This window comes from Manacus vitellinus, unplaced genomic scaffold (genome assembly GCF_001715985.3).
Source record: "Manacus vitellinus isolate BGI_N305 unplaced genomic scaffold, ASM171598v3 scaffold_66_pilon, whole genome shotgun sequence".
In the NCBI taxonomy this organism is placed as follows: Eukaryota; Metazoa; Chordata; class Aves; order Passeriformes; family Pipridae; genus Manacus; species Manacus vitellinus.
In genome coordinates, this window is record NW_021940729.1 from 737,820 (window position 1) to 865,328 (window position 127,509).

General features: G+C 44.0%; 2 protein-coding genes and 1 long non-coding RNA gene across 4 annotated transcripts; all 3 read right to left on the minus strand.

Moving 5' to 3' along the window:
- Window positions 1-49,952: 49,952 nt before the first annotated feature.
- On the minus strand, window positions 49,953-67,343 carry PARVG (parvin gamma). Its single transcript, XM_018083629.3, has 13 exons — window positions 67,238-67,343; window positions 64,701-64,802; window positions 64,157-64,221; window positions 61,433-61,535; window positions 60,294-60,434; window positions 59,779-59,894; window positions 59,022-59,077; window positions 58,134-58,156; window positions 56,120-56,178; window positions 55,930-55,998; window positions 55,392-55,493; window positions 52,098-52,170; window positions 49,953-50,186 (listed from the first exon to the last, which is right to left on the minus strand). Exons 2-13 carry the CDS (start codon window positions 64,777-64,779, stop codon window positions 50,107-50,109), a joined length of 966 nt encoding a protein of 321 aa, XP_017939118.1. The 5' UTR covers window positions 64,780-64,802; window positions 67,238-67,343; the 3' UTR covers window positions 49,953-50,106.
- Window positions 67,344-69,257: 1,914 nt separating this feature from the next.
- Window positions 69,258-102,915, minus strand: PARVB (parvin beta). Its single transcript, XM_008930713.2, has 13 exons — window positions 102,828-102,915; window positions 100,452-100,541; window positions 98,253-98,323; window positions 91,128-91,230; window positions 89,429-89,569; window positions 88,675-88,790; window positions 83,646-83,704; window positions 81,860-81,879; window positions 80,520-80,581; window positions 79,206-79,274; window positions 77,559-77,660; window positions 75,531-75,603; window positions 69,258-72,173 (listed from the first exon to the last, which is right to left on the minus strand). Exons 1-13 carry the CDS (start codon window positions 102,862-102,864, stop codon window positions 72,097-72,099), a joined length of 1,020 nt encoding a protein of 339 aa, XP_008928961.2. The 5' UTR covers window positions 102,865-102,915; the 3' UTR covers window positions 69,258-72,096.
- A 3,604-nt stretch (window positions 102,916-106,519) lies between these two features.
- LOC115307894 lies at window positions 106,520-115,949 on the minus strand. 2 transcript variants are annotated; one of them, XR_003916248.1, is made up of 3 exons: window positions 115,864-115,949; window positions 108,734-108,823; window positions 106,520-106,592 (listed from the first exon to the last, which is right to left on the minus strand). It is a non-coding gene; the product is annotated as an uncharacterized LOC115307894 (long non-coding RNA). The 2 variants fall into 2 exon arrangements; XR_003916247.1 differs by lacking the exon at window positions 115,864-115,949 and adding an exon at window positions 111,111-111,198.
- Between the last annotated feature and the right edge of the window lie 11,560 nt (window positions 115,950-127,509).

Consider the following 127,509-nt stretch of genomic DNA (forward strand, 5'->3'; position numbering starts at 1 on the left):
TCCCTTAAAGTGTAAAAGGAGTGATCAGAGGACCCCTAAAACAGGAATCTGCTGGTTTGGGGTTTGGGTCTGATGGTGTTTCCCTGTGAGAGCACAAGTCCAACCACATCCAAAGCAGGCACCCCTATGGAATTATTGAAAAGTGCTACACAAAGAAGGAAACACATTCCCAAATGTGCCAGGGCACTGCAATATCCTCAATGGCCTGCTAACTGTACCAGGGCCAAGTTATAACAGACATGGTACAGACTGTTAAAAAAAAAAATTAAAAAAAAGACAGAGTTAAAGACCTTAAAATGTGAATATTTGGACAAAATAAAGTGTCAACAAAGCTAAAACTAGTAATGACATGGTATGAGGTGATTGAAAAGAGGCTCAGATATTGGTATTATTCCTGGATCACTGCTACAAAACCATTTCTACCTCCTCCTTTCCTGCTCACTAAGAGTTGCTGCTGCTTTTGCTCGAGTGTGAAGTAATTCAGTGCCATACTAGAGACACATCCATCAAACTGGAAAGTTTGGTCTGGATTAAATCCTCAATACCACCAAAATCTGGAACATATCAGCAGGCCACTGAGAGAAGGAGGATTCACAATCTTCTAGCCTTTCTCAAGACACCGCTCCCAAATCTGAATTTCACCCTCTGGAAAAGCTGTGAAATTTATCCTCAGGAAGTACCACAGCCTGGTACTGATGTTGTCTTTGTCTCTTCTGACTCCTAGAGCAGAGCCTACCCTGAAGCTGCAGGGTTTCCATTACAGCAACTGGCCTACTCCTCACAACACCTCCCATCAATTTAATCTTGGCAGGTTTTCTGCCAAAAAAAAGAAAAAGGAAAAAAAAAAGCAGACTGCAAGAAGCAGTTTTGTTCTATTAAAATATATATAAAATAAAATAAAGGGGAAAAAAAATTATCTGAGTTCAAACTAGATGCTCCTCAACTATTTTTCTTTGCATGTAAAACTCAATAAGCTGGCTCCCCTGGAAAGGCAGAGAGCACAGTGAGGTATTCCTGAAAAATCCAGCTTGCCAGGGTTGGGAGCACAGCCCTTCCAAGCACACACAACACCCACAGCCGGCCAGGCCTCGGCAGCTTCGCGGGTCAGAATAAACACAACAAACCACAGAGAATTCAGTATGTGCTGCATGAAATACTTTCCTTTTTCTTCAAGGGAAGCTCTATTTAACGGACTTTCTGCTTTATTTTTTATGACAGCATCTGGTTTATTTTACCAGGCCTGGGTTTTTTTTCCCCCTTTCTCCAGCAACACCCCGAGCCTTCTGCGGCTCGCTCTGGGATCTGGTTCGGTGCTCACTTGCACAGTAAAAACAACCAACCATGGAAATAAGATGCTGGCAAACAAGCAAAGGGTTGAGACTGTCCATGAATGCAAAGCTGGCCCTGCTGTTTTCCCCCTGGTGCAGCTGCTTTCCCCTCGTTGGAGCGGCGCTCGGGCTGCGGCAAGGGATGGGAATCACTGGATCCCCCAGTGCACTGGTGCATCCATGGATTCCCAGCACCAGCAGGGATCCAGCCAGCCCTGAGCAGGCTCAGCAGCCCCACAGGGGAAGAGCAAAACCCACGCAGTGCCCCTTTCCTTCAGCAATAAGCAAGTTTGGAGGAGCCTAATGCCGGGATCCTGGCTCCTGTCATCCCTGTCCACCAAGGGTTTACTGGTGCCATGGAAGCACCCTGAAATCACTCGGATGGGAAGCAGAACCCCAGATCACTGGGATTTTCAGAACTTGTGAGGGATGCAGAGATGCCAAGAGGTGCTGCTGTCCAGCATCCTCTGTGTGCTTCCAGGGTTTCCACTTGCTGTGGAGTCACAGCCATCGCCTCTGACTGTTCCTACCAGACTGCTCACAGGATTAGGAAACGGTGATCTCTTTCTGTTTCCTATCCACTTTATTTTTCTTTTTCTTTCTCTCTTTTTTTTTTTTTACTAACAGTCTTTTTCTTCTTTCCCTTGTATTTTTCCTCTTTACTGCCTTCTTTTCTCAATTGTGGAACTGCATCGATATTCAAACATTTTTAATCTTTGAGAAAAGTAAGGCATCAAGCTAAAGATACATCAATCACTATTGCCTTGGAATAACAATAAGTGACACATTACAGGGCAGCTGCAGCTTCTAAAACACCCAAAAAGAGCAGATTTGTCCTCCACCAGCATTAAAGGAGAATTACTTGCCCCCATTGTGGTCTATTTGCTTTCTTCTCTTTCCACTGTAACACAGACTCCAACAAAGTGCCCAAAGAGCCACAGACAAAGAAACCCTGCTTCTATCCCTCTGTCCATCCACCTGCATGCCCAGATTACCTGGAGCATTAATGAGCTCTCAGATCAGGGCTTGCTGTAATATTGTATCATCACGAGAGCTATTGGGTGATTAAACAAACACAGCTCAAAGCTGAACACAATTCTGCCTGTATTTACAAACATTTCGAGGCAGGCACAGGGCACATGGAAAGCAGCACATCACCTTTAAATAGCATTTCACTTCTGAGGGGAAATGAATACGAGAAGAGAAAAGCAAACACAAAAATCCCTCCCTCACAGCCACCAAACAGGAGTGAGGCGTTTTCCACGAAGCCAAAACACACAGGAGAACAGGCAGGTTATCCATCATTTTCCCCAAAGGTGTGAAAATAAGAAGCTGGGAAGAAGTTACCTGGAAGCTAAGCCTAACATGAAGTTTGAAGACAGAAAACATCACCAAGGGCCAAAGGCCAGAGAGAAAATATGTTGTGGCTTCTCCCAAGAGCCCTTGGGCAGCAGGGACCTGGTCACACCCTGGTGCTTCCTCAGGGTCACCTGCAGCTGCAAAGACTGGCAGGATTTTCCTAAAATTGCATTACAACTGACATTACATAGGATTTCCACCCAGCCACGGGGTATCACACAGCCACAGAGGAGAAGGGACACGGGCAGGGCACAGAATTCACAGCAGGCACAGGAGAATTTCTGCATTTACATCTTTGCAGCTGAGAGAGGGGATCTGAATCAGCAATGCAGCCAGTCAAAGACATAAAAAACAGGGGGAAAAAATGTACCATCTGTGTATTTCCAATTCTTATCACACTGGTGTGAAAGCTGGGAGGATTCTTCAAGCATTGCAAATGTACCCTGCACACCACATTTGTCTCTGGACCCTCCTGGCTACACTGGGTAAATCTGTCACATGAAGGGGAAAATGCAATGACTACAATATAGTAGTAGTATGGTGTGGAGCAAAACTTATTGCATTGCATAAACAAGAAGAAAGTGAATTAAAAATTAGGTTGACATAGGACTGATCAGGCTTCAAATCTTGCCAGAAAAAATTGCTTTTCCTAGGAAAAGTTTTTTAGTGGAGATCAGCACTGACAGCCTGTGACACCCTAAAACCAAAAAAAGCTAATTCCATCTGGTCAGGAAGACTCAGCTTGAAAATAACCATTTGTAACCTAACAATGCTTCTTTCTTCTTAATCTTCTTATCTTTGAAAACTTCTTTTTGAAAGATGAAAATTGAGTTTCTCAAGTAGTCATTTGCCTCTAGAGGGTGGGAGTTCCAAAGGAGAGGTGGGGGAGAAAAACCTACTGTTGAATCAATTGAGTAAATTTCCTGATCCAAATTTCAGGAGTTCACGATAGATTTATACCTTTGGGCCTTTCAAGAGATCTGTAAACACACATCATTCCTTCCCACAGTATGTTACAAAGAGGAGTTTGGAAGTTCTTCTGGATGAATGCACCTGATGCCTCCAGGTTTCACAAACTTTTTGCCCTGCCCTCTAAGTTAAAGGAAAATCCACACTGCAGCCTCCAGCCATCCAGAGCTCCTAGAGGAAAAAAAAAAAAAAGCTCAGAATTCTCCAGTGCTCCCTGGGATTTGCTCCTGGGAGCTCAGAGGCTGCAGATTTTTGTGCCTGCTCTGCCCCAGAGCACAGAGAGCCAAGGGCAGGGGGAATGCTCTGCAGATGGAGCCAGATGGATGCCAGAGAAACTCTTCATTTCACTGTCCAGCACAACCACTAAGCTTTTGCATCCTGGTCAAACTTCCAAGGCATCTGACAGGAGCAATTTGCTGGCTGCAGAGATCTGTTTTTGCAGTGCCAACTCAGATCTGGGGTTTTCTTATTCTTCTCACGTAGCACAACTGGCAGAAGTAACAGAGTGAGATCAAAAGGAAAAGAAACTACACGAGAAAAAGATGAAGTATGAAATAATGCTGGTAACAGACAAGCTGCAATTCATGATCAAAGGAATGAATCTGGCCCCAACTATATAAATAAAGAAGTACCTTCCCCCCATTTCTGAAAGGAAGAATTCGCTGTTTGCCCTCTTGTCACGCAATCCTTTCAAGTGCAGTTATACTGAGGGAGCTGAAATTAAAAAAAAAATACAAAGGAAAAGGAACAGAGCACCTCAAATTTTATTTATTTGCTTTAATCATCACGAAAGAGAGCTCTCCTGGGATCTCACTGCTTCCCCATTCCTGTTGTGTGTAATCCACACAACAAATAATCAAACCCCAGAGCATCTTCCATTCCAGCTAAACAAGGAGGGCGTGACAACAAGGTCTTGTGCCCACTACAGGCTCAAAGAAAAGGATCCTCAGCACTGCATGCCCCACATATTTCCCCTCCATGCTCCACAGGCACAGAGTGGATCTGGGGGACAGTAATTCCCAGCTCTACCTCCCCAGCCAGCAAAGGCAGCAGCTCCATGGCACCCACCCCGTGGGGCTCCTTGGTCACCTGCATTTGGCTGCAAGAGGCTCACAGAGGGCTTGGTGACCACGTGGGAACACAAAGAAATGGTTTTCCACCCATAAAAACCGACCTCAAAGCCTGAGCAAGGGAAAGCACGCCAAGCCTCTCACCCTCTGGCACTCCAGCAACCCTGGCTTGCCTCCAGCTCTGCTGCTGATGCTCAGGGGAGCAAAGGAAACCTCCCCACTGGAGTTACTGCCCATCCAGCACCCACCATGAGGGTCCACCCTGGGGAATGAACTTTTGGGCCCCAGGGAAAAGCAGAAATCCTTCGCTTTTCAGACAAAGGCAATGTAGAAATCCTCCCTTTGGCTTTAAAAGGGGGACACTGTTCACCTCCCATCCTGTTTATTCAGGGTGATACAGGGCACCCCTCTGGTCACAGGACACTGGGGAAGCTGCTGGCATCAGGGTGAAATCCAGGCTGTGAGCTCAGCTAAGGACCAGGCAGAGTTTCTGTGACACATTCCAGGTCTGAACAAGTTGCTTTTCCCACTGCCCCCTTATCCCACTCCAGAAATGGGTCCAGACCCACCTCCCCACTGTTGGAGGGGTTAATGCCAGAAGGAGCACTGCTCCCCTGGGTGTGCAGATCTCTTGTGCTCTGATCTTCTTGTGTCAGAGCCAGAAAAACATCCCAGCATCTCCTGCTGAGATGGATGGTCTCCCAGCACACCTGCACAGGGGGATTTTGCTCTGAGGAGTGCAGCAGCCTGACATCAGCAGTGACTAATGGGCACTCTGCAAAGCTGAGCATTCAAAGGCTTTGTGTTCCCAGGGGAGGGACCAAGTTTCACAAGACCTGCGCTAGTGCTTTTGTTTTACCGACGCAGAAAACTTGGTTCATCCCAAAGAAAAGGCTGCACATTTGGGATTCTGTTTTGCTTTTCAGTGTCAGCTTTGAAATACACAGAATGTCCTTGCAGAGCAGAAATTTCCAAGTAATTTGAGGTTAGTGTGCCAAGACTTTTCAGTGTGATTGTTCCTGAGCAGAAGGTGAACGCTGGTAAACACATTAAAAGGAAACGTGTGGGCATCGTTGGAATTAATTCCTCTGTTCCTGCTGGCAGTGGCTGAGACATCCCCACAGAAATCTGAACTTCCCAAAGCTTCATCTCCTGAGGGAAAACAACTCCTTCCACAGTCTCTGCTGTGCTGGTCAAACAGCCCATTTCAGCTCTTCTCCTTCCCTCTCATGTCAGTTCTTATCTATTTAAATCAACCACGCTGAGGCATCTACTATTTTTTGGTGTTGCCCTTGACTTCAGGGGAGCTCCCACCTCTGTACCAGCCCCTTGCCAACTACTGTAACAGCAATCATTCCAGCACCAGTTATGTTTTCATAAATGCTTCCTTTGTGTACATTAGTCACCTAACAAATAACTGGCAAGCAATGAGTGACTCCTGGCTCTGTAAACAGGCATGATGCTGTAGCACTAATTAAAGCATCATCCATTCACACACAGAACAATAGTTTTGTGTCTTTTTAGTGTTAGAGAGCAAGGCATTACTTTATTTACAGCCCTGGGTGTGTATGTGGCTGACAAAAATCCTGCCTCCCCACCAATACATCACTTTTTCACCCATTAACACATTTTTAATGAAGAAAGTAACGTTCATTGGCTCTAAATTACATAATTTGGTACTTTTCCCAAGCTATGCTCTCACTAAAGTTGCTTATGACACATTTTTGCCATATGCTGGCTAAAAGTGATTTAAGGCCTAGAACACACTAACAACTAATAGAAAAGTTCATTAGGACCATCACTTGACAATCCAGACTTAATTAGGGCTGCTCACTTTCCAACACTGAGCATCCTGGTCCAACCCAGCCATAACCCTTCCCAACAAGTCCCTGCCCATATAAAGCACAATATCCCCAAGTCTTTTCCCATATAAAGCACAATATCCCCATGTCTTTTCCCATATAAAGCACAATATCCCAGCAAGGTGGAGTATGGTTCTCACCCCATCCTGAGGCAGAACAAAATAAGGAAAGCACAGATCCAAACCTCTTCCTGTTGGCTGAAGGATTGTGTCTCATGACCTGGGTATTTTTTAGGCAGAAACTCCTCTTTTTTCCTTTAGTAATTACACTTCACAACATGTCCTTCTGCTAATGAACATTTGTAAACTGAACACCCTGATTTATTGAAGAGTTTTCTGTTCCTATCCAAGCTTTTTGTTGTCAATCAGTTTTCCTTAAAAACAGAGAAGTACCACCAAAAAACAGGTCTCTAGGGGAAGAAATCCCTCAGTGCCTGATTACTGCAGCCCTTCAGTTAGAACAGCATTTGCACACTTCAGTAACTCCCTCCCAACTAATTGTGTAAAACATCAATACTGCACATTATCTTAAAAAATGATCCCAGAGACAGCTTCCTCTTTTCACACAACACAAGTCTAATGTGCCTTCCCTAAGAAGCAGCAGGAGAATCATTTATATTCACACACCCACTCCTATTAAAAGTCTGTGAGCGTCCATATTAAGGGTCCACTGGTTTTAAGAAAGGACAGAAAAAAAACCTCAACAGGAACCCCTCACAACAACTCTGACAAAAACTGAGCCACTTTCTGCTGCTGAGAGCAACAACCCAAGCAGAGCTGCAGCCCCCACCCAGCAGCACCTTTAACCTGCCCCAAGGTCTGTATCCTTCTGAAATGCCACTTTTCCCCTTAGCTTGGCATTTATCAGCATTATAACATTTATAACCCATCAGTTTTGTGTCTACTTGGCCTCACCAAGAGCTCAGAGAGACAAGATTATAATCCTTCTTGAAAAAACTGATTATGATCCTTTGCTGCAGAACTTCCTGCACCAAAAAAGTCCAATCTCAATAAATCATCTGCCCGAGGAAGGAACGATGTGGGAGTTTGGGGGGCTGATTTTTATGGCCTGGAATGTCTAAAGAAGTATTCATAAAATAATGAAATGTAAGGCATTGCCTGGCAGGCTAATTTTAGAAAACTAAATTATCAAGTTTGAACACTGAAGCTAGAACAGAGCAGGACTAAGCAGAAACACAATAGTGTCACCATTTCTGAATTTATTAAATATTTGCTCTTTCAAGTAAAACTGTACTTTTGTAATCTCTCCATTTAGAGAAGAGTTTGGGGAAATATTCATGCACAGAGTCTGACAGCTGAATCACCTCCTTTTGCTGTGCATCCCATTTGCCTTCTCTGTATTATTCACTGCCACAGAGACACGGTGATTTAACATTAATTTAATTTACATATATTAAATGTGCTCAGAGTATTTGCACAGCTTGACTACAGCCATGGGACCCGCTTTCCAAATTCAGCTAAATTCATGGCAAAGCCCACAGCATGCAGTTCTTTTGCTAAGCTGGCTGTGGAACAGAGTTACTTCTTAGCTTCTAAAATTTAACTATTCATGAAGAGTTGATGACTTCTGTTCTGTTCCTCAGCAACAGCTTGACCAGCCTTATGCATCAGCATCTTTATCCCTTGTCAGACCCTTGCTCTGCATCTGTGTCTGCCTCAAAGCCTTTCAGAAAGCTTCTGTGCTGATCAATACTTTTGGAAATCATAAAACGTGCCGAGTATAAAAAAAGATTGTCATGTTTTGAGAGCAGAGGGAGTCTGGACCTTCACTGTTGCCTTTTTGCTCCTTGATCTGCAATGCTAAATACTCCAGGGTTAAAGGATCCTCTTTTGACCATTATTTGGAAGGATTTTTCATTAGAAACACAGCTGAACAGGTTCCACAACTAGTAGCAAAAAAAAAAAAAAGTAGTCACTGCTCAATGGAAATTCAATAATAAAGTTTGTTGCTTTTAAATCTGTGAGATCAATTAAGGAGAGCCCAAGCCTTAACCCACAGATCTCGACCTGAATTTCCAAAGGGTCTGTGGACCAGGGGGTTGGCCAACTCCTGACAGAGAAGAGGCAACACTGCAGTCAGAGCTGCCCTGGCATCCTGGGGTTGGGGCTCAGCCCTTTTCCAGCAGGAGAACTTCAAAAGCCACAAAAGAACCACCAGTGCCTGGCAATCAACCTTTTGAAAAGGGTGAAAAGCACCAATCTCTAAGGAATGGATGGGAAGGACACTAGGGGATCTCTCTAACTGTCTGTAATAACAGGATGATTTAATGCCCAGAACAACCTGGACTAACCACACTCCAGTTTAGTACAGAAAGCCAAATTCCAGAGAGGAATCTGTGTAGCCCTTGCCAGTCTCACCTGAGGAAAGTGCCTCTTTGGTCTCCAGGTGTGGTGATGTCTTTCCCTCTGAGTCACTGAGTAAGACATACAAGTGCCACTATCTCCTGGGTTTAATTATAGTCCAAGGAAAAATATATTCCTTTTTAGTCTCAGCAAGCAACCAGCTAAAGCTTAAAGCACAGGATTAGTACAATATCAATATGATGCAAACAGCAAACCAGTCTCCTGAGCCCTTTAGAAATACCTGTACATGAACCACAAGCTGTATTTTCTATTTACATGGATTTCTCTGTTGTGCTATAAAATCCTTTCCATAAATTTATGAAGGTCTAGTATAGATCTCAGGTCCTTTTTCTCAGAGATTTGTGTGTTGTGTCCCCCAACCCCTTTGAACTTCATCTTTGGGATGGCTGGAAACCTTCTTCTACTCTATGAATTTAAGCAGTTTATTCTGTGATTTCAATTATTTCACCTTTCAATCATTTCACCCCACTTTTTTAATTCAAAGCTCCTCCACGTGCAGCATGCAGTAATCTTAAAATTACAGATGGGTGCTGGTCAGCCTCTTGCCACAGATGTAGAGAGTAAATAAAAAACTGGAACAAGCAGCAGAATCCCAAGTACAGCCCTAAACCAAAGTGCACCAGAACCTCTCAGTCAGGGGATCAAAACAAAGTGGTACAAAGATAATAAGAGGCAAACACATTCTATCAATCTGTGTGTGACTCATTGACTGACTACTGCAAACAGCAGAAATTCAACCAATTACCCACTAGAAGTCAAAAACCTTAATATCACCTGTAAATGTGTTTTAAAAAATGGTGAAATTACAGCAAAACCTGAAACATCCCTGTGTTATCAACCCTGCTTTCAGCACAAATCCAAAACAAAGCCTCTATTATTTCTACTATGAAGAAAATTGACTCTATCCCAGATAAAACCTGAGAGAGAATACAAATATTTCCCTGTACTTTTTTAAGTAGAATCAGCTGCTTCAGCCCCTGGATGACCAGTCCATTCAGATCCACTGTCCTAACAACCATCTTTTTAAATTAAACAAGAGATTGATAAAGCAAAGGAGAAACCCTTTTGTGCTGTACAAGTTAAATATACAGAGGTTCAATGTATTCCAAGCATCCTCTTATGATTTAGGAACAAATTTTTGGGGGTTGTGACCTTTCCTAGAGGGAATGCTACACACACAGGGATACCTGGCTAGCTGTGCACTGCTCCTGCTGCGAGAGCAGCTTGGAAAGGGGAGACAAGGAGACAAGCTCAGCTCTTCCAGCTCGTTTTAGGAAGGGGATATGCAGGTGGAAGATGAAGAATGGCACGTATTAAAAGGCAATGATGAGAGTGAGCAGGAAAGCAACAAGAGCTGGCAGAAGAACCAGCAGCAGGGTTTGCTAATCACCCATCAGCTGCCAGGGAGGTGAGCGGGGAGGAAGCAGTGCCATCCCTGAGCTGTCACTGTCAGGGCTCACTCCTCCCAAAATTCCTCCCACCCTCTCCAGCAGGAGAGTCCTCAGGGACAAACCGATGGGGAACAGCAAACCACAAGCCTGGCAACGAAGCACTGACAGCTCAGGGATGACACCTCCGTGCGAGACTGAGATTTTCTGCGTTCTGGGCTGGAGAGGGGTGGATTTTGTGTTTGCTCCAGGGGGGCTGTCCTTCAGCTGAGAGAGCCTGAAACCTGGCAGAGTTCACCTTCACTTTGTGCCACAGCCCTGATAGATGCAGAATAAGCCACAGATAAGACATCTGTTTATTAAACTGTGTATAAAATGACTGTGTCACGTAGGTCTCATCTGTGTTTGTGGTATTCAAAGCAAACGGGGCAAGCATGAAATCCATGTTGCTCCATAATGCCAGTTTGGGCCAAATAGTGCTCCATGGTAAAGGTGTGACTCAAAAAGGGATTGGAAAATCCAATGCTAAGGCAGTTGACAGAGATTTATTTAAGTACCAGTTAAAAATTAGGACATGAATGTACGATTTAAAAAATATTTATAAAATTCTTTCATCTGTATTTTCCACTAAGCCCATACCAGGGATGAAGGGTAATCTTGTAAATTGAAATTAAATTATCTAAAAGCAATGCTCTCAGGGAATTTTCTCCAAGCATTTTTTTTTTTAGGTCTGAGTTATCACTTTTTTTTTTCTTTAAGCAAAATAGATCAAATTTCCCATTTACAGAGCCCAATGTCAGCTTGATTTGCCATCCATATTTTGCAGTATTGTGCTAATTCATGAGAAGAAGAGAGATAAAACAGATGGAAACAAAAGGAAAACCAGGTTTGCTTCACTGTGTAAGGAGCAGGAAATACAAGGAATTAATGCACAGGAGAAATAGGAAAGACAAGGCAGGGAGAACAAAGATTTCCCTGAGCTCCCTACTTTTCTGTGACTATGGAAAAGACATGTCTATCCAAAACCACTGCAAAGAGACCCCTGAGTCCCACAGGACATCACCTGTGCAAAGGTGGGACATCAACACACGAGGAGTGACTGTCTTTGTCCCTGCATGGATTCAAACAACCTCCGTGCCCACTGCACCTCCCAGGCTGCAGGGCTGCATCCCACACCCCAGCACCAGAGCTCTGGGCTTTCTGGCAACCCTCTTCTTCTTCTCCTCTCTCCCCATGTGTGGACAGGGGGATTTCCAGCAGAGCCCTCTGGATTGCCACCTAATCCCTTCCAGAAAGAGAGTCTTTAAAAAAATAATGGGTAACCACCACCACCACTTCTACTCCTGCAAGCAGGAGAGAACTGCAGGGGTTTTTTTCAAACAAACTAAAGGCTCAGCTTCCCAGAGAGTGATATTGGTTTTCTGTCTGCCATGACTGTGAGCACAAAACCAGAAGCCCCCCAGCTTCACCCTTTAAAACTTTCATCTAGTGGCTCTATGATACCAGACTCGCTCTTCCCTCTCTGAGATTCCCTTCTTCCTCTATGATTCCAGACTTCCTGCTACTTCTGTGATGCCAGACCATTTCCTTCCTATAGGATTCCAGACTCCCTTGAACACCTAGAATGCCAGGAACCCTCTTACCTCTATGATTCCAGATGCCTGCCTTCTTTCCTTCCTCAGTGATGCCAGACTCTCTCCTTCCTTCGTGATTCCACAGTCCCTCCTGCCTTTATGATGAGACTCCTTCCTTCCTCAATGATGTCAGGCTCTCTTCTTCCTATTTTATGTCACTCTCTCCTTCCTTCATGGTGCCTGACTCTCAGTTATCTCTATGATGAGACTCCTTCCTTCTCCCATTATTCCAGATTTCCTCCTCTTTCTATGATGCCACACTCCCTCATTCCCTTATGAGGTCAGATTCCCTCTTACCTTTCCCAAACTTAACCCAAATTGGGAATCTTTAGGAAGTGGCTCATGTCAACCCTGGTTTTGCAGCTGCCCAACCTCCAGAAAACCCAACTGCTTGTTTTGCCCAACAAATCAGGGCTGTTCTCTGTGCAAGAGGGTTGAATAGAAAATAAGGAACCCACAGATCACTGACTTAGGGTATCACCTGTAACTTCCCAGGGTGTTACTCATGCACCCCTGTCCCCCAAAAAGCAAACAAGCAGAGATCTCCTCTTTTATAAAATACACTGGCTTAGAAGTTGGGAAAATTCCTGCTTGGAAGAGCTTGGGCTAGAAACTTGTTCCTTAGAAAGGCAGCCTCAGGTATTTCCTTGCATAATCTGCCCAACTCTACGTGCCAGATCTCTGGCATTAGTTGGAAAAAATCCCCAGTGATTATTGTTGATATCCAGCTATTGTTCCTATCAAAATAGCAGCAGGCATCATCACAGGCTCCTGGTGCCACTCACATCCACCTTGTTGTTTCATTTGCTCCCAGAGGAACTCAAAATATTGTGCCAGGGCTTGTAAAGCAGGGACTTAGAGGAGCAGGGTTCCCAGAACTTAATGGAAAACGCTTTAACTGAGATAAAAGAAGTGTAGCCTTTAATATTGGGTGTTCAGAGGGGGATTACTGCATCAGAGAAGCAGGGCAAAAGGAAGGGAAGGGGTAGGATCATGTCCTTTAAAGAAGATGCACCTTTGCTTTTGGTGTGGAAGGAGTTATGGGAGGAAACTGACAACTTGTTGGTAAGACACAAATAGTCTAAATTATACAAAGGTTCTTCTTGCACCCCGTGTTTGATAGTGATCCACCCAGCCCACACACTCCCTCTGAAGGCCAGCAGGCTGTGAAAAACCTGTTTTCAGTTGAACAGACACATGTCACATCTCAGCTGGTCTAATCACCCAAGTGTTCAAACACACCCAGGAGGAGAATTCCAGAGTGGTTGTTTTTGCCAGCACTGTTTCATTTAGGGATCCATGTGCAGGGTAGGGAGGAGGCTGGAAACTTATCCTGGGTTCACATCTCTGGGGCCTGGAGCATCCTTCTGGGGCAAAGGAGTCACCTCAACAGCAGTAAGGAAAGGATTATTGCACTTTAACAACACCCCAGGCACTGCCAGGACAGAGTTTCAGGCTGCAAATCTTTGTGAGGCTCTGCCAACCAGCACCCAGGGAATTTAACTGCATGAGGGCAACGGGATTTGAAGATACCCCTGCGCTCAGCACTCTCTCCCCACATAAATGTGCTTGATCTGGTGAATTTTGAGACAACTCACGTGTCCTCCTGCACCTCCAAGTGCCCTCCCAGAGGTTTGAATGCCCTGTGGAGTCTGACACTGCCCATCTCCAGACAATTTACATAAATATTCTGTGAATAAATTCTGAAATCTGGTGGGTATTCTCTCACAAATAAAGAGGAATCGCAGTGAATGCAAACAGATGAAACGACACAAGTGGTTTTAACTGGAGATGGTCGGGAAAACTCACAATAAGCCTTTTAGGCCAAAGCTTTCGAAGCTGATGACACAAATTGGAGCTCACTTACTGTTATTTAGCAGGCTTTGCTTGTCTGCTGCTCTCACAGTGATCACAACCAGACTGAATTTCCCCAGGCACAGTTATGACACCAATATATGCAGTAATGTCTGGATGTCTTAGTCGTGCTGGGTTTTGAGCATCATCTTCTTCCACAGTCTGAAAGAAATCTGTTTGGTTTTTTACCTTGATGGACTGATCCCAAAGAGTTTCTTTCAAGTCTTCCTAGTTTTAGATGAAATGGCAAAGCAATTCTGGTTGCTCAGAATTGGTCACACAGGTCACAGAAACAAGGTGGCACAAAGAGTGCACCAGCAGTGCAAGTCTCCCCTGGGAATGCAGTAATTTAGGCTTTTCCATGGCACAAGGAAGAGAAGCACAAGATCCTTTCAAGGGGGATTATAGTTTCACAAGATAGAAAGGATGCTCTCTGTCTCATTTTAGGATCCATTTCCTAAAAGGCTGTTGCAGAGTTTGTCTACTTTCAAACCCCACTGCAGAGACAGAAGTTAAATACAAGAGATTACATGTGATCCAAATCCCTTTACCAGCCATCCCTGCCCACAGCCCTGCACTCTTCTTCCCCCCAGAAAACCCAAAAAACCCCCTCTTATGTGATTTCACCTAATTAATTTAGTTAACCTTCCCAAACTATCAGAGAACTAAATGTTGTTTATCTCATAGTTATTCAGAAGGATCAGATGAAGGATTGAGGGTTGATATTAGCAAAGTAATATCCAGTGCTTGTAGATGTGCAGAGAATCAGGGAAGAGGGATGTAGGAGCACTGTGTTGCCATGGAAGGGACAAAATGACTTCAGTAGTTTCTCTCCATTTGTAATTCCTGTAATTATATTATCTCATAAGGAAAATAACCTCTGGGATGTCTGAGTCAATGACAGTTGTGTTCAACTGGAGCTCTCCCAGATCAGTTTTGTCACGTAACATATTTTCCAGACAGATTTTGTCCTATTCTTCCCCATCCTAAGCTTTTGTCCCATTCTTCCCCATCTGTCTGGTGACAGAAAAGATCACCAATGTGCAAGTTCAGCACAGTGACAGCAGTGAGATGGGGGGACTTCATTCACAAACAAGTAGGATGTTGTTTAGTGCAAAATTAATCTGCTGAAGATTTGAGTACTGACTCTCAGGAAATTATTACACAGCAAAGCAGCACTTCATGAGCTCTCCTGCTCCCCATACCCCATCCTACAGCATCAACCCAGCACAGGAGGCTGAGCTCAAGTATCTAAACAGCACTAAATGTCCCTGCAGAGCCCGTGGCAGAGGGACAGGCATGGCAACACATCTCCCAGAACGGGAACCTTTACAGCTTCAAACTGAGAACAACCTTATCTGGTGGGCAAGCAACACCATAGAGTGGATGGGGATCCAAGGATTATCTTCCTCAGCTTTGTTTCTTAAGTCTTCAGGCACAACCACACTTTGGGAATGGCAACAAAAGATTTTTGCCTTGCTTTCAAAGCCAGAGCTCTGGTAGGGTCTGGATTTTATCCCCACACCTGGACTGAGGGTTTCATGCCCAGGGTGGCCTTCTCAGAGCATGTCTGTGCTGAGCAGCAGCATTTTTTTTTTTAGCATCTATCTAGTGAAGCTGGAGAACACCTTTTTCTGTCAGGATTGCCCAGCAATTGTGTGTAAAAAGCAAGGCAGTAGTAGGCTGTTGCCCAGTGCTAAACCAACAAGTGGAATTGTCTCTCCTGAGGGCCACGGACAAGTTTAACCCATTTTTGTCACTCCCCTAACCCTTCCCAAGCACTGGGGGTTTGGAATAGCCTTTTATCCTTCCTCAAGGCTTCCCAATAGAAAGCTGCTTTTCTCTCTTCATGGGGCTGTCTCTTCTCAGCAAACTCAGCCTTTGTGTGAGAGCTCCTTACTGGAGGGAGCAGCTACTCAATCCCTTTCCTTTCTCCTGTCTTGGCTCTCCAGGTGGTGGCAGTTCCTGCACCTTACTATGACCACTATACAAATGGATAAACTTCTCAGGCAGAAGCTTTTACCAGAAAAGAAAAACAAGTCCTCCTTTACCATCCAGTGTGCTGGATGTACTTCATTTCTTTTTAAAGACACAGGTAGCCTTTGTAGAAGAAAGGGAAATAGATCAATCAATAAAATAAATAAACCATAAAGGCATCTTTTCCAGAGTCAAAGGGATGAAGGGGAAAGGGTACTGAGGAGGCCACGAGGTCATCTGTGCACTTCTAAAACATTCCTGAAAAGTGCATTGAGATTAGGGAACACTGTACAGTAGGATGCAGGGCCAGGCATGTTGCTCAAAGACTCAGCTCCTGGAAATATAGGAGTACACTGAAATTTTAATATCTTGGAATTAATAAAACTCAAACGAACAACCCCCCAGCCCTTTCCATACTTTCCAGTTGCTGGGAAAACAACACACATTAAAACATGCCCTGAGAAGACACAAAACACAGCTGTAGAGCTCGGGGGGGTAGAAACACAGGAGTCCTGCTTCTTGAGTGAGGCCTTTTAGTTTACTGGAAATTATCAGCATCATACAACTAATTTTTCTTGTGAGAATAGCAGTGTAATGCAATTAGCATTAATTTGGAGAGGAGTGAGGAAATGGCTCAGCATGGCCATGCATAAAGGATGAATCAGTCTGAGTCTCTGGCTATGAGCAGTCCAGTCACAAGTGTGAGAAGCGTGGCTGGCACTGAGAAGCAAACTGAAGTTGGATTTGAAGTGACTGAAGTTGGATTTGAAGTCAGCTGACTTAAAGCCAGTGTCAATCTAAAGTGGCAAAGGCAGTTAGGATTGGACAATCAAGTCCACTGAATGTGACAGAAGATCACTTGGATGAAATCACTCTGTATGCAGGGGATGAAATTAGAAAACTGGGGGGAAGGCACTGGATGTGATCAGGAAGACAAATGTTTCCACCATTTACTTAATAAGGAGCACCAATGTCAGGGAAAAAATGACTCCCATCTTTAGTCATAGTACTTGTTGTTTATTTATTACTGTTTTTCCAAAATTCCTAGCAGAGGAAGAAGAGTGTACTTTGAAGTTGTGCAATAGACCCTTTCCCCTCATACCTTGTGCAAAGCTTCACACTGCAAATGCACCAGTGAACCCCATTTCCTCCTGTGACAGGGTAACCCACTGGGTTGATCTGGGAAAGCCAGCAGAGGGAATCTTTTGGGACATCAGCAAAGCTGTTGGTACTGTCTGTGCCAGGATCCTTCTGGACAAACTGTCCAGGCCACAGCTGGACAAACACGTGCCACGATGGGTGAGCAACAAAAGGGTGCCAGTGACTGGGGTGACATCAGGCTGGCAGTCCTGGGAGCAGCTTGGGGCACCACAATATAAAAAAGACATTAAGCCATTAAAGAGTGTCCAAAGGAGGGCAGTGAAGGCCTTGATTTGAAGGCGTGTGAGGACACTGAGGGCACTTGGTGTGTTCAGCTGGAGCAGAGGAGGCTGAGGGGAGACCTCACTGCAGTTCCAATTCCTGGGCAGGGACTGAGCTCTGCTCTGGGGGACCAGGGACAGCACCCAGGGAATGGCTGGAGCTGTGTCAGGGCAGGCTCAGGTTGGATCTCAGGGAAAGGTTCTTCCCCCAGAGGGTGGTTGGCACTGCCCAGGCTCCCCAGGGCAGTGGGCACAGCCCCAAGGCTGCCAGAGCTCCAGGAGGGTTTGGCTGATCCTCTGGGGCACAGGGTGGGACTCTGGGGATGGTCCTGTGCAGGGCTGAGGGTTGGACTGGATGATCCTTGTGGGTCCCTCCCAGCTCAGCACATTCTATATTCTGTGAAATCTGGCCCATGGTACTGGCTGATGAACAGCTTTCTCTTTTGCACATGTCTTCACATACTTATAAAGGGCCTTGGAAATCTGTTTATGCTCTGCCAAATGTTTTTCCCTTATGTGCTCTGTATTTGAACAAATGACTCCCCTCAGTTCTTAAACTACCTCGCACAGTGTGTTTTCCAGCACAGGCCATCAAATGCTTTGACCCTGTCAAATCACAGAAGCCAGGGGTGGAACAGAATCACTGGGATTGCATTCCTGCAGCACATCCCAAGAAACTATCAAAGTTACCAGGAAAATGGGACTCTAATCTTCACTGGTCCAAGTTCTGGGACTCACTGTAATCTGGTTCAGTTCAAGGTCAAAATCAACATATTTAGTTTAAAAACAAGGCTACTTTAAACTCACTTTAAATTCCTCACATCTTAGAAAAACCTCAGATCTATTAAAAAGTAAAGGTAAATTTAATCACCACTGCAAAGCTAAACTTATTCTAGTTCTGGCATCCTAAAAAAATATTAAGCCTTAAAATTGTATTGTAATTGTATTAGGCCTTTCTAAACACCCTGCTATGAAACTTTCAGGATTTAGGGTTCCCCAGGTCTGGAAAATTAAGGCTTTATTCCTTGCAAAAATACAAGAGAAGAAATACATGGGGTTTTTTTTCAGAAAAAAACCATGCAGTATTAATCTCTAACTCCAGCAGCCCATGTGAAACCAGATGCTGAAATGAGGTGGATGCAAGTATAAAAGATGTGGAAACAGTTATATTAACATATAAAGCCATATGAAGGCTTTCAGAAATAGTGAAGATTTCTAAATCCTGGTCTCACACATGTGATCACTAAACAAAAAAAAAAAACAACAAACAAACAAAAAAACAAAACAAAAAAAATCCTTTGGTGCAAGCACTGGTGAAAGGGATATTTTTTTTTTGTTTGAGACAGAAAAATCAAGATCCTGTACTCAGGTGGTAGCTCAGATCCCCTTGCAGCCTTCTTAGGACTATCCAGCCTTCTGCTTTGCCTCTAATTTGACTGTCTTCTCCATTGGGAATCACTTCATATGATTGCAGTTTGGAAAGGTACCTTTACTCCCTGTCTTTAATCTCATGTAACATTGCAGCACACTGGAATATATCACATCTGTTCAATTCAAGGTATTCCAGTGCCACACACACAGGGGTGAGGAGCTCTGGATCCTGTGGAAAACTTGCACTCCAAAAGCTTCATTACACGAGCAAGTGAAACACAGATCCAGGCTCATTTTGGCAACAACAAACAGGGATGCATTTGTTGCTTTTCTTTGATATTGAAGAGCTCATTTTTCAAAGGGCATCTATATTTGTGCCTCCTAATTAAAAGCATCATTATCCAGTATAAACAAGACAGTTCAATGGTTGGCTAAGTGGTTTGCACACAGAGCTGCTTAGAGATGCAGAGTTCACGTGGAGAAAGTGTATTCACAGTGCTCATGACACTCTTGGAAAATGTCAAGGTGCTGCCCCAAAGCTCTGCAGACAAAGCTCAGCCAGTGCAGAGTGTCGGCCCCAAAAATGGGCCTGGGAGGATTTTTTTTGTTTTCACAGCTCAACATCCACAGCAATTTCTTCCAACTTAAAACCACAAGTCACAAAATAAAGGCAAGGTTTTGCAATGCAATGTTTTCAGTTCAAAACATCCTGATAACACGTGAGTAGGGAGGTCCCTCTTCCCAAACATGCCCTTTTTCATAAAATTCAGTATAAAAAGCTTGAAAACCTGCAGTATGGTTACTCTATAAAGCATAATTTTCCCTATACTTATTCTTCATTCTACTGCTGAATTGTTAGGGGTAGTTTCTTCAGGAGAATTTTAGTATTTCACTGTCTTCCCCAAAGTTCTGGCAACTTACAACAGCAGAAGACGTAAAGGCAGAATTAGAAGAAGAATTATTGAAAATCCCTTTAAGTTCCAATCCTAGTGAATCTTTCTTGTATAGCAAAACACTAGAAGAGGGTAATTCTCTTCCCTTGCCATCTCATAAATTTCCCTGTCAACCTGCACAGGTTCCTTCAGACCAAACACCAAGCTTAGAACAAAGGAGTTTGTGTGTCTATTCAGTCCCTGGCTAATCATTTCTTGCCATTATATAACAGAAGCCCTTTTGTATTTCTTTCTTTTTGAAGAATAAGCCAGATAAGGAGAGCACTGAAAACCATTTTGGGGTTAAATAGCACGAAATTCTAAGTGACCCTCCAAGCGAGGCATCGTTGCTCAGCCATCTCGAGCTGCTCCACCTTTCAGACACTGCTCCCTGTCAAAACTCACTGAAAGGTCGTTCTTGGTCTCTAAGGGTGCAATTTAAAACTTAACAGAGCTCTGAAAAGAACCTTTCATCTTTAACGACTGTGTTACAACCTCCCCGCACAGCCCTAATAATCTGTGAGCCTCAATTGAGGTAATTGTGTTTACCCAAACCCTTAAGTCTGAGGTGTGGGAGTGCTGGGGTTTAGACAGCAGTGACCAGGTCACTGTGCCAGCACATTCATTTTCATTTCACTTATTGATTTTTTTTTCCCCTTCCCTGTCATCATGGGGAAAAAAAGGAAAATAAAAGCTATTTCTGCTAGCCTCCCTTCTTTTTCTAGCTTTATTTCTGCCTTCTTCCAGAAGAGGTTTCCTGTGAAGAACCACCTCGACTCAAGTGGGGCAGAAAACAAATCCAAAGAGCAGAAAGACTCTGATAATGTCCTGTTGTTACTGAGAATTTGCCATACTAATGACATGTATCCTTGTATTCTGAACATTAGGATGCTCAGGACACCCAGTTGCCATGAAAGTGGATTTAATTCTTGATTGCACCTCACAAGAAACAAAAGTGCAACAGAGCCATGAGGAAAAGGGCTGGATCCTGGAGAGCTGTCATGGGATGGAGCAAACCTGCACCCTCATGTAGATCTCTCAGTGTATCTGATGCCTTTTCTAAATGCCATGTCTTTGACTTGCATTCTTTCAAATCCATCTTGATATTCACTTGGGGAAAAACAAAACAAAACAACTAATATTTCCCCAAAAGAAAAATTAGAATAATGTAAATGCACAAAAGCTCAGAGGAAGAATCAATCCTTAATATTTACTTTTTCAGCTCCAGATTTTAAACATCTAACATTTTCCAGGTGCTCAAGGCTGAAAAAGTGCATTTATTTCACCCCTTTCTGCTTCATGTTCAGGCAAGTTGATCTGAAAACTCAGTGAACAGAGCAGTTGGTTTTTTGTTTTTTTTTGTTTTTTTGGTTTTTTTTAATGTAAAGCAATAGATTACAGAGGGTTACACAGAGCAAAGAAATGGTGTATTGGGGTCAGATCACCAAGAACCAAAATAACATGTCATAGACAAGTGGAAATTAGTTGCAGGGACTTTTGATAGTATTTCTACAGTTTTGTGCCATCATAGATGAGATTAAAAAAATGAGGTGATGGTGGGAATGGAGAGTGGAAATAGCTTTGAGCTAATCTCTGCTGTGAAATGACATCCAGGTTAAAAAAAGGAATTAAAGGATCTCCTTTTTCATTTCCAGGAAGATAAAGGCAGCCAGAGGACCCCCACACTGAGGGTAGGGAAGAAAGATGGGATTCTTTGACACCCACATGTGTATCTACACTCCTTGGACAAGCAATGAAATCAGGGTCCTTTCTCTCTCCTCGACTGTCTGAGCAGTTCATGGCTCTACATCCCTGAGGTACCAACCCAGCTGAGATCCCACCTCAGAGCTTCCCAGGCCAGGGACACCAGTTGCCAGCAGCTGGGAGATATTTCCACAAATTGTTAGGGAAGGGAAGCCTGATCTATTTGAAAAACTGGAATCCTCAACATATGGGCTAACCCATCAAAGCATCATCCCCTTCACAGAAAATAAAATATAGTTTTGCAACACAAAATTGGTATTTTGATATTTTTGGGCTTTTTTCCTCCAAGCATCCCAGAGCAGTTATTATAGATATATATATATAGTGAGAGATATAATATAGATGAGAGAGATATATATAGTGAGAGAGAGATATAATATAGAGGTAGAGAGAGATATAATATAGTATAATATATATAATATAATGTGATATATATAATATAGTGATATATATATATATATATATAATACAGTGATTATATATATAATATAATGATATATACATATAATATAGTGACATATACAGAGGAATCCCCATCAGGATTTCCTTTGTCCACAATTTTATTTTATTTTTTTTTTAACAAGCTCTTGTAAGCTGCACTGAAAAAAAAAAAAAAGTCTAGGCCTTTAGATTTTGAGGACATAATTGCCAATCCTGACCTTAATTGTCACAGATCACTTCAATTCTGGCACATTTGCTCTTTTCTTCAAAACTGATCTGAACATTTTCAATGGGATATATCAACTCAGAACTGGGGGCCAAAAAAAAAAACAAAGTCAAAGCCCACCACTCAACTGCATCTCAAGATAAGGCAGATGTTCCAGGCAGGCTTTTCCACCTCTCTCTTTATGTTAATACATAAAATCTAATCACGCTGTGTAATTGCTGCAATATGCACAACATTCATCACTGAAGTTTTCATTAGTTAAAATTCCTTCTCATCAGTAAAAACACAGATGGCTCCCAAAAGCAGCTTCTTCTGCACCAAACTGTTCTATCCATCTCCATCACAGCTTTTGCAGGCACTTCACAGAATACTCCTGAAATCTGGGCTCCTTTGAGGGCAATGCTGAACGTTTTAAAGGATGTGCTGGCATTTGATTTAGGGCAGAACTACAACGAGTTTGATTCAAGGGGTGGTGGCAATGGGGGGGTTTGAGCAATTTGATGTCAGAGCAGCATCTCTAAAAGCTGATAATAATCCCTGTAAATGAATTCACCAGCGTTTACTCTGTCATTGTATAACAAAGAGTCACTTGCTCAGGCTTCCAAATAGGAAATATCACTGCATTTCAGGAAATGCCTTTAAAAACTGTGGTTATGATGCAACAAGTTGGCACAAATCTGTCCCACTGTTGCTTTCTCTGCAAACTGCATGGGAGAAGATGCTGGTGGAGGGTTTTCCTGCCTGCCTGGGTGGAGCAGGCTGGTGCAGAAGGTGTCAAGTGAGGCACAAATGCCCAAAATTCCCTTTTCATGGCCTTTTCTGCCCTGCTGTACTTTTCAGCAGGTTTCTAGCAGTGAGATAAGCCCTCACAACACCAGCTGGGTGACTGGTGACAGTGACACAGCTGCTAAGGAACCTCATGAAATGGCCATTGTTCTTACAGAACTGATGAGAATTAGAGTGGAAAACTGAGGCTGAGTCATATTTATACAAATGAGATCTACCTGTCCTGGCTGCTTCCCCCAGCTGCTTTTGTGGAAGCTAGACTGGGAAAAAAAAGCCACAAAGAATATTGTCTCATAGGGAGAAATCATGTGCAGAATAATTAATCCTTTTTTCCCTTACTTGTTTACAAAGTGTGTTCCCATAAACAAGCTCTGTCTCCTTTCTTCTCATGTCATGCATACTCTCATTCTTCTTCCCCATCTAAAATATTCATTTACTCAAGAACTTGTAGCTATAAAACATGAGACTAACATCCATCAGAAGTTATCAAAGGAACTACTGATCAGCCAAAATTAGCCCTGCTCGATATTCAAATTATCAGGCTGATAAATGTGGGTTAGTCTGAAACTTCCAGGCCTGCAAAGCAAAAAGGGCTAAAAGGTCTTAACAGGACATCACCCAAATTGCCCCTGAGCCTTGTAACACATCAGCAGGATGTCATCCCAATCCCAGGAACTGGGGTTTAATGGAATTAAAAGAGCAAAGGACTACACTTCAGAAGGGGGTTTCCTTTCCCATCAAAACCCAAATATTATTCATCTTTATGTGAAAGAACTTTATAATGAAAAAAAAAAAGCTGTGCACATTCTAATATTTTATTAGGGGTGAAAGTATTTCAGCAAAATTTCCTCATCACAAAGACAGGGATAGAGGAGAATTTAATTACAATACTCATTGGAAGTGTGCTAGCTTTCCAATTCTCCCTCCTTCTGTCATATTTCTCCATTAGGCGTAACAAAAAAGCTCACAGACCAGGTACACTAATTAGAATGGCAGCTTATGAATAGAATATAAGCTGCTGAACATCCTGCAAGCAGAAAACCTTTTTAAAAAAATCTCTTTGTCTCCATGAGAAATTATTTCTCCCCACAATTGCACTGATACCTTAAGTACTAGGCTGCTAAGCACAGTATGTAAAGCTTTGAGACTTATCTTTGTGTCTGGTTTAAGAGGATGTAACATCACTGATTTCAAAGGAAAAATGTCAAGGTTGCCTTTCATCTTATATCCTAAAACAGGAAACTCGTTCTAAAAAAGAGGGGTCTTCAACCCCAAACCTCTGTTCAGGGAGACAAAGGCACAGTTATCAACCTCTGAGGTGAACAGGAGCACCAGGAAATCCCACAGAGGTACTTAAATCATTGAGTATTATTCCTCCTCCCAGAGAGCTTTCAAAAGGGCTGATTAGCATTTAAGGAAGAATTTTGGGAACCACTCTGTTGCCTGGTTACTTGTTAGCAAGTGTTTTATTTATTTTTTTTCCCCCACAAGCACAAGTCCTTTCTACAAACTCTAGAAACAAAAAGAATTTAAAAAGTGGGAAAATAGTTTCCAATCTAGCAGGTCAGTATGTCACCTTCATTTGATTTCAAGTAATAATCATCACCTATTAATAACAACAGCAAATGTAAGAATTACAAAAAATATTGTTGTAGCTGTGAGATGATTTGAACCATGACTGGAGAGAGTGCATTGCAATAAAAATTATTGCTCTAAGAAGAATGTGTAATATATTATTTTACATCCCCAGGGAAGAAAAAACCCCCACAAAACCCAAATAAGCATCTCAATTCTTCCTTGCTTTTCTTTCCCACTGTGAGTTAAAAAAATGATCTTCCTAGTTGGAACATTAATTTCATCCAAAGGGATGCTGTGTTTTAACCAAAGATGATAAAAAGCATTAAGCCACATTGGGCTTTATGAAGTCAGAGAGAAAAACTCATTAAAGATTGAATTCTGCTGGCAATCCATCATGCTGCCTTGAAGGTAATGTTGAACTGAGGCATTAGACTTTGGGAATATGTCTCTCTACCCACCTCACACACTGTCATTTTTCAGCTGCCACTAAAAAAGGTTACCCAACACTTATTCTGTTTTTCCTGGGAGGGACCCCACCACCTCAGGAACCAGGATTACCACAAACCAGTGACTGCCAACATGTTCCCCTGCTGACAAGAGGCACTGGGTGCCTTGACACTTTATGAAACACCTCTCAAGCCTATTGGGAATAAAACTGCTTTGAAAGCCACGGCTTTGGGGGCATCAGTGCTTCAGCTCTCACACTGCAGAGCAGGACTGACTGCACACAGACAGTTAGATAAATGGATGAAGAAGAAATCTGAGGAAAGATAACATCAGAAACTCGACCAAAAATGTTGAAAAGGAAAAGAAAAAAAAAAAGCAGAACATCATATTTACCCGAGTTCAGAAGGAATGAAAAGTAGAGCTGGGAACTGAAAGCAGGTCTGGCCTTAATTTTGAAAATATCTGTATCCAGCACTACCTGTCCCAAATGAGAATTGATAGAAAAGCAGCTGTTGGAATTCATCCTAAGGAAAATCTCAGTGCAGGATCTCTTCAGGGCCGAGACAACGTCTGGCTGGGCCATCAGCCTTGATGCTCCAAGAGCTCCTCAAGGACTCAGGGGAAGGCATTTGCTCCCCAGGCCATGAGTCTGCCTCAAAGCTTAGCAGTTGTGGTAGTTGGATGAAATAAATCCCTAAGGGAGCTGGAAGGGGTGTTGGAGCACGGCTGGCAGGCAGAAATCTAGATTCAGGTGTAGCTGGGCTTCAAAATTCATGCTAATCTTCATCAAAAATAAAATAAAATTAAGATTAAAAATAAATTGTTAACCCCCCCCCCAAGTTTAATTTAAGAAAAAACACCCAAAAACATGGAGAGGATGTCCAAACCCAGCTTAAGGCAATCTGATTTTTGATGGTATTAGAGCCATCCTACAGCAAACAGCAAAGAGCTTCATGACAACAGGTTCCTTTACTCTGTTTATGTTCCAGCAGAATTGTAAAATCAGTAATGTTATGGTCTTACTACAACAAACCCACACCTAATCCAGGTTTTTACACAACTAATCCAGTGGCTGGAATAACCCAAGATGCCCCAAATCCATCTCCACGTGCTTTGAATTCACTGTGAAACTCCGAGACCTTCCCAGATGTAACCACCTACTACAACCAACGTGGACAGTCACTGCTTTGGTGTCCAGACGTGTTTTCAAATGAGAGAAAACGTCCTTTCAAATGTCCTTCCACCAGAGCCTGTTTTTCCCAGAAGGACCTGACAGTCAGGACCTATTTCCATGGAAAGGTAAACAACAAAGGGTGCAGAGATTCCACTGACAACAAAGTATTGTGTGATAATACATTGATCTGGGCAAGGCACGTTTTGAAGAATAAAGCAAATATCTGATAACACAATAGTCAAGCAAACAAGAAAAGCCCAAACAAACAAACAAAAAAAACCCTCAAAAGCATTCCAGACATACAGCACTAGTTTGCCATTTACTTTTCTGCTGCCAAATGGGGATGAATGGAGGTAGATCAGTGGTGGAATAGGGAAACCCAAGAGTAACCAACAGTAAAAGGGAAAAAAAAAAAAAGAAACAAAAAAACCCAAAAACAAGCAACCAACCCACCAAAAATGAACCCACCAAAAAAACTACAAAAAACCCACAAAAAAGCCCACAAAAAAAGCCACAAAAAAATACACAAAAACCCCCACAAAAATCCAAAACAACCAAAACAAATAAAAAACACCAACCAACCAATCAAAAAAAAAAATAAAAAACAGAAATAAAAACAAAAAAAGGCCACCAAAAAAACCACCAATGAACCAAAAATCCACAAACATTTAAAGGGCCTTTGAGATGAATAAAACACCAGATCCCATAAGAGAGGCAGATGGGAGAGCATTCCCAGGAGAGCAGAGGGGAAAGCAATGCAGTTAAATCTGAATTAAAGGACAGAATGAATGTTGCACTGTGACCACTGCTTCCTTTCCTGATCACGTGGGGAAACAACAAACTGCTGACAGGGAAACAGAGTTTTATTTTTTTGGGAAGAGATGAGGAGATTTTTGGGAAGAGACAGGAGAAACTAAGACAAATCAGGCAGGCAATAAAAACACTGCAAACTTCACCACAGACTCTGGCAGAGGCCCAGTGGAAAAGAGCCCCTGTGGGACTTGACTTGGTACCTCGGGCAAAAATAGGTCCTAATCCCAGCTCAAACCTGACCCTTGAGGGATCACACATGTCAAAGCTCTGCTTTCTGTTTTATTTCATTTATTTGCCAGCAAACTCTTTGGGGGCCAGTGGCATTGCCCACTCCACAGCACACCTCCATTGCAGATCCACAACATAACTCAGCTGTTGCTGCACACAAGTGATGAAATCCAAGGGCAGTAGGGCATCAAATAAAGCAGCAGATGACTAAATGACTAGAGAAAAATCCTAGATACACTCAGCATCTTGCACATTTCCTTGTTTGGTTGGTTTTTTTCCAAAATCAGCTTCCTTTCCACACTGACCACGTGGTAATTCCCCCTCATCACTCCCATAATTCACTCTAATTATTGCACCATTGGAATACAGGGGCATGTAGAAATTACAGCTTCATCCAGGGCCTCATTGTAGCAATCACAGTGTATTCACAAAGTCAAAAATATTCCTTGTTATAGTCTAAATATAGGAAAGCAGGAAAGGACAAATAAATCATCCCGTTTTTCAGCCAAGGAACCAAAGCTCCAGGACAGGCAAGAGCAGCCCCCTGGAGCTGGTTAACATTTCCAGGTCTTCAGACAAGACTCAGTGTCGTGTGACAAAATATCCAGAGCCCACAGTTCAATTTTCAGGCATTTCTGCCCCATCTAAACCAAAGTCACTCAGAGTCCCTGGGCTGAGCACCACATCACACACCTTTTCTCTCCCTCAGCCCTAGCCAGTCTATTAACTGCAAAGTGGTTTCCCCAGGAAGAGGAATAGACCCCATATCCTACAGCAGCCTCCAATGTGCCATAAGAAATTATAAGAAGAAAATAAGAAAATTAATCTTACCTTAAACTGTTTCCCTTCTGCTTTTCCCAGGTTCGTCTTTCAGTCCTTGGATCTTCAAACCAGCAAAACACCCATGTTTTTCTCTGGTTTTTATACCTGTTCAACAAAGCAGAGAAATTTATATTTAACAAGAATGTTTTGCTTAAATCTTGTGGGTCTCAATACCTTTGGAACGTGTTACATAAGCAACAGAGACTTACATTTTTCCTTAGTAATTACAGGGAGTTGATAAAAGACTAGTAAATAAATACATGATGAAAATTCCTCCTAATTTTATTAATGGTAGAAGTGGTGATGCTTGGCTGTCCTTATGAAAAGGCTTTCCATGATGCACAAATTCATGGAATGTAGAGCACTGGAGAGTAATCAGCTTTTTGAATGTGACAAGAATAAAGATGCTCTTTTAGCACACAGTCAGGACACAATATTGCTTTGCTATTTACAGCTTTGAAAAACTGTTTTACTGAGAAATCAGTGAGATTCCAGGATATCACACATCCTTTAAAAAATAACATTATTAATTTGGAGAGGTTATTTCAGTATTTGGCCATCTCTTGCCACTCTGGCAAAACATTATACCAACTTGGCTAATAACACATCTCTGAGTACAATAACTTAGACATGTTTTAAAGAGAGAGAGTTTGGCAGCTGCATTCCCCAAGTATATTTATTTACTCTTGGTTTACTCTGCCATAGGCTGGCAAAGAAAAATTCAGCTTTCCTATCTGCATTTCTTCCCCAAAATGCAGTGGAGCTGAGACAAGGTGACTGGGAATGAGGATGCTGGAAGGGTCTCCAGCACAATCAAGGGTGTTGCTAACAGGCAATGGTATAAATAATTTTCCAGCTCTCCAACTTCTATCTCAAGAACAGTTTTTCCTCCATTACCCTTACAGGAAGGTCACTTCAAAATCTTACATTTCTGGCAGTTTCAGCCAGGGTACAAACACCTATTCCTCCTCTAGTAGTGAAAACACCTCTTTTCCTCCCCACTGCCTGCTACTCCTCCACCCCCAGACAGATAAATGCTCCCAACTTGGTGCCAGAAGCAAATTCCCCTAATGCACTCTTAATTCTTCTGCCTACACCGCTCAATAAAATGCTAAATAATAATAATTGCACAACCAACAAATAAAAGTCCAGCTAACATGTTTCCTTTCAAAAAGCCTTCTTACCTCCTCACTCCTGTTCCCTCCAGGGTAACACCACAGGAGCACACCCTGATCAACTTCCCACTTGCACCTGGCCCCAGTTTAAGGCCCCTTTGCATCCTGGGGGTTCCTCCCCAGCAGTGAAGTCACAGGACTTTACTCAGTGTTATACAAGAATTTTTTGAGCAACCACTGCCTCCATGGCACAGTTTGTCACAAACTGTAATGGCTTTGGAAAGGAATGTACATCTTTTCTCAAATCCAAGCCATTCCTTAGAGATAAATAGCTTTGTGTGCCTGCATATGTTCCTTCCACAGAGCAACAAATCAGCCCCTCCCAGGTGTCATAGGTTACCTCCATCAGTGTCTAGATTAACCCCAGCTGGCAATTAAGTACCAGTGGAGCAACTCCCTCCCTGCCCACACTGGGGAGGAAATCAGAATAAAAAAAAGGAAATTTTGTGGGTTGAGATAAGAACAGTTTAATTGAAACAAAATCAACATAATAATACCAACAATGACAATAATAATAATAATTGTAATGAAAAGGAGAAGGAAAGAGAAAGTGGAAAGTCTTTGACTTAGAGTAAGCATTATTCAGTGTCAGCAAAGACATTAGTGTGTAATCAATGTTATTCTTGTCCTAAATCCAAACCACAGCACTGTACCAGCTCCTAGGAAGAAAATTATCCAAGCAAAACCAGAGCACTCAGTCACAGATTTACCCTGTTACACCTTTAGTTTCAGGGTTACCAACTAGCTACCCAGCAGCCATGAAAATCACAGGTTCAGGTAATTTGTGCTCATCAGACACACCAAGAGTTGATTAGCTCCAATTAATCTGAGGGTTGATTTCTTAATTTTTCAGCCACCTGTTCTCAGGGAGATTTCAACACTTCTCATGTTCTTCAAAAGAAATAACTCAGCAAATATCACCGTGTTTTGTATAAGTATCTTCCTTTCAGGAATTAAGATCTGCACTGCTTGTTGTAGGTACAGGAGGAAGATGAAAATAAGAAAATCCCTGTGCAAGAGTCCTTGGACACAGAGACCCTCCTGGAGGAACTGCAGCACAGCGAGTGCTGCAGCAGCACAGGGTGTTGCTGTGCACACTGAGCAGAAAATACTCAACAATATATTTTTTAATCAGTCATTTTTCATCCCCTGCACTTGACCAATTAGAAAAAGCAAAGCACTGCATTCATGAATTTGCCCAAATGCTTTTTTTGCCATGCTTTGTGTTCAGAAACAAGAGCTGGTTTAGTTTTCCTTGGACTTTCCCTTATCACTGCCTGTCTTTCCAGTGCAAACAATACCTGATTTCTGCAGGCAAAGTTTCAGAGCTACAGCAGAGAAGTAAAAACCTGCAAAGGCAGAGAAGCAGCAGGAGGTTGGGTTGACATTCTTTATCCTCTCCTTCAAACACGTGAAAATAAGTGTCATTAGTTCAAATTCTTCACTTTGCCCCCCAGTATGGCTGTAGTGGACCCTTCAACTTGTCACTTGCTCCCAGGGAAGTCAAAAAGTGGCTTGAAGACCCTACAGAAGAAAACACAAAAAGAAGAGTGGGGAAAGAATAGATACAGTGTTGTTACCATTACCCCTGTCCAAAAAGGAGAGAGCACTCAAAGCTCCAACCAAAAATAGGGGGTTTTTTTTAAGTTGTATGGGGAAATGGATGGACACTTGGTCCATTCTCAGTGGCAGGAGAGGGGGTACAGGTGCTGTGAAAGAGGCAGTCTAAAGGCATGAAGAGCATACTCACAAAGAAGATAAATGTTTAGATACCTCTATAGAAATCATTCATTTCTATGATTTTGCTTCAGGTCTTGGTAAATTCAGAGCTTGGCAGAGGCTGGGATCTGGATGCCACTGTCCCTCATAGGTGTGAGATGACACCAAGTTCCTTCCTGGATGCACTTTCCTTCACCTCTCTCACTACCTTCCCCCAAAACAGCCCTCAGTCCATTTCTTTTTTACCTGGAACAATTAGGAGTGTTCTGATGCTCACAGCATTCCTCCATGGAGCATCCTATTTCCAGCTGCACATACATACAGAGGAGGATAAAAATAAGTCAGCAGGGCAGAGTGATGAAGTGATTCCTTAAAGAGATTCCAATAACTTTATTTTTTTTTAATTAAAATTACCCCATGTACAAGTTACCACGCAGCATAAGCACCTTAAATCTATACATACACCAAAAAAACACCTACACAAGAAGGCAACCTAATTCATGCATAAACCCTGTAATCATTTTAAATATTATAATGTGTTCATGCATTATTCAAAATACATTATCTCCAAGCACTGACTTCTGCTCCCAATAAATAATGAATACACACAGAAAAAGCCACATTTATGACACCTCCAGGACTCTGTGATATTTGCCCAGAAAAGAAACAAAAGTGTGTATGGTTTTAAAAGGGTTTGATCCAGAAGGAAATTAGAGACCCTCTTTGGACCCCCCTTTATCTTCAGCTCCCCAAATCCTGGAGGAAAGTCTTGGAAGAAGCAGAAATTCCTGAGGATACAACAGCATCATACTGAATATTACTGTTCATGGAGTGCTTTGAGGTGTCTGAGGGATGGAGGTACCACCCCCAACCCACACAACCTCCTGCCCACTGGCCCTTCCCCTGTAAGGGGAGTTAGGAAAGGGATGTAAAAACACAAATATTTTCTGACTTCCTGCCAGTTAAATGCACGAGGGTGTTTCAGATGGAGGTTTGGAAAAGGTTCCCAGAAATCCTGTGGGAGGACTTGAAGGGAGATGACTGCTACCCTTGGTTTCACGTCAGGGAAAACCACATGCTAAAATGGGGGAATTAATTTTCCCAGCTAATATTTTGACATTTCTACAATATGGTCAAATTAAAATGATAATAACTGTGTTTGGCTTGTTTATCCTGCCTGATGTTTCAATGTATACTGGCTGGGGGAGTGTGTGTTAATTAGTGTTAATTTGCATGAGATTAAAGCACGGGTTGTATAGAAGCCATGAAATAGAGCTTAGAATCTTCTTACTGGCCTGATTTTTATTTCATTTGGATCAACTAATTGCTGTTTGTGTCACTCTGCTCCAAACCCGTGGCCATTTCACCCATTTGTGCAGAACACCCACATCATTTCACCAAGGGAAGGGTATTTTCTTCCCATTTCTAGACCTGTATGTACAGATGTGGGAATAAAAATCAAACCATACACCTTCCTTAGGGCAAAATAGAGGCTTTTGTTTTTGTGTGTGTGTACAGACCCCAGTCTAACTCTGCAGCTCTGACCCAGGCAGGATGGTGCATTGGCTCCTGGGTTCAGGCTGGTGCTTACACTGCTCTTTCACACAGGATGGTTTCAAATTATTGCTCTGTTTTTCCCTCTTTGATATATTGATTCAGCTCTGCTAAGAGTACACTCTGTCACCCTCATTTATACAAGCAACATGGGATTCCAGTGGTTTAATTAAAAATAAAACCACGGATTACAAGTGAAAAACTATAACAAAGCAACTGTAAAAAATCCTTCAATATATTCAAAGTTAATTCAAACGCTGCAGAAAAACAGTATCTCAGTCATGTACCCTAATTTGAGAGAAGCTGCTTGGCTTCTCTAGAGGGCTGAAGTGACATGCTTTGGACTTTACATCCCACAAACCTGGCTGCCACCTATTGTCTCCCACTCAGAAATCTGTAGAACATATTGAAGAGATTATCACTTTTTTCTTAGGCAGCCCAGGTTCACCCTGGATTTTTCCTTATTGGACTTCTTTTAAAAGTTATTTTATAAAATAAAAGGCACAGGACCCGAGCCCATCCCAACATCTTCCAAATTAGCAGCCCTGCCCCTGACCACCACAGTCTGTTTTCTCTCCAGTCTTCCCAAAAGCCAAGGTTTTGTGCATCAGCATCACTGGATAAAAGTTGTGATCTGATGCCCACTTTCAAAGGATGGACTACTTATAAAACTAACTCTACCCTTTACCCACCCATAATTAGGTTGCAACTAAAACTCACAAGTGTATCGTGTAACTCACTTTCTTCAATTGATTTTCTCCCACAGGGCCTAAGGAGACAAGCAGCAGTAACAAAAACGAGTTTCCATCACTGACACTGGAAGACACAACTCTGACAACACGACATCCAGTGGTGAAGGGGCTGTCCTCTTTTACCAGGCAGCCTGTAGGCCTTTGAAATGCTGCACAAATGCCAGATTAAACTGAAAGAAGCAGCAGAAATTAAATCCTGCTAATGTTGAATTGTGTCTCCTGCCTGCCAGCTGCTTAATTATTCAGATTAATAGGCAGTGTGGCAATGCTCAGGTGAAAAGCTAAGGAAACAAAGTTTGTGCAGCAGGTGACTGAAGGAAATGTGCATGTTGGGAGTTTTAACTGAAAGATATTATACTCCTTGCTCTTCAATTCAGAAGCTGTACACATTTTCAGCCATCACCCCACACCCTTTCCTACCTTTTCTACAAACAAACCCCTTTTTAAGTGAAACATTCACTGAGAAACAAAGGATAGTTCAGATCATCACAGCACATTGTAAATGAGGATCTGAACTGGCAACTGGCAATTAACAACTCATACAATACATTTTAATACAATCTTCTTGTCCAAAATGGTCTGTTCAACCATGAGTTCTAATTGCAATGTTTTTTCACGTGATTTTAAATATATCCTATTTTTTTTCTTTCTAATTTAGGCCCAAATCCTTTTAAAAAATAACTGAACTACCCCATGAGAGAATAAACATTGGTGGATGCACATTTCCAAAACTTTGGGCAACAAGATGTCTTATAAATGGAAAATATTTCCTTATTTAGCAACAAATATTAAGTTCACTATTCAGTGTTTCAGGTAGATTCTCCTGGACTGTTCACAGCCTAAATTGATTTTCATTAAAAAATTGCCTTAAATACTTTCCATACCTCACTTTCCTACCTTAATGATAATCTTATGTCTAGTGCATAAAAGAAATATCAGGAGATATGCTCCTTCTCCTTCGCTGTCCCTACAAGTGTGACTTTTAAGTAATCCAGGGTATTTTAAATGCTGCACTACTCTCAGACAGATTGGTGAAAGAGGCCTTTAGACTTGGTCACAGCCTTTTAAAACCTCAAATTACTAAAGACCTGGCAGAGGCACGTTTTAGGTCATCATCTTCATGCTTTGAGTCCTGACAGTACTCATTAAAAGAAAAAAAAATGGTTTAACAGTGAGATTAATGAGAAAATGGGTTTGTTTGCCACAGACAACATAATCAGAGAGGGAAGGAAGCAACTGCTGACACTTCTGAGCTGCATTACAAGGTAAAAAATGCCTGGCAGCAGAATACTGCATTGTAACAGACAAAGCAGTAATTCCCTATAACAATCCCCCAGGAAAAAATCCATTTGCCCTAAGGAATGCAGCAAACAGAAAATGATGATGTGATAATGATATGGTGAGAATTACCAGGAAGGCAGACCAACCTGCAGACAGAGTTAATACTTTGTCTCTAAAGGAAAAGCTAAAGAATACCAGGCAGTCACAAAGCCCTGCCATTTAAAGCAAGCTGCACAGGTGTGAATGTTTCCTGATGGCAGTTGTTGACAAAGGGGCAGCAGAGGTTCACAGAAGCACAAAGTTCCTCCGTTTTCAATGCATTTCAGCACAGAAAATTAGATGAGTCAATATATAATTTGGTATTTAATCCACCATTTGAACATGGTAAATGGGAGCGGACGTTGGCACTTGGGGATGATAGTGGCAAGTGAAAGCAAAAATTACTCGGAGCAGAATGCTGCTAATTTGCACATCATTAATCTTCCTGCCCCATAATTCAAATGCATAATAACAGGAGCCTCTCCCCATGTCTCAGCAACAGCTGAATAATGGTGCTGTACTGTAATCTCACATTATGCATTCAATTCTCTTGGAGGCAGGGCTGATAATACCAACTATTATTGAAATGGCTCAGTGTTGCCTGCACAGAGCCACACTTGTGGTTGCTTTCAGAGCCATGCCTCACTCAGCCCTCTAGATGGATTCTGGATGTCTTCCTCAAAGGAGATTATTTTTTTTCAGATTAAAAGCTTCAGACAAGACAATTTACTTCCCTCAAAAAAACCGTGGGCTTGTGAATGGGAAATGTGTTTTTCTCTGCTGATCTTTTGGAAAAACTGCTACTTTTCCGTGTGTGAGGGTGGCAGCGTGAACAGGGCAGTAGGTGCTTCTTCATGATCCCATCTTGTTCTTGCCATCAGTAGAACAGCTCCAGTGTGAGATCTCAGGAATCGCCCCAGTCCCCGCCTCATCGCTTCTCACGGAGCTGCCAGGGCTGCCCAGCCCACAAAGGCACCGTCTGCTCGGTGCCACCACGTGTGTTCCCACCTCGGGGAGGCTTCACAACTGCTGCAGGAGGACAGCCAGGCTGTGTACATCCCACATTTGAAGTCTGGGATCCGGAGACTGGGGTGGGCTGGGTAGGAATGAGGAAGTCAGTGGGAAGGGGATTGTTCTGCTCTGCTCTGCGCTGGGGCAGCCTCACCTGCAACATCGGGGCAGTTTTGGGCACCACAATATAAAAAAGACATTAAGCCATTAAAGAGTGGCAATTAAGCCATTAAAGGAGGGCAACGAAGGTGGGGAAGGGCCTTGATTTGAAGCCGTGTGAGGACACTGAGGGCCCTTGGTGTGTTCAGCTGGAGGAGACTGAGGGCAGACCTCAGTGCAGTTCCAATTCCTGGGCAGGGGCAGAGGAGGGGCAGGGACTGAGCTCTGCTCTGGGGGACCAGGGACAGCAGCCAGGGAATGGCTGGAGCTGTGCCAGGGCAGGCTCACGTTGGATCTCAGGGAAAGGTTCTTCCCCCAGAGGGTGGTTGGGCACTGCCCAGGCTCCCCAGGGCAGTGGGCACAGCCCCAAGGCTGCCAGAGCTGCAGGAGGGTTTGGATGATCCTCTGGGGCACGGGGTGTGACCCTTGGGGATGGTCCTGTGCAGGGACTCGATGATCTTTGTGGGTCCCTTCCAACTCAGGATATTCCATGATTCTATTCTCTGCCTTGAAGGTAGAGACGGACCAAAGCAGGAATGAGCGTGAGGCACCAGCAGAGAGGAGTCAAACAGCTGGAAGCACAGGTGTTAGACCATGATCCCCTCCAGCACAAGGAGTGGAAGCTGTTTTCCAGCAGACAGACCTCACCCCTCTCTGGTTTTGCCTCACAGAGGGCACGGCCACCCTTTGTCACGCTGTGTCCCCAGCCCCAGGGCTGTGTCCCCAGCCCCAGGGCTCCCCGTGCCTCAGCGCCGCTCTGAGGGAGCAGCTCCATTTCCCCTTCCCCAGCCTCGGCTGAGCCACACAAACACACTGCAGGGAACATCACACAAGTCAAAGCAGCAGGCAGCCAGCAGCTGGGAGGTGTAACACTGAAGGCACAGAAGGGGATCTGAACTCATATGCACGAAGACACAGATTTTAAATATCTGATCACACGCAGGTTTCACACAGGGAGCCTCCGAAGGCCTCTGTGCACAGACACTTCTCATACTCCAACTCTATTTACTGCCCACTGCTCACATTTCTTCTGAAACCAGGAAAATTATCTTTCATATAGGGCCTCCACGGCATTATTGCCAATGGTACTTGTCTCTGTTTTTAAATAAATGGCTTCAACCCAGTGAACAAATTCAAAAATTGATATATGCACAGAGCACCTTGACTCCAGCTGTGCTCAGTGGATCTGCAAATCCAGATATTTGAGTCTCAGATGAGGACATAATTAGTGATCCCCACTGAAAAGCTGGTTTTACATGAGCAAGGATCTGATAGGAACAGACCTGGGAAAGGAAAGCTGTTTGTGAATTATTATTAGTATTATTATTACTGTTCTTACTATCATCACTGCTACTATTATTACAACTCAGTGGCCAAACCTAGATTTTCTATACATAGGTTGATATCATTTGGTTTATCCAAAAAAAGCTATATAGAATTTTTCAACAAAAACAAGCGAATTTTCAGTCAACCTGCACTATTTCTTTCAAATAGAAACAAGTTGTTTTCTAACCCGATAATTATTTTCTAGGCCTTTTAAACTTGGACTATGTAGATTTTTAAATGAGAATATAATTTAGTAATAGGAAGTCAGTAAGTTTAATTTCAAAAATCACGAAAACCAAGTTCTTACAGGGTTTTGCCAAGGAAAAGGGCAGGATCCACACATCCAGGGCAGAAAAACACTGTCCTGATTAGGGAACCATCTGTTCAGTCACTACCCAACAAATGCACCAGGGACATGTACACAGGAACCTCTTTTGCTGAAGTTCTACAGAAGGTGGAAAAATGCTTATGTGATGGTGACAGCCTTTCTGCAGTTTTTATGTAAAAGCCAGTGTTAATTGATCAAGCTTTCTAAAGCTTGGCACTCCCTGGCTTTGAAGCTTTAAGAGGTTTTGGTTTTACATCCCGTTTGGTGCATACATTGTTCTCTCCAATACCTCTTATCTGCAATAAGCTGCAGATTTCTGAAGAACTCTGCTATTTCTAATAAAGGGTCTTGATTAGTTTGATTCTGAAGCAATTGTTGAATTTCATGGGGAAAATTTAAATGAGAAACTCTCCGGATGTAAGAAAGAAATAAATTATCAGTTTTCAAAAAAACTACAAAATAAGAAGACAGCACATCTTGATGCCTCCATCAAAGGATGCTCCTCATCCCACAGCACAGGTTTCTGATACTCAGGCTTTCTTCTGAGCCTCAGGCAACCACAGATTTGGTGTGAAGGCAGCCAGGGAAAACAACAGCCTGACACAACTGTGAAAACTGAAGTTAAAAGACTCTTACTTTCCTACTGAGTTGAATATCATTGCTTCTTTATGAGCCTCTGTAACTTAAGACACCCCACCTGTTCCAAAATTTCACTATTTTCCCAATTATTTTTCAGAAAAAAAAAAATCGAACCAAACCCTTGATTTTAGATATAAAACACCAATTTTATGTATTTATTTATTTATTTATTTGTTTATTTATACATGTCTATATTAGGGAACTGTAAAATGCAAGCCTAAATAAATAAATAAATAAATAAATAAATAAATGTCTATGTTTGGTCACACACAGATTTTGTCAAGGGCATGCCATGAATTCAGTGCCATGTTCCATCTCCAAAAAGACTCCCTTTTGAGCAGGAACACATGTTAAATCCCAATTTCTGCATGAGGGATGTCATCTGAATGACTGTTGGGATTTATGGAACAATTAATGGAGTAACTCAAGCTGACCATGAGTGCCAATCACTGTAGTGATGAGATCCTGAGAATTTAGGGGGAGAAAAGACCCCAGAGCCATCATTTTTTGCTGCCTGGGGCTCCCAGTTTAGAGCTTCTGAGACTGTAATGACATTTGCCAGCCTGCAAAAATTTCATTCCTCCTTCCAGGCCATTTCTACCCAGAACCGAGTCAGAAAAGAGAGCCAAACCAAAAATGTTATTTCTGCAGCACGTTTCAAAGTCCTGAATTCCATCAGACAGCAGATTCAGAGAGCACTCCAAAGGATTGTCCTCGTTAAGACATAAGACATCGTCGTGGAAATATGCCTTTGGCTGGCAAAGTGATTTCCCTGGATTACAACTGAGTGCACGCCAACGAGCTGGAAGGCTTCCCACAGCATGGGAGTGAAGTGTTTGAGGCATGAAAAGCTGTGCTTTAGCACATGTTCCTGCTTAAATACACTCCAAAAAGTCCTTTTGGAGATGGAGAGAGAGTGGCACTGGTAGTCCTGCAGTGGAAGGAAGCAGTCATTTGTTGCGTGCCAGCAATGCCCCCAACTCTTATTCAAGTTATATGGAAATCAGAAGCCTCCAAACCAGCAAAAAAAAAAGTGAATTGAATGTAAAGAGTTTCTGGTGTTACCTGGAAAATATAAAAAAAAATTCAGAAGTAGCAACTCCAACTCCTAAGAACTTTCTGAAGGCCTGTCATGCATCAGTTTTACAAGATAAGGAAACTGAGGTACTCAGGGGGTTTTCACTATTTTACTGAAAATTAGGAAAGGAACTGGACAGAACTCAGTGCCTGAGCTCTTGAGAGTGACCAGGCTTTGAGAAAAGCCTTTTATTATAGCTTTTTTTCTTTGCAGAGGCTGAGCACCAGAGAAAACAAGATCAGACAGGACAAACCAGCTTCGGATCCTTTTTTACTTTTGCCTCTGCTAACGCTGTTGTCAATAGGCACAGAAGTCTGTTTTAAACAGATACTGAAGAAAATATCTATTTGCATGAGAAATCTGATCAGGTACCATGATTAGCTCAGCTATAATAAGGGATTGTGATTCCAGGCACATTGCAGCCTCACTGCCAGGGTGATTTCTCTCTAATAGAAGAGGTTTATTTTCCTTTTGCACTAACAACAACAACAACAAAACCCAAACAACCCACACCATAACAAAAACCCCAAAACAAAAATCCGAAACAAACAAAAAAACCCCAAGCAAAAGCAACCCCCCAAATCAAACCCACAAAGCAACCCCCCAAATCAAAACAAACAAAACCCAAAGAACCCTCACAAAACAAAACAATAACAAAAAACCAAAGCTAGCAATAAAAAACCAAAACAAACCCCAAAACAAATCCGAAAAATGACAAACACACACACAGAAAGTAGAATAGAAATGAGTAGAGGATTAAGCTACTGTAAAGCTTAATCTTATAGCAGCTCACTTCAAATTCACTTACAGCAGTTCACTTCAAAATCCCATTTCCAACTAAATTAACTGTAATTTCTTAGCTAACTTGTCAATCACAGAAATTTCATTAAAAAGAAACGTGTCCCTAAAATATTTTTTTCCCTTTCTTTATAAGATTCACAGTCATTCCTTCTCCACTGGTTGGCAGGAGACAGTAACACATTGAGGATCTGGACTTCTTTACTGCCTTTAGTAGCACATCTGTGTCTCCTGTGAAGTACCAATGAAATCAGAAACAAAGGTTTGGAGAAAGGGGCAGGTTTATTGAGAAAAATTAGGCTGGCTAAATGTGTTGAGCTCAAGGAAAACCAGAAATCATGTAAAGTGTTAAAGATAAACACTGGAGGACTGCAAAATGGGAATACTGCTGGAGGAGGTGGAATGGAATCAAGCAAGAGAAAATTTTGATAAAATATAAAATTAAACCAGTGCAATGGTGCAATTTGTCCCATGGAATGGCTGTGTCAGGGAACAATTCTCTCATAGTAGGGTATTTTATATACATATATATAAAATATATATATGTATATGCATGTACATGTGTACTCAGATATATATTATAATTGTGTGGTGAAATCCAGGCCATAATCAGAGGGGAAAAGCCCTAGAATGAGATCAGTGAGTAGAAAGTAGGGGATATCATTTGGGTAGAGTACAAATTCAGTGTAACTTGAATAAAAGGTAGAGGGAGAAGGAGGCACAATAACCCTCTGTCTTCAAAAAGGTTGCTAATAAATAACATGGACATCACATTTACAACCTGCTGTGAAGAAAACTAAATCTACCTCAGCCCAAAGCAAGAGAATCTGTGCAGATTGGTCAACTGGCATTTCTGAAGCACTTTGGGAGCCTCGGGAAAGGAAAAAAAAAAAGGGATTTGTTATGTAAAGTGCTTGTGTTTGGGAGTTTGGCAGGGGTTAACCACTCCACATCCTTGCCATTTGGATACTGAGTGGGAGCAAATTAACACACTTGTAACAGAAGAGGAAAAAGCCCAGGGTAAGGAGCCAGGGAAGCCTCAGGAAAGCCAAGGGGAGCAGTGATGTGAGGCTTGGTCACTGCCACAGCACGGCTGGAAAATCAGCCTCGTACCATGCCAGGAGGAACCACCTCTCCAGAGCTGCTGTGGGCCCTAGAAAAAGGACAATATTACTGAGTAATGACTAGAAGATTCCACACGCAGGATTTGGGCTGGGGGAGGAAGCTCCTGGAAATCCAGCAGTCCTCTGACAGCAAAGTGTCCCAAAAGACCCCTGCTGGAGGTAACTGTTCTCTGGGATTTTCCCCTCTGTCCAGCAAGGTGTTGAGTCCAGAATTTTGCCTGTGTTTCCCCTCCATGCCACACAGGTAAATCAGCTGTTGGCCTGTCCATGGTCCTGGAGAGTGGCACTGGTGCAGCTGAGGGGGCCCTGCTTTGCTGTGCCCTGCAATCAGCCCTCATGCCTCAGTCCTGGGTTATAAGGGAATTAAGAGGAACACTAATATAGTCTCTTGCCCACACTAGAGCCTTTTGGGAGTATTAATGCATCCAGAAAGCAGTTCACCTTCCAGGCTGGGAGGGGAGGCTCAGGACAAGTGGTGCCCCAGCACTGCCTGGGCTTCAACACCAAACAGTCATTCTGGGGACTGTGGGGACAGACAAGGATAAAACAGGACTGGGAGTGTGACCTGGCCCTTTGCACTCCCTGTGTTACCACAGGGCCTGCCCTGCACACGTGGGAATGTGAAGGAAGGTGGCATCTCCACCACACAGCTGCTTCTCACCAGGAGCTTTCAGGGTTTTTCAATGAGGAACAGTCACAACCAAGGCACATTCTGCCAGCTTATCCCTCTCCTAACACCCCTCCCTTCTGGAGAACCAGATTTTTATACTGCCAAGTTGCAAAAGCCTGGAAGTCCAGTAGAAACAACAAGAATCACCCACAGTAAGCCTCTGCCTCCTTTCCCTGTGTGAAGCCTCATTTTCCAGTGCCAGGCTCCACCAGACTGGGCCACTCAGGTGGTCCTTTCATGCCTTCTCATCACGTTCCAGCACCTGCCTCAGTTTCCAATACTGGAGCATTTGTATTATCACACTGAGACTAAATCTGGCACCCAGAGCTGTCAGAGCATCAAGCTGGGCTGGTGCTCTGCAAAAAACTATCTGAGGCCTCACTGTGCTCTTCTTGATTCAGGGAATATTCCTCTGTTACTTCACTCCCATGTTGAGTGCTAAAACACAGTGTTTTGTTTCAGTCTTTCAACCCTCAGCTGCCATTGTCTTCCTTAACCATTCCCTTGCATGATTTTTTGATTACCATCAGATTATTTATGAAGCTGCTTCATTTACCAAGCCCACTTTCCCCAAGCAAAGGAATGTTAAGAGAGAGACAGGATGAAAGCAGAGGAACAGAAATCCTTGTTCTAGTGGCACCTGGGGCTGAAACACCCCTGAAGGAGGGATGATTCTCCCTCTAAAATACTGACAGAATCTCTTCAGCCCCACAAAAGCTCTGGGAAAAGTTCACAACAGCAGCAGCAATGTCAGAGATCCCACTTTTCACATCCCCACTTCACTTTCTTCCCCCCATCCCAGTCTCCCCATGGCACCAGAGAGGGAAGGACAAGGCAAAGCCAGGGAAAATTTAAAGATCTGTAGCCAGATTCTGCATTTTAGGGTATTTATTGACATGGTGTAGGATTAGATTCAAAGCTTAAAGGGGGGGGGGGAAACCAAAGTCCAGGAGAAAGAGGAAAAATTGAACACAAATAACTTGATAATGGCATTAGAGTCTGAGTGGGAAGGAAAGGTTGGCAGCTTTTGTCCTCTGTTTTTTCTTTTTTCTTTTTAAAAAACCAGCAAGGCAGTGGAATATCCTTTGAAAGCAGATGAGCCTGGATATTTCTATTAGGAATTATTGAGAGCACACCCTTAATGCTATTATTTTCTAGACTCATTATCTGAGATTTTCTCTCACCTACTTGAGGCAATCGTTGAAGAATTAAAAAAAATACAATTCAGACACCACTTCAAAGGCTTTTCCTCCCCTTCCTCCCCAAGGGAATACAAAGGTACCATCATCACAATGGCTCTTCCCAAGGAAATCTCTTCCAAGTGTCTAACACAGAGTCACTGCAGAGCAACTCTGTCAGAGCTACTGTTTTACATTAGTGCTTTTTTTTCTTCCTTTGCTGATAGAAAAGGTGTCTCTGCCTTGACTTGTAATCATGGAGAAACGTGGATTTGCAACTAACTATGATCTTTATGGTAAACTTGGTATCTCTCCCTCACCCTTCACAAAAAGTTCTTTAATTTAGCACATGTTTGTTCCCATTCTCATTTCTCATACCAGAAACCGATTTCTGAAATGTCTCATTTACTGGATCGTTCAAGATTTAGTCATTATGTTCATTTAGGCACTTTGAAATGGAATTCTATATAGAATTGAGCCTGCAGAAAGGTGAGAGCACAGGCACACCCCTGGCCATACCTGCTTGCAGCACATGGCACTGCTCCCCTTCAGGGCATGAGGAACACCTCCCCCAGAAACACTGGCTTTCCTTGCTGCAAAATCATTCTTTCATTTTTTTATTTTTTTTTAATAGAAATCTTCATTAGAAGGCAGCAAGCCAAAGCAAGCATTAAAACACATCCTCACAGAAATACAAATAGGAAATTAAACTCGCAGCAATTGGATTACCAGAGCTGTCAAATCACAGAAAGAATAATTTCAGGGGGGAGCACACCTCCAGCTATTAGTTAATTTTCCAGTACACTAATTCAGGCTACTTGCTGATGGATTTTGCCATGTTTGATTAGCAATCAGTTTAAAAACCAAACCCCTTGCTTGGGTTGTCCACAGCCCTTTCTCCAAAGATAATGTGAGCAGGATTTCCATAAACCACTTGCCTGAGCTCCCTGATAGGCAATTAATTCTTAAACCACTAATGCTGGATTTGCTTCCGTGCTTGGACGAGAGGAAATCCAAGATATCGGAATGTAATAAGGAAATATCCCCTTCCATGCTCCAAGACTCTTTGCTACATGGAAATATGGTTAAATATGAGAGGAGGCTGGTGCTGAACAGTCACCGCAATTGTCTGCAGCTCATCAGAAATAGCTTATGAGCAAAATTGAAGTGAACATTTCATGCTGCTACTGGGATTGCAAAGGAGTGTTTCTTGATTGGACTGGCTCCAAGCCAGCAAAAAAAACCAACAAAAAAACAAAACCAAAAAAAGGATTTTCTAGAGCCACCAAGTTTGTAATTTTGTTCCAGAGAAAGGTTGTGAGGAGGAGGTGGGATCACCCCCAACACACCCTGTAGCAGGTCAGCACCCAGTGCCCACGCCCATCCCACCCTTCCTTCCATTTGTGTCCCACAGGTGGAGTCTGTCGCTCTCCCAGGCACTGAGCAACCACCCTGCTTGGTCTGGAGCTGCTCTGGAAGGCGTCCATGAACGTCCCCACGGATGGCAGACTACATATTTTGAAAAGGATTTTCCGAAATGCTCTAATTTGGTTTGACTCCCACTGAATTCACAGTTAAGTCAGTGGTGGGTGTCTGGGGAAAAAAAAAAAAAAAAAAGAAACACCCACAGGACACAGAAAGCACCAGTCCTGGACAGTGCCAATGCCTCCTTGGGGTAGAGGAGGCAGGAGGGAAGGCACACACTCCACCTCTCCTCACACACCGACACCTCTGAGAGACCTTCTCCTCCTCTGCCCTCAGTACTGTGTGGTCATTTACTCCTGTGACTGAAGCTGCCTGTGCATCACCACCGTGACGTGCTGGCAGCATTTAATTCCCATTTTCTGTAGGAATAACCTCAGGAGGAGCAAGGCAGTGAGGAGTCAGAGAACAGAGAATTTTCCAGCACGCTCAGTGAGATTGTTTGCTGATGGATTTTGATATGCTCCATTAACCAAGCCACTAAAATTGCCCTTGGAAGTACAGTCTGCCCACCAGCATTGCCCCAAGTGATACTGTCCTGAACATATAAGGTAAGTGACAGCTTATACACAGCCAGGCCCCAGAAAAGCCTCAGCTCTGAGGCCACCTGTCTCAGGCAGCAGCAGAAGTGCAAGCTGGGATCTTAGAGGTGGCAGCAGCTGATATTAAAGCAGATCATGCTCAGCCCGCTGGTCACTGAGCTCTTTGCTCTGAGGGACACAAACTTGAAGGTTCCCAACCACCCAGGGTCAGGTTTTGGGCAGGTTTATTGCCTGTATTACTGTGTCCTCCTGCCCTCACCATCCTCTTCAATGGAGAGAAGATCTGTGAGGCTGCTGAGAAAATACAAATGTTCCCTCTGCACCTTCCAGCTCCCCCCTGCAGTACTGGCCACGTTTCTTCCTCCTCCAGGCTCCCTGTGTCCTCCTTCTTTCCTCCTCCAGGTAAAATATTCCCCTTGCAGCTCTCAAATCCATCCCCTCCTTGCCCTGCCACGACTCCCAGCAGCCAGGGGGGTCTTTGCTGCTCCTCCCAGGTGGATTCCTCACAAAGGTCACACCACCTCCCCTCGCCCACGGAGCTGTACAGTCCGGGCAGGTTTTGCTCTCCCCAGGAGATGGCAAAAGAGGCAGAGAAAATGCCAGTCCCCTCACCCCACCGGGGGCACTGGCAGCTCCACTGGTGAGAACAGGGAACGGCAGACAGGCTGAGCAAGAGAGGACTGACAAATCCTGATTAATAATAAAGTCATAATCAAAGCATGCCAGCTGGCAGCAGCACGGTCTGTCAGCGGGCTGGCTTTGTGGGGAGGGAGCCTGCTGGCGTCTGGGCCTGGGAAACTCGGGCCTGGAGGAATTGTGTATGGTGAGGACTCCACCTCCTCCACTCAACCCTTGCCCTTGTCAACAAAAGCCTCACCTTGTGCCTCCAGTGTCCTGGTTAGAACAGCTGGGACCAGCTCATCACTGGATGGGTGTAACCCAGAACCGTGTATTCTAGAGCCTTCCATGCCATTGCCCAAAACCTGGTATCAATAGACCATTTACACCCTCTGCCCAGAGCAGCCCTGACCCCTCAGGCTGTAAACTGGGTGTTAAGAGGCCTGTGAGATAGGAGGGTGCTCCTGTGCTCACACCCAGTGTGGAACTGTGAGATAGGAGGGTGCTCCTGTGCTCACACCCAGTGTGGAACTCCCTGCCCTGAGAGAGGGACTGGGTATTCCTGCCTGAACCTGAGGATATATAATCTTGGAGTCTTGGGACTTTTTTAACCACTCCTGGGATCCAGAGAAGGACTGTGACCACCACTCTCAACCAAACTGCAATCACCACTCTTGCCCAGACTGCACCAGCACTCTCACCAACAGGTTTTCCCCTCTCCTTTTACTTTGGACCCAGGGGGCCCAAAGAACACCACTCTGTTCATGCCCCAGGGTACTGGGTTATACATTTGGGGGTTGTGGGTTAAACCCAACTGTTTGTCTGTATAATCGTACTTATTGTATTATTTTATTAAATTGTTATTCTGATTTATAATCTCTCCTTTGAGTTGGGTTCATTTCTCCTGCTGGTTTACCTTTAAACCAGCACATCCAGACAAGTCCCAGTGCCTGGCACAGTGCTGGCCTCCCCTTTGGCCAGGGCAGGGACTGGGTTAGTGGTCTGCAGAATCAAAAAACAGGAGTTTTAGGGCTCACACTGAAGGACTCGGTGACATTCCTGACTCCCACCCTCCGGGCCTGGCACAGATGGGCTCACAGGAAACACACCTTGGCACAGGGAGCTCACATGCAAGATGTGCAACGAGGGAACGAAATGGGACACATGCACAGCAATTCACAGCTCCAGATATGGTATTTGATGGAGAAAAAGTCCATTTTAAAGACATTGCCACCCCTTGGAATCACATACAACCACAGTCTGCAGGTCTTCAACTTCCTCAGATATCACCTGTAAACATTGTCCTGGTACCAAACCTATTAGATGTTAGAAGTCTGTAGAATCTCTATTTTTTTTGCAATAAAATCTGAGATTTTTATGTTTCTCCCATTCCAAAACAAAGGGTGGAATTATTTCAAAAGGTATATTAAAAAGAAAATGAACATACAATTTTTTCCCAACTGGAAGGAGATTTGGAATGGTTTTGGAATATGAATCAAGCTTGTGGATTTCAGATTGCTTTTCCTACTCACACACTCAAGATACCTCTTCCCACCTCCACTCAAGAGAACAAGTAGGGACACAACTTCTAACATTTTTTTATTGTTATTTAAGAAACTTTTGGTACAGCAGATGACACAAAATGTGTTAGCTGCCTACTTTTGCCGAGATGCACAGTGAACTTCAGTAACACGCCATGAGCTGAATTAAATTGTCTGCCAAAAGCAAGCAAACTTTTCTAGACAATCTGTTATTTGACACACTGCAACCAGTAAAGCCTGCTGTACCATCTGCTCTGTGTAAAGTGCAGGGGACGTGTTTTACACGGTTTCTAAACTTAGCAGTGAGCCAGAGTCAACATTTCTGCAGTGGGGATCCCCTCTAAGAAATTCTATCAACAGCTCTTGCCCTTTTGGCTTCGTGTCCGAGATCCAAGAAAATCCCTTTCCCCATGTGCTTCACTGCCCTTCCAGACAGACTCAGGAGAATTAAAAGTCCTTTCAAAGTCTTGCTGGTGATCTCATGATTAACTTTCAGGGCTAAGAAAGCACCGTGGCTCTTCAAGTTCTGCAACACCACCAGGATGCAAACTTTACAGGTATTTGGGTACAGAAATTATAGGTTTAAATTTCTCTTACCTAAAATACACTACTTTGGAAGAGCCTTGGTATGGGTCCTCTTGTCCATGCTGTAACTGTCCCAAAAACAACCCCCCAGCTTTGCCTTCGGAGATGTGTTCCACGGCCCCGGATCTGCTGCCCCTTCCCTGTGAGACAAGGAAAGCAACAGAAGCTCCTGTAGTGCTTTTTGGCTCAGAAACTCATGGACCATTTACCAGTTATGTAAAAGATAAAGATGCTGAATTTTCTTCCTTGGGAGTGGATTATGACCCAGGCACTCAGTGACTCCACTGGAAAATTGAAGAGTCATTGCAGTTAAACTTGCAAGCCCAGCTACAGGGCACAGTTAAAAAACCCAACACCTTTGTAGTCCACCACACTTTTCCATCCCAAAAGGCCTCCTATCTAGGATTCAAATATGAAAATTGCAAATTTAATTATGTAATTACAGTAAGAGTCTTGCTTTTCATGAGCTTACCCTTGTAAGAGAAAAAGGAAACAGGTCAGCTTGATGTGACATCTGAGAACAGTCATATATCTAAATATCTATACATCTATACCTTTATTTTTAATTTTCATAGATCAGAGGATGGTTTGGGTTGGAAGGGACCTTAAAGATCATCTAGTTCCAACTCCCCTGCTGTGGGCAAGGACATCTTCCACTAAACTAGGTGTTGGAATATTCTTTGTAGCCCTGACACTTTATATTTATTATTAAAGCTATGCCAAGGCTGTGACTACATCCCAAATGTAAACAGTGCACTTGTATACTCGACACCAATTTATGGAGTGGGTGTCTATGATGGATTAGTAAAATTCCATAGCATGTTTTAGGAATCAAACACAGCCTCTTTATCAAAATGCTCAGACACATCAAGTGGGTTATAAATTGGCTCTCAGCATAAAAAGCAGATTAAAACATTAATTTTTAGTCTCTCTGTGGTTTTGATTCAAGCACATTAACTGTTTGTTTTCCACTGTGTGTTTCCAAAAGAATGATTTGTTTATAACAGGTTTAGGGAAGCTGGTGTTGGGAAGGGAATATGACCCTTTAATTTACTAAATATCAAGATCTACACTTCCCCTGCAAGAAATATTATTTATGCCAGAGAACAAACTTCTCAGGTCCCCCAGCTGACTGTTAGAAGCCCATCAAGGAATAAAGCAAAGTACTGATGGAGACTTGCAAATGAAAAAAACCACAAGTATTCTTTACTCAAATAATTCAGAACAGCACACACAACTAGCATGTGCTGGTCAGTGGCACCACATATTGTATTTTTCTCTGTAACAGGCTCATTCTTGGTGCAGAAAGGATTTGGCTCAGGGCAGTTTGCAGAGCTCTGTCCCCCAGCAGCTGGGCAGCATTACCATTGTCAAAGGCAGTGGAGACTTATCAGCATTGCTATCCAAGGATCTTCCTTGGGCTCTGTGTCCAGGGGTAGACACAACAAATTCTCCTCTGTAAATGTCAGCACTCGAGCTCTGCTTTCCCGTTAACACACAGGTGGAGGATCAGACCAGAGATCAAATGTCAGAGGCACTGACGACAGGAAATTAAATCAGTTTAGATGGAAGCCAAAATAATACCAAAACTTTATTATTAGATCTCTAGTTTTCTGCAACATGACATAATTTTGAGGTCAAGGGAGTAGATGAAGGTTTTGAAGGAGCTGTGATTTAAACCCCCCAAGGAGGACCGAGGGTGACAGCTGACATAAACTGACACATCCAGAGGGAGATGCTGGGATGCTGGGGGATGCTGGCTGGATAATTCAGCTGGGAGAGTCTCAGAGGAGTTTGAGAGCCCCTGCAGCACAACTGAGCTGCCAGAAGTGGTGGAAGCTGAGTTTCACTAATCCCACCCGTGATGGTCTCTCCCAGCTGCAGAGGAAGCCAGCAACTATCCACCTCTCACTGGAGAGAAAGTGTGGCCATGTGAGTCTTTCTTGCTTGACACAGGAACTGGGATTCCTGCCACTCAAAGATTACAGTAGGGCTGCAGCAGGCTGGAGCCAGCCACAGCTTGGCACTGGCTTGGCAAGGAAAGAAGGGCATCTTCCTCCAGCTGTGCAGGAGAGCCCTGTGTCACTGCACAGCCTCACGTTGATCTGAGTTCCTTCTCCATATCTGAGCAGTGGAACATTCATCAAACACTCAGTAAGTTCAGATTTCCTTTCTGCTGCCTATTCACTTGGTGTCCAATCCATATCCTCTTGTCTGACAAGCTCTGGCCACCTCTCCAAAGCAGGTTTTGAACTTGAGCTTCAAGTGGGTCTCAGTCTTCACCTCTCCGCTTTCCAGAGCGACTCAGAAGCAGGAAAAGTGGGGAGGCTGCAAAAACAACTTCCAAATTCACCTTAAGGAGCAAAGAACTCAGAGTCCAGAAAAAACACACATTGCACCTCTTTGCAGCACTGGAGAAAACAAAAGGCAGGGTCTGGAACAAGAGCTACAGCCACAGAATTACACTGGCCATGGACACACAATATTTAAAGTCACTCAGGCTGTATATGTGAAAGGTTGCATGAATAACAGACTTGCACATGCAATGTTAACACAGCAAGTGTCAAACACGAGTTCAGGCACAGAAGCAGCGGAAAACAGAGCTGGGAATCCAAAAATCACGCCGTGACATGCTGGGGGAGAAAAAAAAATAAAAGCTCAAGCTTTTGGCCTTGTCCTTCATGCTTCTTTGGTCTTGTACTTGGAATACAAGCAATAGAGAATCCTCATTGTAGTCTTCATATCTCCCTTCACAATATCTGTGGATACACAAACCAGGGACAACAAAAGCAGATGGGAAGTATTTAGCAATGCCTGGAACAGAAAGAGACTGCAACTGCCAAAGGATCTTCCACCTTTCCCCAATTAGAACGGGAACTGAGACAATCTAATTGCAACGAGAAGCAAAATAGGAACTACAGAGCTAGAAAACCAATTATTTATTAAAGGAACTTGAGGAAAAGGGACCTTCACTGCCCTATCTTGCTGTAAGACAGGGTAAATAATGCATAGTAAGAAATAATGTTTCACTAGCAGAGAACTGAGTAGATAATTTAATAGGGCTTTCTAGCCTTAGTTGTTTATGATTCTTCTATGTCAGGAACCATGTTGGGAATTACCTGACACTTTATTTTTGTTGTTGTAATATTTCCATCATCTTTCGTTGCCATTGGCTGCTTTCTTTTTTTGGTTTGTTTGTTTTCATTTAGTTTTCCAGCTTCTGTGTTCTTGGCTAAACAAACTGCTCTTGTATTTAATAACTGCAGTGGAAGAGGGTAACTGATTCAGAGGGTTTACTGTTCTTCTTACAATGTTGTAAATCACTGGGAGCAAGATTAACAATGAAACACTGGTAAATGAGATCCTGGAGCAGCCTAAGTAGTGTAGCTGTAATAAGTACCCTTAAATCATATTAAATTTACTCACTAGCTGAAGGTTTTCCCAGGGAAGCTAAAAAGGACTTGGAGATGTTGGCACCAGCATTTCTTATCCTGATCAACTCTGTGTTTGAGGCAGTGCAGAACAGCCAGAGGGAAGGGAGGAAAGCATGGATTTATCTCCTTTCACACAGAAGGTGGATCTCAGCATGGAGACCTGAGCTCACTCTTTTAACATTAACATAAATAAAGGCTATTTAGCTTTTCAGACTCCCAGCTCTATGTGACACAGCAAAAAGCCCACAGGCAAACTGCTGACATCACCAAATCATTCATGGAAAAAAGAGAACAGAAGAAAAAACCCAAAGTCCTAAATTCCATCTTCCCCTCTCCATGATTCCAAATGTCACATACCAAACACACACATCCACCTCAGAAGTAATTACCAGGGGTTGAGATAATCCTTTCCATTTTCAATAAAGATTTGACTTTCTTATTCAACTCCAGGCTTTTGGGCTTGGTGGAGGAAGGATGGGGGCTGTGCCCTGCAAGGGGTCAGGCTGTGCAGTCCCAGCACCACCCACTGATGCACCCACATCCCTCGGCCCACCAGGAGCTGGTAAAACATTCTTTGTGGAACTTCTGAACCATATTTTTGTTAATTGGAAAATTGGAACTCATCCAAATGAAGCTTTTTTTTGGTTATGGGGTTTTTTTTGGTGGTGGAACATGCCTGTATATTGATCCAGTGATGAAAGCACTCACTTGGATCAGCTCCCAGGTCTGAACCAAGCATAAGAAAAGCTTAAAACCTATGATTTTCATATTCAGGAGACTGACCCACCAGCTCTGCTGGGTTTAGATAGAGTGATCAGTGTTTCTGATTTTCAAGACATATTCTGCAAGGTTTCTTCCCACGTGAAACAAACTTGCTTTTAACGCACTGAAACTTTTTTATGAAATGGGAAAATAATTTTCCCTCCAGCTCAGCTGCTGTAATTTCCCTGGGAGCTGTCACTGGTTTAAATCTTTAACAAATACTGAATTACCAACCAGTTTTAGTGTAAAGTTACTAAACTTATAACAATCCAACTTTTTTTAGTAGAGAAATAACGATTGTTCAAAACAAGTCTTATTTTACCACTACTGTTCATTTCTGAACGAGGAGCTGTGGGGCAGCCATATAATGAAATGTGTCACATTGCAGAACCTGCTCTCTGCAATTAATCTAATTTTTGCTAAGCCAGGATATTAGCAATTCTATTCCAGACAAGTTTGCACGCCATGACTCACCTTCGGAGTTCACTGAAAAATTCAGAAGACCTCCATCTGCCAGCAAGTCCAAGGCAAGGTTAACGTTGTGGAGCTGTTTGAGAGAGATTAATATAATAGAAAATATTATAATATTTTCTCCCTGACAGTGCAGTGGCCAGAAGGCTTTAGAAAATATTTCTCTAGTAGCTAAAGATACTGATTCATAAATATGCACTCATATTCATCTCCTTAGTTTTCATGGAGTGCTCTTCAGAATTTCTACCAATTATAATATAAAATTAGATGTGAAATCCATCTCCAGCAAAATGTATCCCATGAGATGGGCAGAGGAATCCATCTAGTCAAAAATAGACCTTCACAAGTGAAAGACTTGTGTTAATGGATATTCCCATGGGGAAAACAGGCCAGATTCTTAACTGGATCTAATAGATGCATGGAGCTTATTTCTGGGTTTTTTAACAATGCCCACATGCCTACCACACCTGGAACAAACAAAAAATACAGAAGGAAAAAGTTCTGCATGTCTTATTCAGAATTTCCAGATGGGAAATCTCTGGATCAGCTGTATTTGTGAGCTAAAAGTTTCTGCTGGACCACATAAGGGTGTCCACACACAATAAGAGCATAAATGATATCCTCAATAATACTCATGAGGAACTAAACACATCTATGAATGAAGGCTGGAGCTTTTTCTCAAAGTTTTCCTCTGGTTTTTCTCTCCCTTCCCACATCAAAACAGTATCACACACATAAGCAGCAGTTGTGAATGGTTTTTTTAATTGTTCCCTTAATGAACCAGCACAGGTAAAAGGGCCACATTTCCCTCTCTGGAATGCATGTGAGATTTTCAAGGAATGACAACATGCAGATTTCAAAATGAATCTTCAGCCAGAAAAACTAATAATTACCAAAGAAAAGAAAGCTTGAAAAAGGAAATTGTTTTATCCAGCTGCACTTCCAGCTGGACAATTCTCCAGGATTTACAACTGGACAGGAGTCAGGACATTCGGAGTGTTTCAGTTCTGGGCATGTTTTGGCAAAAGTATCGAGTTCACACAGTTTTGAGAAGCCCTGGGGGCCCTCCTTCATCATCATCATCTTCACCTCTTGACTTTACAAAGCTCACCCCTAATTTCAACCTGAACGCTTTTGTGATCATATTCTTTGTCACAGAATGCACACCTTTCCCTGCACATGAGCAGCCAGAGGTGGACTTCTTTACAGTTACCTGCAAACCTCATTTTTTTGGCAATAAACACCCCAAAAACCCTGCAACCCCCCCCCCCCACACACACACAGAGTTGTCTTCTTGCACCTGCAGGCTGATCACATCCCGATTTCTGTCATGGGATGGTTTGGGTTAGAAGGGACCTTAAGGCTCATCTGCTCCTGGTTTCCTCATCCCCCCGTCCCTCCCTATTTCTGGTATCCATTTCCTCCTCACTCTCACTCCTTCCAGCCTCATTTCCCCTCCCTGCAGTTCATGAAGTGAAGCTCTGAACGTCCAGCTGTCCCTTCAGCTGGAGTGGAAGTCGATCAGAACAGTGCCTGTGGTTGTCATCACTTGAACAACACAAATGAGATCTTTTCAATCTCAGCAAAGGTTACATCTTCCCACTTTGCTGCACCAATTAATGTCTAAAATGACAGGGAGTCAAAAAGCACGGGGGAATTGAGAGACATGTTTTATGTCCAAGTGACAGCTGAACTACGGTCGATCAATATTTTTAGTTATGGTGTCATCCCACTGTGCATCTTGTAATGAACATCAGAGGAGAAGCAAATGCTAAATACCACTTTGGCAAACTGTTCAACAGCAAGCCCAGTGCTCAGAAGGAGCTTTGCTAAAATGAAATTACTCCAGTGGAAAGAACTGTTCTGAAGCAGTGCCCAACCCCATTATATTCTTCTCTGATGCCAGTGATGTGCAGGGTAAGAACTGGGAAGTCAGAGCTCTGATTTGTACCTGAATTGTAGGAATATCTCATTTCTAGAGAGAAATCTGTGAGGCTTGAATAGGGCTGAACCAAAACCAAAACGGTTATCTATGAAATTTTAAATAAGAAAATATTCATTGACTTCCTCTGGATAAAGTTAATGAAAAAGTTAAAAATTTCTTTCCAAGTCAGTGGACCAGGCCTAACAATTCTGAAAACTGGGTGAAGGAGAAAAGGAAGAAAAACTGCTCCAAGGAAATGCCCTTCAAAATATATTTTCCCTGTTCTTAGATTTAAAAAAAAAAATAAATCTATTTTTTCCTAATACCTTAAACAGTTACCCAGCTGACAGCAATGAAATGTTGGTGTTTGAACACAGGTCTCAAACAACTGTGCTTTTAAATGTTTTGATGAAAAGCTCCATGGGAATATTTATTCATTATTATGGGACCTCTGAGAATTTCCATTACAAATAAGACACTGACTGTGCTAAGGCTGGAAATCAGACAAAAGCTTCATCTGTGTGGGGAAGCTGTAATGCAAACCACACCAGAGGAGACATTTCCTTCTCAACTGAAAAGGATCTGACACATTTCACCTTCAGAAATCTGAGTATAACCCAGCCAAAACAGCTCCAGTGTCAAGATTTTCAGAGCTATTCTGTGACCCAAATGAAAAACCCCTGCCCAGCAGAGACAAGCTGAAAATATCTCAAATACCTCAAAACATATCAACATTCCAGACCTGTGGAGGAGGCAGCCCAGCACATGGTACCCTCTGGCTGATGACAGCTTTTACTCCTAAAGCCCAGATGAAATCTGCCTGCTAAAGGTTGCAAAAGCTGCCAAGCAGGTCTGGCTGGGGGGGTTACAGCTCCCAGCCTCCAGGGAGGAAAGGATGTCAACTCTCCAGAGCTTTCCAAGCAGAGGGGGCCTTCAAGATGTTCTGGCCATGTCTTGATTGAGGTATATTTTTAGGACAGCGTAGAAAAACCCAGAGGGATCCAGTTCTGCCATGCAAGGGGTGTCATCCCCTAAAAATGTCTGCAGGACAGGCTTGTAGGGGATAGCCCCCTGATTCCCCAGCACACAGACCCTCTACATTTCACCAGGAGGCTCCAGGAGCTCAGAGGTGCCAAACAAATGCAAGAGGTGCAAACAGCTGTTTGCCTCCCACGAGACGCTGATTTTGAAGACACCAAGGTCTTGTAAGAGCACCAAAGGTGTGTTTGTGCAGTCCCAAACACACACCCTGCAAAGCCTGCAGGGGTCTGACTTCCCACACAGCAGCAGCAGAGCCCTCCACTGCCATCAAAGGCACTGAACACACGAGGTGTTTGCTGTCTCAAGCTCCAAGTGGTTACAGAACAACCCACCATCTCCGTGGTGCTGGCTGGAGTCAGGAAGAAGTTCCTCAGATTCAGAAAGTAACCCTCCAGTTGTCCAATTAAGATAAGTAAGATAACTCCATCTGAAAACTAGAGGAAGAACGATCTGAAAATTATTTGGCTTTAGTAAATTATTCCCATAAATGCCATTCCAGCAGTAAAGGAATTTAAATGTTAGTTACTCTGGCAATCACAGTCTTATGACTCAGCTCCCTCAACCTCTTTTCCACAGTGAACTTCATATTTAGATAGATAAGGCTCCCAAATTCATATTAGTGAAGATATGACCTTGTAAAAGGACAGCTGTTAGAGCAAACTATTCCAGGTGTGGAGAGAGACACAAGTGACAAATGTGTAACTATAAATGACTGTATTTTTTCAATACTTTTTCAATAACTTCAGAGGCTGAAGCTTGATATCTCAACCTGAACCTGGAAATCATTGTTATGTTGCCAGATTTTAAATTGCTACAACAAAAAGGAGGATTCCTGGTGGTGAGAGGAAACACTGACAAAACCTGGTTTACCTGAGATTCAATGTCTTTCACACTTAATCCTAATTTTCCAACGTGCTGGTTGACAAATTGCAAAAACACCTAAAGAAAACAGAAGGAGAAGAGAGGGAGGGGGAAAGAAAAAAATAACTTTTTCAGTGGAGATTTAACTTTTATGTTTTGCCTAACAGATTTTGACGTCTACTAAAAAAAAGTAAATTACCTTTTTGACAGCCTCCAGTTTATCTGGAGCACGGCTAAATAATTCATCAAAGGCATCATCTGTATCAAAACAACATTAATTGGTTTTATTTTAAATAACTGTCAGCTCAGAGGTTTAATGTGGCTCCAGAAGGAGAAAGGTATTTGCAACTTAAAAACCAGGGAGGAACAGAGTTGTTAGGGGGGTGGGGAGAGATCCTGCTTTTGTATTTATGTATTTATTTATTTTATTTTATTTGTATTTATCAGAGGACGGGGTGACAGGCTTCCCTTCGGTCTGATTACATCACAGAAGACAATTTATTTCATTCAATAATGAAATTATTGAATTGAACTGAATCATTCAATAAAGAAATTATTGAAGGTAATTCCCTGCAGAGGTTCTCAAGATTTGTGCTGCCACCAGTCTGAGCAATGGCCAAGTTTATCTCTTTTCACTTATGGTTCTTTTGACCCTGAACCTCTGGGATGAAATACTGGGAGAAGAGGAGTTGTCCATTTTACTGCTCTGCCCCAACAGAAACATCACGTACATCAAATCTGCAGAAAAACCAGTCTCCTTCCTTCAAAAAAACCACAAGTTTGGAGACATTGCCCTTCCTCTGGAAACTCTGGGACCTCAAAAATGACCAGTTTAAAGCTGGCACTGAGCTGGCACTGAGCTGGCACACAGCTCATTTCTAAGGAAAGGAGATTCATGGAATGCCCACCCTCACCTCCCTTTTCAGCCCAGGTTTAGTGAGAGCAGGATCCAGCTCCTCACTCAGCCACGACACTGATTCAGGCATGAACAAAGCCTCTGAAACACTCCTAAAAATGAAGAGCACTCTGGCAGCAGAATTAAAAGGAGAGCCAGTTTCTACAGGAAAAGCAGTGTTGTTTTTTTTTTTAAACGGAGAAGCACCTTTTGCAGGAAAGCAAAGGGAGCTCTGTTTAGGGAATATTCCTCCCAAAAGACAGCGCCAGGGAAGCCTCCTTTGTGAAGGGGTTTCCTCACGTTTCCCTGTGCTCCCTGTTGGGGGGCTGCTGCAGGAGCAGTGCCAGGGAAAAGGGGAATCCATCAAACAAACCCCTGAGCAACAGCCTGAAACCTGCAGCCGCCGTGCAAACTGGAGAGCCCTCTCCTGGAGCCACGCTTTGGGATTTCTCTCCGCGTCAAAAACAGAGAGAGTGAGCATTTGGAAGAGTGAATTGCAGATTTCTCTTCACAGCAGAACCAACCCACTGAAAGAAACACCTCGTTATGGGTTGGGTTGGGGTTTTTTTTTCCTGTTTTTATTGTCACAATTTCAGCCCACGCTAGAGAACACCCAGTGGAATGAGTGATAAATACGTATTAGATGACATAGTTTGGACCTCTGCAAAGCATGAAAACACGAAAATAAAGGGCAGAGCAGGGAGTTGAAACAGTTGCCTTGGATCTCTGGGGATGCAACGTGCTCCTTTACCTTCTTTACAAGGAAGAGCAGCTCCCACTGAAGCCTGAGCAGTGCCCAGACCTTCTGCAGGCTCTGTGCACGTGGATATTTTTCCCCTCAAGTGTTTCACAGCCCTGAAAAGCACTAAAGGGTAAAACCTCTGGGGATGTTGCTTTTACTGAGCTGCCACCAGTAGATTTCAAAATCTAGTTTGCAAACTGTGGAAAGTGCATTGGAACTTTGGGAGCAACAAGCACAACCCTGAAGGCTTTATGGTCATAAACAGTTCCATAAATCCATGACATATTTTGCTCCCGGACAAGGCTTTGTTGGGTCATCATTTCCTGTCTCACCTCCCATCTCTTGCCTGCAATCCAAGGGCAAAGTGGCCACCCAATTCCCAAACTGCATTGTGATGATATGAACAGACATTAACATTTGGAGAAAAACACCAGGAAAAAAAATCAAAAAATCCCTGAATCTCCACTGACTTTAGTGGGAGCACACTGATTTTATGGTGAGGTAAAAATGGCTCAGGACACGGTGTATAACAGCACACAATAATGGAACACTGCACTTGGCAGTGCCAGCACTTACTTGACTGCGCTTCTGTGCTCTCTCTGGAAGTGCAATAAAAAGCAGGAATTAGAAAAATCATTCAGCAGAGCCAACCTTATTCATAAGCAAAGCTTATCTGCTATCTTGTAAAGGAGGAGATAGAGCTCCAAGTGCCATTAACTTCATGTCAGAGTGACTTTCCAAGAGACATTTCTAAGTACACTTCTTATCTGCATAAGCTCCTGGAAGCCTGTGAGATTTTAACTGGCCCACAGACCAATGAATTTTATAAGCACAATCCTTAATATCCTCTTCCAATAAGCTGCTCATGATATTAGAGTTTGAAGATGTTCTGGCATATAAAAATGATAGTAGGAAAATCTGTTTCTAGTTCTTGGAATGAAATCCATATTTTCTCAGTATATAAATGGTATCTTACTACTTAACTCCTTTGATAATGGCAGTACCTCATAAACTCAACAAACCTTTCTTTCTCAGCAAAATAAGGAAGGAATTGCCTCCTTTCTCTATTTAATGACACAACAGCAGCGAATTAAAAATACACTTAAACCTTTGTGGCTTTAGAAAATTTCTAGTTTAGTCTAGCACAGGTAGATTTACAGTACTGGGATTTTATTACTGTATTTGCTATGAAATTCCACACCAAGCCTTAGAAATAATCACGCATATTATTTTAGAGAAGTTTAGGTAAGGAATAAAGAAAGCTCTTCTGTCATAATACCAAATCTGAAGGGGGGGATAAAAAAAGGAAAGAAATCAGAGAAACAGCTCAAATGCATATGCAAGCCTGGGTTTGCACCCTTTGTCATCACCATGATCCCAGCTATTTTTTCCAAGGGGGAACACACCCACAATGGTTCTTTTCTGGTTGACAGTGTTAAAAAAACCAGATATATCCCCTCTTACTTGTTGTCTGTGATATTTTCCACCGCATTTGATGCCTTTAATCCTCTGGAGGTGTTCTGTTGAAAGGACAATAAAAAAACTGGAGTTTGGCACACACACACAGAGAGAAATCAAAAGCAGTAACGAGGCTTTCATGACTTGTTTGCAGCACTGGAGGTGGTCACCCCTGCCTTATAATAACCTTGTGCCACGGCCTGCCACTCACAGATAAATCCCCCCTGCAGAGGACTTCAGTTTTCTGGGATGCTTAAATTTAGGATGGCAATTCTTGACTATTTCTAAAGCCCCTTGGGAGCTTTTCTTACATCCTTGTTCCTTTTTTCCCCTCTATATAGTTCTCAGTACTCCACATAGCATCAAAAAAACAGTGCTTCCCCCAACTGACAGCCTGAAGAGACAGGCCAGTAAAAACTCCCTTCCCCTAAAGAAAGAAACCCTCAGCAACAAACCAGTGTCATAATTTATGAGTATAGGCTTCTACTTTAAAACATTTAGAGACAGTAACAGCAGAATATCTTCTTTTTCCTCTTTACAGGCACCAAAAGCTGTTTTCAGTTTGGATAATTCCTTTTTTTTTTTTTTTGATCAAGGAAGAGAAACAGCATAGTGTTTCTCCCCTTTAAAAAGTAGAGCTGAACTGAAAACTAAATCTAATCCAACAAGCTGAGAAATTAAAAGGCTCACAGAAAATATAGATACAATTCCAAGCAAGTTAGCCTTGTGAAAAGACTCTGGGTCCTATTGGAACTAGAAATACCTCAATGGTGATTGTTTCCACTTGAACATTTGGAGGCAGAGCCAGGTTGGGATTGAAGTGCTTTGCTATTGCAACCAGCAGGTGCAGTGTGCTCAGCAGGTCCTTTGTCAAGATAGCTGTTCCATGGCAAGAAAGAAAACACTGTTCAGTGTGCAAAACGAGTAAACTTCCCTCCAGCATCGGGAATTCTCCCTGTGCAGAGGATCCCAAAGTCGTGGGGGACCATAGCAGAGGTGGGACACCAGACTGGGGTTTGTACAACATCACCATTTAGCAATAGCACAGCTTCAAAGTTCTTGTTGGGAGACACGTGTGTGGACACTGAAGGCTGGTAAGGGACCCCCAAGCCACACACCCAGGGGAGGCAGAGCCAGTCAGGGGCAGGGATTCCTGTCTCACTTTTGATTCAACCAGTCGTTGAAAACAGGCTGTTTAATTGCTGTTCTGGCAGCTCTTTGCCTCCCAGCAGAAGCCCTGTGATGGATAGTTTCCTCCTGTTTCACTTCTGCACCTACATTCCACGCTCCACTTCAGCTGACCCTCCTCCAGCTGCAGACACTTGGCCACAGCTGCCATGAGCACAGAGAGTTTCTGCCGCTGCTTCTTCTCCGTCAACGCGATCTTGTCGACATCCAGCTTGAGGGACCCCAGCTTTTCTTTGAGACAGTCCACGGGAAGTGTAAGGCAAAAAAAAAAATTAAAAAAATAAATAAATAAATCAGAACCACGAAATGGCAGCAAAGCACACGAAGCCTTGTTTTAGATGTTTGATTGCTTCCACAGCCCCACGGCCTTTATGCCTTGTTAAACTCCTGTGCTCTCTGAAAGCCTCAGTAAAATCAGTGAAGCTCTGCAAAAGGGAGAGGACTCAAGTCATTCCTTGCAGGATCATCCCCCAACACTCTCCATTCCTTCTTTTCTTAATGGATGCTACAGAAACCCTACGAGTGAATCTTTCCTGTAGATGGTTTACAAAGAAATCCTCAGGCAACTATGAAAACAAGCCAATCCTGTCCATGCTGCTGTTCTCAGCCTTGGTGGAAAGGAGACATGATTTGAAAGACATCCACAAAGAGAGTGAAAAGGGAAAGAAAAATATAGTAGGGAGAGGAGAGATGGAGAAATCAAAACAAACAACAGGTTGCTCCAGGAGGTCACACCTTCATACAAGCACCACACAGCACCAAAAGCCTCTTTTAGACTTTTATCAGTTCCAGTTCCAGCCCAGTTCTTTAGACCTAGAGCTGTTTAATTTTAATTTTTTTTTAAAGCAGGAAAACATGTATATTACAGTGCTGATTCCATCCAATGTTTCTCAGAGCACCACAAGTCACCTCTGTGCTCCTCACTTATGAAATCCTCCTTTCTCTCAGACACGCCGAATTTCGCACTTCAAAATGCAAAACCTTTTTATTGTGTCGACTAGCAGGTCAAAAGATTTTCCTAGAAGTAAAATAATTATGTAAAACAACGGTGGATCATTGGGGCTTTTGCTCAGAATTGCAATTGTCACAGTTGGTTCAGTGCAGTGCTTCCTCTGCTAGGGAAGTGAGACCCTGGCAGGTCACTGCCAGTGCGAGTTGGGAGGTTTAGTCTCTGATCTGGAAGTTCCCCTGTGACGTGTCTGGGAACTAAACTCAAAGGAACAGCTTACCCAAGAGGTGATGAAGTACCAACCCATCAAACAGGTCTTCTTCCAGACTTTTAACTACTATGTGTTCCTCTTGCAGAGTTCTGTTAATCCAGTCAATCAAAAACTGCAGAGGAAAACAAAGCAGCTGCAGTTATATTCCTGTTGTTTAGACAGAATAGCACTAGGCTGTGCTTCACCTTTCTCTGTAGTCCCTTATCACATCTTGGTTTGCTTTCAACCTCCATGTCCTTTGTGCTTTTTGGTTGGTTTTTAAAGGGAAGTATCAGTTAGTTCTTCCCGCTTTTCAAGTGAGGTAGACACCTCACTAGTTATATTCCTATGAATTCTGTGGAATGGTTATAGAGTTGGGAGACCCATTCCCACTTCCAGCAAGGAAAAGGCTGCACATTACACTTCCCACCCCCTGCCTTTATCATATATCACAGAATTCACACAAATTCAGCTGCCAGGCAGAAGTTTGTAAGAAAAGAGGTTTCACTCATTCTGTGGGTTATTCCTTGTACTCATCCACGTTACTCCCACTCCTCCCTTTCCTCTCCTACTTTTGTTTCCTTTTCCTTTTTGCATTATTATACTGCACAGTCCCCAAATACCTTTTTGGGGTTTTCTTACATGGCAATCCTCCCACCAGCCTTTCCAATAGCCCTCCTGCCTTTGCAAGGGGCAGCTGCTCAGGAAGCCAAGGAGAGCTGGCTACAATGGGAAAGGAATCACATGTGCTCCTACATGAAGCTCCTAAGCACTTCCCCAAGCATGTGTTTTATCCACATATTTTGATGGAAAGGCTGAAGCAGAACAGAAAAGCAGTAGCCCCAGCTGGCTGCTAACATGGACATCCCTCTTGAAAGAAGGAGGGGTATTGCTTGTATCACTATTTGAGGGAGTGTCTGGAGTTTGTCTGCTGTAAACAGAGGAGAAAATTCATAGCAGGTCCCTGTGAGTTATCCAACATTAACAAAAATGTAAAAAGGGTTTGAAAAAAATATAAATATCTTGCTTGAAACTGCACAAGGAACGACAAATGCCTGAACTGAGAACCTGCCAAAGTGTAACACAAATTGTGTGCTAAGAGTGTTCCAGAGCAGAAGGCTGTGCTCCTCAGCTAATGCTTGCTTCAGATGTGTGAGGGGTAGAGCAGTACCTCAAATACAGAGGGAAGTCAGAAAAGCAGCACATAGTGCTGAGGACAGACCTGTCCCATCCCTCACTTGCTATCTCAGCTCCAACCAGCCACATCCACGGCCTGCACCTCACACAGCTCTGCTTTCTGACCCACTCAGCTGCAGGGCAGAGCCTTGTGTCTAAAAAGGAGGAAAGGAATACTTGGAGAAGTTTGCTGCTGGCTGCCCAGTGTAACCATCTTCTATTCTACATGCAGCTCGATATTTATAGTAACCACAGTGAGCCACTTCTCATTCCTTAGTTCTCCAAAGACACCTCAAAATGAAAATACAGTGAAAAATCTTTCTCCCAAGACAGTTTCCTTGCTTCCCTTGAAGACACCTCCCTGTCCCTGTCTCCATCCCAACCCCTTCTCTAGAGAAGCATCAATTCTTTAGATTAAGAAGACAATCAAGTGGCACTGATGGGCACCCAGAGGGCTGTGCCTCCCTCAGGACTCAATTTCCACCTCCACATCATGCAAAGAAAATAAATTAGACAATGAAGAACATTCTTTCAGGAATCCCTGTCAGAAAATGGATTAAGCACTGAAGCTCACAGAGATAATAAACTGAGTGAAACTCTTCATTTTTGGCAATCTGGAATGAACAAATCCAGTGTTTCTGTAGACAACATAATTGCATTTTGCAGCACCACCTTTCAGATTTTCTCTTCTGTATAGAAACATTGTGAAAGCCTGACACAAAAATCAAATCTTTTTGATCAAATGTGCCCAAAAACGTAATACAGGAACGCACCTATCCACGGGTTTATAAATGCCAGATAACACAAACATCAGCACACAGCTTGAGCTGCTTTTCATAATATTTATAACAATTTCAGCACCTCCACAATGCAAGAAGTGCTGGTCTCATGAGAGACATGCCATTTTCTTCCAGGGAATTGCAGTGTGTGAGCCTTCCCCTGGGCTGTGCCATTAGAGAAAGGCAGTGACTGAGCACACGGGGCGTGGGGGGTGTCAAAATTACTGGGAAATAAAGCACTTTCCTGTGAAATAGGATTCACCCCTCCCATTACCTCAAGCAGGCAGTGTACCCTACAACAACCTGAAAGCTTTTCTCCTGGATTCCTGGTGAGTTGCATGCATGCTCTCCATCCCTTCTCCCTCTGCTCTCTATCCCCATCAGGCTCCATCGAGTGGAGGCAGAAGACAAGACAGATAAGAAGCAACCCTAAAACTTGTTATCATGGGACCAGTGCAGCTGGATTCTCATCACAAGGAAGCAACAGCTGGATGTCTCTGGTGTGCCTCACCCACATCTCCCAGGCTAGGAGAGGTGTCACCCAAGAAACAACTCAGTTTTTGAACTGCACTCAGCTTCACACCCAGCACTGGTCACTGCATTTGAAGCTTGGTCCTGTTTGGCCCCAACCACCCTGACACTGTTCTGAGGCAAAAGCTCTGGTTCAGAGCTCATTCCCACTTGTAGAGAGTGGGATCTAAGCACTGGGCTGAACACAACAGGTTCTCTGGTTCCTTTAAGTCAACAGGTTAAAACAACCCGAGGTGAGGGTTAAACAATATAGTGAAAGAAGTGGTACCTGTTTTAATTGTTCCAACTTGGGATTGTTGCTTGAGGTGGGTTTTATGAGTTTCCTCTTCTCACCTGTGGAAGGAAGCAAACATTACCACTGTCAGATATGACTACTGCAAGTTTGTGGCAAAATCTGCTGCGAGTTTGATATTCCTAATAATCACTAATTGCCCTATGTAGAAACACTGCCATTTTTTGTTTTAATTGATTCCTTATCAGTGAAAAAATGGTACATCAGACTATTAAAACTGCTGTTGGAAATGATGCTTCAGTGTAATTCAAACCAGTAAGATCTGGATGGACAATTCTGGAAAGAGGAAAATAAAGTCGGTCAGAACCTTATATTATTTAAATTTCATTTAAATAACCAGCTGGAATTTGTATTGCTTCTTCATGATCTGCCTCCAAAGAGTCAGCAGCCAAATTACACACAGATAAAACCATGGGATCACTGCTGAAAAATATACAATTCATCTGCACTGCACATTTTCTGTTTGGTTCTTCAGGTGGTTCTTTGGACCTTTTTCTCTCCAGGTTCATAAAGTACATACCTTTAGCAATGACGGTCTCATTTAGGAACTGATCAACTGTAGAAGGCTGTGTAAACACATTTAAAAAGTCTGAATCCATTGTCTTTTCTCACTCCTGGTAAACTGATAAAAAATATGGGGGGAAAAGGATCATTAGTAAAGGCACATAAAGATCAAAATTATTGCTAAGAAGAAAACAAACTGAAGGGGGTTTTATCAGTTACTGTTTCATGATCAGTGGATTGTTTTAAAAAAAACCCTGAAAATATATTTAAATGTATGTAAAGAAAAAGAAGCTAAAAACAATTTTCATTTTTCCTGTTAATCATCAAAATGTAGGAGAAAAAGCCCTGAAGCACTAAAACTTGCTGTAATTCCATCTAATTCTGTTTTACCTCTAATAGGTGAGTAAAATCCTATTTCAATTGAAATTAAAAAAACTTTCAGTCCCAAGGTATTAACAAGTATCTGCTAGAAAATTTGAAAATTACCAATACTTAGAGACTATTAAATCAAGACCACAGTAGTTAAATTACCATGCTGCCTACACAGATAACACCAAAGACAGAGCCAGGCTCTAACAGGCAGCTTACATGGCAGGGAATATTCAGTTTTAAGTGCTTGCCTAAAGTCCACAAGACTAAAAAAACCAGGATGCTTTAGCTTGGCAAAGATTGAAACTCAGCAAAAAGTTAGAGTTATTGGAATCTGCAGCTCTGAAGGCTCTCCCTCACATATTTATTACAGGCTCCAGTCAAAATGCTTTGTGAACATGTATTTTATTTTAACAGGGATTTTGCCAAGGCGAGAATATTGGTACAAAATAGCCACTGGATGCTTTTGCACATCAATCTGGTAATTCAAGTTGGCTTAAAATTGCCAGCAAGGTACTAGGAGAGAGGGTCACAAGGGACTTAATTTCATTATGGTGGCTGCAAAACTGAGTGCTATCTCTAAAAACGTCCTTGATAAAATAAAATAGGAGAAATTGAGTCATGTAGTGCCTGAGGAACAACTGAACTATCTGAGATAAGACTGCCCTGAGAGAGAAAAGTTAATTAATACAGAGCAACCTGAGGACTACTTACTTTTAAATTAGGTTTCTGACAGCTGTTATGCCTTGGGAAGTCCTGCTTATAATGGTAATTGTCTGTGTAAACCACAGCTTACACTCTCTCAGCTTTGCTGCAAAACTCAGCTTGTGTCTCTCTTATTTCCCTCGACTATCTGCCCCTCAGAGGGATGTGTTGTGCTGCCACACCCTTGGGCTCTGCGTGGCCCAAACATCAGAAGCCACTCTAAAATTTGGAAACCTGTAAGGAAAGGCCTGAAATTCAGAATGTGCAATAATGTAATATCATCTCCTCTAAGGCCTCAGTCCTGTGTCCTATTCAGTCAGTGTTAAAACTGCTGCTCTGGGTAACCAGACTGACTTGCCCATTACCCAGTCCCTGACAGCACTTCCCCCAGAAGTAGAACCTTGGGGGGGGGGGGGGAAAGAACCCCAAAAACCCACAAGCAGAGCAAGGATATACAGAAACTTCCCTAAAAACCACTTCAACAGGGTTGCAGTTCAGCCTTCTTGAATCAAAACGGGTTCTGGTCATCAGGAGTTGTCAATATGTTGATGTTCCTCTCCTCCCAATTCCTGACACTGTCTGATTTTTGATCAGGCTGACACTTTAATGGAGCTATTTATTATATGTCCAAGATCTTATTGCTAAGCAGCAACACCCCTCAGAGCCCATCATTTGTCTGCAGAGCCAGTGTTGTGTTTCACCTCTCATCTCTCAATATCGATTCCCCACAGGCATTGCAGAGCCTGAGCACTGCAGCTATTTACCACTTAGACTGGTTTGTTGCTAACAATTAGCATTCACAAGCAGCCCTTCCTGTGGCATGAGCCTTGGTCCTAGATCATTGTAGGAGACAACTGCTTGAATACTGATTGTAAAGGCATTTCATTGTGACAGTTTTAAATAAAACTGAGGTCTAATTATTGACTATGAACGTGACTTGCAAGTGAAATTTTCTCAGGTCAGGAACTAGGCTATTGCACAACCTTGCAATGCCACTACTAGTTCTCTAGTTGGGTCAGAGTGGGTCTTCACAGTGTGGCTGTCAGATACCCCTGAGATAAAGCATTCATGAGTGGTGGGCTCTGGCTTACAAACTACCTGTAGAATACACACAAAGCACTTACCAGTGGTACCAAACTGTTTCAACAGCTTTACTTCCTCCTTGAAAAGACAAAAGCCCTACTCTGCATTAGCTCACTTTCCTGGGAACACTTGTCTAGATCACACAGAGAAGGGAACAAAAACCAAGTGGGAATGTCAATGTTAACATTTCTGTCTTCAGAAAACCGCAATAAAAAAATAAATAAGGAAAAAAGAGAATGTGCATTGTGCACCGAGTTTAAAACTTACTTTTACTTAAAACTTACTTCTACTTCCCTGTTTAGTGCCAGACCTTTCAAGAGCCACTTTTTGCCCATCAGCATCAGACGTTATCTCAGCAAGAACGGTTAAAAAAGGAGTCCCTTTTCCCAAACTTACTGTTCTGTCCTCCAGTGGCTCTCCAGTAGCTCTTCCAAGATGTTCTCCGAGCAGGCACGATGGGATCTGTGTGTGGGGGGACTGGCCCCAGGCTGGGAGCCTCTGCCATGCAGGGCAGCCAGGGTGTGTGAGGGGAAGTGGTGTGGTGCTCACTGCTCCTGAAAACGAAACCAGCCTCGCAGCCGGAACCTCACCGGCTGTGTGCCTGCTCCCTGCTGCAGGCCAGAGTAAACAGGCACACAAATGCAGGAAACGTGCAGCTCCTGGAGCCCCAGAGAGCACTGCAGAGAGAGGAGCACTCCTGCATGGCACTGCCCAGCTCTGCTGCCCTGCCCTGCCTCCGGGGAGACTCACTTCGGCTTGGCACGTAACCATAAACCAGCCAAGAACAGCCAAAATCCTGCTTTTACTCATGGTCCTTCAAGCATTTGGTAAAGCAGATCAGCACCACTCTACCCACCTGGTGGAAGGAGACATCCAGGCAGGAGATGAACTCATTTGTCCCTGGAGAGCCCATTAGCCACAGCAGGGCCCAAAACCCTGAGAGCAGAGTTATCCCCACTAGGCAGTGCTGCTGCTCTTCCTCCCCTCTGCCATCACTGATTAAACAGGAAAAGCTTCCTCCAGTGACCAGTTTCCCTGGACATTTCCTGCAGGTTCCAGCTACATCTGTTAAATCTCCCAGCAAGCAAAAGTAACCCAGCAGTCCTCCACCAACCCCCAAAATGAGAGACCAGACCAGCCACTCTAAGCTGGTCTGGTTTAACTCTCTGAAGGGACTGACTCCTGTATTGAGCTCCATGCCAAAGACAAGAATGGACAAAATGGGATAAAGGAAAGTGGGCTGAAAACAGATTTCCAGCTGCCAGGAATTCTTAGTAACTGAGAACTTAACCCAAAATCCTGAAGCAAGGGGCAAACATAACTCTTTCCTAAGCAGAAAACAAGCACAACAATACAACAAATTAACAAAGACCCAGAGTACCTTCTCACCTATACAGAAGTGCATTCTGCAGTCTAAACATGTAGTAAGTGAAAACCAGAAAGCAGGTATTGTTGGAGATGCTATTGGGAACTTTGGCCACAGCCAGTTTCATATCAGCAGGCAGAGGGAGCAGGAAATCCATCTGTAATTTCCAGGTCTCTCCCTACTTCAACCAGCAACACCAAGGACTTCTTTCTTGAAAGCCTCGTTCACAATGGGGTGTCAGTACTAAAACAATAATTCTGGAAAACACATGATGGACAACCCTCTTATTTTCCTCCAAAACCTGACGTTGCCTGTGGTGCATGGAGCATCCAGTCTTCTCCAGAACAGGACTAGTAAATCCTGCATCGGAGCTGCAGCTGATTCCTTGCCCATCTCCCCCCACCCCGAGTGTTCCTGTGCATTCCCAAAGCACATCCCATGCACACACACCCCCCCACACACACCTGGCCCTCACTTAAAAACAGCCACTGAAGAACAATTCAAGGAACCAACAGCAGTCCCACCAACAAGTTCTCATAATGCATTTTCCTGGTTCCCCACAGCCCTGCAGTACTGGAGAGCCACTCCGTGCTCTCTCCATACCAGAGCAAAGGGAAGCACACAGACATTTCCAGTGTCACTCCAGACTTCCCTGAGCTTCCCAAGAGCTCTGTAGGCACAAACTGGCATGCCAGGATTCCCTCCTGTGCTGATGTGCAAGAACTGGCTCCCAAACCTCCTAACAGGTATCAGAGAGTGTAATTCAGTTGCTTTTCTCTTGTGGAAGGAAAAAGGTAAACGAGTTGATCAGATCCAGCAGCTGAGCAATAATAATAATAAAAAAAAAAGCTGAAGAAACCTACAGAAGATGTAGTTTGTGCTGCCCACACCATCTCATCATCTGTACCAGGGCCAGAAACAGAGATCACTGCTTTTCCTGGTGAGCACAGACCATCCTATGTCTAAGATCCTTGATGGTTGAACTTCACCATTCAAAAGTTCTTCCCACAGACTTGTCCAATTAGCAAAAAATAAAAGATGGAAAAAACATAGTGATCATTATTTGTTTATTTGAATAAATAGTACAACTGTCACAAACCATGCATAACACTCCTGCTGTGAATTCTAGCAAACATAGCATTGCATTGTAACTTGCTTACAGTACACAACTCTTATCACTGTGCTGGGTGCCTCCAGCATGTGACAAGCCCAGAATTTTATCTGCAAGGCTGGTTTTTAGTAGTTAGAAATCCAGAGTAAACACTGTTAAAAACAGTAGAAAAGACTCTTAAAAAATACATTAATACTGAAAGCACTGGGACGTGGAGAAGAGGGGTAAGAAATCCTTTAAGGTTTAAGGTGATTAAAAAAATCTGCCACTGTTGGTTTTTCATCTTGAAAACCAGAATGCAGCTGAGTGTCTGAGCTTCTTCTGTGGTAAGAGAGCTCAGTGGAACTGAGTATGTCCAGTAAATGCACCTAAAAGTCAAGTTGTATGGACTGGAAAAGACAGACATTCATTAAGTACTTCCAAACTGTGGAAGCTGCAGAGCATCCAGCACTCCAGGTGAACCCAACAGGGTTGAGATCTGTCCCACTGGTACCCAGGGAACAAATGTCAAACCCCAGTAACACAAAGAGATCGTGAATAACACGTTTAACATCAACTTGGAGGCAGGACAAAAGCAGGTGCTCAGAGAAGCTTTACCTACATTGCTCTTCCTGGAAACTGGACTCATTGGGATGAGGCTCCAGTTCAATTAAATCTGCCCTGCTCACAGTCCTGTTAACAATAAATACAGTGTCTGCAGGAGCAGTGGGTGGGAAGGAGCCAAGGAACGAGTGTTTTCCCTGTGCAATGTTTACAAACAGACTTAAAAACAACAGAACGTGGTCTAACACCTCCCCCAAACTTGCTCAGGGCATCCAGCCTGCAGTCCTGGCTGGGACATCAACATAAGGCTGCAGTCCTGGCTGAGAGGGATGTTCCCATAAGGAATGCCTCAGGCTGCAGCAGAGGGCCTCGGGGTTCTGCAGAGTGACCAGAAATGCAGAACTGAACAAACTCCTAAAACCTGTCAGTACAGTCACGTCTGCTCACATGCCATGAAGATGCCAGCTGTACAATCCCATCTCAGAAAGAACCATCCCCAAAGCCAAATCCCTCTTATCAATCCCTTCTTGTTATTTTCTGTTTGCTTTTGGTATTAATATTGCTCCCAATTTCAAAAACTAGACTCTCTGGAGGTCTCTCCCAGCAGCTCAGAGAACAGAAACAGCACTGGCCCTTCCACATCACCTGAAGGGAGGTGGGTGGAATGACAACTCTTTAACAGGCTTGTTTCCCACAGATAACACTGCATTAAACTAAAAGTTTGAGAGACCTTTCAGTTCAATCACCTCCCAGCCCCGTGATCCCCTTGTTTCACAGCACACAATTCACACCAATGTCCTTAACTTGCCAGGAGAGCTGACCCACGAGCCTCTGGTACCTCTGTAAATCTCCTCTGTAATAACTGCTGGTGCTATGGCAGTTTAGTGGCCCCATCTGAACTCCAAGTCCAATTTTTCTGGGCTCTGTATAAACAGTGAGAGGTCTGCTCCTTCCTGAAGCACAGGCAAGCAATGATTCCCCCAGAGAACCTTACACAGCAGAGGAGATCTGAATTTTTCATGCAAAGAAAGGGCAACTTCCTTCCATCTTTGTTTCTGGGGAGGTGACCCAAGTAATTCAAATGCTAAAGCTCAGAACCCAAAAATATGAAACAAAAGCAAAAGAAGCCCATTTCTCTCCCTTTGAGATGAAAAAATGTTTAAGGAGGGAAGGAGAAAATCCCAATTGTAAAATTATACCATTCAAAGATTGTGGTTCCTCTTGAACCTGAGTTCAAGGGTAAATAATGTTTGGTGTAAGAAATCCATTTTTAGGGGAAGAATATGCCTCTTATTAAAGGATTCAAGTGAGCTCATGGAGCAGAGCAAACCTGCCTGTTTATAAAAGCCTGACCCCCAGAACCCTACAGCTGCCAACAACTCCAACAGGAGTAATCTGACCCTTTAACTCCTATATGTGAAATGAAGAATCAACCTTCAGACTGCCAAGCTCATTATTTCAGAAAGGACTGGGGGCAAAATGCATTAATCCAGTCTGTGCCTGTCTGACCAGCTGCTGACTGAAGCTGAATGGGTAACAGTGGCTCTAGCAACCAAATTTCTCCTAGAAAAGAGATAAAATAAAAATAGGCATAAAAAAGTTAGTTGGTCATCCCATTACAAGACTTATTCTGTGTAAACACTGAATGGAAATAACACTGAGTAGAATGAGGTGAAAAAAAACCCAAAAACTGAAGCTTTTGCCATGAGCTTCAGGTAGTGCCTGTAATTCCCCTCAGCCCAACCCACCCAAGAGAAACCCTATTTAACAGAAAAGGCTCAGTTTGTAAATAAATCCCACTGCTGATTTTCTATTTTCAACACTTAAGCCTGGAAAATCATCAAATGCCAGTGGCAACCAAGGAGTGTACAAAAGAAAGCCTAGTGTAGAATCAAAGAGTCTCCAGCCATGAGGAAGGTCTTGTGTTTTCCCTGCTTATTAAAGTAGTTAGTGGTATATTTCCTTTATCAAAAGCACACTTGTAGGTTATAACAAACAGCAGATCCAATCTTCTGGTAAAAGTGTGACATACCTACACATTTTCAAGTGACGTAGAGAATACACATGCACTATTTTTAGTGGAATTGTCATACAAAGAGCTACAGACAGACCACACCAAGTGCAGAAAGAATGCATGAAGTGGAGCATAAGGCACAAGGGGGGTGTGCAGAGGGCGTGTTTATGGTCATTTCTGCCTTGAAGGATGAAGAGACCTCAGCAGGATCACCTCCAGGATCACTCGACGTTCTTGTACTTGGTGAACAGGTTGTACAGAACCCTGAGGGTAGACTTCAGGTCCAAGTTGACAACATCTGTGGGAGAAAAGGAGAGAAATCCTTAACCTGCATTTTGCTTTCCCTCATTTGTCCTGAAAGGAACAAAAGCCCCCAAACCTCTGAGCCAGAGGGATCAGCAATAACCCCCCCCCGAGTTCTGATCTCCCCAAGTCAAGCCTTTCCAATGTCCCAAACGATGCTCTTACAGCCACAGGGAGCTTCTCTGGGAAACATAAGGAAGGTAATTCCTTTCTCCATCTAAAACTGGTTTATAGAGAAGGTCTCATTCTGTCAGAGACCTGGAATAAAGGCTTTGGGAAATGACCAGTGACTTCCCTGGCCACGGGAGGAGTGAACGAGCAGTCACACACCTCCTGAGGTACCAAACCTCACACCCCCACAGCTCTGCAGGGGGATAAACCACCAATAAGCAAAGCAGGAGTTCTCAGCAGACTCAAAGCTTTCTATTATTTAATATCCTTTCTTACCACACTAGGCCAGGGAACAGGTTCCATCCTATTGCTGTAATAAATGCCCAAGAAATACCAGAGACATGTAATCCAGGGACTATGGGGGGAAGCACAGCACAGAGAAGGCTGAAGGAGTAGAAGGAAAGGCTGGATACAATATGTAAGAAAGGAGGAGGAGAAAGAGGGGAGAAAAGGGGGAGAAAAGGCAGAGAAAAGGGGGAAAACTGGATAACACTCTAACCCCCACATTTCATCTGAGATTTTCAGTAACCTCTCAGACTTTCTCTCTACCTTTTTTTCTACACTATTTTACAGACTTGGTTTATGAGTTTTAGTTTGCATTTGTAAGAGAATCTTCCCCTGCCCCAAAGAAAGATCCTAACTGCTGTAAGTCACACACCCTGAAAAAAAGAAAGGTCCTACCTGGATAACTGAAAATGAAACATAATTCTAATTTTCCCAAGAACAACAGAAAGCTGCTCACTACCACAGCATTCTCAGTACCAAGACCCAGTTCCCTCAGAGATGCATTTAAAATGTAAATTTAACCATAGGAAAGAGCACACTGCATGTTTTCTTATTTTCTTTTTCTTTTTATGCATCTTCCAGTGGGGAAAATTCCACCTCCATTCCTCGACAATGCAGACTGAAGGTTAATTACCTTCACTGTAGTAATTCTAGTTTGCCACTTTCCCAACTTTCAGACCTTGTTATGATTTTGTTTGCTGCATTAAAGAGTACAGAGCATGAGATGCATCCTCCCTGTGTGGGCTATTACAGTGTTCCTTATTGATCAGTGTCTAACAGGCATTCCCAAAAATAAGCGTATTCCCAGCCTCCTGTTTCTTATTTTAGGATAAAACATGCACAGTCATAACACTGCCAACAACAACGAATAAAATGTTAACTGAAAGTGGCCATAAATCATAAAAACAGTTTAAAATATTCCATTAATTTAAAACTTTCACACTCCCTAACAACCTCATTAGAGGCTAATAAATTAATCCACTAGAACATAGTTCCGCTGCAATAACTCAGCATCAAGTCCTGCTGCAATAATTCAGCATCAAGTCCTGCTCCTGGCCCAATCTACTGAATTTTGCTGGAAAACCAGAGACTGGGAGATGATGTGCATGCTCCTATTTTTATTTACACCTGTACAAAGACACACTCAAATATTTAACAAGGCCTCCTTCTTGCAAGCACTGCAGAAAGCAGCCATTCTAATTCAAGAGGCATTCACTGCCCAGTTCTTGCTGAAGGACATGGATGCACCTGACAGGTTTTGCAGAACAAACAGTGGGTCAGCATGGCATTAACAAAGCACACCACACACAGAATATTTTGCAGAGCCTCAGAGTCTCTGCCAAACTGAGTTACTGTTTTAGGAAACACAAATTACATGGCAGTGCTGACTGTCAAGACCTCACACAGGATTCCATGAAACTCTGGTGGCAAGCCATGCCCTGTCCTCTCCACAGGAGCAGTTTTCCAAGAGCAACAGTCAGTTTTACAGGCAGTTCCAGCCACACAGACATCCCAGGAGCACACTCACTCCAACAGCTGGGAACCACTGGGAATGGGGACACACAAAAGGGGGAGGAAAACACACAGGAGACTCTACATCCTGCAGCAGCAAAAAGGAATGTTCTGGGAGCTGATTTAGCTCTCCAGCTTCTATTAATAATTAGATCTTCAATCAGTAAAGCACTTAAACATAGTCTGCTGCTTATTGAATCTGCACACCTCGTCCTGAGCAAACAAAAGATCTGCTGTAGTGTCCTGCCATTCCTGACAGTGTAAGGATACAGGAAAGCCTTATGGGAAGGTGGCCTCCTCTGTTGGGTCAAATGATGACAACAGAACAAAATGAAACAAAAAAGGACAAGCTTTCAACTAAGTCTGTCTTCTCCTAGGTTTTTAACATTTTCTCTCTCTAAAACCAGGCTTGTCCAGCTTACCTGGTCTCCTGCTGCATCTCCTTAACCCTCCCACTCAACAAACTGCCATCCCTGCCCCTGTATTCCTATTTCTCCAGCTTCCTTGTTCTCCTCACACACCCACTGACTGAGCTCCAAGAGTCAGAGCACACCTTTACTTTCCCAAGTTAGTGTCTTGTTTCACAATATTCTTCAGCAGCACCTTTCATCCCCAGATTTAAAACAGGACATACAGGCATTTAATATTGTCTTTTGTCCCTCACCATAAGCAGCTCCACTATTTGTTAATCGATTTATCATCACCACTTTGTCTCATTTTAAGTCAGAGTAAACATTTCTTGGGGGCTCCTCGTTTTTCTTTGTTCTGAGGAAGCTTCTAAAACACACCCAGTTTGTAACAGCAGGCATAAGAATCGCTCATTTAGCAGTCATAAAGTTTTAATTCCTCTTTTCATCCCCAGTGCAAGCAACAGTGCAGACCTCATCATTAATTCATTTCAAGGTTCAGAGACTTTAAAGGCAAAACTCAGTTTTTTACACGTTTCAGATCTGACTCCCACGTCCACATAAACCAAGGAGACAGTTTGCTCCTGGTTCTCCAAAAAAAACCCCTCCAAGGCCTTTCAGTTACCTGTCATGGAAATCTGAACACAGGAGTCCTGACCAGCACTGGCTGTAAGAATTATGAGAATCAGACCATACAAAGCTTTCTGCTTGGACTCTTTTGCCATCTGAATTTATAATATAACCCTGAACAGCTCCTGAATGATCCACTAAAGCCAGATTTGGACATGTCAGTGGATCCATTCCAGACAAGGAACACAGGTAAGGATATACCCCAGACACAGGCCATGAATCCTTTGGAAAACTGTCAGGGGCTCCATTTACAGCTCCACTTTGTGGTACCACTGCTCCTGTCTTCAAATGCACTTGAAATGCACCTGCTGTTATGTCTTCCCACACAGTTTAAAGCATGTCCATACCTTCAGGGCGAGCCTTTGGTTTCTTCAGTCCTCCATCCTGCATCAGCTCAAAAGCAAAGGAAACGTTATGGACCTGAAAGAGGTGAAGTGTTTAGAATCTCACAGTTATAGAGGCATTAAAAACCTTTCCTCAATTTTTTAAAATGTTTTATTCTCTCTATAATTTCACGTAGACAATGGTAATTCTGTTTAACTCAATATTAAACACTGATACATTTAATAGAAAGTACATATGAGTGGCTAAGAAATGAAAGCTTGTAGGGTAAATATTCACTTTTGAGAGAAAGAAAGTAATTTCAGATTTCCAAATTCAAGTGTAGAAATGTGATGGGTCCCACAGGAACTGAGAAACCCCGTTAAGCCCCGAGCTCAGTCTCCATGGCAGAGGCCAGAGAGCTCCCAATAACTATTAAAAGATAGGGACAACAAGGAAAAAATGAAAGAAAGTAGGTGTCTTCTTCTAACCTCTCATTTGAGGGACAAACAGGATTTAAAGAGCTTTGCACAGCAGATTTCTTGTCCACGCTCACTGAAATTTAACCAAGGCAATTTGCATTATGAATTCTGTGCAGTTTTGTTACTGCAAGTGACAGTTTTGGAGATACAGAGCAAGGGAGGGGGAGATTTAATTACAGCCACTCATCTTGAAAACCAGGGAGTTAGCACACAGAGCTCCCCTACAACAAGGAAGAAAGGCCACTTTCACTCTCACTTATTGTTCAGGACTTTATTAATCTCTTTTTACCTGCTGCAGGTCCTCCTCTTTCATTGTGACAAACCCAATCCCTTTCAGTGTGAAAATACTTTATTCTTCCCCAAAACCACAGCGCCTGCCTCTCCTTTGATTTACAAATCCCCATCCCTCAAGGCAGAGTCTCCACCCAAAGCCACAACATCACTTCAGGAGTACTTGCTAATCTTTGTGAATTTAAACCACTAATAACAAAATTGTAACTGAACAGGTGCTGGCTGCAACTCAGCACCCTGCACTTCTACAGGGGCAAAAATTCAAGATACTGAGATAAAAAAAAAAAAAAAAGCAAGAGAAAGCTCTAAAGGAGAGCTTGTGTAAGATGTAATAGACAATAATTTTCCCACTTGCTCTACCCAGTTCCTGTGCAGCATACAACATTCAGAATGAATCAGTGTTCTTATACCAGGCACCAGACACACACAGATGCACATTTATGTCCAAGGAACAACTGCAGACAAGCTTTTGGGTTCAGGTCAGCTTCAAAACATGTCACCTGTGAGCACTCAACATCCAGTTTCTCACCCCACAACAACCAAAGATCACAGCCCAGGTTCCACCTCTTCTACTTCACACATTTACATAGCAAATAATGATATTTATTCATCTGGTTTGTAGGAGCATTCAATAAACTATCACATAATACTATGTTGTTTTATGATGTTATATATGTTATTTTATTCCATAAACTACAGGAAAAGAACAGGTATTAGGGAACTGATCCTGATGAGATGAGGGGGCAGTTTTAAGGAGTGACATCCTGTGACTTTGGGAAGAAGCTTTATCTCTGTGTCAATCCCAGGATGCAGCAAAAGCTGAGCTTCCCATATCTCATCTTTTCTCTCTCTTGCCTGTTTACACAGAACATACAAGGCCAGGCATCAACTCTGCTGTCTGGCACATAAAACCACTTCAGGCAGTACTACAAGCTAAAAAAAATCACTTTGGTTATGCAAAGTACTCTCCAGCACAAAGTGGTCATTACTGATTTATTCATTCTGATTATTCATTTATTTATTTATTATGTGCTGTTTGATGCTAGTGACAGAATAGCTTTCTTCCTCAGCTACTGGGAATTTGCCCATTCATTTCACAAACAACTTTTAGTGGTTTTAACTATCAAGTGTCACAGCCAGGGCCTCTTTGCCACAGCTCCTGGAGAGAATAGACCAAGTTATTCTGATTTACCTGGCACAAAGGGAAAAGATGCAGCAACTGGAAAATAGCACATGATAATAATGCAAAAAGAACATGGAAACAATGGAGTTTCTACCCACCTTCTGATCAAAACTTTCAGGTGTTAGGTAGAAGTTGTGAAGTGGAACAAAATAGTCTTCAAGGAGCCCCATGAGCAAGACCAAGTAAACACCATCTGCAAACTAAAGAGGAATATTGCTGACATTCCCAGGAGAAAGAAGCTGTTTGTAAATAACAAGGAGGACGAAGAATGCTTGGCCCAAATTATTTATTTTGATTTCTACCCCTGTTTTTTTGCTGGCACAAAGGTGTGAGGTGGCTCAGGAGTCACCAAGTGATCCTTTCAGTCACAGCAGGGATTGGTAACAAGCATTTAGGGCTTTGTTCCTCTGCTCCCTGGATTCACCTGTCCAGGGTGAAATCACCAGTGCAGCTGAGCAAGAGAAATCACTTTTAATTTCTCAAGAGCCTGTTGACAGAGCTGCTCTCTTGTCTGTTCTCTAAAGAAAAGGAAAATAAACCACAGGAGGCTTTCTCCCTACATCTGGTAGCACAATTTCCCCTCCTCTTGTTTCCTGAGCAAAACAAGGAAGCCCATCAACAATTCTCAGAGCATTAACCCCTGCAAGACCATATTTTATTATAATTACTTACATACAGTAAATAGCTCCTAGCAGAAAAAAATTAAAAGCAACTGACCTAGGAGTGATCTACAATTTGTATTCCTTAGTTGTGCAGAATATCTGGTCTGAATAGGCAGGGACTGAAAAAAAGATCTTCTTTCTCTCCAGCCAGTTATCTATTTACTGAGCTGCTGAATATTTTAGGGTGGGGTTATGTATGTCTGTCTGTTCTTGCTTTCCTCACATTCATTTTATTTGCTTGAGGAATCTTGCCAACTTCTCTACAGTATTTAAGAAAGCTTTTTGTTATTAAAAAAAAAAATGTCCTGGGAAAACATGTTTTCAGATTAAATACTCCCAGTCCTACTACCACAGTACCTGGTAATTGGAACAATTACCCTCTTAAATTGTGTGTGTTGGACATTTGAGTCTTTGCCCTTAACCAGAACTTCAAATTAAATCTCCCCTGTCACAGGTAGGAAGTTTAACTTCATAAAAGAATCTTTTTCCCCCTAAAATAGGTTGTTTAGAGTTTCAGCAAATATTAAATAATATCCCGCATACTTGGGCAATACAATTCAGTGCTCGCACCAGACAGGATGACTCCTGACTGGCTAAGGGGGGAAATGTTATGGCACATGTGACATCCTCTAATCTTTTAAAAAATAAATTGCTGGGTACCCTTAAGGAACTATTTGTTGTGACAGATCAGATCCAGTCACCCCCTTATTTCAGCAAAGCTAAAAAACAGCAGTGAATGAATAACTGGTATTATACCAAGCCAAGCTCAAACCAATTACCCACACTCTTGGTATAATTCTTTAGATGCTGTGCTTTTTTGCTGAGACAATAAGATAACCATCTCTCCACAGTTCAGTGAACTCTGGAGAGAAGATCTGCTTCTGCTTAGCCTGAAAAATTGCTTAATTTTATGTTTAAAGTGAGAACTACCCCACTGACACCGAAATCCACACTTAAAGTTTCCAAGCACGTCATTGCTGCTCCAAGATCCCACACCTTAACATGCCCAAAGAGAAACAGTTCCTTAACAAGGTCTAGATTTGCAACTTACAGATTACACACAAAAAAGAAAAAGCCTCCTACCTGGGTTTCCAACTCTGTTACTTCCAAATTCAGTTTATTCAAGTGTTTGTTCACGAAGGTGATCAGAGACTACGAAAGAAAACACCAGAGGCAGTGATTCAGACACCACACCACGTGAAAGGGTTAACATGTGACTTTTTCAGACTTTTTTTTTAATGATAAATATGATAAATACGGGTGTGGGCTGTTTGCTTTTGCACAAATAAGTACATAAAACTGAAAACAACTCAGTCAGAGAGACATTTTTGTTGCACCACGTGCCAGAACTCACCAGATGGTGCTATCACACACAGCTCACTGTATCAGCTTCCTGAGCACACAGAGCAAACTCCAGCGACAGAAAAAAAGCTGAGATGACATCAGTGCTTGGAGATGAAGCAAGCAGGAGCATTCCCTGTCCACACTGATCTTTTCAGGTTCCAGGAGCAGCTCCACCAGCTGGGAGCAAGGCATGAGCAGCACTGAGCTAAAAGGGGCCTGAGAAGATGCCAACAGCACACACCTCTGGCTCCTGGGGGGATGTGTGCAGATCAGTGAGCAAATGACAGTCAGGATGGGATTTCTATTCCAGACACAACATCCTGCTCCTCCAAGGCAGTTCTGTGCTGAGGTACTGAAGCACTGAGATCTGCCACCCCGCTCACACCACTTCCAAAGGGACACAGAGCTGGGGGTGAGCACTTGAAAGAGTTAACTCAGCTCTCTATCAACTTAAAAACACTTCTCTAGAAGACACTTCAGACTGGAAAGATAAAATCTTCCAGAGACATCAAAGCATTACTGTAAATGCACACATCCTCTGCTTCATACAAAGGGAAGGGACAATTTACAATGCTGATCTCTGCACAGTTCTAATAAAAAGCCATGCTGGAACTATCTGATGGATCAACGTGGAGCCTCTTCCTTATGTCTTCCCTAAAACAAGGGCTGGCAGAGAGAGATAAACAGCTACAGACCCCTCTGCTCTGTCTGACACCAAGAGCCATGTCAAAACCAAGTCTGGGTGGGTGTGCTGTGAGATGATGCTCAGCCCTGGGGGACAAACCAGGGGACCAGATGAATTAGTGCTCAGCAGAAGAGCCCTGGGACAAAACCAACTCTTCTCTAAAAGCTTTGCATTTAGCAAACTTATTTATGGGTGAATCACATCTCAGGGTGCTGTGGAAAACACCAGCTGGCTTTGAAACAGTGCCCTTTGGGGGTAACTCTTCACTACTCCACATTCCCCCTTCTGTTACTTGCTGGATGTTTCTGAATATCTTTCAAAAAAAAAAAAAGCAACGTGGAAAATAAAACTGGGATTTTATTTCTTACCTTTTTGACCACACTGAGTTTGTCTGGTGCGTGATCAAAGAGTGTGTCAAAGGCATCACGCTCTGGTTTGAGGGGAAAAAGAGAATTAAAATCAATACAGCCCCAACAGCCAAGTGTGGGAAGCAGGTTATATGTCTAAAGTTTAAAGGTTCTCCTGAGAAAGCCACATAACAAGAGACCCAAGCTAAAAGTTACCACCCTGTTCTGGTGTTTAGCTAAATGCCAGAGCAAACTACGCTGGGAATTCTAGAGGCAACTGAAAATAAACATATCATTCACTGATTTCCCTTTTTTTTTGCCATTTGTAATTGGAACACAAAATATTGAGGTGAAAAGAAAAATTAAAATGAAACACAAATTTTGACTATGCCCCAATCCTGACTTAAACAACAGCTATGGCTGCACCCACCACTCAGTGTCAAAGTGGGATATCAATTTGGTTAATTAAAAATTACTGGTAGTACCTGTGAATTTAGTAAAGCTTAAGACTGAACTCAACTGAACAGTGTATGAAGAGCAAAGCTCAGCATGAAGATTTAAATTATGTTTAGACCTTCCAAACATTGTAAAATAATATCTAACCCAATCTATGTTTTCAGCATAGTTTTTAACAGCTTTTCCAAGATCCACTTCTTTTTATTTACAGCCCATATTTTAATAGTTTTCTGCCATTAAATAAACAAACACATTTATTATCCAAATTTCTTTGCTTTATTAAGATATTTACCCCCAAAGCCCCTTGACTTTACTTATTTCCAAATGCTTTATTAGTGATTTATGGCAATACTCTACAAGAGGGGAATGGTTGTGTTCACGTTATAATGAGTGAATACAGAAAACTGATTACTTATTTTCCATCACACACAGTCCTTTACATGAGCCCACATCTCTTAGCTGAGAAGTGACTGAATGCCATGAAAAAAACCTAAATGCAATCTCTTGGCAGCAACACCAAAAAAACCCCTGTTTTTCATTTAGAAGACCAGACCTACAGTTGGTCAGGCTTAAATTCTAAGTTCTAGTGAATACAGAGGAGCTGTACATGGCACTCCAGACCTGAGTGTCTTTCCTGCAGTGAGGGGCTCCTGCTCATTACTCACAAATTAAACAGAGCAGAGACCAGTGTAAAGGGCACAAACAGTATCCTGGAGGCTCTGGTTCCACCCATTATGCCCCACATCCATGTGGAGAAACAAAACCTGCCCCCTCAACACATTCCAACCCCCAGGGAATTGCCCAACCCATTGCCTTGATCTGCTGAAAGAAACCAGACCAGATGTCTGTGCCTGACACAAATAATAATAATAATAAATAAATATTCAGTCAACTTTGTTACTCACCAAATCTTCCCATCATCATCCTGCAAGTCAGAGCATTCAGAAACATCAGGTTAGTTCATGAATAATCACTTTGAAAAGACAAGAGCACGGGCTCAACAGGCCTTTTCCTGCAAGATTTTTTCTGCTTTTCCCAAGGGCCAACCACTCCTACCACAGCCAGGAGGCTGAGCATGTCACAGACCAGACCCAACGTGCTGCAGGAATGGGCCCAGAACACCAGTGATGCCAGGGGGGGCACATTTTAAATGAATGGAAATTTGTAATTATATTTTACAAATAATTATATTTTACACAATTATATTTTACACATAATTGTGATTTCTTATCCATAACAATTTTGATGACGGAGGGTGAATGAATAAATGTGTTTCTGTGCACATTTCCCACAAATACAGGCATCAGTCACTAACCCACACAGCTCAGAAGCACAGTTATCTGTCCCACTTTAACCTGTTTTCTCTGAAGAAAGAAAACATACACCATATGTGGATACTATGCAGATAAAACTGCCAAATCTGAAATATTTACACAGCCAGTGACATCAGCAGACATGTGCAGATGTTTATCAGCTGAGAATCAGGCCCTGATTTGCACAGAGGAATCTGAAAGCGTGCAGTGAATGTTGGATTTTGCTGATCACTGCATTTTCCATGGCTATTCTTGCATCTGGGCATGCAACACATTAAACAGCAAACCTCTTAATACTGTGTAATATTAAATAGCTTCACAAAATATACGTATAAACACACAAGCAAATGTGTAAACATCTTGCTAAAAAAAGTGCCTAAGCCCCAGCCTGCAGATTACATCTTGCAAACCACATCTGAGGGAGAGGACAAGCCAAGCCCCATTGTTCAAGAGCACAGGAGTGAGGGGAGGAATTCTGGCCCACAAACCCGAGGCAGAGCTCTGATCCTACAAAAAAACCCCCACTATGAGACCTTTAATGTCCACGCAGAGACGTTATGATCTCATTTTTGAGCGTTTCCATCTGAAAGATCTTCCCCCCCTGAGCTCAGCCACATGGTACTTCATTTATCTTCAAAGCCAGGGGAAGCTGAGCCAACTCTACAGGGAGCCAATACTCTGATAATCTGAGGGAGGGCTCATGTAAGCCCCTCTTAGATGAGTTGCCTTCAGGCCACGTGAGGGAAAATCTCAGCTTTCATTTGCAGCCAAAATGCGTGTCTAGCCTTCTCTTTACAAAAAAGGACTGTAAAAACATAAAGTAAAGCACTCTGGTGCAAAAAACTGGGGAGGGAATGGGGTTTATTTATTCAGTTTGGTTTTGCTGAGCTGTACTCCTGAGTTGAAAACAGAGATCTCTGACGTACCTCTCAAGACTGAAGTGATACCCCGTTTAAAACACCCTTACAGTTTTCATGGGGTGTCACTTCAGTTTTGAGAGACTGGTCAAAGAATTGCCTTTTGTCAAACTAATTCTTCCCCAAAATATCTACATTAGCCCTTCACCTGAGAGAGAAAACAGTACTGGGCTGAAATCAGTTATATATATATATATCTGCCTGCAGAAGGCAGGGGGGGAAAAAACAGCTCTCAAAGGTCACTCTTCCATTAAAAGCTTCCGTGACACAGAAATTTCCAGAGGACACTTCTCCTTTGTAACGTATTTCCAGAGACCAAGTCATTTCTAGATAGTTAAAAAAAGCACCACGTTAAGGGACTTTGTTAATTTAGCAAGGACGGAGGGGAAGATTAAATGTAATCTTCATAAATTTGGTCTCACATCAGGCACCACCGACACACCAAAGTGCTTCGTGCTTACTCTGTCGTGGTCGTCAGCTCCTCTGAAACATGAGTGGTCTGCAGGAGGCCTTCACGTTTCTGGAAAGGAAGACGGAGTTAGAAACTTGAGAATTTAGGAAAGAAGCTCCTTAGGGGCCCTGCAGCGTTCAGAATGCCCGAGGAGAAAACTGGATGAAGCACACTCCCTAAAAGCTCTGCAGAGGGAGAGGTGAGACCGCTGACAGGAGGACTCACTCCCAGCACAGTGGCATTTCTCAGGCTGGCAGCCAGATGGATGTTTGGGAAATGCATATATCCACCTGTATGTGCAGCCAACTAACTCACTAACAATCCTCCTCCAGAGACCAGAGTGAACACTGTGCCTGGAACACAGGGTTTGTCAGCCCCATCTCAAATCCCCCAAGGGATCTGAACGTTCAGGTCACGGTGGCAACCAGCAACGTGACACAACTGGCAGCCTGGCTCTGCAGAGAGGCCTGGGGCTGAAATCACAGGGATGGCTGCCCCCAGACCAGGGCTGTGCTGGCAAAGCTCCCCAGGCATGAGGGTGGCTCTCCCACCCCTGACAGGAACACATCCTCCAAGGAAACGCAGGGAGCACACAAAGCTCAACCAGTTTCATTTTACAGCAAACTGTATTTCCCTGACACTTGGTCTTCTCTCCTTGGGATAATTTTCTGCATGAACAAGGGGCCTCCTACCCAAGTGAGAGTTAGCAGGTGGTGAGAATGAGTTTCAGAACAGCTCAGAGGCTGGAAGTGCTTTCACCCGAGTGAGAAACTTGCTTAACACCTCTGTGGGTTCCTTTCAAAACCACGGGATACAGCTTTATGCCTGGATGAAGGCATTTCTTTCCTCCCTTCCCTTCCCTACACTCAAAAAGCTGACTCAAAGAGCTCAAATCTCAGCAGCCATCTAGGAACCAGGGCTGTCAGAATGACTTATGGCAGGGTTAATAAAGCTTGAGAGCTCAGGTAAGCAGGGAAACCACCCCCCCAGGCACGAGCTCCATGCACGTTTTCCACCTCAATCTTTTTCACCAGCTGAACCCCAAGTGAGAACTCATCAAGGGGAACAGCTCTGAAGAGGAACACATCCTTCCCCAGAAGCAATCTCAGAAATAAAAACCGAAATCCAAACAGCCCATGAGAAGAAGAACTGCCCTCAAGATGAAGGCAGGGCTGCTCTCTCAGGGAGCCTGGCTGGCAGCACGGGGGGAGCTGTGCTCTCCTGTTGCTCTGCTGTTCCAGCTCCGTCCCTGACTGGGCCCTGGGCTGGATGCTGCCAGCTGGCCATGTCTCCACAGCCCCTCACTTCCCTATCATCCATATATCTCATCCTGGGAATGGTGCCAGAAGGGCTGGTGGAACGAGCCAGGATGACACCATGGATGGAAAAACGAGGCAGCTCCTGACAGGGCAGAGTTTTCTCGCACACAGAACAATGTTGTCTTTGTTCCATCCCACCACTTCATGAACACAGGGCTCTGGACCTTCCAGGCACCACAAACCCAGGCAGAAGATGCTGCAACCTGTGAACAAAAGCTCAGCAACCGGTGAGCAGAGAGTAACTCCTCCAAACGCTGGATAAGGAAGAGGAATGGATGCCAACATCGACTTCACAGCTGGTGGAAAAGGCAGCATTTCTGTGGAGCCCCCTCTGAGGCAGCTGCCCACACAGCAAGCCTGGTCCCCTGGCCTTGCAATCCAAAAGCAAATGTCATTCCTAGATAAAAGTTTGATCCCTCGCGCCACCGGCACCAGACACATTTATCCTTCCTCCTGCCTCGCCTCTGACCTTTCAGCCTGCAACTCAAGACTCAAAGGGAATTACTGGAAAAATACCTCGGATCTCCCAGCAGCACCAAGGTGGGCCATGCTGCAGTTTTAAAAATGAGCATGAGGAAAGGCAAGTGCAAAAGGCAGCGATTCCTGAGCCTTGCAAAAATAACCCACAAAGTGAGCCCCAAGGACAATTTCTACCCTTAGCCTGAAGGACAATTTCTACACTTACTTCTGTGGACTTTTTTGCTTTTCTGAATTAGGGTAATTTTTTTCACTGTGCAAGTTTACGTTTCAAATATCAGGCAGCAGAATCAGCTGGAAGGAAAAAACCTCAGGACTCTCAATTCTCACTGGGAGCACACACTGAAACCACAAGGTTTTCTCCCTACCCTCACTGAGGAAGGCTGGAATTACAGGCATATGCTGAGTGACACCAATATTAAAACATGTGTCATCTTAGACTCTTAACTCAGCACTGAGAGTGGATTTTAAGAGGATTTTAAGTCCTGAAGGCCCACTTACACCCTTTTTTGCTGGGACACTTCTTGTGTAACTTCTGCATACATTGCCATGGTTACACAGTTTTGTATTTCACACAGTAAAACAGCAAGATAACTAATTCTGGAGGTTGACTTCAAAAAGGCTTGAAAGTAACTACGTTTCAGGAACTCTGCTCTTGAGTCTTGCTACATCATGGTGCCCATTATAAAATAATAAGAACAAAAGTGGTTTTCTCCTGGTTTAGTCTTGTAGTTGCTCTGTGTGATATTGAAAGACAGACAGGTAGGGAAAGGTTTTTCCTGGCAAGGGAAGGTAAAACAGAAAGTCCTTTCCAAAATGCCTGTGGGTTCCCAGACTCCAAATCAACTATTTTTCATTAAAAAGGAAATACAGCACCTTAGGAAAGTCTCAGTCTGTCACCTCAAGATCCTAAGAGAATTTGAAAGAAGGGCAGAATCACCACCAAACTGTGGAGATCTGGATAAACACTTTCCATGTTGGACAGTGGTGCCATAATATCATCTCATTTTATGGAGAGGGACAGTAAAAATAAGAAAAGAAAAAGCCCACAAGGTCCTAAGGTGTTCTGCACTGCTCTGGGACGTGGAAATGCACGTTCTGCTAAACCAGAATGACTCTTCTTTTTGTAGTGCCAGCACGGTCCTCCAGGGCAAGAAGCACCTCAGGGACCTGCACAGTGTGAGGAGGGCTCAGCAAAGCTGATACTGATAATCCTTAATGTCAAAGTTCTCCAGGAAAATGAGACTTAACTAGTTGAGTTTCAGTGTGGGTGTGTTCTTGCCCAACGCTGCTGTGGGGTCAGTTCTGCAAGGCTTACAAAGAAATCACTTAGACCATTTATTAGTCCCCTCAAGTGCATCTTCAAGCAAGAAGAGGCACCTAAATGACAACCTCTTAAGAGCAGACACCTTATGTTAACTGTGATCTAGTTTGACAGAACCTTAGTCACTATTAGGATATGTAATAAGAGATCATCTAACAATAAATTGATAATAAAAGTAAGAATCTCAATTTTCTTCCTCATTACCATTCTCTTTGCCATTAGTATAACAAAGGCTAAATAAAATCCATTTCAAGAGATCCAGCTACTGAACCAGCATATATTTCAATTTACCAAATGTAGGATAAAAGCTATTGTTCCAGAAGAAACATGCTTCAGTGTGCCTTGCTTTGCATTTAAATAAACAAAGCTGAGGAGCTGTAAGCTTTTCCTAGCAGTGGGTTAGGGGGCTGAAACAAGCCTCCTCTTGCACGGGGCCAGCTGAGCAAGGCTCACAGCCAGTGTTGCCAAAACCATCCCCAGGCTCTGAGGTCCAAGAGCAAGAGCTCACAGCCTCTTGGCTTTTTTTTTAAATTAACTCTCAGTGTACCGGTGCCCTGACCCCTCCAGGCACTCCCCTGGGGACTCAGGTGTTGCTCTTTCCCTCTTCCCCACTTTTTGTCAGTCTTTACCTCACCCTGTCTTCACCTCAGCCCTCCCCAGTCTCAAGGGCAGGGACTCTGGTGAACCAGATGCTCCCAGGAGGTGTCTCCCCTATGTCCCCCCACCAGGAAAAGAGGTGACAACACCTTCTCCACAGCCTTCCCCTCTGCTGCAGAGGTGGAGGGGTCTGAAGCCTGGACTAGGGAGGCTTTACCTCTCTAACTAAGGGGTTTTCTCTGACTTTGCAGTTGCAGAAGCCACTTCGCAGGGTTTGAAAAACCAGCTTATATTTACATGTTCCTCCTTATCTTTCCAAGACAGCCAAAAGAAATTTGAAAAGAAATCAGTCTCCTATTTACACTCGTGTTACTTTATAACTAACTCACCCGTTCTTAACAGGAAAGAACTACTACAGCAGCCTGAAAGCAGTTCAAAATCACCTCTTCAAGATAACACACACATTTATTGCGAGCCAGGGAGCATCCATCAGTTCCTCATTTACATGACACCCTGTCCCTCTAGAGCATTCAGGCAGGCAGCCTGGAAAATGCCATTATTTAAATGTAAAACAAAATGAGGCTCTTGCCTAATCAACCATCCCTGTGAGGGGACCCACACTGGCAGAGCAGAGTCTGAGATCACTTTATCTTCTTTATTCTTCGAAGGAATGGCACTTGCAGAGCCTGCTGCCAGTGGCTGAGCCTGCCTTGGGACCAGAGGACTGAGTGCCACGACAGAGAAAGGAATAACCAGAGGAGTATCTAGGGCAGGAGGGAGGAAGTCAGGGTTGCCTAGGTCAGATCTCTCCTCCATATCTAAGGAAAGCTAACAATAACACAAAGGCTGTGAGAGGAATGATGAAAGTCTGTCAGGCATGCCAAGGAAAACAGCATGTCTAAGTCTGCACATGAAGTCATTGGGGGAAAACAACACCAGCAACAGGCTCCCCAGGCTGGGGGGATCCTACGTGCTGGAACTCCTTCCTGTGCTGCTTGTGTTTCAGTGCCTCCTCTACAAAAAATGCACGGCAAAAAAAATCCATTGAAGAGACAGAAATTACAGGCACGAGGCTCTCTTACACAAAATCCCATTTTTCCCCTGCTGCTGCAATAGCAAATGGTGGTCCCAAGCATGCCAAAGAGTGATGTTCTCGGGATCACTGGGAGCACACGCAGCGCAAAAATGCCTTCCCAGGACAAACAACTGGGACATAAATTCTCTAAATGGCAAGAGATCAGGGGCAATGGATGGGAGCAGCCCAGGCCTGCAAAACCAGAGTGATAAATGATGGCTTTTCCCATCAGTTTTTCCATACTCACCCTCACAACCACCACTTGCACAGACACGTGTTCGGGCAGTCGGATGGGAGCCCGGAAATGCATTGCCAAAGCCACCAGCAGGTGAAGAATGGAAATCAGGTTCTTGCCATGGATTGCTGCAGGGAACAAGGAAAACGGAGCAAATAAAAGAATGCTGAGGTCTTATTTTAAACAAACAGCTCTGGGGAAAAAAGGCAGTGAAAAATGCCTTTGGTGAAAAGTCTTTTTCTTTTAATGCTTCTTCCCCTTTTCCCTAAATTGGTAATACCTGAAATACAATTCTGAAGGGAGCAAAGCCTAGATTCAGCCCTTCCTTTAAGCTACATGCCTAACTTACAAGTCCAGACCCTTCAGCTCCCTCTCTGTCAGTGAAGACAGGCAGCCTCCGTCACTGTACTGGAGGATACTGGAAAAAACTGCTTTTTGCAGACTTTGAAGTGTTAACACAAGCTCTGATGTCTGTAAGAGACAAAACTCTTTCACCACGTGGGTAAAGGGGCTGCTCAAACTCCATTCTCACTTTTGGGTTGTAACAGGCCATGCTGGAACAGAGGGTTTGAACAAGTTACCTCAATTATCCTACAAACACGCCTCTCTGCCCTTAAAGGCCAAAGGAGAAGGTCAAAGTTACAACCACAAATAAGTAAATAATTTTTAAAAGCACACTGCATCACAGAGAGTATGATCAGCCTATCGATTGTCATCCCCCTCCTTGCCTGGGAAGCTGAGACAGAAAACCCAAGAGAGTCCTTACAGTCAACATTCCACTTGATTGTCCAGCCATGGGGTCGGAGTAAATCATGGACAGCTTCCAAGACCGTCTGCAGCTTTTGCTTCTGACCAATTTCAGACTGTGTCACTTCTGCCACGTTCAGTTTACGGTCAGCCAATTTTTCTGCGTTTGAAAAAAACATCCAAAAAAACCCAAAAAAGAACAGGCAAAACCAGATTAAACAAGGTCCTGGGTGGAAATAACAAGCACAGACCACTGGGCAGAGCAGGACTCCGCTACAAGTTTTCTAAGGGGATTATTTTCCTCGGAAAGAAGAACAGCTGAAAGCAAAACTTTCATCAAAAGCGTGTCGGTTCCAACAAAAATGTGACAAAATCGAACATGCTCATCAATCAGGTGTCAAAAGATACAACAACTTTCAGCCAGGCATCAAGTCAGTAATAGTTTTAATTGTACCTCCCAGTTCCTTTCACTGCTGAAAAGCATTTGGCACAGCACAGCCTTCACTAAACAAGGAATCTGTACAAGTTTAATGGACTTGTTAATGACGACAAAAAAATGGGAAATACTGTGTGAATATTTACTGCAGCTTGCTAAGCTTTGTTTCAAATCAGCCAAAGGTGTGAATTTAAGCTGAAGCACACCTTGCATCCTCAAACCCTCAAGAGTTATGGACTCATCTGAGCCACAGATTTGTGCTGCCTTAGGGGAACTAATTCAGGGCAGTAAGTTGGTACAGTCTTGTCATGCCGTTGTCACTTCATGGTTGATTACTTCCAAAAACGAACTAATGCAGGAAAATCTGTAAAAATGACACCAGTAAAATTTCTATTTTGTTTCTGTAACATAATTATTTGTGGCCAAAGTCACAGAAAAGTCATTCTTCTCTTCCTCTGCACTGTGGAGCTGCAAAGACAAAGGAGTTGAATTTTTGTAAAAAAAGAAAAGAAGGGAGCTGGGGGGGCTGTGGGGATGTTTTTCCAGCCATCAGAGCAATGGGAACAGCTGATTTCTGTTCTCCCTCCCTCCTGAGGAAAAGTCATCTCTCTGGGAGGTCAGGACTGGTTGGACATATTCCAGTTATATCCTATTCCACTCTTGAAAACAAAAAACATACTTCACCAAAACTGTTTTCACAAAATGGGATGGCCTTCAACTCTAAAGATGCCTCCAGAAACCTCCCAGAGTTATCAATTCCAATAATGGAAGTGTTTCTGCTCTCAAGTTCAAGAGTATGTTTCTTCTGGGCATTTCTCCTAGCTGAAGATCAATATTTCTTTTCTTTTAAAGTGACAGAAAAACAAAAGCACTCTAGTAGCCCAGACATAAAAGACTTGGAGGTTATCAACTCACAAATACTTTGAACATTTTGACTGTTTCTATGAACCTAAAGTAGGAATTTTTTATCAATATCTGAATAATATTGTTGCTTAGCCAAGATGCCTTTTAATCTTTTCTAAACCAACTACCAAAACATGCAAATATTATTTTAAATTATTTCATTCATTTTTCTGTTAGTCCATGAAACCTGGGAATTCTCTGGATTTCCTGCCTTCCCAGCAGATGGAGAAGCTGACACTGCACCTATCACTGAAAGAAGGTGCATCCCTGGTGGGGTGGTGCATTACTGCACAGCCCTGCTGCTCCCTGCAGCTTTGGAAGGGATTAATTTCGGGCCCCTTCCAGTTTTTGGGGGGCACCTTCTCCTGTGTGAACTCACCCAGCAGCTTCTGCAGCACCTGCCCATCATAAAGGTCCTCCTCGAGCTGCTTGACAATGATCCTCTCCTCCACCAGCACATCATTAATCCAGTCAATCAGAACCTGGAAGGACAGAAAAAGGAGGCAAATGTCAAAAAATAATGACTGAAATACGTTCCTTTCATATCATCAGGAATATAAAACACAGGAAAAGTAACCATAAGCTTTTCTGTTTCCAAATAAGACCCGAGATAAAAACAATGGAGTAAAAGCATCTCTTCGTCCCTTATGATTTTTAACTCAGGTCTTGACAGCATGGCAATTTTAGTGCCCTCTATTTTTCCTCAGTAGAACATCTCCTTATGGCACCAATTCCACAGCAAATAACAACAGGCAGCTCTGCAGCAACAGCCTTTGCTGGAGTCTGTGTTCTTCAGGTCCCAAAAACCTGTTCCTCTGTGAACAGCAGACCTATCAAGAGATGCCAACAGTCCCATGCTCCTACTACTATTTATCTCCCTGAATATATTTATCTCCCTGAATAAATGTGAATAATGTGCCAGAAAGAAGAGCTTCAGAAGGGACAGAGTGACCACTTCCACAAACAGCAGCTCAGGAGGTCCAGTAGCTGGATCTCTGTCCTTAGCAAGAGGACAAGGCATTTTATCTTAGGCTGGTGCAGAATACAGAAGTCCAGGACTAAAATCTTGGTCAGACTGGTCCAATAACCATCCTACAACCTCTAACAGTCCCAATATGCTGAATACCATAGCTGTGATAACCATTCAATCACCTGCAAAACAGGAATGAAGACAGAGAACCTTTAAAAAGCAAAGGAACTGAGTTAAGTTTTGCAGGTGCCAAAGATAATAATTTCCAAACAGTCAGAGGAAAAATAGCCTCTGTTTGATGCTGGCAGTAGTGCTTTCCTCCAACTTATTAGGTGGAAAATTAAATTGCTTCTGCAAAAATAATATAGTTCTGTGGGAAGAGACATGGTGTTAATTCCTGCTAATTCCTTGGTTCTATAGGAGGAGGAGAATATTGCCAACCACAGACATGACAAACCCATTAACTAGAGCCACCTTCATTTAAAAATTCTGCACTTTTTAATTTGCTTCATATAAAATTGAGGACTCTCTAAATTCATTTTCTGATTAGACACCACACTTTTGCCTCTTCTTGGCAGCCACGACCACAAAGAAAATGTGGGGGTTTAATACACAAAAAAGTGCAAAACAAAACAGTAGACAGTCTTGACTGGAAAACACCCGTCTTGGGAATCCTGTATTTGAATATATTGGTCACCAGGACATTTAAATAAATCAGGCTGGCTGCTGATGTTCATTCAGTCTACAAACCTCAAGGAAGTTTTTCTAGGCACAGAAAAACTGTGTCCACGAAGTGTCCACAAAGAAGTTTACAATCCCAACGTGAAATACTAATGCCATATCTTTAGTACTTCAAAAACACGCTGAAAACCTGCAGGGATGAAAGTCAGCTCTAAAAATAGTAAGTGGCAAATTTTAGCTGGGAGATGTGGCAATCAATCAATTCACTGATCAGCATCAGTGCTCGTGTGTGTAAATCACTTGGCCCTCTAAAAATCTTAGTAATAAAAATGACTCCTCCAAAGAGCTTTCACTGCAAATAAAAGGTTTGCTGGTAAGTTATTCCCTATTCAATATCAGCAAAAGAAATGCAAGAAGATGCAGCCTAAAATAAAAGAGTTGGCAGAGCTCTGCTCTGCAGGTGGGGAACCACGACCACGTTAGCAGAGAAAACTCCAATCAGCTACTCCTGTATTTTTCAACCTTTTCCAAGGGATAGAAGGACACCTGTGGTAAAGGGCTGGAGAGAGACATGGCACAAGTTAGGATTACCACAGCTGGAAGACAATGAGAAGCACAGTAATGTTTTCACCTCAAAAAGTTTGCCAGAAAAACGAGTCCTAAATAACAAGGCAGTTTCTCATCCCAATTCCAAAATGATCCAAGTTTGACACACATACACATCCACAGGAAAACAACTGAAGAAATCAAAATCCCAAAAGACTTAGGTCTGCCGTGACATTTACTTCTCAAAATTGTCTGAAGCCCAGCTGAAATTATCATTTGATAATCAGATCTCATTACAGTTCCTGCAAGAAGAGGCTGGAATTCAAGAAGTCCTCAAAAGCCTTGTTAAAGGAAGGCTCAGGATGCTGAACTACTTGAAACCATTAATTAACGTTTTATTTTGTCTGTCTCATGCTAAATGGTATTGAAGCCAGAATCCAGAAAATGCCAAGGAATTAAAAATAAAAGAATAAAACTCTGGAAGTACCTTCTAATATGGGGCCCAACATCCCATTTACAAGAGTGTAGGCACAAAGAAATCATGAAGTGGCTTTGGACAGAGGGTGTTAAAAAAGGGAAATACTTACACTAGGTGCTAATTAAATGTTTCACAAAAATTTAGCACTGAAAACTTTAGGCAAAAAAAAGTACATAAAAGAGATACAAATTAAACAAGGTCCAGCCATAGTTATTTTATTCTTTTACTATTTCAGCACACAAATGTAAGAAAAATATCCCAAAGAACATTCTAACTTCTTCAGTACACAGAGTACAACTCCAGCTCCACTACAAAAATGAATTTTCAATTTATATTTAAGGAAAAAAAATCCATTTTTTTTTGTAACAGCCATTGAAGACTGGTAAGTGCTATAATTAAAAAAATCCCAAACAAACCCCCAAAATTTCCTGCTCCACCTCATGATTTCTGGATTATGTTTCATTAGGAGCCTGGAAAGATCTTTCTGCACAGATTTTTTTAACTTTTACAAAGGAAATAAAGCACCAAGTTGCTTACTGAAATGAAGGACATGCAGAAATACTTTGTGACTCTGCTCCCAGAAAGTCTCTTTGTAATGCCTCCTTCATGCAAGAGCAGAAAAACAGTCAATAAACTGAATGTCTAAAAATTTAAACAGCTTGATACAGGCCCAGAGAAATTGGTGGGGAGCAGAGAGAGAATTTTTCCTATGCATGAAAATATGTTTAACTGCACCTCTCCTTCCTCCTGGAGAAGCCACTCCAACATCCCACATGATTTTCAATGCACCTGAGACTCATCTTCTTTTTCAGTACACAGAAATGTTTGTTAGGTCACTTAATTTCACTTCACAAAAAAGCTGTTTTTCTATAGTGTTTGGGATTAGCAGTGTGGTTTTATAAACACAATAACCACGACTGAAATGTCACGCACGTCCACGCTCCCACAAATCACTTCTGACCCGTGTCAAGGGCTCAGACACAGATGTTTGTAATAAAATGTCCAACAGTGCTTTAAATTCTCACACATCTCTTTATTGCATCGTTTTTCAGACGAATCCAAGTGTCTGCTCACACCAGCCACGTCGCATTAGTGGGCTGGAGAGGGGAATTGGCCACGAGGCAGAGAGCTGAAACAAAGGAGGGCTGGAACTCCAGCAGGAAAAAGGAGCCTGGCTAGGACAATTGTTTGTTTAGCTGATGAAAGAGGGGTTTTTTCCATCAAACTCCACCAGGTTTTGTTCTGCAGGCTGGCTGCTCCCCCGGCACTGAGGGGAGTTCAAGGGCAGAAGGACCCCCCCAGTCACCACTGCACACATGGACAAGAGGAAAAACACCACAGAACACAGGAACACATCTGGCACAACGGGAAAACAGGAAGCCCAGTCACCAAAAACAGCAAAGAAAGAAAACCTTGGTTTCAGTGACCCTCTTCCCCTCAGCTTCTGGGGGAATCAGGAAGCAGAGATCAAAGCTATGGAAGTTCGACGGGCTTCAGGGTTGAGCAGGGAAATTACTACTAAAAATTCATATTTTTATGCCTGTGGACTAACCACAAAGCACTGGCAGCCTGGAAACCAAGAGAAGGTTGCTTCTTTCCAAAAGAGCACTTAGGAAGCACAGTTTCATCTGGGCACATGTGAAACCCTCCCAAAAGGACAGTGGCATCTTTTTGCTTTTCTCTTCACCTCAGCAAATCTCAAAAAGCCATAAAATGAAGACATGGAGGAAGGTGGTATCCTCTAGGACACTGAATATTTTACCACGAGTGGGAATGTTTACTCATTTCAGGCAGCGTGTAGAGCAGCAGTGTTTGGATCTGTATGAAGTTTAGATGAGGCTTTAGAGGCCAAAAGTTGTAGCAGTATCAGCCAATCTCACAGAAGACTTTGCAGGGAGGGAAAACATCTCGCAACTGTGACTTGCTGCCTTTTGTCAAGGTACTTTCAGACAGGGCCCAACTCCTGCAGGCTGCTGCTCTTAAATTTTGTATTCAATCAGTAGAAGCTCTTTTTTTTGTATTTTTCCTACTGAAACACTGCAAATGAGAAACCTCTAGGAAATCTGCCACTTTTGTGAAATGCTGAAGTATCTTTTCAAAGCCTGTGACTCAATTCCTACAGTTTGTTAACCCAATTACGTTTAGGATGACAACCAGCAATGAAGCTTTTTGAAACTTTTAACTCTTCAGCCATATCTGAACCAGGAGGAGGAAAAAAGATTCCCTCCACCTTTATAAACGAGACACAAAGAAACACACACACAGAAACACACACCAAGGAAAGCACACATAGATTATTAGCAACTTTTTCTTAAAGTATTCAAAAGAGAGCCAGAAGAATCCTCAAGCACTCTTTACAATTAGTGACATGGACCAGCCAGAGGAACTTGATATATTAATGGAAACTGAATTTTAATCAGATTCACAATAATATATAGAATAAAACCCTGACTCTGAAGTATAAAAGAAGAAACAACATATCACAGGACATCTCTAATCCCAAAACAGCCCAAACTTATAATCGAAATGCTTACTTTAAGTTAGTTGTGCATTTGGCAAATACTGGGCAATGAGGACATGAAGTCACACATTTCAGACACCAGAAATAGAGTATTTTGTGAATAAAATATTTACACACATGTATATATATATAAATAAAACCAATAACTCATGCCTTTTATGTATTTTCACCTTTAGGTCTGTTCAGCCACGTACCAAACTTTTGACTACACACAGAGCAAATGGAGTGAGGAAGAAAAGGCTGCTGGCCACAGAGGGAACTTAGTTGAACACCGTGTCTGTTTTTAGAATATTGTCCATGATGGTAACAAACAACACTTCCAGGCATAATGTTTTTCATATGTGCAAGAAGACTTAAAGCAGGCACTTTTGCATCCTCAACTAAGCAGCCTTCAGCAAGGGGATTTGCCGTATATTTGCTTTAATAATAATAATAAGAGTGAGGAATGAGGCTTTTGGTTGTGTTTTTCTTCTGCTGCTCCCTCCCACCACACTGCTCCACAGTCTGTGTCCCTGTCAGAATCCCTTCCCAACGCCCGACCCACCACGCACGTAATTCCTGTGGCGTGAGGTCAGTGGGAATTAAAGCAACTTTTGGTGGAGACAAAGGGGCACTGAAGCAGCACCAGCAGCAGATCTCTCTGCTGCTGCCTTGCTCTGGGATCCTCTCACCCAACTGCCAGAGCAGACACACTCGGAGTCAGGGATGGCAAAGCACTGGCACGTCTGACTCTGGTGCTGAAAGGGATTTGGGCTGGCACCAACCAAACCAAGCCAGGCTGCCAAATTTCCAAAGGCATGAGGGCTCTGTGGCTGCTATTGACACATTCTTCTCTGAGGGGAAAACACAGAGGGAGCCACTTTGAACTGTAACAACATCCCTCTATTCAAGTTCTCGCTCCTCTCCAGTCCGTGGAGATCTTTCATTTCAAGCTCTGTGGGGCAGGCAGCCTTTTCTGCTGGCTCTGGACAGCAAATTACTTACTTGGGGCTCTTGGAAAACGCCATCAGCCACGGAAGAACAGAAAACAAGGAATAAATTGCTCATTTTTTCGCATTATCCAAACTCTGTACCATCAAATAAGTTCTGCAGGCATAATTCAGACCTCTGCCTGCCCTGGAGATTCCCACCAGCACAGTGTGAATTCACACCAACACAGCTGAATCTCTGCAAAAACTCTTGACTGCTGAGGGGTACGCTGATAATTAGCAATTACCTAAATTACACAGGCTCTCTACAGGACACATCTCTCCTTTGAGGATGATCCCAAGGAAACAACCTCCAGTTCCACGGCCTCTCTCTTTGTGCAAGTGCAAACTGGCCTGGTGACCCAGAGCCTGGCTCTGCAACGTGCTGCAAGCACTCAAGACACGTTCTCAAGTGCTGCTCTAGCCATGGATTTCCCTGCTCCTGAAGCTTTTCAGGCTTTTAATCTGAAAAATATAACCTTGCTGAACTATGACATCCGGGTAGGACTCACCAACTCTTATTACAAACAGGAAAATTCCCGATTTAGAAGCAATTGTGATCTCAGCATCAAGTCTCCTGCACCACAGAGTGCATCTGGTTCCTTCACTGCAACAGCTCCTGTTCAGCTGTATTATTCAAGATAATATCACTGCCCCACTTGCAAAGAAACCACATTACATGTGGGAAGAGTGATGCAAGACCACTGCACCTTTTGAGAGAATTAATGGATTTAGGTGCTAACAAAGAAAGAATGTGCAAATTCACTTCATTTAAAACCACAATGTAATCCAGGTGAATTAGGATAACCACAAAATCCGAGCACGGCTCCTTGCTGAAGTCGGTTTGATGTGGTTTTGTAACCCTAAAGATGTTATTGCAGTGATAATAAGAGATCACTGGGCTTGTTTTAGAGATGAGCAGTTTGCTGAGGCGTTCTGTGAGCCACGTGTGTGCAGTCAGGGTGCACAAGGACTCCAGAGGGGAATATGCCACAGCTCAACCCCTGTGTGGAGAACAGAATACACTACCCCAAATTTTCAGTCCCACCCAGATACAGCTGTGTTGTTGTTTCTAACAAAAATAATTTTTATAATTACTTTAAAACAATAAAGAGAAAGTGTAGTGGGAAGTAAACTGAGGCCACAACACAGGGCACTCTGACATGTTTGTGTCTCTCTCACTGTTGCTTTCAGCCTTACCTTGTCGATGACCTTCACCTCAGTTTTTTGCAGTAACAAGCTGCTGTTTATTGTGGTTCTGATTTTAAAGGTTTTTAACTGCAAATCACTCCAGCTCACTCGTTAAAGACTTGAAGGAGGACAAAACATTGATCTCCTACCTTGATCAGCTCTTTGAACTTGGGGTCTTCCTTTGAGTTGGGATCAATCATGGTGCGCTCCTCGTTCTCCTCTGCCCAAGGAAAATGGGAAACATCAGTGGGATCAACTCCAAACACACAGTGCAACAACTCCTACTCATCGAGGGGCCTGTCAGCTGATGGACAAGTGACAGTGCCCAGTCATCATCTTAGCAAGGGAGTGCCTGATGACCAGTGTCAGGCAATTTTAGGGACACACAGAAAGATAACACAGCCCTACTTCCCTAAAATAAGACTGTTTCCACTGATTGATCTCCCCTGCTCTGTGCAGAATGCTTCAGGAAAATCATGTGGGGCATGTTAATAATAGCACAGCAAAAAGTGCAGTCCTTCTCCTAGATTTGGACTTCACTCCTGTTTGAAAACACCTGTCCCAAATGACAGCACCTGAGTTTATGGCACTACAACCAGTGAAACTGGGCTGAGTGTTTGTGCCTCCGTTCTCTGGTTCCCTGAAACTTGGTCAGACGTGGCCCTGAGGGCAGGAACTCCTTCACCTTTGGAAAATAAAATTACCCCACTTTTTATCAGTACTTGTGTATGGGGGAAGAACATAAAGTAAGATTTTGCAGGTGTAAAGTCTTCTACTTCTGCTGCTGCTGAGATGAAGATATGTGACAAGTGCTCTCCAACAGCCAGAAGGACCAGTGTAAGAGGCATGAACACAAAGAGTGATTTTTAAAAGGGATGAAATGTTGGTAGCAAAATCCACTTGAGCTCAATAAGGCTAAAAACCAAACCTTTGGCAGAATTACCTTCACAACAGCACACACGGACACGTGAGAAACCCCCAGGAATCTGCCACTTCTGTGAAACAATAAAGTATGTTTTCAAAGCCTGTGACTCCATTCCTACAGTTTGTTTGCCCTAATTATGTTTAGGATGACAGCCAGCAGCAAAGCTTTTGGAACTTTCATTCTTCATGGACGTGTTTTTATGCTACTGCAGATATGGAAACCAGTATTTAGGACGCAGCTGGAGCAAGCCTCTTAGTTTAAATTCTGCTGCTTGCTTTTAAGTTGCAGGTGCCTCCCTGAGCCCTTAATTTCAGCTCCCTGAGTAGCCAAGTGGGAGCTGTGATCCAGGTTAGAGCTGCTCCTTTCAGTGGCACTGCACAAGAGGAACACAAGGATGGGTGGCAGTGGCACAGCTTCCCGGGGAGATCCACGTCTCTTCAGCTAAATTATTATTTATGGACCCCATGGACTTATCTTTAATTGAGTGTAGACAGGCCATATGATGTCATATTTTCCCATTGATTTCTCAGCTCCTTCTACCATGACAACAAAGGAGGGTGTTGGTATCACCACTGGTCAGGCCATTGCCACACTTTAAATCCTGACCATGACCAGCCTGAAGTGACTTCCTATGGCAGTGCCAGACTGTTTCCTGCTGTAACATGGGAAACATGACATTCCAGATTGACTACACCATCTAACTGGTTGTCTCAGACTTCACCCACACATTTGGGTTCAGTATTTTCCAGGGCCCCTGACACTTATTAAAAAAGCAAGGCCCTGCTATCTGAACACTGAAAAATTTCCCTAAACCTATGAAAAACTCTATTGCTGCTTTTTTACCCCCTGCTCCTTTACTTCCCCATTACTGCCTAGGATGAGTCAAGCATTCTATCACAAGGAAGTGACACCCACTACACACCCAAAATACTGTTAACCCTGAACAGTGTTTGACCCACACATGATTCACCACAGAACTCAGGCTGAGGTTCACCAATGATCATGTCTCTGCATGACAAGCCTTCAGGAGTGGTCCTGCATCTTCTAAACTCTAGTGGCATCCAGAAGAAATCACTGGAGACACCCCTGACAGACACACACACACACACACACAGAGCAGTCAACACTTTGCCCACGTCTCAGAAGAAAAGTACTTTGCATTTCCTCCTACTCTCCTAATCAGAAAATCCAAATGACTAACACTTTCCTGGTTTTAATTTAATTATTTGTCTCCATGACAGCTTGCTTCAACTAATTCTGTAGATAAGAGACATATGGCCAGGGGAGACAACAAGTTTTCAACGCTTTTTGCTGTTAAATTATGCTGTTGCTCTTGTGGGGACTCAGAGAGGTGGGATGGGGATGGACACAGGAGAGAGTCCAGAAACTACCTTAGTCAAGGTCTGTAGCATGAAAACTTTACCTAGTAGTGTATCTTCTGGATGGATGTCCACAGTGCTTGGGTTCATTGGTGCATTGATAGCATTTTTACCTTCTTCTTGGAGGTCACTCACTGAACAGAGGGGAAAAAAACAGAGAGAAAGAGTGCAATAAATGTAAAGTTGGTGGACTGGAGTACTCATAGTAAAAGAAAACATCTGGTAGATCCATTTCAAAACAGGACCACAGTTTATGGCATGAAGAACTGCAGCCACAGTGGAAAATAAAATCAAAGGAACATCCTTTTATAGCTTCCCATTAAACAGAGCTACCACACCACTGGCTGGAAACTTCTTGCAAGAAACCCAATCCTGTGGTAAGAACAAGCCCAGGGTGCTTGTTTCTCCCCAAGGAAGGGGCCCTATTAAAGCCTCAGAGGCTCCCAGGAAGACCTACCAAAATCAGGGTGAAAATGTATTTAATTCCAGGATTTCCACAGGATAAAACCAGATGTACCACGATCTGGTGAGCACAAATCCGAAACTTTTTATTTCAAGCTTTTGTCCTAAACCTGCAACTCTCATTTGGGAAAGTCAGGAAAGTACTCTTCATAAATAAAATGGCTGGTAAAATACTTCCCTACATCCTGCCACATGGGAGGAAATGAACTTGAGGACAAGAACTGAATAGGTCTTTAGTATCTTCACAGAGCTTGACAGTAAGAAAAGCAGCAGCAATGCTGGAACACTTTTACACTTTCCAAGGCACATCTCCCCCTAAATCCAGATAACATTTATTATAAGCCAGGACACTGAAATAGATGCATGTGAAATAGGAGATACAAAGACAGTTCTGTGTTAGGATGGGCTAAAATCATTTGTGGCAGCATTTGTGATATTGCAGTCTCCTTTGGGAGGGGCCAAGTCCCAAACTCTCTTCAGGGAAAATAAGGACTTCCAAATAAATAAGGTTTGCTAGACAAACTTTTCTCAGGAAAAAAAAAAGGGAGGAACAGTTAACTAATAGTGACAGTATCCCAGTAAGCTCTTCCTTCCAGAGCAGTCATTATTCCCCTTTCCCAGTGGAAAATCAAACTGTGGGCATGCAGCCTGCAAAGGTACAAAATCCTGCATGAGGACTCGCTTTTTCCCTGGAAAACACAGGGATCCTACTGCCACAGAGGAGGACAGGGAAGAAGCACACGCTGCAATCCCCACTCCTTCTCTCACAGAGAACTGAAACAGGTGCTTAAAACAAGTTAGCACGTCTCTTAATTGCAGCCCCAAAGAGGTTACTTAGTTCTGGTTGGCAGCGTGACACTGAGCATCACTAAAATCCTCAATTATGGCATTTTGTCCTCATGTTCTGCAAGCACCAAACACCAGCCTCACATTTTGAGAGCTGATGGTCTATGAACCGTGGTTCATGAGGGAAAGGGGGCTGCCAGCTCTTTGTGCTGTACCTTCTGCAGTGAGAACAATTACAAACAGAACGCAACGTCTGCAGGCTATTTAACCTCCTGATTAAAGATGTTATTAAAGAAATTCTTAATTACCCCTTTTCTGCACTCATTCTCATTTTCTTGAAAAACTCTACAAGCAAAAAACAGTCAGGGAGCAAAGAGGCCTCATGCAACAGATGAAACCAGCTCTAACAGCCTTACCCAGGACACCCAACCAGAGCTTTCTCACCCCAACAGCTCCTACACCGTGATGCCAACAGGGACACAGTCACCACGAGGCACAAGAAAATTCATGTGGGAACTGAATAAGTAAGATTTTTTTAAACCTTGCTAGGACTAGAAATGCCCAGGTTTATTTTGGAAGTATCAGTCTTGTTTCTAGACAAACTCTCTTTTCATTATTACAGCAGGGCTGTCATTCTGGGAATGCCAAGTGTTCAGTAATTCAGGTCATCATCATCCCTAATGCTGTGAAAATGCACAAGAGAACTGCTAAGTTCCTCTGGGTAGTGGATATGTGAATATGAACAAAATGATGCACTCATTTCAAGCCAGAATACTTTTAAAATGCAGCTAAACTAGTTTTATTCACAGCTCAACCAACGTGATACCCCTGCTCTTACATCTTAATAGAAAAACTATCTCTACTCCTCTTAACAAGAAGTCCTTGTTTCTGAGCAATTTACTGAACTGAAAGAAAACATGAATGCAATTTTGTGTATTAAGCCCCCTATCCCTCAGGATAAGCCACATATAACCCCTGTGGTTGCCTTCAGATCCAGCAAGGCTGGGCCAGATCCCATAGGACCAAAACATCCTTTCCTGTTGCTGCTGGCAAAGCAGAGCTCTTTCAGCAGAAATAACCTCCCAAAACCTGCTGCCCAGGGAGAGCTGCTTGCACAGAGCCTGCACAGACAGCTCGTGGAGAGATTCCTGCCACAAAGGGAACTTTCCTACCTCCTTTTCTGCGCCTCTTGCACAGCAGCCCGGCCATCCCGGCCCCGGCAGCACAGGCAGGTCACAGGGGAAGCACACGGGATGTCTGGACACTGATGGAATGGCAGCAACTGGATAACAGGGACTGCCACCCCCAGAGTGCCAGAGCTCTGCTAATTTGGGCACGGTGACACAGGAGGAGGCACTGAGAGAGGCTCCCAGCTGCTGGGGGAAGGGGGGCCAGCAGGACACGGCGCTTGGCCACGGACTGCCAGCCAGGAATCCCTCCCTGTCCCACTGACAGCCAAGCACCTGCCTTGGCTCTTAAGCAGGCACCTCAAAGATGGTGTTTTCTCTGCAAGGACCTTCCCAAGAGAGTACTTTCCACCCTCTGGGGTTGGGTTTCCCACAGGTTGCCCCAGGAACACACAGGTTCACAGAGCAACACCGGCACACAGAGAAGCAACTGCACGCAGGGATGTGAACCTGCCAGGGTACTCCCCATCTGCAGCACTCCAGAACTCTTTCACTCTGCACTTGAACAAACGTTGAGGGCTTTTTCCCTGCTCACTCCCCCCCAGTATTCACTTATCACTGCTGAGCAAAGGAACAGAGGCAGGAAAAGGAAACTGAGCCACAACGCTGGAAAAAAGAACAGAGAGCCCACAAATGAGCAAGGGGAGGCAGATAAAATAATGGTCAGGGTGGAGCAACAGGTTCATTTCTGAGAAGACCCTGATCAGTATTTTAATGCAAATTTACAAGAATGGCTTTCAGCCCCTGCTTTCACCAACCCAAAGGTACTGTAAAAGACTATGGGCATTATTCCTCCTCGACTTTTTACTGGCAACAGTGGCTCTGCTGTGAGGTTTATCCATGCAAGAGGGCATTTGACTGGTAGAGCAGAGCTTGCACAACAGGTTTTAGTCAGGGGACCAGGTCCCACATGAGCTATTACTGCTCCTTGCCCACACTCCACCTGCCCATTCACAGGGCTCCTTCTCTTCCCCTTCCCCTCCCCACGGGGAACATCTTCCCTGTTATGCTGGTACAGTCCCTTGCTTTCTAACTGAGATTGGTGTAAAACACTTTTCTCTAAAGCCTGATCATTCCATCTCAGATCTGTCAGAGGAAACCTGCAGCAAAGGGAAGCAGGAAGGGGAAGGAAGCTGAGTACAGGCTGAAGCAGCATCACTTAGTCAAGGATGGTCCCCAGCAGAACCTTTCCAGCATCTGTTGCCCCTGGTGGGTTTGTCTGCTCCTGCTGGTAATGTCAGGGCAGAGGAGTCCCTCAGAACTGAAAGGAGCAGCCCCAGCATCCAGGGAATGCTCTCCTGCCCATGAGAAGGGTTTGCCCTCACCTTGACCCATAGCACAGACTCTACAAAATGGTCAGGGACTTAAGGTAAAACTTGCTGATGATCTAAATGACTGAGCTGGGAACTTACACAGGGCAAGTCAGGTGTACCTACAGGCACTGAAAGATGATGCCTTGGAAAGGTATCTGGCAGAATTAACTATGATTTCTCCAAGGTGTCTGTAGACCCTCCCTCCCTTCTGGCTGGGGATCTCCTCTCTGAGTAGATCCTCAATCACCAGGCAGCACCAGCCCCCTGAGCCATTTCAGCACCCCATCAGCCAGCACTACCAAAATCCAAATGTAACAAAGGGACGGGCNGTGTCTGTTTTTAGAATATTGTCCATGATGGTAACAAACAACACTTCCAGGCATAATGTTTTTCATATGTGCAAGAAGACTTAAAGCAGGCACTTTTGCATCCTCAACTAAGGAGCCTTCAGCAAGGGGATTTGCCGTGTATTTGCTTTAATAATAATAATAAGAGTGAGGAATGAGGCTTTTGGTTGTGTTTTTCTTCTGCTGCTCCCTCCAGGTTACCACACTGCTCCACAGCCTGTGTCCCTGTCAGAATCCCTTCCCAACGCCCGACCCACCACGCACGTAATTCCTGTGGCGTGAGGTCAGTGGGAATTAAAGCAACTTTTGGTGGAGGCAAAGGGGTGCTGAAGCAGCACCAGCAGCAGATCTCTCTGCTGCTGCCTTGCTCTGGGATCCTCTCACCCAACAGCCAGAGCAGACACACTCGGAGTCAGGGATGGCAAAGCACTGGCACGTCTGACTCTGGTGCTGAAAGGGATTTGGGCTGGCACCAACCAAACCAAGCCAGGCTGCCAAATTTCCAAAGGCATGAGGGCTCTGTGGCTGCTATTGACACATTCTTCTCTGAGGGGAAAACACAGAGGGAGCCACTTTGAACTGTAACAACATCCCTCTATTCAAGTTCTCTCTCCTCTCTAGTCCGTGGAGATCTTTCATTTCAAGCTCTGTGGGGCAGGCAGCCTTTTCTGCTGGCTCTGGACAGCAAATTACTTACTTGGGGCTCTTGGAAAACGCCATCAGCCACAGAAGAACAGAAAACAAGGAATAAATTGCTCATTTTTTCGCATTATCCAAACTCTGTACCATCAAATAAGTTCTGCAGACATAATTCAGACCTCTGCCTGCCCTGGAGATTCCCACCAGCACAGTGTGAATTCACACCAACACAGCTGAATCTCTGCAAAAACTCTTGACTGCTGAGGGGTACGCTGATAATTAGCAATTACCTAAATTACACAGGCTCTCTACAGGACACATCTCTCCTTTGAGGATGATCCCAAGGAAACAACCTCCAGTTCCACAGCCTCTCTCTTTGTGCAAGTGCAAACTGGCCTGGTGACCCAGAGCCTGGCTCTGCAACATGCTGTAAGCACTCAAGACACGTTCTCAAGTGCTGCTCTAGCCATGGATTTCCCTGCTCCTGAAGCTTTTCAGGCTTTTAATCTGAAAAATATAACCTTGCTGGACTATGACATCCGGGTAGGACTCACCAACTCATTAAAAACAGGAAAATTCCCGATTTAGAAGCAATTGTGATCTCAGCATCAAGTCTCCTGCACCACAGAGTGCATCTGGTTCCTTCACTGCAACAGCTCCTGTTCAGCTGTATTATTCAAGATAATATCACTGCCCCACTTGCAAAGAAACCACATTACATGTGGGAAGAGTGATGCAAGACCACTGCACCTTTTGAGAGAATTAATGGATTTAGGTGCTAACAAAGAAAGAATGTGCAAATTCACTTCATTTAAAACCACAATGTAATCCAGGTGAATTAGGATAACCACAAAATCCGAGCACGGCTCCTTGCTGAAGTCGGTTTGATGTGGTTTTGTAACCCTAAAGATGTTATTGCAGTGATAATAAGAGATCACTGGGCTTGTTTTAGAGATGAGCAGTTTGCTGAGGCGTTCTGTGAGCCACGTGTGTGCAGTCAGGGTGCACAAGGACTCCAGAGGGGAATATGCCACAGCTCAACCCCTGTGTGGAGAACAGAATACACTACCCCAAATTTTCAGTCCCACCCAGATACAGCTGTGTTGTTGTTTCTAACAAAAATAATTTTTATAATTACTTTAAAACAATAAAGAGAAAGTGTAGTGGGAAGTAAACTGAGGCCACAACACAGGGCACTCTGACATGTTTGTGTCTCTCTCACTGTTGCTTTCAGCCTTACCTTGTCGATGACCTTCACCTCAGTTTTTTGCAGTAACAAGCTGCTGTTTATTGTGGTTCTGATTTTAAAGGTTTTTAACTGCAAATCACTCCAGCTCACTCGTTAAAGACTTGAAGGAGGACAAAACATTGATCTCCTACCTTGATCAGCTCTTTGAACTTGGGGTCTTCCTTTGAGTTGGGATCAATCATGGTGCGCTCCTCGTTCTCCTCTGCCCAAGGAAAATGGGAAACATCAGTGGGATCAACTCCAAACACACAGTGCAACAACTCCTACTCATCGAGGGGCCTGTCAGCTGATGGACAAGTGACAGTGCCCAGTCATCATCTTAGCAAGGGAGTGCCTGATGACCAGTGTCAGGCAATTTTAGGGACACACAGAAAGATAACACAGCCCTACTTCCCTAAAATAAGACTGTTTCCACTGATTGATCTCCCCTGCTCTGGGCAGAATGCCTCAGGAAAATCAGTGTCCTCATGTGGGGCATGTTAATAATAGCACAGCAAAAAGTGCAGTCCTTCTCCTAGATTTGGACTTCACTCCTGTTTGAAAACACCTGTCCCAAATGACAGCACCTGAGTTTATGGCACTACAACCAGTGAAACTGGGCTGAGTGTTTGTGCCTCCGTTCTCTGGTTCCCTGAAACTTGGTCAGACGTGGCCCTGAGTGCAGGAACTCCTTCACCTTTGGAAAATAAAATTACCCCACTTTTTATCAGTACTTGTGTATGGGGGAAGAACATAAAGTAAAATTTTGCAGGTGTAAAGTCTTCTACTTCTGCTGCTGCTGAGATGAAGATATGTGACAAGTGCTCTCCAACAGCCAGAAGGACCAGTGTAAGAGGCATGAACACCAAGAGTTATTTTTAAAAGGGGTGAAATGTTGGTAGCAAAATCCAACTTGAGCTCAATAAGGCTAAAAACCAAACCTTTGGCAAAATTACCTTCACAACAGCACACACGGACACGTGAGAAACCCCCAGGAATCTGCCACTTCTGTGAAACAATAAAGTATGTTTTCAAAGCCTGTGACTCCATTCCTACAGTCTGTTTGCCCTAATTATGTTTAGGATGACAGCCAGCAGCAAAGCTTTTGGAACTTTCATTCTTCATGGACGTGTTTTTATGCTGCTGCAGATATGGATACCAGTATTTAGGACGCAGCTGGAGCAAGCCTCTTAGTTTAAATTCTGCTGCTTGCTTTTAAGTTGCAGGTGCCTCCCTGAGCCCTTAATTTCAGCTCCCTGAGTAGCCAAGTGGGAGCTGTGATCCAGGTTAGAGCTGCTCCTTTCAGTGGCACTGCACAAGAGGAACACAAGGATGGGTGGCAGTGGCACAGCTTCCCGGGGAGATCCACGTCTCTTCAGCTAAATTATTATTTAGGGACCCCATGGACTTATCTTTAATTGAGTGTAGACAGGCCATATGATGTCATATTTTCCCATTGATTTCTCAGCTCCTTCTACCATGACAACAAAGGAGGGTGTTGGTATCACCACTGGTCAGGCCATTGCCACACTTTAAATCCTGACCATGACCAGCCTGAAGTGACTTCCTATGGCAGTGCCAGACTGTTTCCTGCTGTAACATGGGAAACATGACATTCCAGATTGACTACACCATCTAACTGGTTGTCTCAGACTTCACCCACACATTTGGGTTCAGTATTTTCCAGGGCCCCTGACACTTATTAAAAAAGCAAGGCCCTGCTATCTGAACACTGAAAAATTTCCCTAAACCTATGAAAAACTCTATTGCTGCTTTTTTACCCCCTGCTCCTTTACTTCCCCATTACTGCCTAGGATGAGTCAAGCATTCTATCACAAGGAAGTGACACCCACTACACACCCAAAATACTGTTAACCCTGAACAGTGTTTGACCCACACATGATTCACCACAGAACTCAGGCTGAGGTTCACCAATGATCATGTCTCTGCATGACAAGCCTTCAGGAGTGGTCCTGCATCTTCTAAACTCTAGTGGCATCCAGAAGAAATCACTGGAGACACCCCTGACAGACAGACACACACACACACACACAGAGCAGTCAACACTTTGCCCACGTCTCAGAAGAAAAGTACTTTGCATTTCCTCCTACTCTCCTAATCAGAAAATCCAAATGACTAACACTTTCCTGGTTTTAATTTAATTATTTGTCTCCATGACAGCTTGCTTCAACTAATTCTGTAGATCAAGAGACATATGGCCAGGGGAGACAACAAGTTTTAAACGCTTTTTGCTGTTAAATTATGCTGTTGCTCTTGTGGGGACTCAGAGAGGTGGGATGGGGATGGACACAGGAGAGAGTCCAGAAACTACCTTAGTCAAGGTCTGTAGCATGAAAACTTTACCTAGTAGTGTATCTTCTGGATGGATGTCCACGGTGCTTGGGTTCATTGGTGCATTGATAGCATTTTTACCTTCTTCTTGGAGGTCACTCACTGAACAGAGGGGAAAAAAACAGAGAGAAAGAGTGCAATAAATGTAAAGTTGGTGGACTGGAGTACTCATAGTAAAAGAAAACATCTGGTAGATCCATTTCAAAACAGGACCACAGTTTATGGCATGAAGAACTGCAGCCACAGTGGAAAATAAAATCAAAGGAACATCCTTTTATAGCTTCCCATTAAACAGAGCTACCACACCACTGGCTGGAAACTTCTTGCAAGAAACCCAATCCTGTGGTAAGAACAAGCCCAGGGTGCTTGTTTCTCCCCAAGGAAGGGGCCCTATTAAAGCCTCAGAGGCTCCCAGGAAGACCTACCAAAATCAGGGTGAAAATGTATTTAATTCCAGGATTTCCACAGGATAAAACCAGATGTACCACGATCTGGTGAGCACAAATCCGAAACTTTTTATTTCAAGCTTTTGTCCTAAACCTGCAACTCTCATTTGGGAAAGTCAGGAAAGTACTCTTCATAAATAAAATGGCTGTTAAAATACTTCCCTACATCCTGCCACATGGGAGGAAATGAACCTGAGGACAAGAACTGAATAGGTCTTTAGTATCTTCACAGAGCTTGACAGTAAGAAAAGCAGCAGCAATGCTGGAACACTTTTACACTTTCCAAGGCACATCTCCCCCTAAATCCAGATAACATTTATTATAAGCCAGGACACTGAAATAGATGCATGTGAAATAGGAGATACAAAGACAGTTCTGTGTTAGGATGGGCTAAAATCATTTGTGGCAGCATTTGTGATATTGCAGTCTCCTTTGGGAGGGGCCAAGTCCCAAACTCTCTTCAGGGAAAATAAGGACTTCCAAATAAATAAGGTTTGCTAGACAAACTTTTCTCAGGAAAAAAAAAAGGGAGGAACAGTTAACTAATAGTGACAGTATCCCAGTAAGCTCTTCCTTCCAGAGCAGTCATTATTCCCCTTTCCCAGTGGAAAATCAAACTGTGGGCATGCAGCCTGCAAAGGTACAAAATCCTGCATGAGGACTCGCTTTTTCCCTGGAAAACACAGGGATCCTACTGCCACAGAGGAGGACAGGGAAGAAGCACACGCTGCAATCCCCACTCCTTCTCTCACAGAGAACTGAAACAGGTGCTCAAAACAAGTTAGCTCATCTCTTAATTGCAGCCCCAAAGAGGTTACTTAGTTCTGGTTGGCAGCGTGACACTGAGCATCACTAAAATCCTCAATTATGGCATTTTGTCCTCATGTTCTGCAAGCACCAAACACCAGCCTCACATTTTGAGAGCTGCTGGTCTATGAACCGTGGTTCATGAGGGAAAGGGGGCTGCCAGCTCTTTGTGCTGTACCTTCTGCAGTGAGAACAATTACAAACAGAACGCAACGTCTGCAGGCTATTTAACCTCCTGATTAAAGATGTTATTAAAGAAATTCTTAATTACCCCTTTTCTGCACTCATTCTCATTTTCTTGAAAAACTCTACAAGTAAAAAACAGTCAGGGAGCAAAGAGGCCTCATGCAACAGATGAAACCAGCTCTAACAGCCTTACCCAGGACACCCAACCAGAGCTTTCTCACCCCAACAGCTCCTACACCGTGATGCCAACAGGGACACAGTCACCACGAGGCACAAGAAAATTCATGTGGGAACTGAATAAGTAAGATTTTTTTAAACCTTGCTGGGACTAGAAATGCCCAGGTTTATTTTGGAAGTATCAGTCTTGTTTCTAGACAAACTCTCTTTTCATTATTACAGCAGGGCTGTCATTCTGGGAATGCCAAGTGTTCAGTAAGTTCAGGTCATCATCATCCCTAATGCTGTGCAAATGCACAAGAGAGCTGCTAAGTTCCTCTGGGTAGTGGATATGTGAATATGAACAAAATGATGCACTCATTTCAAGCCAGAATACTTTTAAAATGCAGCTAAACTAGTTTTATTCACAGCTCAACCAACGTGATACCCCTGCTCTTACATCTTAATAGAAAAACTATCTCTACTCCTCTTAACAAGAAGTCCTTGTTTCTGAGCAATTTACTGAACTGAAAGAAAACATGAATGCAATTTTGTGTATTAAGCCCCCTATCCCTCAGGATAAGCCACATATAACCCCTGTGGTTGCCTTCAGATCCAGCGAGGCTGGGCCAGATCCCATAGGACCAAAACATCCTTTCCTGTTGCTGCTGGCAAAGCAGAGCTCTTTCAGCAGAAATAACCTCCCAAAACCTGCTGCCCAGGGAGAGCTGCTTGCACAGAGCCTGCACAGACAGCTCGTGGAGAGATTCCTGCCACAAAGGGAACTTTCCTACCTCCTTTTCTGCGCCTCTTGCACAGCAGCCCGGCCATCCCGGCCCCGGCAGCACAGGCAGGTCACAGGGGAAGCACACGGGATGTCTGGACACTGATGGAATGGCAGCAACTGGATAACAGGGACTGCCACCCCCAGAGTGCCAGAGCTCTGCTAATTTGGGCACGGTGACACAGGAGGAGGCACTGAGAGAGGCTCCCAGCTGCTGGGGGAAGGGGGGCCAGCAGGACACGGCGCTTGGCCACGGACTGCCAGCCAGGAATCCCTCCCTGTCCCACTGACAGCCAAGCACCCGCCTTGGCTCTTAAGCAGGCACCTCAAAGATGGTGTTTTCTCTGCAAGGACCTTCCCAAGAGAGTACTTTCCACCCTCTGGGGTTGGGTTTCCCACAGGTTGCCCCAGGAACACACAGGTTCACAGAGCAACACCGGCACACAGAGAAGCAACTGCACGCAGGGATGTGAACCTGCCAGGGTACTCCCCATCTGCAGCACTCCAGAACTCTTTCACTCTGCACTTGAACAAACGTTGAGGGCTTTTTCCCTGCTCACTCCCCCCCAGTATTCACTTATCACTGCTGAGCAAAGGAACAGAGGCAGGAAAAGGAAACTGAGCCACAACGCTGGAAAAAAGAACAGAGAGCCCACAAATGAGCAAGGGGAGGCAGTTAAAATAATGGTCAGGATGGAGCAACAGGTTCATTTCTGAGAAGACCCTGATCAGTATTTTAATGCAAATTTACAAGAATGGCTTTCAGCCCCTGCTTTCACCAACCCAAAGGTACTGTAAAAGACTATGGGCATTATTCCTCCTCGACTTTTTACTGGCAACAGTGGCTCTGCTGTGAGGTTTATCCATGCAAGAGGGCATTTGACTGGTAGAGCAGAGCTTGCACAACAGGTTTTAGTCAGGGGACCAGGTCCCACATGAGCTATTACTGCTCCTTGCCCACACTCCACCTGCCCATTCACAGGGCTCCTTCTCTTCCCCTTCCCCTCCCCACAGGGAACATCTTCCCCTGTTATGCTGGTACAGTCCCTTCTTCTCTGACTGAGATTGGTGTAAAACACTTTTCTCTAAAGCCTGATCATTCCATCTCAGATCTGTCAGAGGAAACCTGCAGCAAAGGGAAGCAGGAAGGGGAAGGAAGCTGAGTACAGGCTGAAGCAGCATCACTTAGTCAAGGATGGTCCCCAGCAGAACCTTTCCAGCATCTGTTGCCCCTGGTGGGTTTGTCTGCTCCTGCTGGTAATGTCAGGGCAGAGGAGTCCCTCAGAACTGAAAGGAGCAGCCCCAGCATCCAGGGAATGCTCTCCTGCCCATGAGAAGGGTTTGCCCTCACCTTGACCCATAGCACAGACTCTACAAAATGGTCAGGGACTTAAGGTAAAACTTGCTGATGATCTAAATGACTGAGCTGGGAACTTACACAGGGCAAGTCAGGTGTACCTACAGGCACTGAAAGATGATGCCTTGGAAAGGTATCTGGCAGAATTAACTATGATTTCTCCAAGGTGTCTGTAGACCCTCCCTCCCTTCTGGCTGGGGATCTCCTCTCTGAGTAGATCCTCAATCACCAGGCAGCACCAGCCCCCTGAGCCATTTCAGCACCCCATCAGCCAGCACTACCAAAATCCAAATGTAACAAAGGGACGGGCAAGTGGCCAAGGCTTTCAGAAAAAAACCACATTTTCCACTAGAATTGCATTTTCAACTAGAAATTTAAATTCACATGGAAAAGGTCGCTTCTCTATCGGCCCCCAGGAAAGCAGCAAGGGCTCCTGGCAGCCCTCAGATGTTTTGACAATCTCCTGGCAGTGTCAGCAGTCAAACATGGTTTAGTCACACTGGAAGCTGTGCTGGCCTTTCAAACAAATTAACAGAACGAGCAGATCACATACACATGCTATAAAGCACTACATCTGTAAGCCAGGCAGGCTGTCTCAGACCATGGGACTGCACACAAACTGCACACAACAGATGGAATTAGCTGAACAAAGTTGGAAACGCCACCAGAGCTGTCAAGGACTTCCCCCTAGTCAGAAAATGGCCTTTAAAGTCAGCAGAAGTGCTATAAAAAGACAAGACGTCCCTGTTTTCTCCTTTTTAAAAGAAAGCAAGCTGATATCAAGCTTGATCCTTCCTACCTTCACTATTAATAATCTCAGCGTAATTTTAAAAGACACCAACAACAGCAGAGTCCACTTAAGTCTTTGCCATCCACTGCCTTGTTATTAAAAAACTGACCTCAAGCCCCTGTGTCTCACAAAAACAGATGGTAAATGCTACTTAATTTTAGATCTGGTTATTTCTGACTGCAAGGCTGGATCCCACCCCACAGAAAGCAGCAGCTGTTGTGACAATGATCATGAGCTTCTGTACATGGTGCTCTCCTTCTCATTCAACCGAGCTTTTATAAGATGCACTCTCATCTCATGATCAAACCTGAATTTTGGGAGCTATCAGACTGCTTTGTCACCCTTGACTCCACTACAGATGATTTGCTCAAGCAAGTTTGTCACTCTCTTTGGTGGAGCAGCACAGATGGGAAATGTGCCTGCATGGAAGTTCTCTTCATCCCCCAAAGTCTCACTGCTTCCCAAGTTTCCCTGCTATTCCCAGAGACAAAACTGTGCCCAGTTGCACTTTTCCAGACAGTGACTCACCTGCCTACAGCTCATATCCTAAGAGTTCAGCTAAGCATTCCCAAAATAGAAAGCCCATTCTCCAGACCCTTCCTACCCCTTTCAGACCAGTGACACGACCCTCCTTCACTCACATCTCAGGAGAGATGTGGACACAGGACAAATCCCCCTCATGAAGCAGCCAGACCTTGCACAAAACATCAGGTATCAGCTGGAGCTCTCACTTCCCATGGGAAGTGTCAGACCAGAAGGCAACAGGTCCTTGGTGAGTAAAGACCCTGCAGTGTTTCTTAACCTGCTCCTCTGTTTGCCTGCCACAGACCAACACACCCAGAATTTCCATCTGACAGCTAAAACTCTTTCAGGAAAAGTCACCTTCAAAACTCAAAAGCCTTCCAGGAACACTTAACAAACGGAAGCTTTACAAAAACTGGCATTTTTAAAGGAAAAACCAGCCCCGAATATGCTGCTACACTGAGATTCTTTTCTAGAGACAAACCACACACACACAACTCACCAGTGTGCTCCTGCATTACTAATCACATGTACAAAAGGCTCTGAGATCTTTTGACAGAGACTGCAGGAGAAACACAAAGCCTCCATTAGTTATAATAGAGAATTAATAATCTCAGGCAGATCAAAGGCAAGGACTTGACCAAATCCACATAAAGGCACTGTATCAAGGGACTGCATTCAAAGCAGAACTGTGGTAATAAAGGAAATTATTTATATGCCTCAGTAGACAGACAAAGCACTCATGACTACCTGAAGAAACAGAAATACCTAAAAAAGGGGGAAAGTAGAGCAAAAGGCAACTTTTAGGAAAGGGCTGTAATACAGAGAGCTATGGAACTAAAGCTAAAAGTCAAACTTGGGATTCATCACTTTGCTGTAATTCCCTGTCTCTCATTTCTTTCATTATTGCCTCAGACCATAGCTGTTCATCAGGCAGGGAGGGATCCAGGCTGCCAGCAAAGGGACACTCCAGACTTCACCTCAGTCCCCAGCTGCCACTCATCCCCTCCCTTTTGCTGGCACTGGTGGTTGCAGAAGCCACATTTTGGCACAGAGTGGGGGAGACAGTGTGCCTGAAAACTAACCAGGGAAGAAAGGAAAAAAGGAGAAAATTAATTTTCACTGTGTAGACACACCAACACTGATGCTGGGGAGGAAAAAAAAGCCATCAAAAAACCCCAAAAACACCCCCAACCAGCAGAAATAAGTGTCCACAAACTACTTATAATGTTACACCTACAAAAGTGATAGGTGGGGATACTTACCCCTTACCCAGCCCTCCCAAGCACTAACATAACACACATCACAACTCTACAGCTTTTACACTCCAGGACATGAACTGAGCATACCTTTGGCACTTGCTTTGTCCTGAATTCGTAAACAGATTGCTTCAATCCTGAAGCTTTTTGACTGGGAAAAGCCAGGTAAGAAGTGCAGCTTGAGAGAACCCTAAAAGCAACTAGGGAAAGCTGCACTTCTCCCTCTGCCCCCACAAGTTCTACTTGAAAATGGAGAAAATACACTCTCTCAGCCTCCCCCTGGTTACAATTCCCTCCCAACACGCCAGGCAAGGGTCATTTATTCCCACAAAGCAATGGTGGACATTCATGTTCTCCCAAACACACCACACGAGCACCAGGACAACTTCCAACTGAAAGAAGGATGTGGAGTCAAATCTGACGTGTGAGAACAGAGGGACAGAAAAGGTCTGACAAGAAAAGGAAAGGACTGAAGGGGACTTCAAGCCTGAATCCACCCACCGCAGAAAACCTGCAAGGCATTTTAAATTTACTGCCATCAATTCTCCATGAAATACTGTATTCTATATACACTCTTCAAGGTTTTTGTGTACTCCCACATCTGAAGCTGATGGGCACAAGCAGACAGGGAACAGCACATCCATATGGCCCAGAACTCGGTCTAGGATCCCAAATGAAGCAGGCTCATTTCCACAAGGTGCCAAGCACCAAACAGACTCCTTTGACCTTTAAAAGTAACTTCAGAAACCAGAATCAACTCACTGCCTAAGGTATCCATATTTAATGGGTGCAGTCCAAGCAAATCCCCAAGGGACAGAGACAGCAGGAGACTCACTTCTGAAGGCAGTGATGGCAGGTGAGCACGAGCAGTAATAGGAAGTCCTCTCCAGCTCACAGGGCAGAGCCTGGCAGGCAAACTTCAGGCAAATGGAGAGGAGGCCACCAGCTATGACTTGCATTTCTAAGAAAGCAACTTTTCTGCTTGTGCAACATGATTCTACAGGAAGAACAAAGCAGCGATAAGTGATTCTGCAGACCACAAGAAGTGCATGTGCCCAGGCACTGGAGTGGCCCAAATGTCACCCAGAAAGACAAGGAACACCCTGAAAAACACTCACATACAGCAACTGTATTTGCAGTTGAAGGTTTGCTGGTAAATACTATTTTCCTGTTCAGCTGAGCACAGGACCAGTGGAGGGACAGGCCGTGCTCCAGACTGGAAGCTTTAATCCAAACACACTCAACAGTTTTCAATGGACCATACACTGCAGTTGCTCATGCAAGGAGTTTTCTCAATGCTTTCCAGACATGTCATATGGGGAAAATTATTTCACTAGCTGCTCTGAGCCCCAGAGGAGCCTGCCAAGACAAGCACTGCAGCGATAAGCACCGCAGACCTCACAGTACAAGAAAGCCTGGAGCTCAGAGCCCCCAGTCAGATAAAAGCCAGCCCACGAGGGGAAGGTACAGGGAAGATAGTGGCTGCCATAAAAGCACTTTGATGTTTAACTCTGCCAGGTTTAAGTCAGAAGTAGACACCAACGTGTCCTAATGGAGCTGCTGAACACTGTGTGGGATGAGTGGAGCCCGAGCCTCCAGATGCCAGTCCAGTCCAGTCTCCCAAACACAGCCCTCAAGGGCTATCAAAATGCAATTATGAAACAACAGCCAGCCAAAAATCGAATCAAAACAAGTCCAAAGCACGAGCAAACGTTACATTTCACCAAGTATCAAAAAGCCCTGCAGGTGTTGTTATGAGAGTCAGCACCCCGGAGTTTTACAGGATTTGCAGTACTGCCTTTTCCGTGGTCTCTTTTTAAGCCTTTGCACTGGTAATACCAGGTCCTATGAGCTAGAAAAGGTGGGGTCTCAGTGGTGCTAGACATCTCAAAGGCTTTCAAGCTCAGTTACTGGTGAATCCCAAACCAGCTTTCTAACTCCACAGCCTCTGGGACTCGCCCTCACTAGAGAAGCAGCCAGAGCAGCAGCACAGTGGAATCCATGGAATCTCTCCTTACTGAAAGGTTAGACAGGCAAAAAAGACAGAAAAAAATACTATACTCTTACTAGTACCTCAAGTCAAAGCGCTGTGGTGAGAAGCACAGTCCCACTGCACAATGCTGCATTCCCATGCTCGTAAATCATCAAACCACAGACTTCACACTGTCTAAGAAATGTCCTGACTCCAGCCTTTGGAGGGTCTAAGATGCCAGGGAGCCACACAAAGATCAGTGGGCAATTCAGTGTGGAAACGACCTCGGGGGTCTCCAGCTGAACCTCCTCCTCATGGCAGGGTCAGCCCTGAGATCAGACCGAGTTACTCACGGTTTTATCGCATCACATCTTAAAACCTCTAAGAATGGAGGCTCCTGGCACCCTGTCCCACTGCCTCACAGTCCCCAGCATGAAAAATTCCCCCCTTTGCCCAGACTGAACCTCATTTGTTTCAGTTTCCAGCTGCTTTCTCTCCCCTCTGCTTGGTAAATGTTGGTACCTGTGAAGTGTTTGTTAACACGCAAATGACAGGAACTGAGGGGTCAGAAATAAACAGCTGGAAAAGCAGCATAAAACAAACACCTTTAGTGTCAAGAGTCATGCCCAGGTCTAGCAGAGCTCCCTAGCCTTCTAAATCCTCTTATTACTGATATCAGCAGAGCAACACCCACCACAGTTTAATTTCCTAAACTGACACAAAGCTCAATGACACTGAGGGGCCAAGGAGATGGTTTAAACTATGGCCCCTCACTGTGTTAATGCAGCTACAGCTGCACTGCTGCACTACAAGGGGGTGTTTTCAAGACAGGAGTCTTTTCAGGCACATTTGTAAGCACTTAAGAGGGAATTTCTTAGTCTGAACCTGCGTGAGCAGGGGAAAAGCAAGCATCCAGTTATCTCAGGCAGCAGTGGAAAGGCCCTACCAAGGTCCAGCTTGCTGCATTAGATAAGGTGAGTCATGATTGCTTCTTCCCTTCCACATGCAAAAATAAAACCACATCAGTTTGTGTGGCAGACAGCATCAGATCTGCCACACAGGCATCTGCTTTGCTTCTGGCACAGCAGGGCCATTTGGAGCATGACAATTAAAATCCAGTTTCCCAATGCCAGGGCTCCATTACACGTGCTTATTTAATTAGCTAATTTAATTACCTATCCTTCCAGTTGCAGAGAATGATGAGGGGAGTAACAGGAAGAGCCAGTGAGTGGGTCAATACCTGGCTCTGAGTCTGGTGTCACAAGCAGAATTTTGGATTTTTTTTGAACAGGGGTCAGTTTACGTGACACACATGGGGTGCCCCTGTCTCAAAGGGGGAAAAGGATCCTTGCACAGGAGTTAGCAAGGATCCCTGAAAGAGAGAGGGCTAAGAGGAAGGAAGCAGAGGTGGTGAGGTTGCCCTGTAGGTGAGGGAGTGTTTGGATTGTGTAGAGCTTAATGATGGTGACAAAGTTCATGGGCAAGGTTCAGGGGGAAGGCCAACAAGGCAGATGTCCTGGTGGGAGTCTGTTTTAGACCACCCAGCCAGGATGAAGAGGCAGATGAAATATTCCATAAGCCTCTAGGAGAAGTCTCACAACCACTGGCCTTTGTTCATGTGGGGCACTTCAACTCACCAGATGTCTGCTGGAAACACAACAGAGAGGAAACAGTCCAGGGGGTTCCTGGGGTGTGTGGAAGAAAACTGGTGAGGGAGCCAACTAGGGAAGGTGCCAAGCTGGACTTGCTGCTTGTGAAAACAGCGAGCTGGAAGCAGGGCAGGCACCTCGGGAGGACTGCAAGGATGCCATGAGGTTAAGCAGGGAGAAAATCAGAAGGGCCAGAGCCCAACGGGAATGTCATCTGGCTACTGCTGCGAAGGTAGATAATAAGTGTTTCTGTAAGTGCATCAGCAACAAAAGGAGGGCTGAGGAGAATCTTCACCCTTTACTGGATGGGATGAAACACACAGCAAGCCTGAGGAAAAGGCTGAAGTACTTAATGCCTTCTTTGCCTCAGGTTTAGTAGAATATTAACACTACAGATTTGGTCTGCCAGGGGTCTTGACTCTCCACTTAGAATAATGGAACCTTTTAGGTTTGAAAAGACCTCTAAAATCATCGAGTCCAACCATTAACCCAGCGCTGCCAAGTCCATCACTAAAGACCGAGGCAAAGGAGCCATTTCTTGCACCCTGCCTAATTTTCCAATGGAACCAATTCCCTGTAACAACACTGGGAGCCGTGCACAGGGAAGAAGGCAAACAGTAATCCCGAGGTACAGTTCTGTAACCCTATTCCTGAGGGAGAATGTTAAGCAGCAAATACAAGCCTGGATGTCCTGGTACTTTCTCCTATTCTATCATTTCTGAAGAAAATCCAGTCAGTTTTGTAAAGCCTCCAAATCCATCTGCTGGACTAGGAAAGCCAGAGAGCAAACAACACTATTCTATTTTAACATGACAGAAGTGTCTGCATCCGTTTAATGGCACACATACATACATCTGCCAAACAGACCTAGTGGGACAACACTTTCTGAGGATTACACATTTTTCTATTTAGAGACAGTAAAAAAGACACCATGCCTCCATACAGACATCTCCTCAGTCAGTTCTCAGTCTCCTTCCTCACTGCAAATAAAATGTGCATGAAACCACCTCAGCTAATTAAAAATTAGCAATAAGACCATATGGCAGCTATAATGGAAAATGCACTATTTCTTTTTTTTCAGTGGATTTCATTATGGTTCAACCACGCAATTAAAGAAGTCCTAAAGAAGGAACTGGAATTCCAGGAGCCAGAACAACTTGCTGGTTTTATAACCAAAACGCAGCACACATTGGAAAGAGATTTTATAAGAGCTTTATCTGTTTGCCAGACAGGTCTTGGGGATTGCAAAGAAACCTCTTCTGACTTGGAGAGGCAAAACTCGATTCCCAGTTTGCTCACCACTAGCAAAGCCAAAAGCAGAATCCCATCCCATGGCCTCCCCTCTCAGCCTAAGGGCTCTGGAGAGGGCTCTGCAGAGAATGCATGGAAACAAATCACAGGTACAGGGGTTATAATTAGAACTTCATTGTGACAATGTATGAAGTGACAGTGATTGAAGGGCCCAAAGTGCACAGAGCCACTGCTCTCAGCCAGCACGTGCTGCCAGGTGTGCTTGTTCTCTCCACATCTGGCTTTCAGAGCAAGACTTGAGTGGATTCAAATTACAAATCCACACGTGTCAGCCACAATACCTTCCCAGCTAAACCAGACATGCACAACAGAAGCCACCAGTTTTGGGCTGCAGCTTTCTATTTGGCCAACAGAACAGTACAAATTAGGAAATCTGTACCTGGGCAGAACATTCCTCACCCGGAGAGATCACTTGGCCCATCAGCTGTGCAACACAGAGGCTCCTGTCCCCACCCCCTCCATGCTCTGCCCCCCACCAAAGACAAATGGGGGTCACTGCTGCTCACACAGAACTGCTGGGTTAGATCCCCCTCTCCTGTGCTGGTGGGGATGGAATTCCTCACCACCAAGCAGCCTGTCCTGCAGATCCAGAGCCAGGAACTCCTCCTGAAGGCAGCCTGGAAGAACCCCTTGAAGAGCAGTGCTCTGCCACTGATCACACTGCCCCTCCTTCCCTTCTCCCCTCCTCTCACCACACTTCCCTCAGCCCAGGGCAGAGGTGCCAAGGCATCCTGTGACAACCACCAGGGGCAGGTACACCACAGCCACCACAGAAGCACAGAATATCCTGAGCTGGAAGGGACCCACAAAGATCATCCAAGTCCAACTCCTGGCCTTGCACAGGACCATCCCCAGCAATCCCACCCTGTCCCTGGGAACGTTGTCCAAACCCTCCTGGAGCTCTGGCAGCCTTGGGGCTGTGCCCACTGCCCTGGGGAGCCTGGGCAGTGCCAACCACCCTCTGGGGGAAGAACCTTGTCCTGAGATCCAACCTGGATGACCTTCAAGTGGTTGGCTGCTGCAACAAAAATACCCAGATCCTGTTAGCTCATAGAACCTGGAGGTGTGCTGAAGTCATGACTGCTCTAATGAGCAGAGGTCAGCACAAGGAGAAGCCTTTGGGAAACAGGGTTTCCCTTCCTCCTTCCTTGCTGTCCTCCAGGTCTCCTGAAATGACTGAGAGGAGCTCGAGGGCTGAGAAGAGAACAAGACTCAGGGTTGAGAAGGCACACCCAGAGTGTCCTGCATTGCCAGCAGCAGCAAGGGGGACAAGAATCACAGAGAGGGGATGTTACAGGTGAGGCAGGAAACTCCTTCTCCTTATGACATGTGTCATTTGGCACCCAAATCCCACATGGGCAGCTCTGAAATACCAGCTGTGCTGGCACTTCCACAGCCCCAAACTGGAATCTGTGACCATGACACTTGTATGCACAAGATACAATTTCCTTCCCAGCTGAACAGCAAAGCTGGAACTGCTGAAACACCAACTCCTGCAACCAGCAGACTCTGCCTGGCGCTGGGTTTACCTCAGACCACAGAGCCCTGGATCCCTCAGCAGCAAGTTGTTCTGACACGCTTTTGCAATGGAAGGAGCTTGCCAGCTAATCTCCCAAATCTATGAACATCAAAGCTCAAAACTCCACCAGCTTCATCTGTTCTCAGATCAGCTGGCCTGTAACAGCTCTTGAAGTACATAAAAAGGCATTTAGCACTGTTATGCATAACTATGCCCAATCTTCTGTACCTCTGTATTGCCAATGTGCAAACCAGCAGGATGCATTTATTTATATTAATGAAGTGATCTAAATATCCCAACTCTTACAAACACAAGCACGTTAATCAGTGTGATTAATGTATTAATGACAATGCACTGCAGAACACAGACTGATCTCCCTTGCACAGATCCACCAGTGAGATCAAGAATCCCTCCTTCATAACTTTCCATGAGCTGTGACTTTGCAGCTCCCCCCCCTCCTATCACATCCATGTGCAGCTCTCCAGAGTCTCACAGGGCTCACCCACACACTCCCTGGAGCAGAACCAGCCAGCTGCCTGCTTCTAGAAGTCCCTCTCAAGGTATCATAATTAATAAACTCTCTAAAAGAAATTAAAGCATGTATCACTGAACAACTGCTTTGAAATAAGGGTAGACTTTAAGGAGAAAAGGACTGGAAATCTGGTTTTGGAAAATTGGAGTTGTTGATAACCACCTCGCTAAGGTTTTATGATGGAACATAACTGTTCTTACAGTGACTTTTATTTTAATGATTGCAACTCTGGAAATAAAACAACTTTTGAATGCCTGTTTTTCTTAAATGAAAGCAGGTCACTTTCCTCAATGCACTGCTGAAGAGCTGTGGATCTATTTTATGGGTCTTGCTGCATCCTGTCTGGAGGAAAACTTCCAGCTGTAATTCAAAAGTCTCCTGTCTCACCAGGAGACTGTGCCTAAAGCTGTGCTGGCTGAACCAGCCCAGCCTAGCTGCAGCTACAGGAGGAAAATGTGGGGTCTATTATTCTGTTAAAAGGGTCATTCCTGTGCATGTGAAGTTCCTTTCACTTGAGACCCTGACACAAACTATATTCCCGGGACAGCTGGGAACAGTCAGAACCAAAGCTGGCATTGCTCTAGCAAGACTGAAACCAGACCTGGTCAGAGGGACCTGAGCCCTTCAGTGGAAACAGCAATTAGGCTGTACAGTTCCAACTGGAAATTTAGGTCTGTTTAAGTTAGTGGTAGAAGGGATAACAAACTGAACTTGAAATATGAATCTGCATATGTTTGCACAGACTTTCTACAGATACATGCACATATCTGGGGCAGCATGTAGCTTCAATGTAATTACATGCAAATTCCTTTCTTAAAGGGCAAGTAATTCTGCTTAACCAGCACCCACCTCATCTTCTGTTTGGGTATTTCAGCAGCAGTAGCACATCACAAAGCACAAACACACTTCCTCAGTCCAGTATCCTCTCAGACTGCAGCAAAGGTACTTGTGTGAAGCAGGACCACAGAATTACACCCCACACACTTTGTATTTGTCTCTCCATCTGACTAAGAATTCACTGCCACACACCATGAGTGTGGAAAGTAAATTAAGAAGAAGGTGAGCAGTGACACCAGTCTATTAAAAGGAAGAGCCTTACAAATACACTGAGTGTCAGGCCAGGAGACAGCGAGAAGCAACCAGCTGAAGCCTATTTCAGGTTGCACCTCAAGGGTCTGCAAGAGACAGGTTTGTCATGAAGTCTCCTCCAGTTTAATCCTGCTGTTGATCTCATTCCCCGTGTTCTGCCCTCCAGAAAGCCCAAGTGACTCAGGCAGTAGTACAAGCAGCCCCACCTGAACAATCTGGAGGTGGGTTTTAGAGTGTGCAGAGCTGTGGGAAACAGGCAGATTATGCAGCACCTTTGCCTAGGGATGTGGCACCAGAGACAACCCAGGAGATGTATGGATTCTTTCCCTGGCTTTGCCAACAGTGCCAGATGACCTTGAACAAATCACTTCCTCACCATCCCCCTCTTCTCCCTGCAAAACAGAGGCAGCACCTGCCACCTTTCTCTGGGAGGAAAACCCTGTGAAACACACCCCTATCAAGCCATTTACCGAGCTGGTTGTGCCCACAGGCAACTGCAACAGTGAACGCTGTGCAGCCACAACATCTCACTGATACACTGACCCACACACCCCGAGAACAGCTCTGTAACCTCCCCTGCTATGGGCAAAACTTTCCCATTTTTCAGCTGCTGTTGCAATAATCCTGCCCCCAGCAGCACTGTCATCTCTCTGTCCCTTGTTCCCCTCTCCTGCTGATTTCCTCAGGCACAAGTAGATGGCTCTTCCCTGGAGCAGTTTCCTCACCCCTGTGCCCACCCTCAGTCATGTCACCGGGACACAACATGAAGCAACTGAGTCTGTTCTATTCCACTGACTCCTTCATAGAGGCTATATATATATATACACACACACATATAAATACAATAATAGAAAGCTTATTTAGCCAAACACCTGCTGCCCAGATCTTTCACACAGGAAAACAAAGCCTTTCGAGTAGGCTGGGAGTGAAGCAGCAAACCCTCTCCTTTATTTCAGCCCAGCAGCATCACTCTGACTGAGAGGAAAGGGCAGATTTTTTCAATTTCCTTTTGCAGATGAAGATGAAACACAGCACTGCCCTTCACAAGGTCTGAAAAGAAGCCAAGGGATCATCCAGCTTACAAACTGTATCCTGCTATGGGCCCTGCTAACACCCCTAAATTTTCCTACGGTATTTAAAGCAGATTTTGGAGAATGGGTGGCACACCTTGAAAGCCCAAGATCATAGAATCACAGAATGGTTTGGGTTGGAAAGGAACTTAAGATCATCTTGTTCCAACACCCCTGCCATGGGCAGGGACACCTTCCACTGTCCCAGGTTGCTCCAAGCTCCATTCAACCTGGCCTGGGACACTTCCAGGGATGGGGCAGCCACAGCTTCTCTGGGCAACCTGTGCCAGGGCCTCCCCACCCTCACAGGGAGGAATTTCTTCCTAATACCTACTGTAAACCTCAGATACACCAAGACAGAGCCACGTCACAGTAACATCAGGCAAACTTAGATTTTTGCAGATTTTCCCACAGCCTAAAAGGGGGAGAAGGAGGAGAAGGAAAAGCCAAGTGGTCGCAGAGCACTGGAACTGCCACATCCCACTTTTCTAAGGGTGTGTGTCACGACTGATTGCAAGGTTAAGAACACACATCTCCATGCAGTGCTCTCTCCTGGCCTTTCTCTGGCCAAATCCCTCCCATGTGGGCTCTCCAGTAGCATGGAAGGGTTGAGCTCATCTCCCCCTTTTCCTGCTGCAGGATTCCACTAAGGTCCTGCATATATATAGTATAGATTTGTTCTATACTCACTTGTGACCCACTTTGACACAACCTGCAGCCATTAATGACCACCAAGACTTTTCTCTCAGGGGCATTTTTAGCCAAACTACGGGTTAAAAGTATTCCTGGGAAGGAAGAGGAAGGGAGGAGCCAAACAGACAGTGAGATCACTCACTCCCACTTCCATAGGAAACCAGGGTAAAAACAGCCTCCCCAGGAGCAAAGGGGGCTGCTCTTTCTGTTGAGTCAGGGCTGCCTAAAAAGTCTGTTCAGCCATAAAAATTCAGAAACAGAAGATTAAGGTGTGATAGTGTAAAGCAGAGGTTTGAGGTAGAAATTCAAAGTCTTCCTCAAACAATTAAGCAATGTACAGAATTTGAGTTAAAACACTGATGAATTTGACCAGACCCTACCCCAGCTACTGCCACCCACCCAGCCTGATGCCATATCATCCTGCTGCCATATCATCCTGCTAAAGCAAGAGCTGTTTACACACTGAAATACATATTTCAAAGACTGCCACAGTGTCTCTCACCAGTACTTCTGAACTTTACTTACCCTCCCATCATAAAGCAAGGGTAGGAGTTCACACTGGCTGCCTTGATAAGCCTAATGAACCCTCCTCTCCCAACACAGCCTCTCTAAAAATACATGGCAGCATGTTAGCCAAAAAAACCCCCAAACTTAAATTTAGTTGCTCATGGGTTAGTAATCCCATATTATGGATATTTATTGCATGGCTCCTACCTGTGATTAAAGAAATGGAAACCACGTTAAGTGGCAAAGGAAAACGTCAGGGCCTGAGAGCTGCACAAGTTGTGCACAAAAAGGAAAAGGATTAATATGAGTGGGGTTTAGCTCTTGCACAGACCAGGTTAAAGGTCTTTGTGTGGATACAGGGACGGTGAGAGCTGCAACGCCACGGGGAAAGCAAACAGAACACACAAAGAGCCCTGGGGCGGGTTTGCTTTGGAGGCAGAGGAGGAGAGAAGAGTTCTGGGCAGTGGCAAACGAGCAGGCAGCATTCCCATTGCCGCTGTGCAGACGGCAGGATTTACTCTGGGAAGATCGCTCTGACCTCTGCTGGTTCCCTCGGGGAAAACCAGCAGAAACCTGGAGGGAGGCAGGGAATTCCCAAGGGCAGGGCGGTTCCCAAGCACGCGGGACACACCGACCACAGGGCTCCTACGTGGTCTGTCATCTCACTCGGATGAGCTTAAACACAACATAAAAAGGTTCATTTTCTAGCCCTGACATTTGCTCCTGTGGCTGCCCAGGTCCTGCCACGAGCCACGGTCCTCTTCTGGACCCAGCAGCTCATCACTGCTTATCCTTTGCCCCCTCCAGTTCCACAGCCATTCCCTGGACACCTTCAGTCTGAGAGCTGCCCCACAAAGGGTAAAAAGCCGTTTTCCTCACAACGAAGGGGCTCAGCCACCTGCAACACCACAGGATGTCACACCCAACCAAGCAGTGGCTCCTCGGGCTTGCAGAGTCTCTCCTCCCTTCACATTTTCATACTGGAAGGAAAACTCAAACTAAAAGCTGCCTCACACGTTTCAGTTTCCTGCCCACTGCCCTGACACGAGTGTGACTGTCACGCTTTTCATCACCACAGAGGTGGTTCCCCACTAAGCAACCAAAACGAGCCCTTCCACTGCCAAGAGGAGCCGTGGCCACACCAGTAGGTAAAATAACAGGCAAACTCAGCAAAAAGTCTGGTTGGCCCCACTGAAAGCAGTCACCTCAAAAACACCACCTAGTGATGCTGAAATGTCTCATTTAAGGGACATTGCCAACCTGCTTCAGCTCAGAAGCCACCTCTGAATTAAATCCTCTCTTTCAGATCATGTGCTCGGCATCCCAGCTGGAGATGAGTTTTTTCCACCATCTTCCTTCAAAAGCAAATGAGATCATCTCAGCAAGGCACAACTGCTTCTGCTGCCCCTTAGCAGAGCCACGTCAGAGAAACTCCATTAAAAATAGATAATGAAGGAAATACCAGTAAGCCACACCAAAACAGCCAGCAGAAGGAAAGGGAAGCAACTCACAGGTCTCAAGGCCTAATATTTTATTATTAAATATTAAAAAGCTGCCTCATAAACGCTGCTGGCAGTTCATGGACTCAATCTGGGCAAAACATGTGCTCAGCAGCCAGCTGGAAGGAGGCTGAAACTTGAATTACATCCCTACACTACACCCATCAAACACGAGAACAAAACCGAGCCAGCAAGTCAAAAATGCATTAAGCCATGAGGCAAGGACACCCAGATTTCCAGCTGGGACACCCAGATTTCCAGCTAGCAGATGGCAGGAGCCTGGGGATAACAGAGAGGAAGAGTTTCTCAGCAGAAGCCAGTATGTGGCCAGTGGGGGAAGCTGAGGAGCACAGTGCACACCCTCCTCGGAGGAGAAAGGTACACTCTGTGTATTCGGGGCCGGACCCTCGTTATCCAGCCTTGCGGCCAGAGGACCCCCTGTCTACACCAGCAGCACCAAAGCCGTGTGGCTGGAGGCCCGCGGTGCTATCCCTGCCCAGCCCCGGGGAGAGCGGGTGGCTCCGGGGACTCCTCGCTGTGCCAGGGCAGAATTGAGGAGGGTGCTCAGGGGGAGCTGAGCTGAGCCCCCCGACGTGGGTGCTGCCCGTGGGGCTGGGGGAGCATCCCCCTGACAACGCAC

What these genes read in the sequence shown, in the direction of transcription:
- PARVG (XM_018083629.3), bottom strand. Translation starts at nt 64,779, where the DNA reads ATGGATTCAGACTTTTTAAATGTGTTTACACAGCCTTCTACAGTTGAT. An exon ending in TGAGACCGTCATTGCTAAAG is followed by an intron (nt 64,222 to 64,700) that starts GTATGTACTTTA and finishes TTCCTTCCACAG; the next exon opens with GTGAGAAGAGGAAACTCATA. An exon ending in CAGCCAGCACCACGGAGATG is followed by an intron (nt 52,171 to 55,391) that starts GTGGGTTGTTCT and finishes TCTCTCAAACAG; the next exon opens with CTCCACAACGTTAACCTTGC.
- PARVB (XM_008930713.2), bottom strand. Translation starts at nt 102,864, where the DNA reads ATGGCCGGGCTGCTGTGCAAGAGGCGCAGAAAAGGAG. An exon ending in GGTGCTGCAGAAGCTGCTGG is followed by an intron (nt 89,570 to 91,127) that starts GTGAGTTCACAC and finishes TTTCAAACGCAG; the next exon opens with AAAAATTGGCTGACCGTAAA. An exon ending in AATCAAGTGGAATGTTGACT is followed by an intron (nt 88,791 to 89,428) that starts GTAAGGACTCTC and finishes TGTTCCCTGCAG; the next exon opens with CAATCCATGGCAAGAACCTG.